The 143,481-nt window shown below is 47.4% G+C and overlaps 9 protein-coding genes across 11 annotated transcripts; 5 read left to right on the top strand and 4 right to left on the bottom strand.

Annotated features, from left to right (window-relative positions):
• The first annotated feature begins 83,541 nt into the window (after window positions 1-83,541).
• On the top strand, window positions 83,542-84,911 carry LOC125553053 (transcription factor PCF2-like). The gene has a single exon (XM_048716804.1). It carries the CDS (start codon window positions 83,629-83,631, stop codon window positions 84,664-84,666), a length of 1,038 nt encoding a protein of 345 aa, XP_048572761.1. The 5' UTR covers window positions 83,542-83,628; the 3' UTR covers window positions 84,667-84,911.
• Window positions 84,912-91,718: 6,807 nt separating this feature from the next.
• On the top strand, window positions 91,719-94,010 carry LOC125553050 (abscisic acid 8'-hydroxylase 3-like). The gene is made up of 3 exons (XM_048716801.1): window positions 91,719-93,286; window positions 93,374-93,492; window positions 93,576-94,010. The coding sequence occupies exons 1-3, from the start codon at window positions 92,018-92,020 to the stop codon at window positions 93,667-93,669; spliced, it is 1,482 nt and encodes a 493-aa protein (XP_048572758.1). The 5' UTR covers window positions 91,719-92,017; the 3' UTR covers window positions 93,670-94,010.
• An 876-nt stretch (window positions 94,011-94,886) lies between these two features.
• Window positions 94,887-97,239, bottom strand: LOC125553051 (glycine-rich RNA-binding protein RZ1A-like). Of its 2 annotated transcripts, none has more exons than XM_048716802.1 (3): window positions 97,085-97,239; window positions 96,113-96,225; window positions 94,887-95,590 (listed from the first exon to the last, which is right to left on the bottom strand). In XM_048716802.1, exons 2-3 carry the CDS (start codon window positions 96,221-96,223, stop codon window positions 95,045-95,047), a joined length of 657 nt encoding a protein of 218 aa, XP_048572759.1. In that variant the 5' UTR covers window positions 96,224-96,225; window positions 97,085-97,239; the 3' UTR covers window positions 94,887-95,044. The 2 variants fall into 2 exon arrangements, with proteins under 2 accessions (XP_048572759.1, XP_048572760.1); XM_048716803.1 differs by lacking the exon at window positions 97,085-97,239 and adding an exon at window positions 96,925-97,060.
• A 1,739-nt stretch (window positions 97,240-98,978) lies between these two features.
• LOC125553049 lies at window positions 98,979-101,680 on the top strand. Its single transcript, XM_048716800.1, has 3 exons — window positions 98,979-99,247; window positions 99,653-99,843; window positions 101,235-101,680. The coding sequence occupies exons 2-3, from the start codon at window positions 99,682-99,684 to the stop codon at window positions 101,403-101,405; spliced, it is 333 nt and encodes a 110-aa protein (XP_048572757.1). The 5' UTR covers window positions 98,979-99,247; window positions 99,653-99,681; the 3' UTR covers window positions 101,406-101,680.
• Window positions 101,681-101,942: 262 nt separating this feature from the next.
• On the bottom strand, window positions 101,943-103,769 carry LOC125553048 (photosystem II reaction center PSB28 protein, chloroplastic-like). 2 transcript variants are annotated; one of them, XM_048716799.1, is made up of 2 exons: window positions 103,576-103,769; window positions 101,943-102,620 (listed from the first exon to the last, which is right to left on the bottom strand). In XM_048716799.1, the coding sequence occupies exons 1-2, from the start codon at window positions 103,643-103,645 to the stop codon at window positions 102,148-102,150; spliced, it is 543 nt and encodes a 180-aa protein (XP_048572756.1). In that variant the 5' UTR covers window positions 103,646-103,769; the 3' UTR covers window positions 101,943-102,147. The 2 variants fall into 2 exon arrangements, with proteins under 2 accessions (XP_048572756.1, XP_048572755.1); XM_048716798.1 differs by having other exon boundaries at window positions 103,570-103,758.
• Window positions 103,770-108,629: 4,860 nt separating this feature from the next.
• LOC125554352 lies at window positions 108,630-109,897 on the bottom strand. Its single transcript, XM_048717926.1, has one exon. It carries the CDS (start codon window positions 109,558-109,560, stop codon window positions 108,919-108,921), a length of 642 nt encoding a protein of 213 aa, XP_048573883.1. The 5' UTR covers window positions 109,561-109,897; the 3' UTR covers window positions 108,630-108,918.
• Window positions 109,898-112,884: 2,987 nt separating this feature from the next.
• LOC125554351 lies at window positions 112,885-114,162 on the bottom strand. Its single transcript, XM_048717925.1, has one exon. It carries the CDS (start codon window positions 113,808-113,810, stop codon window positions 113,118-113,120), a length of 693 nt encoding a protein of 230 aa, XP_048573882.1. The 5' UTR covers window positions 113,811-114,162; the 3' UTR covers window positions 112,885-113,117.
• Window positions 114,163-120,345: 6,183 nt separating this feature from the next.
• On the top strand, window positions 120,346-123,115 carry LOC125553047 (IAA-amino acid hydrolase ILR1-like 4). The gene is made up of 2 exons (XM_048716797.1): window positions 120,346-120,854; window positions 121,939-123,115. Exons 1-2 carry the CDS (start codon window positions 120,573-120,575, stop codon window positions 122,911-122,913), a joined length of 1,257 nt encoding a protein of 418 aa, XP_048572754.1. The 5' UTR covers window positions 120,346-120,572; the 3' UTR covers window positions 122,914-123,115.
• An 8,856-nt stretch (window positions 123,116-131,971) lies between these two features.
• LOC125554350 (IAA-amino acid hydrolase ILR1-like 4) lies at window positions 131,972-133,862 on the top strand. The gene is made up of 4 exons (XM_048717924.1): window positions 131,972-132,307; window positions 132,677-133,117; window positions 133,208-133,336; window positions 133,425-133,862. The coding sequence occupies exons 1-4, from the start codon at window positions 132,032-132,034 to the stop codon at window positions 133,800-133,802; spliced, it is 1,224 nt and encodes a 407-aa protein (XP_048573881.1). The 5' UTR covers window positions 131,972-132,031; the 3' UTR covers window positions 133,803-133,862.
• The last annotated feature ends 9,619 nt before the right edge of the window (window positions 133,863-143,481 follow it).

Below are 143,481 nucleotides of genomic sequence, written 5' to 3'. Positions count from 1 at the left end.
GACTAGTAACGGTAAGCATATTGAACAAAATCAACGCCCACAACTACTTTGTGTTCTACTCGTGCATAGAAACTACGCATAGACCTAGCTCATGATGCCACTGTTGGGGAACGTAGCATAAATTCAAAATTTTCCTACGTGTCACAAAGATCTATCTATGGAGTCATCTAGCAACGAGGGAGGAGTGGATCTACATACCCTTGTAGATCGCGCGCGGAAGCGTTCAAGAGAACGGGGTTGATGGAGTCGTACTCGTCGTGATCCAAATCACCGATGATCTTAGCGCCGAACGGACGGCACCTCCGCGTTCAACACACGTACGGAGCAGCGACGTCTCCTCCTTCTTGATCCAGAAAGGGGGAAGGAGAGGTTGATGGAGATCCAACAGCACGACGGCGTGGTGGTGGAAGTAGCGGGATTCCAACAGGGCTTCGCTAAGCGCTGCGGGAGGAGGGAGATGTGTCACGGGAGGGAGAGGGAGGCGCCAGGCCTTAGGTATGGTTGCCCTCCCTTCCCCCCACTATATATAGGGCCAAGGGAGAGGGGGGAGGCGCGGCCTTGGCCCTTCCTCCAAGGAAGGGTGCGGCCAAGGGGGGAGGAGTCCATCCTCCCCAAGGCACCTCGGAGGTGCCTTCCCCCTTTAGGACTCTCCCCTTTTCCTCTTCTCTTGGCGCATGGGCCTCTTGGGGCTGGTGCCCTTGGCCCATATAGGCCAAGGCTCACCCCCTACAGCCCATGTGGCCCCCCGGGGCAGGTGGCCCCACCCGGTGGATCCCCCGGGACCCTTCCGGTGGTCCCGGTACAATACCGGTGACCCCAAAACTTGTCCCGATGGCCGAAACAGCACTTCCTATATATAATTCTTTACCTCCGAACCATTCCGGAACTCCTCGTGACGTCCGGGATCTCATCCGGGACTCCGAACAACTTTCGGGTTACCGCATACTAATATCTCTATAACCCTAGCATGACCGAACCTTAAGTGTGTAGACCCTACGGGTTCGGGAGACATGCAGACATGACCGAGACGTTCTCCGGTCAATAACCAACAGCGGGATCTGGATACCCATGTTGGCTCCCACATGTTCCACGATGATCTCATCGGATGAACCACGATGTCAAGGACTTAATCAATCCCGTATACAATTCCCTTTGTCTATCGGTACGACACTTGCCCGAGATTCGATCGTCGGTATCCCGATACCTTGTTCAATCTCGTTACCGGCAAGTCTCTTTACTCGTTCCGTAACACATCATCCCGTGATCAACTCCTTGATCACATTGTGCACATTATGATGATGTCCTACCGAGTGGGCCCAGAGATACCTCTCCGTCACACGGAGTGACAAATCCCAGTCTTGATTCATGCCAACCCAACAGACACTTTCGGAGATACCCGTAGTGTACCTTTATAGCCACCCAGTTACGTTGTGACGTTTGGCACACCCAAAGCACTCCTACGGTATCCGGGAGTTTCACAATCTCATGGTCTAAGGAAATGATACTTGACATTAGAAAAGCTTTAGCATACGAACTACACGATCTAGTGCTATGCTTAGGATTGGGTCTTGTCCATCACATCATTCTCCTAATGATGTGATCCCGTTATCAACGACATCCAATGTCCATGGTAGGAAACCGTAACCATCTATTGATCAACGAGCTAGTCAACTAGAGGCTTACTAGGGACACGGTGTTGTCTATGTATCCACACATGTATCTGAGTTTCCTATCAATACAATTCTAGCATGGATAATAAACGATTATCATGAACAAGGAAATATAATAATAACTTATTTATTATTGCCTCTAGGGCATATTTCCAACAGTAAATAAGTTGGGTGGTGAAACATTAAACCTCCATCTTCCTATGTGTCTGACTGAAACGTTTGTTCTAAAATATGCTTTGAGCGTCAGCAATCATGGAAGACTTTATGATAGTTGAGTGTGTGAAATTTGCTAAAGCAAAAGCTCTTACATAGACTCTTCCTGGAAATATGATGAATTGTAATTGTTTCAATGACTAAGATGTTGGGGAACGTAGTAATTTCAAAATTTTCCTACGCACACGCCAGATCATGGTGATGCATAGCAACGAGAGGGGAGAGTGTTGTCCACGTACCCTCGTAGACTGAAAACGAAAGCGTTAGCACAACGCGGTTGATGTAGTAGTACGTCTTCACAATCCGACCGATCCAAGTACCGAACGCACGGCACCTCCGAGTTCAGCAGACGTTCAGCTCGATGACATCCCTCGAACTCCGATCCAGCCGAGTGTTGAGGGAGAGTTTCATCAGCACGACGGCGTGGTGACGATGATGATGTTCTACCGACGCAGGGCTTCACCTAAGTACCGCTACAGATGTCGGGGGACTGATCCACGAACACCTATGGGACCGGCGGGCCGGGTCCCTTTCGGTTCGGCGGGGGCGCAGGTCGCACGAAGAGCAGATCAAGGCGAAACACATGAGCAGTTTACCCAGGTTCGGGCCGCACGGATGCGTAAAACCCTACTCCTGCTTTGTGGTTTGTATTGAGTTCTTGCTCGGGAGCGTGGAGTGCTACAGTACACACCAGCAGCTAACGAGACCGAGCGTGAGTGTTCTGTTTCTCCCCTTTTTTCCCTCTACATTGCGCATGGGCCTCCTTTTATATGCTCAAGGGGTCACCGACAGGTGGCAACGGAGACAAAGGGTAAAAATGGAAAGGTGCTGCGGTAGGTACAGCTACCTGCTACAGTGTATCATACCTAACCCTGACGGCAGGGGACAAGGGCATTAAATGCCCGTCTGCGTCGCCTAAAAAGTGTAAAAGGGACCGTCAGGGACGCCACCGCTCGCCACGATGGCAATCTTGTCAGCGCCGCTTGCCACCGCGCACCGCTGGCTGCACAGCCTCCCGCCACGCACGCCTGGAAGGGTCCCAGAGCGACACGTTGGTGGATGTGCTGGAGCGCGGGCACAGAGTAGTGGCTTGCCGCGGCAAGCACCTTGTCGCGGTCGTTGTCTTGTCGCGTCCGGGAGCTTGTCGCTCGTCGAGCCTTGCCGGGACGCGTGGCGCGTCGCGGCAAGTTCCTTGAGATGCCTTGGGTGGCCTTCCCGGCAAGCCCCTCTTGCCGGGGTCTTGTCTCCTTAAGCGCCTTGCCTTGGTTGGCCTTCCCGGCAAGCTCCTCTTGTCGGGGTCTTGTCTCCTTAGCTTGGATACTTTGTTCTTGAATGGCTCCAAAGGAACCATGGAGGACCTTGGCGGTCACCCGGCAAGCCTTGCCGCGGGATGCTGCGACTGCCCATGCACAAGTTCGGGATACTAGGGTACCCCTACTCTAGTACACCGACAACAGTATTATCGAGGTGGACTATGGTGGAGGGGGGCACCGCACACGGCTAAAAGATCAACTGATCAATTGTTGTGTCTCTGGGGTGCCCCCCTGCCCCCGTATATAAAGGAGCAAGCGGGTGCGGCCGGCCTAGAGAGAGGGCGCGCCAGGAGGAGTCCTACTCCTACCAGGAGTAGGACTCCCCCCCTTTTCCTTGTTGGACTAGGAGAGAGAGGGGAAAGAGGTGGAGGAGAAGAAGGAAGGGGGGCACCCCCTCTCCTTGTCCTATTCGGACTAGGGGGGAGGGGGCGTGGCCCTTGCCCTAGCCACCTCTCCTCTCTTCCACCAAGGCCCACAAAGGCCCATTAAGTCCCCGGGCGGGTTCCGGTAACCTCCCGGTACTCCAGTAAAATCCCGATTTCACCCGGAACACTTCCGATATCCAAACATAGGCTTCCAATATATCAATCTTCATGTCTCGACCATTTCGAGACTCCTCGTCATGTCCGTGATCACATCCGGGACTCCGAACAACCTTCAGTACATCAAAACATATAAACTCATAATATAACTGTCATCGAAATGTTAAGCGTGCGGACCCTACGGGTTCGAGAACTATGTATACATGACCGAGACACGTCTCTGGTCAATAACCAATAACGAACCTAGATGCTCATATTGGCTCCCACATATTCTACAAAGATCTTTATCGGTCAGACCGCATAACAACATACGTTGATCCCTTTGTCATCGGTATGTTACTTGCCCGAGATTCGATCGTCGGTATCTCAATACCTAGTTCAATCTAATTACCGGAAAGTCTCTTTACTCGCTCTGTAATACATCATCCCGCAACTAACTCATTAGTTCCAATGCTTGCAAGGCTTAAGTGATGTGCATTACCGAGAAGGCCCAGAGATACCTCTCCGACAATCGGAGTGACAAATCCTAATCTCGAAATACGCCAACCCAACAAGTACCTTCGGAGACACCTGTAGAGCACCTTTATAATCACCCAGTTACATTGTGACGTTTGGTAGCACACAAAGTGTTCCTCTAGTAAACGGGAGTTGCATAATCTCATAGTCATAGGAACATGTATAAGTCATGAAGAAAGCAATAGCAACATACTAAACGGTCGGGTGCTAAGCTAACGGAATGGGTCAAGTCAATCACATCATTCTCCTAATGATGTGATCACATTAATAAAATGACAACCCATGTCAATGGCTAGGAAACTTAACCATCTTTGATTAACAAGCTAGTCAAGTAGAGGCATACTAGTGACACACTATTTGTCTATGTATTCACACATGTATTATGTTTCCGGTTAATACAATTCTAGCATGAATAATAAACATTTATCATGATATAAGGAAATAATTAATAACTTTATTATTGCCTCACTAGTAGAAAAAGGGTCAAACGTGAAGCACATTAGTGTCGGTTTGAATTTGAGCCGGCACTAATGTGTACATTAGTGCCGGTTCCAATGGCTAGCCGGGCCGCTCTCATTAGTACCGGTTCGTGGCGAACCTTTAGCACCGGTTCGTGCCACGAACCGGTACTAAAGTGAGTGGTGGCAGGATGTTGTCAGTCCGGGGCCCCTCCAGCACCTTTAGTACTGGGTCGTATCACGAACCGGTACTAAAGGTCATCCTACATAGACCCTTCGTCCACCCGAGCTCGCTCTGTTCTTCCCCTTTCCCCTCTCCTCTTTGTTCTTTTCCCTCTTCTTCTCAAGCTCATCACACATTTTGCCCAAAATTTGTCAAGATTTGAAGGCCCCCATCCATTCAAACGATCACAAAGGTTAGCAACTTTTTCCTTTCATCTCTCATTGCTAGATTAGCTCGTGCAATGCTTTATATAGTGATTGATTTTTGAGTTTAGTAATTTGGGAGGAATTATATATATATGCTAGTATTTGATTTATATGCAATTTGAGGTCAAAAATAACACTTAGTTTGCATATGTAGGTGTGGTTTACTTAGTACCTTCTAAATCTCCGTCGTAACCACCGTCGATCGCTCGCAACGTCCCGTCGCCGGCACCACCTTGTGGTGAGCCTCTTGTTCATGAAGTTTTATATAAAAAATAGATGTTTGTGTGATTTGGATATATAGTTACTCATATAATTATCTTACCCATACGTTGTTTGTTATACATAGTGCCATGGTTTTGATATCCGTCCCCGTCGGCCCGCGTCCGGGTTATGATTCGGATGTGGTATATTCTCTTTTAAAACTATTCATTGCATTTCGTGTTTATGAAAAATTATGCCCATCAAGTTGACATAGATATTTGTATGTAGGAGGTAGTTGAACCGGAAATTCCAACCGACCCTATTGTCGAGAGGTTAAATTTAGTTGAAAGAGAAAACGAGGATTTGAAGGAAAAAAATTGAAAAGAATTGAGGGGGAGAAGATGGAATTGGAGTTGCATGTTGCCGATGTCGTCGATGATCACAAGATTAAGATGGAGAAAATGCTCTTGAAGATTAGAAAGATTAGAAAATATGCCATTCATAGTGAGGCTTGGTATCATTATGTTGTTGGATCAATTGTTACCTTAGTTGCGATCTTGATCGCATTTGTTGTTGCATTTAAATTCTTTAGCTAGAGAGTTATTTGTTTGTTGCATTTAAGTGTTGTATGATCTTTATGTATGAACTTTATGTATTGTATTAATTTGATGTTTTCGATGCTGTGTATTGAAGATGAGCCAGCAATGGATGTACGATGACCGATGCTCTCCCGAGTTCATTAATGGAGTGCGTACTTTTCTGCTTGCGGCTGAGGAAAACAAGCAAGCGGATGGTTTTATGCATTGTCCATGTGCTGGCTGTAAGAATGGTCACAATTACTCTACGTCAAGAACCATTCACGTCCACCTGTTTGAGTCCGGTTTCATGCCCCACTATAATGTTTGGACCAAGCATGGAGAAAGAGGGGTTATGATGGAAGACAATGAAGAAGAAGAGGACGACGACAGCTATCCTGGCCATGGGTTCCCTGAATACGATGATACAACAATGAGGGAAGAAGCTGAGCCAGTAATGCGGGAAGAAGCTGAGCCGGCAATGCGGGAAGAAGCTGAAGAAGAGGCATCGGATGAGCCCGTTGATGATCTAGGTCGGGCCATTGCCGATGCAAAGAGAAACTGCGCAAGTGATTTGGAGAAGAAGAAGTTGCAGCGCATGTTAGAGGATCACAAAAAATTGTTGTACCCGAATTGCGTAGGTGACAAGAAAAAGCTGGGCACCACACTGGAATTGCTGCAATGGAAGGCAGAGAATGGTGTATCTGACAAGGGATTTGGAAAGTTGCTGGTAATGATAAAGGATATGCTTCCAAAGGACAACGAATTGCCCGAGAGTACGTACGAAGCAAAGAAGGTTGTCTGCCCTCTAGGGTTAGAGGTGCAGAAGATACATGCATGCCCTAATGATTGCATCCTCTACCACAGTGAGTACGAGGATTTGAACGCTTGCCCGGTATGTGGTGCATTGCGCTATAAGATCAGCCGCGATGACCCTGGTGATGTCGAGGGAGAGCACCCTAGGAAGAAGATTCCTGCCAAGGTGATGTGGTATGCTCCTATAATACCACGGTTGAAACATTTGTTCCAAAACAAAGAGCATGCCAAGGCGATGTGATGGCATAGAGAAGACCGTAAGAAAGACGGAAAGTTGAGAGTACCCACTGACGGGTCGCAGTGGAGAAAAATCGAAAGAAAGTACGGGAAGGAGTTTGCAGATGACGCAAGGAACGTATGGTTTGGTCTAAGCGCAGATGGCATTAATCCTTTTGGGGAGCAGAGCAGCAACCATAGCTCCTGGCCTGTGACTCTATGTTTGTATAACCTTCCCCCTTGGTTGTGCATGAAGCGGAAGTTCATTATGATGCCAGTGCTCATCCAAGGCCCTAAGCAACCCGGCAACGACATTGATGTGTACCTAAGGCCATTAGTTGAAGAACTCTTACAACTGTGGAATGGAACAGGTGTACGTGCATGGGATGAGCACATGGGGGAAGAATTTGACCTAAAGGCGTTGATGTTCGTGACCATCAATGATTGGCCTGCTCTCAGTAACCTTTCAGGACAGACAAACAAGGGATACCGCGCATGCACGCACTGTTTGGACGATACCGACAGTATATATTTGGCTAATTGTAAGAAGAATGTGTACCTGGGACATCGTTGATTTCTTCCGAGCAGGCATCCCGTAAGAAAGAAAGGCAAGCATTTCAAAGGTGAGGCGGATCACCGGACGAAGCCTCGCCACCGTACTGGTGCTGATGTACATGATATGGTCAAGGATTTGAAGGTGGTCTTTGGAAAGGGTCCTGGTGGACAGCCTGTTCCGAATGACGCTGACGGAAGCGCACCCATGTGGAAGAAGAAATCTATATTTTGGGACCTGCCCTATTGGAAAGACCTAGAGGTCCGCTCCGCAATCGACGTGATCGTGCACGTGACGAAGAATCTTTGTGTGACCCTGCTTGGCTTCTTGGGCGTGTATGGGAAGACAAAAGATACACCTGAGGCACAGGAGGACCAGCAATGTATGCACGGAAAAGACGGCATACATCAGGGTCATGCAAGCTACGCTCTTACCAAAGAAGAGAAGGAAATCTTCTTTGAATGCCTGCTCAGTATTAAGGTACCATCTGGCTTCTCGTCGAATATAAAGGGAATAATAAACATGGCAGAGAAAAAGTTCCAGAACCTAAAGTCTCATGACTTCCACTGATTATGACGCAACTGCTTCCGGTTGCATTGAGGGGGCTTCTACCGGTAAACGTTCGATTAGCCATTGTGAAGCTATGTGCATTTCTCAATGCAATCTCTCAGAAGGCAATCGATCCAGAAATCATACCAAGGTTAGAGAATGATTTGGTGCAATGTCTTGTCAGTTTCGAGTTGGTGTTCCCACCATCCTTCTTCAACATCATGACGCACGTCCTAGTTCACCTATGCGAAGAGATTAACGTTTTGGGTCCTGTATTTCTACACAATATGTTCCCCTTTGAGAGGTTCATGGGAGTCTTAAAGAAATATGTTCATAACCGTGCTAGTCCAGAAGGAAGCATCTCCAAGGGCCATGAAAATGAGGAGGTCATTGAGTTTTGTATTGACTTTATTCCTGACCTTAAGCCGATTGGTGTTCCTGAATCACGGCATAAGGGTAGACTGGATGGAAAAGGCACGCTAGGAGGGGAACAAATAATATGTATGGACAGACATTCTCTCACTGAAGCACACTACACAGTTCTACAGAATTCCGCCTTGGTGGCTCCGTATATGGATGAACACAAGAATTTGCTACGCTCCAAACACCCAGAGCGGTCTGATGACTGGATTACACGTGAACAAACCAGGAGTTTCGCCAGCTGGTTGCAGACACGTACCATGCATGAAACCTCTATTGAAGATGACCTGTACTTGCTGTCCCAGTTACCATCTTCGAATATAATGACTTTCAAAGGGTACGAGATAAATGGTAATACATTTTACACGATCGCCCAAGATAAGAAGAGCACCAACCAAAACAGTGGTGTCCGCTTTGATGCAGAAACCACGACGGGAAAGGAAACATATTATGGTTATATACAGGACATATGGGAACTTGACTATCGACGTGGTTTGAAGGTCCCTTTGTTTCAGTGCAAATGGGTCAATATGACACGAGGTGGGGTAACGGAAGACCCGCAGTACGGAATGACAACAGTGGATCTCAACAATCTTGCGTATGCAGACGAACCATTCGTCCTAGCCAATGATGTGGCACAGGTTTTCTATGTGAAGGACATGTCTACCAAGCCAAGAAAAAGAAAAGATAAGGAAGCGAATGCATCGTACGATGAGCCAAAGCGGCACATAGTTCTTTCTGGGAAGAGAAACATCATGGGAGTGGATGACAAGACAGACATGTCAGAAGATTATGAAAAGTTTGATGAAATTGCTCCATTCACAGTGAATATTGACCCGAGCATCCCGTTAAATGATGAAGATTTTCCATGGTTACGGCGCAAAGGGACACACGCGAAGAAAAAGTTTCACACCCAAAGATCTGGGATGTGATCGGCTTCACTATCATCACTTTATTCTGTGTTTCACACCCAGGAGGGAATCTCTGTAATAGTTAGGGTAGTTATGTGTTTTGGCATTTGAAACGCGAAGAAATTTTATGTGCAAACAAATTCTTTCATGCCTTTACTGATTTTTAAAGTTAAGTTATTCACAAACTAGTGATTCACACTAATTTCAAATAATTCAAATTTTAAACTATTCAAATTTGAAAACTACGGGCACTAACAGAAAGTTTGTAATTTTTTGTACCTAAAGCAAAAATATTCACAAAGAAACTCTAAATACACTGATTTTTAAAGTTAAGTTATTCACAAACTAGTGATTCACACTAATTTCAAATAATTCAAAATTTAAACTATTCAAATTTGAAAACTACGGGCACTAACAGAAAGTTTGTAATTTTTTGTACCTAAAGCAAAAATATTCACAAAGAAACTCTAAATACACAAAAAAAACAACTCAAAAATAAATAAAGCAAAAAATAAATAAATAAGCCCGCCTACTGGGCCAGAGCGGCCTGCATATGACTAGAAACCCAACCTGTTGTTGGGCCAGGATGCAGGCCCGCAAAGGCCTAGTAGGCCCACAGGGCAGCACAGAACATGCACGCCCAATAGGCCTGCTTTGGAGAGGAGCTCGAGAGAGCTACCGCACGGGGGGTTATAAACCAGTGCGGATGCCCCTCGGCTAGCGAGGTGGGACTAAACTTGCCGCACCGCACCTGCGCCAGCGCACCCCCTTTAGTACCGGGTGGTGGCACCAACCGGTACTAAAGGGGGGCCTTTAGTACCGGTTGGAGCCACCACCCGATACTAAAGGGGGTGCGCTTCCCGCCGCTTGGCCTGGCCAAAACAGGCCTTTAGTACCGGTTGGTGTCTCCAACCGGTACTAAAGGTCCATCCTATATAACTAAACACTTCAAAAATTTCAGTTTCTCATCTGCTTCTTCTCCTCTGCCCCGTCGCCTGCCGCCCCCGTCTCCATATCCCTCGTCGCCGCCCCCGTCGCCGCCCCGTCCCCGTCGTCCCCGTCCCCGTCATCCCCGTCGTCACCGCCGCGATGTCCCCGCCCGTCCCGCGTCGTCCCCGTCCCCGTCATCGCCGCCCCGTCCCCGTCGTCGCCGCCCCGGCCCGTACGTCCCCGTCCCCGTCGTCGCTGCCCCGTCCCTGTCCCCGTCATCGCCATCCCTGTCGTCGCCGCGCCCGTCGCCGCCCCCCATCGCCTCTCGCCTCGCCGGTGAGCACACACACACACACATACATTTTTTAGTTTTTTAGTTATAGAAATAGTTATAAAAATGTTAGAAATTTTTCTTTTTTTAGTTATACAAATAGTTAGTTATATAGCATTGTTAGAAATGTTAGAATTGTTAGAAATTTTTCTGTTTTTTAGTTATAGAAATAGTTATAAAAAAGTTAGAATTGTTATAAATTTTTCTGTTTTTTAGTTATAGAAATAGTTATAAAAAAGTTAGAAATTTTTCTTTTTTTAGTTATAGAAATATTAGAAATGTTATACAAATGTTAGTTATATGTATAGAAATGTTATAATTTTTTCTGTTTTTTAGTTATAGAAATATTAGAAATGTTAGTTATATAGCATTGTTAGAAATGTTATAGGAATGTTAGTTATATAGAAATGTTAGAAATTTTAGTTATCAAAATCCAATCATTAAAAAAATGTTACTTTTTGCAGGCATATAGCTAGTATTTGTTCTCGACGATCCCGGCCCGCATCCTCGCCGTCGACCCGTCCGCGACGACGTCCGGCTGACCCATGTCCGGGACTGGGCTCCGCTGGGCTGGCACTGGGAGGTGCTGCCTAGAGGGGCGCGCCGCTTGATGAGGAACCCGGCCCCGGGTCCCGTCGTCGACCCTGATCTCGTTTGGTGGCGTTCGCGTGGGCCAGTTTCAGTGCGGAGGGAGCCGGCCCCGCCGGAGGTGGTACGTCGCCATGTCAGCGAGGAGGACGAGCACGTCCATCGCTACATGGTTGCGTTAGAGGGCGGCAGGTTCTCCAATACCTGGCAGTTTCTTCAGGGATCTCACTTCAGCTATGATCCTGTGAGGGTTCCTTCTCTTTGGGTGTCCACTGCCCGCGCCGCATGAACCGCGAGTGTCCTAGATTCTTCTGTAGTATTCGATCTTTATTAGCTACCTAGCTAGTGATGTATTCAATATATAATATTCGAGATGATGTATTCGAGATTATATATTATTCGAGACGATGTATTCGAGATTATATCTATTATTCGAGACGATGTATTCGAGATTATATCTACTATTCGAGACGATGTATTCGATATTATATCTATTATTCGAGATGATGTATTCGAGATTATATCTATTATTCGAGACAACGTATTCGAGATTATATTCGATGATGCTTATTATGTACTATGATTGATTCAGTTTTTCCTTATTAATTGATTGCATCCATGCATTGTAATTTGAATATATTTCTTTTGGATTAGTTAAACAAAACCTATGGCGGACAATACCGGCAGAGAGGGAGAAGAGGCCCTGTTCAATATCATACGCAATCCTCGCGGGCCAGATGATGATCAGAATGAAGAAGATTATGACAGCTCCGAATATCTAAACAACACCGGGGAGGGTGATATGATATTCGATCGCGACGACCGAATTGATGAAGTCATGAACTATGAACATGATGAAGAAAATGTTGATCTTGAAACAACAAAGACCGGCGAGGTATATATATGTATATAAGCAGGCATCTGGTGATCATCACATGTTTTAAATGACTAGAATATATATTAACGAATCGATCTTTCTTCTTTCAGACATCCGGATCGAGCAAATCTTCAGGCAACAGGACGAAACGAGGCCCGAACAAAAAGTTGAAGGAGGGCGTAAAGTACAATATCAAGGCAATCAGACCTAACGGCGAACCATTAGCGCCTAAGAAGATTGCGGACAAGTTCATTCGTCAGTGCGGAGTTCTTGTGAAGGACCAACTCCCGATCTCCCTTCAAGAATGGAGAGAGCCAGCAAAGCCACGTCCAGGAGTTACTTTTGTCGACGACAGACAAAAACATTTGCTTTGGGAAACGCTCATGGAACATTTCACCCTACCAGATCATTTCACAGATGAAGATGTGGAGAAAGTCAAGGACGCTGCTCTTAGGAAGATGGCGGTTGCATTCAAGAACCACAAGATTCGTGAATGGGCCAAGTACATCAACGGAGGAAGGAAGACTCCAGTATTTGAGGGAACACTAGAGAACCAAAGTGCTCATTGGGACGATTTTGTGAAATTCAAGGATTCAGAATTATCTAAGGACCGGTCGAGAATAAACAAGGCCAATGCCGCAAAAAAGGATAAGTTCCATAAGCTGGGGCCAGGTGGCTATGCGGTGGGAATTGTTGGGGAACGTAGTAATTTCAAAAAAATTCCTACGCACATGCAAGATCATGGTGATGCATAGCAACGAGAGGGGAGAGTGTGATCTACGTACCCTTGTAGACCGACAGCGGAAGCGTTAGCACAACGCGGTTGATGTAGTCGTACGTCTTCACGGCCCGACCGATCAAGCACCGAAACTACGGCACCTCCGAGTTCTAGCACACGTTCAGCTCGATGACGATCCCCGGACTCCGATCCAGCAAAGTGTCGGGGAAGAGTTCCATCAGCACGACGGTGTGGTGACGATCTTGATGTACTACCGTCGCAGGGCTTCACCTAAGCACCGCTACAATATTATCGAGGATTATGGTGGAAGGGGGCACCGCACACGGCTAAGAATATGATCACGTGGATCAACTTGTGTGTCTAGGGGTGCCCCCTGCCCCCGTATATAAAGGAGCAGGGGGAGGTGCCGCCGGCCAGGAGGAGGGCGCGCCAGGAGGAGTCCTACTCCCACCGGGAGTAGGATTCCCCCCCCCCCTTTCCTAGTTGGAATAGGATTCGGGAGGGGGAAAGAGGAGAGAGAGAAGGAAGGGGGGGCGCCGCCCCCTCTCCATGTCCTATTTGGACTAGGGGGAGGGGCGCACGGCCCAGCCCTGGCCACCTCTCCTCTCCTCCACTAAAGCCCACTAAGGCCCATATACCTCCCAGGGGGTTCGGTAACCTCCCGGTACTCCGGTAAAATCCCGATTTCACCCGGAACACTTCCGATATCCAAATATAGGCTTCCAATATATCAATCTTTATGCCTCGGCCATTTCAAGACTCCTCATCATGTCCGTGATCACATCCGGGACTCCAAACAAACTTCGGTACATCAAAATGCATAAACTCATAATATAACTGTCATCAAAACCTTAAGCATGCGGACCCTACGGGTTCGAGAACAATGTAGACATGACCGAGACACGTCTCCGGTCAATAACCAATAGCGGAACCTGGATGCTCATATTGGCTCCCACATATTCTACGAAGATCTTTATCGGTCAGACCGCATAACAACATACGTTGTTCCCTTTGTCATCGGTATGTTACTTGCCCGAGATTCGATCGTTGGTATCTCAATACCTAGTTCAATCTCGTTACTGGCAAGTCTCTTTACTCGTTTCATAATACATCATCTTGCAACTAACTCATTAGTTGTAATGCTTGCAAGGCTTATGTCATGTGCATTACCGAGAGGGCCCAGAGATACCTCTCCGACAATCGGAGTGACAAATCCTAATCTCGAAATACGCCAACCCAACATGTACCTTTGGAGACACCTGTAGAGCAACTTTATAATCACCCAGTTACGTTGTGATGTTTGGTAGCACACAAAGTGTTCCTCTGGCAAACGGGAGTTGCATAATCTCATAGTCATAGGAACATGTATAAGTCATGAAGAAAGCAATAGCAACATACTAAACGATCGGGTGCTAAGCTAATGGAATGGGTCATGTCAATCAGATCATCATTCTCCTAATGATGTGATCCGTTAATCAAATGACAACTCATGTCTATGGTTAGGAACATAACCATCTTTGATCAACGAGCTAGTCAAGTAGAGGCATACTAGTGACACTCTGTTTGTCTATGTATTCACACATGTATTATGTTTCCGGTTAATACAATTCTAGCATGAATAATAAACATTTATCATGATATAAGGAAATAAATAATAACTTTATTATTGCCTCTAGGGCATATTTCCTTCAGTCTCCCACTTGCACTAGAGTCAATAATCTAGATTACACAGTAATGATTCTAACACCCATGGAGCCTTGGTGCTGATCATGTTTTGCTCGTGGAAGAGGCTTAGTCAACGGGTCTGCAACATTCAGATCCATATGTATCTTGCAAATCTCTATGTCTCCCACCTGGACTAGATCCCGGATGGAATTGAAGCGTCTCTTGATGTGCTTGGTTCTCTTGTGAAATCATCTGGATTCCTTTGCCAAGGAAATTGCACCAGTATTGTCACAAAAGATTTTCGTTGGACCCGATGCACTAGGTATGACACCTAGATCGGATATGAACTCCTTCATCCAGACTCCTTCGTTTGCTGCTTCCGAAGCAGCTATGTACTCCGCTTCACATGTAGATCCCGCCACAACGCTCTGTTTAGAACTGCACCAACTGACAGCTCCACCGTTTAATGTAAACACGTATCCGGTTTGCGATTTAGAATCGTCCGGATCAGTGTCAAAGCTTGCATCAACGTAACCGTTTACGATGAGCTCTTTGTCACCTCCATATATGAGAAACATATCCTTAGTCCTTTTCAGGTATTTCAGGATGTTCTTGACCGCTGTCCAGTGATCCACTCCTGGATTACTTTGGTACCTCCCTGCTAGACTTATAGCAAGACACACATCAGGTCTGGTACACAGCATTGCATACATGATAGAGCCTATGGCTGAAGCATAGGGAACATCTTTCATTTTCTCTATATCTTCTGCATTGGTCGGGGATTGAGTATTACTCAATTTCACACCTTGTAACACAGGCAAGAATCCTTTCTTTGTTTGATCCATTTTGAACTTCTTCAAAACTTTGTCAAGGTATGTGCTTTGTGAAAGTCCAATTAAACGTCTTGATCTATCTCTATAGATCTTTATGCCTAATATGTAAGCAGCTTCACCGAGGTCTTTCATTGAAAAACTTTTATTCAAGTATCCCTTTATGCTATCCAGAAATTCTATATCATTTCAGATTAGCAATATGTCATCTACATATAATATCAGAAATGCTACAGAGCTCCCACTCACTTTCTTGTAAATACAGGCTTCTCCAAAAGTTTGTACAAAACCAAATGCTTTGATCACATTATCAAAGCGTTTATTCCAACTCCGAGAGGCTTGCACCAGTCCATAAATGGATCGCTGGAGCTTGCACACTTTGTTAGCTCCCTTTGGATCGACAAAACCTTCCGGCTGCATCATATACAACTCTTCTTGCAGAAATCCATTCAGGAATGCAGTTTTGACATCCATTTGCCAAATTTCATAATCATAAAATGCGGCAATTGCTAACATGATTCGGATAGACTTAAGCATCGCTACGGGTGAGAAGGTCTCATCGTAGTCAATCCCTTGAACTTGCCGAAAACCTTTTGCGACAAGTCGAGCTTTCTAGACAGTAATATTACCGTCAGCGTCAGTCTTCTTCTTGAAGATCCATTTATTCTCAATTGCTTGCCGATCATTGGGCAAGTCAACCAAAGTCCATACTTTGTTCTCATACATGGATCCCATCTCAGATTTCATGGCTTCAAGCCATTTTGCGGAATCTGGGCTCACCATCGCTTCTTCATAGTTCATAGGATCATCATGATCTAGTAGCATGACTTCCAGAACAGGATTACCATACCACTCTGGCACGGATCTTACTCTGGTTGATCTACGAGGTTCAGTAGTATCTTGTTCTGAAGTTTCAAGCAGGTACAGTTACCTCGTCAAGTTCTACTTTCCTCCCACTCACTTCTTTTGAGAGAAACTCCTTCTCTAGAAAGTTTCCAAATTTAGCAACAAAAGTCTTGCCTTCGGATCTGTGATAGAAGGTGTATCCAATAGTTTCCTTTGGATATCCTATGAAGACACATTTCTCCGATTTGGGTTCGAGCTTATCAGGTTGAAGGTTTTTCACATAAGCATCGCAGCCCCAAACTTTCAGAAACGACAACTTTGGTTTCTTGCCAAACCACAGTTCATATGGCGTCGTCTCAACGGATTTTGATGGTGCCCTATTTAACGTGAATGCGGCCGTCTCTAGAGCATATCCCCAAAATGATAGCGGTAAATCAGTAAGAGACATCATAGATCGCACCATATCTAGTAAAGTACGATTACGACGTTCGGACACACCATTTCGTTGTGGTGTTCCGGGTGGCGTGAGTTGCGAAACTATTCCACATTGTTTTAAATGTACACCAAACTCGTAACTCAAATATTCTCCTCCACAATCAGATCGTAGGAATTTTATTTTCTTGTTACGATGATTTTCAACTTCACTCTGAAATTCTTTGAACTTTTCAAATGTTTCAGACTTATGTTTCATTAAGTAGATATACCCATATCTGCTTAAGTCATCTGTGAAGGTAAGAAAATAACGATATCCGCCACGAGCCTCAAAATTCATCGGACCACATACATCTATATGTATGATTTCCAATAAATCTGTTGCTCTCTCCATAGTACCAGAGAACGGTGTTTTTGTCATCTTACCCATAAGGCACGGTTCGCAAGTACCAAGTGATTCATAATCAAGTGGTTCCAAAAGCCCATCAGTATGGAGTTTCTTCATGCGCTTTATACCGATATGACCCAAACGGCAGTGCCACAAATAAGTTGCACTATCATTATCAACTCTGCATCTTTTGGTTTCAACACTATGAATATGTGTGTCACTACTATCGAGATTTAATAAGAATAGACCACTCTTTAAGGGTGCATGACCATAAAAGATATTATTCATGTAAATAGAACAACCATTATTCTCTGATTTAAATGAATAACCGTCTCGCATCAAACAAGATCCAGATATAATGTTCATGCTTATGTTGGCACCAAATAACAATTATTTAGGTCTAATACTAATCCCAAAGGTAGATGTAGACGTAGTGTGCCGACTGCGATCACATCGACTTTGGAACCATTTCCCACACGCATCGTCACCTCGTCCTTAGCCAATCTTCGCTTAATCCGTAGTCCCTGTTTTGAGTTGCAAATATTAGCAACAGAACCAGTATCAAATACCCAGGTGCTACTGCGAGCATTAGTAAGGTACACATCAATAACATGTATATCACATATACCTTTGTTCACCTTGCCATCCTTCCTATCCGCCAAATACTTGGGGCAGTTCCGCTTCCAGTGACCAGTCTGCTTGCAGTAGAAGCACTCAGTTTCAGGCTTAGGTCCAGGTTTAGGTTTCTTCTCTTGAGTAGCAACTTGCTTGCTGTTCTTTTTGAAGTTACCCTTCTTCTTCCCTTTGCCCTTTTTCTTGAAACTAATGGTCTTGTTGACCATCAACACTTGATGCTCCTTCTTGATTTCTACCTCCGTAGCTTTCAGCATTGCGAAGAGCTCGGGAATAGTCTTATTCATCCCTTGCATATTATAGTTCATCATGAAGCTCTTGTAGCTTGGTGGCAGTGATTGGAGAATTCTGTCAATGACGCAATCATCTGGAAGATTAACTCCCAATTGAATCAAGTGATTATTATACCCAGACACTTTGAGTATATGCTCACTAACAGAACTGTTCTCCTCCATCTTGCAGCTATAGAACTTATTGGAGACTTCATATCTCTCAATCCGGGCATTTGCTTGAAATATTAACTTCAACTCCTGGAACATCTCATATGCTCCATGACGTTCAAAACGTCGTTGAAGTCCCGATTCTAAGCCGTAAAGCATGGCACATTGAACTATCGAGTAGTCATCAGCTTTGCTCTGCCAGACGTTCATAACATCTGGTGTTGCTCCAGCAGCAGGCCTGGCACCCAGCGGTGCTTCCAGGACGTAATTCTTCTGTGCAGCAATGAGGATAATCCTCAAGTTACAGACCCAGTCCGTGTAATTGCTACCATCATCTTTCAACTTTGCTTTCTCAAGGAACGCATTAAAATTCAACGGAACAACAGCACGGGCCATCTATCTACAATCAAACATAAACAAGCAAGATACTATCAAGTACTAAGTTTCATGATAAATTTAGGTTCAATTAATCATATTACTTAAAGAACTCCCACTTAGATAGACATCCCTCTAATCCTCTAAGTGATTACGTGATCCAAATCAACTAAACCATGTCCGATCATCACGTGAGATGGAGTAGTTTCATTGGTGAACATCACTATGTTGATCATATCTACTATATGATTCACACTCGACCTTTCGGTCTCCGTGTTCCGAGGCCATATATGTATTTGCTTGGCTCGTCAAGTATAACCTGAGTATTCCGTGTGTGCAACTGTTTTGCACCCGTTGTATTTGAACGTAGAGCCTATCACACCCGATCATCACGTGGTGTCTCAGCACGAAGAACTTTCGCAACGGTGCATACTCAGGGAGAACACTTCTTGATAATTAGTGAGAGATCATCTTATAATGCTACCGTCAATCAAAGCAAGATAAGATGCATAAAATATAAACATCACATGCAATCAATATAAGTGATATGATATGGCCATCATCATCTTGTGCTTGTGATCTCCATATTCGAAGCACCGTCGTGATCACCATCGTCACCGGCGCGACACCTTGATCTCCATCGTAGCATCGTTTTCATCTCGCCAATCTTATGCTTCCACGACTATCGCTACCGCTTAGTGATAAAGTAAAGCATTACAGCACGATTGCATTGCATACAATAAAGCGACAACCATATGGCTCCTGCCAGTTGCCGATAACTCGGTTACAAAACATGATCATCTCATACAATAAAATTTGGCATCATGTCTTGACCATATCACATCACAACATGCCCTGCAAAAACAAGTTAGACGTCCTCTACTTTGTTGTTGCAAGTTTTACGTGGCTGCTACGGGCTTAAGCAAGAACCAATCTTACCTACGCATCAAAACCACAACGATAGTTTGTCAAGTTGGTGATGTTTTAACCTTCGCAAGGACCGGGCATAGCCACACTCGGTTCAACTAAAGTTGGAGAAACTGTCACCCGCTAGCCACCTTTGTGCAAAGCACGTCAGGAGAACCGGTCTCGCGTAAGCGTACGCGTAATGTCGGTCCGGGCCACTTCGTCCAACAATACCGCCGAACCAAACTATGACATGCTGGTAAGCAGTCTGACTTATATCACCCACAACTCACTTGTGTTCTACTCGTGCATATAACATCAACACATAAAACCTAGGCTCTGATACCACTGTTGGGGAACGTAGTAATTTCAAAAAAATTCCTACGCACACGCAAGATCATGGTGATGCATAGCAACGAGAGGGGAGAGTGTGATCTACGTACCCTTGTAGACCAACAACGGAAGCGTTAGCACAACGCGGTTGATGTAGTCGTACGTCTTCACGGCCCGACCGATCAAGCACCGAAACTACGGCACCTCCGAGTTCTAGCACACTTTCAGCTCGATGATGATCCCCGGACTCCGATCCAGCAAAGTGTCGGGGAAGAGTTCCGTCAGCACAACGGCGTGGTGACGATCTTGATGTACTACCGTCGCAGGGCTTCGCCTAAGCACCGCTACAATATTATCGAGGATTATGGTGGAAGGGGGCACCGCACACGGCTAAGAATATGATCACGTGGATCAACTTGTGTGTCTAGGGGTGCCCCCTGCCCCCGTATATAAAGGAGCAGGGGGAGGTGCGGCCGGCCAGGAGGAGGGCGCGCCAGGAGGAGTCCTACTCCCACCGGGAGTAGGATTCCCCCCCTTTCCTAGTTGGAATAGGATTCGGGAGGGGGAAAGAGGAGAGAGAGAAGGAAGGGGGGCGCCGCCCCCCTCTCCTTTTCCTATTCGGACTAGGGGGGAGGGGCGCACGGCCCAGCCCTGGCCACCTCTCCTCTCTTCCACTAAAGCCCACTAAGGCCCATATACCTCCCGGGGGGTTCCGGTAACCTCCCGGTACTCCGGTAAAATCCCTATTTCACCCGGAACACTTCCGATATCCAAATATAGGCTTCCAATATATCAATCTTTATGTCTCGACCATTTCGAGACTCCTCGTCATGTCCGTGATCACATCCGGGACTCCGAACAAACTTCGGTACATCAAAATGCATAAACTCATAATATAACTGTCATCAAAACCTTAAGCGTGTGGACCCTACGGGTTCGAGAACAATGTAGACATGACCGAGACACGTCTCCGGTCAATAACCAATAGCGGAACCTGGATGCTCATATTGGCTCCCACATATTCTACGAAGATCTTTATCGGTCAGACCGCATAACAACATACGTTGTTCCCTTTGTCATCGATATGTTACTTGCCCGAGATTCCATCGTTGGTATCTCAATACCTAGTTCAATCTCGTTACCGGCAAGTCTCTTTACTCGTTTCGTAATACATCATCTTGCAACTAACTCATTAGTTGTAATGCTTGCAAGGCTTATGTCATGTGCAATACCGAGAGGGCCCAGAGATACCTCTCTGACAATCGGAGTGACAAATCCTAATCTCGAAATACGCCAACCCAACATGTACCTTTGGAGACACCTGTAGAGCAACTTTATAATCACCCAGTTACGTTGTGACGTTTGGTAGCACACAAAGTGTTCCTCCGGCAAACGGGAGTTGCATAATCTCATAGTCATAGGAACATGAATAAGTCATGAACAAAGCAATAGCAACATACTAAACGATCGGGTGCTAAGCTAATGGAATGGGTCATGTCAATCACATCATTCTCCTAATGATGTGATCCCATTAATCAAATGACAACACATGTCTATGGTTAGGAAACATAACCATCTTCGATTAACGAGCTAGTCAAGTAGAGGCATACTAGTGACGTTTGGTTTGTCTATGTATTCACACAAGTATTATGTTTCCGGATAATACAATTCTAGCATGAATAATAAACATTTATCATGATATAAGGAAATAAAATAATAACATTATTATTGCCTCTAGGGCATATTTCCTTCAGGAATGCCTAAGTGGGATAAGTCTGAGATAGAGATGCTAGATGCAGGTGTCACTCCAGAAACATTGTGCTGGCCCCCCAGGTGCAGGACTTGGTTCTATGCGCATGGGGGGAGTTGGACCCGAAGACAGGCAAATTTTCGAAGAAGGCATGTCTGGACGGAGCCGAAGATAAGCTACTTGTTGCAATAGAAGAGGCTCGATCGTTGTTGTTCGATCCCAACAGAGAGAACGACGAGCTTACGCGTGCCCTGGGAAATCCTGAACACCCGAGAAGAACACGAGGCATGGCCGCTATTCCGTGGTATGAGGGGTTTTCGGACTGGAACGCTGACTACAGAACCCGTGCGAGAAAGAAGATTGCGGAGGAGAAGAAGAGGAAGATGGAGGAGCAGAGGAAGCTAGACTATGAGCGCCTTCAAGGCCTAGAATCAGCGCACGCGGACTTGGCAGTCAAATTCCAGCGGCAGCAGGAGCAGATCGACTCACTTAGCCAGCAAAGGGGGTCTCAGCAGCTAGCGGATGATCCACCATTGGATAGGACCGTCCCATCCATGCCGAGAAGCAGCGTGGGTTCCGCCCCGGGCGACGCATTGCTGGATAGCTACCCAGTGGATGACATCATGGAGAACACTAACTGCGAGCTACACTTCAAAATGAAGAACATGTCCATGAAGGTGGCGGACGCCCTTGCTTTTACAAATCCCCCGAGGCAACCTTCCATTGTAACCCGATTCCAGCGGGCTATGCTCGTGTCTTGGTTGATGAGGTGGTGGACCAATATTCGAGGCTAGAGCTTGACATTCCTGGAGGTGACGATGAGCACACACTAGGAGAGGCCAACCATCGTATCATCCTATGGAGAAAGGATTGCATCATCTTTCGAAGGCCACCGGCACCGCGTCATCCGACTCCTCGTCGCAGTCCGCCACCGAGTCAGCAGACTCCCGCTCCTCCAAGTCCACCAACGCGTCAGGCCACTCCTCCTCCAAGTCCAGCACAGCTTCAGGCCACTCCTCCTCCTCCAAGTCCGGCAAAGCATCAGGCCACTCCTCCTCCAAGTCCGGCACAGCTTCAGGCCACTCCTCCTCCTCCAACTCAGCCACGTCAGCCGTCTTCGCCGCCTCAGCAATCACGGAAGAGAGCCGCCTCAGCTATGGTGCGTAGCAGTACAAGTCGAGGTAGTACTGGAGGTACAGGCGGAGGCAAGCGATTTCAATATGGTCCAAGCCTCGCGCCTCTTCCGTAGAGGCCTTACGACAAGTCCGAGGAGGAAAACGTAGCCATATCGAAGGCCGAGGTGGAAGCCCATTTTGCACCGAAACCGCCACGGCCGCCAAGGGAGAAAGTGCCTGTGGAAAATATTGACCACTTCATTCGTATGGCTAGAGCACCAGCTCCCAAGCCTGTTGACACAGACTATGAGTGCCACATCAAGAAGTTAAATCGAGCACGTCTATAGAAAGAGGCGAGATCGAGCTTGAGCAAATCAGCTGGCAAAAGGAGCGGTAAAACCGTTCCCCAGCTGGGAGAATAGGCGGCGCAATCAATCCCCCCGCTTGTTGTGCCAACAATACATGAGAGTAGGCGCGCCCAATATTATTATGGGCAAACCGTTAACGTTCCCAGGGTGGGCAATGTGGTAATAACCGAGGAGCATATTGCGTAGGTTGAATCGATCGGGATCATTGTTGGACAACTCCTCGATATAGAGCCCATGTCTCCGACTAGAGAGGAGGAAATAAAACAGAAATATGCCCGGGGCCAACCTTTGGTCGAGCCAGAGGAGGTCAATAAGCTCCCAACGAGAATGTATGAATTGCGTCAATGGTACATGGACATTACCAAGATTTCCAATTGAGAGTCCCTCATGGTGAATGTCAACAAGGAGCATTACTACCATGAGAAAGCTGTGACCATTGAGTATTCAGAACTATTTCAGCTATTTAATAAAGACGCAGTCGACAAATCTATCGTCAGTTGCTATTGTCTGTAAGTGATTTCTTTCTGTAATTAAAGTCTCAAGCTAGCTGTAGTGATCATTTTGATCAATCATTACCTGTAATTATCCTCACTATATTATTTTCTGTGGTATTATGCAGGATGAAGATTTATGAAATGAAAAAAGGGGGACGCTATGGCATTGGGTTCATTGACCCAAATACCATTAATGAATACACATGGAAAATAGATCCATATCACGAAAAAAGTGTAGAGGAAAGCATGCTACAGTTCTTCAAGGAACTCAAATACAATGAAGATATACTACTTCCTTACAACTTCCAGTGAGTCACACTGTCTTGTACTACAAATTCTGTTTTTCCCTACTAGCTATAGCTACATGTTTTTGCTTACATATGTCCGCTTAATTAAGACATGCAAACGTGTGTGCATGTAGATTTCACTGGATCTTGTTAATCATTAAAGTTGATGAAGGAACAGTTGAAGTACTAGACTCACTACTTAAGAAAGCAAGTGACTACACCATCGTGAAGGGGATAGTCAACAGGTAATTTCAATCATTATTAACTATATCTCGGCCTATTTAATTAGTTCGTCATTTCCTGATAACAACTATTTAATAACCCATTTATTCATTTTCTTTGTCGGTGGGCAGGGCTTGGGCAAAGTTCATCAGGGCCACTCCAGGCCCATGGAAACAAAATCTGAAATGGTATCGACCCAAGGTAAGTAATTAAGTAGTACTAGCTAGCTGCCATCTCTTTAATTATCATGCTTGATTAATTATTATCTGATCAAATTCCATTCTCGTAAAGGCCCTGAAGCAGGCGCCGGGGAATGATCTATGTGCATACTACATTTGCGAGAACATTCGCATGATGGCGTCCGAAAGGAGCAAATCTGAAAGACAGGAGTGGGTACGATATCGATTGTCAGAACACTATTCACAATTTTTTTACACCATTATCGATATCTAGTCACACAACTAATACACATGCATATTGATCCCCTTCTTAACAGTTCAAAGAGGTGCGGGACAAGATCCTAGCACAGGACCGCATAGAAGCAATTCAAGAGGAAATAGCGGGATTTTTGCTCGACCAGGTCATAGATCCCAAAGGAGAATACTATTACCCGCTACTGCCCCCATGAACCACTTCCAATTGTTATCGTGCTCCGAAGGCACCAATTAGCTAGGCTAATGCCACTGGCTCCGAAGGCACCAATTAGGAGAAATTGTATATATATATATATACATGTGAGTATATATGTGTGAATTAATTAATGGTGGTTGTGAGACATTCGATGATATATATATATACTATGATCGGTTCTACTAGAAATTCTATTTATATATATGCATAACGTGTACAATATGTAGTATCGTAAAATACCAGCAAACGAAAAATAATTAAATGGAAAACACAAAATTAAATGAAAAAGAAATCATAAACCCCAAAACCCCCCCAACCTTTTAATATCGGTTGGTGACACCAACCGGTACTAAAGGGCTCCCTGCCCCCGAAGCTGGCTCGTGCCACGTGGTTGCCCTTTAGCACCGGTTCGTGCTGAACCGGTACTAAAGGGGGGGCCTTTAGTGCCTACATTTTAGCGTCGGTTACCAAACCGGCACTAAAGGGTCTTACGAACCGGTTCTATTGCCCGATTCTGCACTAGTGCCTCTAGGGCATATTTCCTTCATAAGAACCTAGTTTGTTAGTTTCCAAGAAAGTTTATTGTTTGTACTTTAGCTTGTGAGTGAGTTGTTACTTGATCATGCGAAGTTTTATGATGAATAATTGTTGTTATAATATGATCATGATGCCACCATGTCCATATTTTCTTTTACCGACACCTCTCTCCATAAACATGTGGTCATGATTATTGAGTTCGGCATTCGCTTGAGGACAAGCAAGGCCTAAGCTTGGGGGAGTTGATACGTACATTTTGCATCATGTTTTCCTACTTTTATTTGTAATGTTTTGGATCAATATTTCACTATATGATGCAATATGATGCCTTTTCTCTCTTAATATGCAAGATATACATAAAGAGGGAAATTACCGGCAGCTGGAATTCTGGACCTAAAAGAGCTACAATAGAGATAGCTATTCTCCGGAGCTCCAAATGACCTAAAATTTTATGGATAATTATTTTTGAATATATAAAAAATACTAGAAGGAAAAAGTAACAGAGAAGATCAATAGTTGGCCCACAAGGCAGGGGACGCGCCCTACCCCTTGTGGGTCCCCCAGATGCCCTCATGTGCCCTCCTTCCACTATACGAGGCCATTTTACCTAGGAAAAATACAAGAAGACTTTTGGGACGAAGCGCCACCATCTCGAGATGGAACCTTGGTAGGAGCACTTTTGCTCTCCGACGGAGTGATTCCGCCAGGGATACTCCCCTCTGGGAGGGAGAAATCGAAGCCTTCGTCATCACCAACATTCCTTTCATCATGAGAGGACTCATCTCCATCAACAATTTCACGAGCACCATCTCATCTCAAACCCTAGTTCATCTCTTGTATTAAATCTTTGTCTCAAAACCCCAGATTGGTACCTGTGGGTTGCTAGTAGTGTTGATTACATCTTGTGATTGATGCTAGTTGTTTTAATTTGTGGAAAATCATATGTTCAAATTGTTAATCACATATTATTCTCCTCTGATCATGAACATGAATATGATTTGTGAGTAGTTCTGTTTGTTCTTCACTACATGGGAGAAGTCTTGTTATAAGTAATCATGTGAAGTTGGTATTCGTTCAATACTTTGATGAAGTGTATGTTGTTCTTTCTCTAGTGGTGTCATGTGCTACATGACACTTCACCATGCTTAATTGGGTGTAGGGGAAGGCATTATGGAGTAGTAAGTAGATGATTAATTGCGAGAGTGGCATAAGCTTAAACCCTAGTTTATGTGCTATTCCGTAAGTGGCTGATTTGGATCCATATGTTTCATGCTATTGTTAGATCTATCTTAATTCTTCTTCCGTAGTTCTGGATGCTTGCGATAGGGGGTAATCATAAGTAGGTTGTTTCTTCAAGTAAGAACAACACCATAGCACTGGTCCACACACATATCAATTTATTAAAGTAGTGAGCGCGAACCAACTAAATATGATGAACTTGACTAGGCGAAATTTCCATGTGTCCTCGAGAACGCTTTGCTTATTATAAGAGAAACTTCTGGCTTGTCCTTTGCAATAAAAGGATTAGGCCACCTTGCCGCACCTTATTACTTGCTCCAAATTATCTTGTTATCAAATTATCTGTTACTACCACTTTTCAGCACTTGCAGAGATTACCTTGCTGAAATCGCTTATTAATTCCTTCCGCTCCTTGTTGGATTTGACACTCATACTTATCGAAAGGACTACAATTGATCTCCTATACTTGTGGGTCATCAGGGCTTTGTTTTGTCGGTGTCTAGGCACAAAAATTATAAGGAATTTATTATAAGTAGTGTGTTATTTTTGTTAAGCAACCCTAATGTGTTCACAAACTCTCCATAAAACCAATGTAAGGCATGAATTTTTAAGGAAAGATGCTCTATTGACCCAATGGATTAGCGGAAATATATGTATAGTATATACTACTGCATGCCATTGTGTTAATTTTTCACCCATAGATATTAGTAGAAGGCCATGCGTTGCCACGGGCCTTTTAATGTACTTTTCCGTTTGCACCTATGAATACAATTGATACCTGTCTCTCGCTCCCACACTCTCTCTACCTCGCCCCTCTCTCTCTCCCTTCCCTTCTCTCCCACCCCCTCTCTCTCTAGCTCTCTCTCTCTCTCACACACACACACACGCGCGCGCGCGTGCGAACATACACACGGACTCTCCCCCTCTCCCTCTCAAGACTCAAATTTTAGTTTGGTACAGCTTAATTTTTGCTCGTGTTAACATTGTCGGCTACAGTATATCCTAGAAGATATAACATTAAAGAGAAACAATGTAATAAAATGAATAAAACAAAAATAATAAATAGCATAGATAAATTCGATGGAACTTTTGAGAGTAACAACAATGATCTCCGCGCATCGTAAGATTAGTACAAAATTTGATGGCTTCCATCACCAAACTTTTTTGGAGATTAGGGGATGACGAAAGTAAGCAGAGACATGCCTACATTCTCCATTTCAGCATCGCCTACATAAGATCCATCAACCCAATAGTACTTGACTCATACACAAACTTCATATCGTGGACTTACAACATCCACATTTTCATCAACAATTGGTGAACTTTTTATAGAAAAATAATGTAGTTTCTCCTTTAAAATCTCTCCATTTATCCCCATATCATTGTTGTTCCAACATCTAACATAGCCACATGGCCTCAGCCCACTTGATCTACTCCTTAATGCACCCACTTTCCGATTGCTCCACCTCTCAAGAGCAATTGTACTGGTGTAAAACAACGAATGTTAACTCTTCCATCATGCCCCATGAATCCAAAAATAGTAGATTATATCCAGAAGAAATAAAAATATTATAATTAGTAAATTATTACAATTTTCGGTGTCAAAACCGGCGGATCTCGGGTAGGGGGTCCTGAACTATGTGTCTAAGGCGGATGGTAACAGGAGGCAGGGGACACGATGTTTTACCCAGGTTCGGGCCCTCTTGATGGAGGTAAAACCCTACATCCTGCTTGATTATACTTGATAATATGGGTATTACAAGAGTTGATCTACCACGAGATCGGAGAGGCTAAACCCTAGAAGCTAGCCTATGGTATGATTGTATGTTGTCCTACAGACTAAAACCCTCCGATTTATATAGACATCGGAGGGGGCTAGGGTTACACCAGGTCGGTTACAAAGGAGGAGATATACATATCCGTATTGCCTAGCTTGCCTTCCACGCCAAGTAGAGTCCCATCCGGACATGGGACAAAGTCTTCAATCTTGTATCTTCATAGTCCAACAGTCCGGCCAAAGGATATAGTCCGGCTGTCCGGAGACCCCCTAATCCAGGACTCCCTCAGTAGCCCCTGAACCAGGCTTCAATGACGATGAGTCGGGCGCGCAGTGTTGTCTTCGGCATTGCAAGGTGGGTTCCTCCTCCGAATACACCACGGAAGAATTTGAATACAAGGATAGTGTCCGACCCTGCAAAATAAGTTCCACATACCACCGTAGAGAGAATAATATTACCACAAATCTAATCTGTTGACACGTTTTGGCAGCATGACATCACGCCGCGGTCCGGTAATTATTTGAACCGTTTTTCTTTAACCAGCCCACACATAACGTGAGGCGGTTTCTTGACACGTCTTGTCAAAGAAGAGATCGTGTTCCCCTTATTACGGGATTCTCATCAATACGGACGTGGGTAACCCAACCCTGCCTAGGACTCCTAGATTTTAGGCAAGTCCCAAACGGCCACGAGGAGGATGCTTGATATGCACCCTCTTTATAAAGGGACAAGGCTGTTACTTTTTTTCCTCCCGTGCTCAATCGAATCCTTCCCCCACCTCGAGTTCTAACACCCAAAGCCAAGGTCAGGTGCTTCGGACCTTCAATCATGTCCGGATCCAGCCTTCAAGGCTGGTGGATGCCCTCCTCCGTCACGGAGGAGGACATCAAGAAGTTGAGGGAGGCCAGATATCTGACCGCCAAAATTTCGCATAGGCTGCCCGCCCGAGGGCAGGTCGTCCCTACTCCCGAACCCAACGAGAGCGTTGTGTTCATCTCCCACTTCCGCTGAGGACTAGGCCTCGCTCTGGATCCCTTTGTCAGGGGTCTTATGTTCTATTACGGGCTGGATTTTCACGATCTGGCCCCAGACTCCCTTCTCCGCATCTTGTCATTTATTGTCGTCTGTGAGGCCTTCCTCCGCATTACCCCTCACTTCGGCTTATGGCTCAAGACCTTCGATGTGAAGCCGAAGATGGTCGAGGGATAGTATGCAGCGTGCGGAGGTGCTTTAATAAGAAAAATTGCTGATGCTCCATGGCCAAAGGGTTCCTTTCCAGACGTGTCTGGATTGTGGCAACGGGAGTGGTTTTATGTCACAGCTCCCCGAAGTGCCAAGTGGGTAGCTGCCCCCACCTTTCGCTCGGGCTCTCCACCACAACTGATGTCATGGATCAGCAGGGGACTGAGCTGGGGTCCATCCAAGGACGTGCCAATACTACAGAGCCGTATCCGAGATCTCTTCGAGGGAGATTTCAGTCTGGTTATGGTAATGCAAGTCATGCTGGTTCATCGAGTCCAGCCTTGTAAACGCCGGCCCCTCCGCATGTGGGAATTCAACCCAGAAGGACCGTGCACTATTCAGAATTTCCTTGGCATAACGCACGAGGAGATGTACAAATTGTTCTCCGGACCCCAAATAGAGTGTCCGGACACCACCGAGGACGTGGGCCTGAGCAGCAACCGCACCGCTGCCCAAGTAAATAATCCCATGGCCGAACACACCATATTTTTATTTATCATGACATCATTCTGAAGAATCGCTCTTTGACCAGGACTGGATAACAAAGGCGAAGATGATTCGGTGTTCGGCCCCCCTTCCTGAAGGCTTGGACAATCCGGTGCTGGAAAAGATGCTCGAGCCAGCACCTTGTCCGGTGCCCTCAAAGGAAGACGGAGGGGGGAATAAAGAGGGCGAAAGCGGGCCTCCATCGCTACCTATTCCAACCGAGGGAATGAGCGCCTCCGCGAGGGAGGACAACTGAGCGGAAGAATCTGACATTCTTTCTCCCCGGGGAAGGAAGAGGACTACCTCCGAAGATCCGGAAATCAAGGTTTCTAAACGGGAGAAGAAATCTCCACCAGAGGGTCTTGCCTCGGAGGGTGTTCTTGCCGCACAATGCCCGCACGGGGATCAGCCCTCTAACGAGCTGTAAGTAATCAAAAGGTATTTGATAGTGAAGATATCCTACCTTACTTCTGTGGAAAATAACCGAAGTATTTATCTTGCAGTTCGGATCTTAGCCCTTCCCAGCTGAGCTCGTCTTGGGGGGATCTTCTTCCGGAGATGATGGAGAGCGAAACACCTCACCCTGCCACACCGCCTTACGAAGCGGGCGACCCTGAGGTGTCGTCGCGGAGGGCTTCTCCTGATCCAGTAAGGCCAGAAGGTAATCCTATGGCCACCAGAAGTCCTCAGTATCCGGCTCTCGAAGAGAGCAATCAAAAGAGTCTGGCACCGTCTGGTGCGCGGTCGGATGTACGGAGGGATCTGCTGGAGAAGGCGGTTATCTCAGAAGAGCACCGCACATTGATGGGTACGGTGATTGAAAGGATTTCGTCCGCCGAAAGCGGGCTGCATGAAGCCTTTATGAGTCTACTAGCAGGTTTTGAGGTACGTGAAATGATGTATATTTTGAAAGTACCGCACATTTTTAGATGTGCCCTGTGTAGATAGTAGCCCCTGAGAGTCTAGTTGTCGTCGAAAACGGCGGCAAACAGAGGATCATAGTCCCAGGTAATAACCAGACTGCCTTTATGTGCAGGTGATGGAGGCTTCGGTGGCTAGCCGGACTGATGGGTATGCCGAACTAAAGCGGCAGCTAGATGTGGCAGATGCCGACATCGTGCTTGTCAACGAGCGGCTTGACGAGGCACAGGGTGAGTGTCCCTTCTGGTAATCGTCACATAATAAGAGCGGCATGATGCCAGTATCTTTAATATGGTGTGACTGCAGATGGAGCGGCCACCGTGGAGACCCTTCGGGCGGAGCTTGCCCGAGCCAAGGAGCAAGCAAGGAGTAGCAATGCGGCTGCTTTGCAAGCGGCCGAAGAGTTAAGGGCCGAACAGGCCGCACATTGCGAGAGCAAAGAGAAAATGGCCAAGATGGCTGTAAAGTTAAAAGATACTACCGACCATTGCCAGCTTCTTGAAGAAGAAAACCGGGCGAAGGCAACAGACCTGGAAAAGGCCACGATGGCAACCAAGATACCCGCTCTGCGATGAGAGCGAAAAAGGAGGAGCTGCGTCAAGCTGGGGATATCGCGGCTGGGAAACCCTTTATGCTGTGGAGGAAGTTTGGAGATCCTCAGTATGCCCCTCTGGACCGGCTGTGGAGTTCGGTGGACGCATATCTGGACTTGGCAGCGAGTGCTGTCGATGCGGCCGAATACTTCCGAGATCAAACAGATCGTGAAGTGGACAAGCTATTCTGGTCAGAATTTAATGTTCCAGAGCGTCTGCTTCCATTGACTATTCGGCTTGCCGAATGGGCCGAGCTGAATAGATTGTCCGGACTCGCCATGAGGTCTGTTGTGGATCATCTATGGCCGGAAAGGCCAAAGCTGAACAGCTATTTTAGTTTGGTGCAGCAGTTCCTTGGTGCGGTGCCGCGCATTAATGCGATGAAGAGGTCGGAGTGCATCGAAGGCTCGCGGATGGCCCTTTCCCATGTTAAAACATACTGGGCGGAGATGGATGCCACCACTGTTGTGGCGCAGGGTTCGGCCATAGGCCGAGTGGCTGCCGAGCACTATTTTGAAGAAGTTCTTGAAGGCGCTCGTTCGATAGAGGCCCAATGCTCGAAGAATATTATGTTTGAGTGACATGTATTCCCATTGTAAAAACAATGTTTTATTAAGTTTATCAAGGCTGTATTTATACTTTTTCCCGAAAGTATTATGATGCCTCATGTGCGGCCATTTATGTATATATGTATATAACCTGAAAGATTGCAGTCGTCGGCTTCAGCGCCCACACATATAATGCGGGGGTGTTCGCAGAAGACGCATGTTCACACTTGACCCAACGTCTTGGTCCATTAAGGAGGTGATAGCGTAGCGAACTAGGAAACCGGACTATAATGCTTTAACACTTTCACTTAGCCAGAGGAGTTTCACGGTAGGGCTACTATATAGCCCCTGGTGGCTCCGCACTTATTCGAATTCGGGGTGCGTACATGCCTGGCCGGGAAACGGCCCTTTGTTAAGGCAGAGGAATCCCGAAGATTCCGATAGGTCATCGAGTGGTTGACCAGTCTCACGCTATATCATGACAGTCAGTTTTCGGCTTTCTCTACTGAGGTGCTCGTCCGGATGAACCAGGGCACAATCGCAGTAGTTCTCCTGGTGCCGCCTTAGCCGATAGAGCGGAACATAGGGCAGCAAAACACAGGAGCCGGGCAAACCCAACATTTGACCAAAGACATGATTTGGAGCTGATGCATATAAGGCCAAACTCGCGACGCCGAACACTCCCTAAGGTATTCGGTATTTATGGTGTAAACCGGGCCTAAACAGTGCCCTTTGTAATAAGCCCCTGGTGTCTAGGTACGTGCAATATTCTGACGTGGCCACATGCCAATACGTCAGCATCCTTCTCAATTGTACTGAGAATCCGAGGGATGTGTATCAACAAGAGACAGTAAAAAAGGTTTACGCATGGTCTTAATCTAAAAGGAATCCTTGGAACGGGTCCCTGCTGCACGTCTGCGCCTGTGTCTCCGTTGTGCCGTATTCTGGACGGGTGTAGCACGATGGTCATCTGAAAAAGAGAGGAACTAAATTGGAAAGTTGTCGTGCAAAAGGTAAGTTATACTAAATAAACAATATGAGTAAAGTTGAGCCTAATTGTCACTTGTGCGCGCGCGTTGAGCCCCTTGTATTGTAATAGGGGTATAGCCATCAAAGTTGTATCAATTACATATAGCAGTACCGGACTCGTCCAACCATGTCCGTGGTCTTAATGACCTGTCAGATGCTTTAGTTGGTGAGGCCGTTTAGTGTGCGGCTGCCAAGGCAGCCACACGGTCTTCCACGCGCAAGGAGCGCTCAATATTTCCATTTACTGTAATGATGCCACGTGGACCGGGCATCTTAAGCATGAGGGAAGCGTAATGCGGTATTGCGTTAAAGCGGGCGAAAGCTTCGCGTCCGAGTAGTGCTTGATAGCCACTTTGGAACAGAGCAATGTGGAACGTTAAATTTTAGCTACGAAAGTTATCGGGAAAGCCGAATATAACCTCTAGTAGCAGGGAGCCCGTGCAATGGGCCTGGCGTTACTCCTTTAAAGGTAGTATTGCTGCGGCTAATTTTTGTTGGGTCTATCCCCATTTTGCGGACTGTGTCCTGATATATCAGGTTTAGACTGCTGCAACCGTCCATCAGGACTCGTGTGAAGTGGCATCCCTCAATTATTGGGTCTAATACCAAGGTAGCCCATCCTGCACGTCGGATACTTGCCGAGTAATCCCGATGGTCGAAGGTGATCGGTTGGGACGACCAGTGGCAGAACTCCGCTGTGATAGGCCCTGGGGCATGTGTCTCTAGGAGTGCCGCTTTGTTTCTCCCCTTTGTCACGTGTAATACGTTTACTATTTTGACTTCTGGTGGGAACTTCTTCTGTTCCCTAGTACTTTGCTTGCGAGGCTCGTCCTCGTCTTCGCTTAGTGTATCGTGCCCCTTGTGTTCGGCGTTGAGCTTGCCGGACTGCTTGAAGACCCAACATTCTCTATGGGTATGATTTGCAGGTTTATCGGGGGTGCTATGGATCTGACATATTTGGTCCAGAATCTTGTTTAGGCTGGACAGTTCGTCTCTGTTGCCCTTGGGGCAGCTTTTGCTGACCTGGCCGAGAGCTTTTGAATCCGGCGTTTACCGTTGTGCTCTTCGGGCTGTCTTCTTTATTCCGGCGCTTGTTTTTGCTGCGTCATGATTTCCCGTTTCCGTCCTGGACTTCGGATGTACTTGGGTCACTGGTGCTACATCGGGCTAACCAGTTGTCCTCGCCCGCGCAAAAGCGGGTCATGAGGCTTGTTATTGCTGCCATTGTTCTCGGCTTTTCTTGGCCAAGGTGTCTGGCAAGCCATTCGTCTCGAACGCTGTGCTTGAAAGCTGCTAAGGCTTCGGCTTCCAGACAGTCGACTATTTGGTTCTTTTTAGTGAGGAACCTGTTCCAAAGCTTTCGGGCTGACTCTCCGGGCTGTTGAGTTATATGACTTAAATCGTCTGCATCCGGTGGTCGGACATAGGTCCCTTGAAAATTTGCCCGAAAGGCGTCTTCGAGCTCGTCCCAGCTTCCAATGGAGTTTTCGGGGAGGCTTTTAAGCCAGTGCCGAGCTGGCCCTTTGAGCTTGAGGGGTAAGTACTTGATGGCGAGGAGATCGTCTCCTCGAGCCATATGGATATGGAGGATGTAGTCCTCAATCTAGACCCCAGGGTCTATCATTCCATCGTACGCCTCTATGTTTACGGGTTTGAATCCCTCTGGAAATTCATGGTCCAGCACCTCATCGGTGAAACATAGGGGGTGTGCGGCACCCATGTATTTGGGTGTACCGTGGTATTGAGATGTTTGTTGTGTTGCATTGCATGCTGGAGTGCGCTGGCGTGGCCCGTAGATGGATCTGGTTGCGCCGTACTTTTGATGCGAGTCCTCACGTGGATCGCGTACCGGCTTATGTGCGGCGTCGTTTGTCGTTCTATGTTGGCCACGAGGTCGTCTATCCGACTGGATGGCCGTTTTGTTTTTTGATTGCGGGGGATCTAAGGCCTCCTCATCGAATTCAGGTAGCAGCTTTCGCTTCGGGTAGCTCTTGATGTGGCGATTACCGCCGTACTTCGCTGCAGTGTTGAGTACTTCACTCCATCTGATTCTGAGTGTGTCTTGTGCAGCCCTGAGCCTTTGCTTCTGCTTTTTCAGACTCCTCGCAGTGGCAACCAGCCTTTGATGGGCATTCTGTTGCTCCGGGTGCTTGTCCGATGTGATGTCGTCCGGACTGTTATGTTTGACGGGGTTGGGTTATTCGGTTTGATTCTCCGTGTTGCCCTGGTCGGGCGATGGTTCACCCTGCTCTATCGCTGGGTCTATATGACCGCTGTTTCTGCCGAGGCAGGATTTGGAGCGGTGCTTATGCCGCCGCTTTGACTACTTCTCAAGGGAACAACCCTTCGTTGTGTCCTTCCGTTCCTCGTCGTCGTTTTATTTGGGTGTGTCCACCATGTATACGTCATATGATGAAGTGGGCGTCCAGTGCCCTCTGGGCAGTGGTTCCTGTTCGTCTCCTACATCGTCGTCCATACCGTCGATGTCTTCAGAGTCGAAGTCGAGCATGTCGGTCAAATCGTCGACAGTGGCTACTAAGTGGGTGGTGGGTGGGCGACGAATTTCTTCGTCATCCGAACCCCAATCCTGCCGAACATAGTTCGGCCCGGACTCTCCTGACAGGGAGAGAGACCTTAATGAGTTCAGTATGTCGCCGAAGGGCGAGTGCTGAAAAATATCCGTAGAGGTAAACTCCAAGATCGGCGCCCAGTCGAATTCGATAGGTGCGGGCGCAGGCAGTTCGGAGTCCGTGGCCGGGGAAGAATCCGGTAGTCCGGCGTCACGGCTCCCGTGAAGGGTAAGGTCGATACTCGGCTCGATCGCCGATGAGAGTGCGGCCTCCGTGGCGGGGTCTATCCACCCGTCCATGGATGGCGCAACTGGCTCTGAATTGAGGGTCGGAGCGGTTGCCGGCGCGATCTCTTGAACACTGTCCGATGGCAGAGCTAAATCATGCTCATCGTGACCGTGTGGCGCATTGGGAAGGGGCTCGAATCCGTCGAAGATCAAGTCTTCGCAGATATCGGCCATGTATTTTAAGCTTCCAAACCTGACCTAGTGGCCAAGGGCGTAACTCTCGATCTGCTCCATATGGCCAAGCGAGTTGGCCCGCAGTGCGAAGCCGCCGAATACAAAGATCTGTCCGGGGAGAAAATTCTCACCCTGGACTGCATCGCTATCGATGATCGAAGGAGCCATCAAGTCTAACGGCGACGACACAGAGGAACTCTCAATGAAAGCACCAATGTCGGTGTCAAAACCGGCGGATCTCGGGTAGGGGGTTCCGAATTGTGCGTCTAAGGCGGGTGGTAACAAGAGGCAGGGGACACGATGTTTTACCCAGGTTCAGGCCCTCTTGATGGAGGTAAAACTCTACGTCCTGCTTGATTATACTTGATATGTTGATCTACCACGAGATCGGAGAGGCTAAACCCTAGAAGCTAGCATATGGTATGATTGTATGTTGTCCTACAGACTAAAACCCTCCGGTTTATATAGACACCGGAGGGGGCTAGGGTTACACCAGGTCGGTTACAAAGGAGGAGATATACATATCCGTATGGCCTAGCTTGCCTTCCACGCCAAGTAGAGTCCCATCCGGACACGGGACGAAGTCTTCAATCTTGTATCTTCATAGTCCAATAGTCCGGCCGAAGGATATAGTCCGGCTGTCCGGAGACCTCCTAATACAGGACTCCCTCAACAATGAAAAAGAATAAATAACAATCGGATCTTGAAAACGGAACCTCAACCTAAGTACATTTTATAAATGCACATCCTCTCCCACTCCTCACATTTGTTTACAAACGAAATCAGATTATATAGTAACAACCCAATAATTTGATTCTAAAAGCACTGGATCATCCTATAGCGTTGGTTAAGCTGCCTGCTTGCTCTCGAGATACTGACTTTCCCAAAATGACAGGATCCATAATTAAGAATATATCATGTAGAAGAGATACTTTGGTAGAGCCAACAATAGTAGCATCAATTGGACAACCGGACATTCTTTCCATTGATCCTATAGTACTCCCTTCGGTCCTTTTTACTCTGCATATAAGAATTGCCTGAAGTCAAACTACTCAAAGTTTGACCATATTTATATGAAAAAATATTAACATCTACCATGCTAAAGTTATACAATATGAAACTTTAAGTCATGATGCATAAACTGGTATTGATTTCACATTGTGAATGTTGGTATTTTTTCTATAAAGTTGGTCAAATTTTACGAGGCTTGACTTCAGACAAATCTTATATGCGAACTAAAAAGGACCAGAGGGAGTACTACACATATCGTTAACAATTAAGGTTCATTAAGAACAATAGGTGTCAATGAAGAACTAACAATAAGTATATCTGGTATTCTTTAATGATGTTTCTCAAAGAATATCAAAATTGGTAAGATATTGATCTTACAATTTTCATTCTCGACATTAGGGTTCCTGATGGTCTTCAGGGACTGTTAATTAGACTGTTGGAAAAAGATTACCTACAAAACCAGTATACTCATAACACTCATGTTCTCACAAAGTTCCACAAGCACACTACAAAAATTAAAGGGCCAAGTTCGCGTCCAACAACATCCTCCACCATCGCGATGCCGGGTGACAACGACTTCTCCCAACGGAATCCCTCAGAAGGAGCTATTGACGGTGTCATTCTTCTGGAGCCGCTGCTGGCGTGGTTCCTCGAAGACGTGTTCGGCGGCGAGGCTTCCATGCAGCACGGGAGTACCTGAGACGATGGTGCACCACGGATGGCTTCCAGTATGGTGGGGATGGGAAGCGGACGACGCAAGATCCCGGTGTGCTGATGATCCGGCGATGACATGGACGACGGGTTCCTTTTAGTGATTACCTTGGTCTGTTGCGGTCGATTGGCCACGCTGGCGGGGTCCAAACGGCGGCAGGTAGACACATTGACCTGATTCCTGAATACCATTTGAGTTGCGGCATGGCTCCTCATGCCCTCTCCTCCAATGCGATGCGACACACCTTGGGCAGGGTGTGGTGCCTCGCGATGTTGGAGTGCACGCACATCCTACGAAGGCAGTGTGGCGGCTTGCTTTTGTGGTCGATAATGGTGATTGTTGCCGAATGTGTCGTGTGAGAGCTTTAGTAGAGGATTAGTTGCACATTGTCAATTGCCATATGTTGTTTATATGATTGCTACTTGCCATAAGATTTACCTGGTGATTGCCAATTGCCTAAAATAGGTTCCGTAGTATCCCTAAAATCGGATCTGAAACAGACTGGTTTCTCGTTTCCTGTTTGCAGGCCATGCTCGTCGTAGCCCTCATGTTACGCCGCGTCGAAGTAATCCACGCATAATGCTCGGTTTCTAATTATGGCCAAACCCATGAAAAGAAAATTAAGATATTGCGGTTAATTTGTATACTATGATAGAGGAGGGGTGTCGAAGGAGGAGCAGTTTGGCAAGTTCAGATTGGCAACGGGCTGATTCCCACCCTGCACCTTGATGAAAAAATGGAGAAAAAACGCCTTAATCAACGAAAACCAGGGGGACGAAGCGATGATACCGCTTACCAACTCCCCAACTAGGAGCAGAGATAGTCAGTTAGTCACTCGCAATATCATTTTAGCTTCAACTCACACACAAGCCATTTTTCTTGAAGGAAAAAAATACACAAGCCACATAGTACTACTTTTTTCAGAATCACCTTTTTTAGTGGTAAGAATCACCTCGTACTACTTTTTTTTTGAGAAACACTGTTTTTTTAGACACACCTAGTACTACATGGAATAATGATCATGGGCATACGGATGCTTGCATGGGCCGGCATTGCTGGCTAACAGCAGACAGGCGCGGCGTTGGGCGTTGGCCGGCCGGCCGGGCCGGGCCAGCACCGATCTGATCGATCACACACACACACACCTGTCATTTATTCATGGTCCATGCATACTCAAACAGGGCCGGTCCTGAGATTTTGGGGGTCCGGGACGAAACTACAATCCGGGGCCCTTCGGAGCCCTTAATATAAATGCCTAATTAATTACCATCATATATACATATAATTTGTATCAAAGAAAATAATTAAGTGCGTCCAAAATGATTGTGCATATCAAATAATGTATTACATGTTACCTTCAAAATTTTCTTCTAACATTCTGAGATGCAAAATCACTAACGATAGTATCAATGTCAATTTCATCAACCAAATTTTTCTCGATGCATAAAGTTGCCAAGCCATTTAACCTCTCTTGCGACATTGTAGATCTCAAGTAGTTCTTCAACAATTTCAACTTCGAAAAACTTCTTTCAGCTGATGCCACAGTAACAGGCATAGTAAAGAAAATCCGATATGCAATAGCAATATTTGGATAACAATCAGCTTCCCTTGCAAACTCAAAAATCTCCATAGCGGACATTGTTCTATCGGGCAAAGTTGACTGCATAACAATTAACTCAGAAATCAGATCATTTAAATCAACATCAGATGAACCACCCGAAGAGAAAGCACTTGCAAATTTTGTACAACTGTCTTTAAGTTCAGAACGGTCCAATGACTTCAAGGCCGTTGAACTCATTAAAAATCCAAATATATTTTTGAATGACTCAAGTTCGTCAAATCTAATTTTCAGTGAAGTGGCCGCCTTATCAACCATAATCAAAAAATAATTGACTTTAAAATCCTTCTCAGCTTCCAATATCGCTTCATCATTGTCATCTTCATCAAATTGTTTCTTCCTAGAAACACGACGCTTTACTGGAAATGATGGCTCTACACCCATTTCAGCTGCGATTTCTTTGGCAATGATCACACTAGAATCAAACCCTTCCTCTCTATAAGTGTCAAAATAAGTCCTCATACCATCTATTTGCTTTAAGGCAGTCTCAATGCACATGGATGGTGATTGCAGCTTCCTGCTTACTGAATCTACAGCAAATAGAATGTCATGCCAAATGACCATGCCAAGTATGAACTCATAGCTGCCAAGCACATCAAACAAATTTTTTACATCACTCCTATCCTTGGGTTCGGTACCACTATCTTCACTTAACTCAAGTAAAGCTGATCTTATGTTAGGAGCTTGAAATCTAATTGCTTTAACACTTTTGATACGACTCTCCCAACGAGTATTGCTCAACGATTTCACAGTCAAATCTGTCACATGGCTAACAAAAACTTTCCATCTTTTCGTAGAACCACTGAATAATACATATATTCGTTGCACAATTCCAAAAAAAGAAACAGCTCTACCACAAGATTTAGCCATATCACAAAGGGTAAGATTAAGACTGTGGCAAGCACATGGCATATACAAAGCTCTTGGATTTACCTCAAGCAACCGACTTTGCACCCCCTTGTATTTTCCTTTCATGTTGGATCCATTGTCATAACCTTGGCCTCTAATATCATCAATATTAAGACCGAAGGACTTCATAGAATCAACCAATACCTTGAAAATTCCCAAACCAGATGTGTCCTCCACTACCAAAAAAGCAAGGAAGTACTCCACAATTTGTATTTTTCCATCAGATATATGAACACATCAAACCAACAAACTCATTTGTTCTTGATGACTCACATCCGGGGTACAATCTAGGATAACAGAGAAATATTTGGCCACTTTGACAATCTTGAGAATAGAATTTGTAATGTCACTAGCCATAAGAGAAATCAACTCGTTTTGAATTTTATGGCTAAGATAATGGTGATGGATCTCTTTATCTTGAATACGCCTAAGATGATCTTGCATTACCAAATCAAACTCTGCAACCATCTCCACACAAGCTAAAAAATTTCCATTACAATCATCATAAAGTTGCTCACTGGATCCTCTAAAAGCCAAATTGCGCTTACCAAGAAATTTCACAATGGCAACAATTCTTAACAAAACTTGCCTTATGCGTTCTTTCTCCTTTGTGATTTGTTGCTGTAAATCTTTGTCAATTGTTTCATGCTTGCTCAGTCTAACTCTCAATTCATTCCATGAGTTCATGTTGGTAATATGGTCGACACTAGCTTCGTGCTCTTTCAGTCTCTCATTAATATGCCTCCAATCACAAAACCCATCATTCCCCATTGCACTCTTGCATTTATCAGAATTGAAAAGCTTACAGCAAAAACAGAACACTTTTTTGTGTGTTTTGAAAACACTAACCATTTTCTATCACGCACCTCTCCATTGCTCATCTTTCTTGAGTAATGGCTATACGAAAAATGTCTTAAATTTTCATCCAAAGGATATTTAGTGTTTTCTTCTTCCCTTTTAGGCCCCTTTTCCACTAATATGTCCCTCGCTTTGTTATCAAGATTACCCCAATTGCTTGGATCATAAATATCCACACTAACTGGTTCCTCATCAACACTAGTAGATTCTGCCGCAGATGAATTAAATATGGGCTCATGATCACTCACATTGGTATCATCCATGTTGACATCGGCATTGCCTTCTGTAGGCGTATCGCCATCATCTTCTGAATTGCCATTAGTTCGGTCACTCGCAAGAACTATCGCCAACTCGTCTGGATTTCTTGGCGTGCTCGTATCGCTCTTATAATATTTAAAAAGAGATCCGCTCAATTCTTCTTTCTCCTCATCTGCCTCCTTCTTATTCTTTCTTTTTTGACTTCCGGATGGATACTTTCTACCCGTACTCGACATGACCCTGCTGAAAGTGAAAGGAACAATTCACTTTAAAATTAACGCAAAGCTAATTAAAATATTACATTAAGTATAGAAGATCATCTAATATAATAAGAATCTGCTAGGGCATGGTATACGGTATAGTACCTTCTCTCTGTAATCTAATCTGGCAACGTGGGCGCAATGATTCGAGCGCCCTAAAAACGAATCCCTGTTAATCTGTCCGATCGATCGAGAAATTGGGAATCAGGATTAGAAAGAACAGAAATAGGATGAAGACATGCGAGGGAAGAGGGCGCGCCCAAACATACCTACTGCAGTCGCAGCCAAGGTCGAACTCGAAGAGATCCTGCTGCTCCAGTCGTCGCGTACTCAGCTACTCGCGTGAGTCGCGTCGTTCGTTCGTGAGGAACAGCGGAATAGGAAAAGGGCAGGGAACGATCAATCCTAATTCCTAAGTTACAGGAAATCAACCCAACGATTCCTTTCCTCTCCGATCTCTCCTGACCACGTACGTGCAAACATGGGCCAGGCCCAACAGCGTATTGGGATTTTTTTTTTCTAGGCTAGCACGCGAGGCTGAGGCGCTGAGCGAGGCGGTGAGAGATTTTTTCCATCGAAGACCTGTACGTATACCTAACGTACTATACCTGGGAGGGGCCCCTGGCTTTTGGGGGCCCGGGGCGGCCGCCCCGTTCGCCCCTCCCCAGGACCGGCCCTGTACTCAGACGGTGTACACACATGACGCATGACAAGCTAGAAAACGGATCTCCACAGAGGATTCATCTCTTCCTTTCTTCCTTTCTTTTGATGAGATGATATACACTTTTTTAGTCTAACCACACTCTTTATTAATGATCATAAAAAAAGGTTCGTAGGGATTCAATTTATGTCTGGAGTATTAAGGAGTCACATATAGCGTCCGATCGAAAGCCCTAGGGTATGCTTAGCGAGACTATGTGCCTCAATATTTGTGTCACATCCTTCGAAAATGAAGGAACATCTTTCAAACTGCCTTGATGTTACTATAATCTCATTGATAATGCTTGCATAGTTGCCTCCCGTGCCTTCCTTCAAGTCATCCACCACACCCTTGTAATCCGAGGCTATGGTCACAATGAGAGGGAGAGATCCAGGGCAAGAGATAGGGCTTCATGACAAGCCAAAGCTTCAAGAATTGTCGGGCCTAAGATCCCCGGACATTTGAAAACTAAGGCTCCTATGTATGTACCTAAATCATCCCTGCAAACTGCGCCAAAAGATCCTTCATTATTGTTCTGGACCACGGCCCCATCAACCTTGATCTTGACAAAACCTTGCTTGGGGGGATACATCGACGCCTATCAACAATAGTAAGAAAAAGGGTTTTCCCCCGCTTTATAGATAAAGCACCATCACCACAACAACGAGAAGAAGATACAAACGCGCGCCAGCACCACACTCGACGCACACACCCAAGGCGAGATACAAAGGTGCCGAGCACCGAAAACACCACCCCAACGAAGACTAAGCACCCTAATAATAAGCCGAAGACCACCATGAAGATGAGCAATCCACCGAGGGGCAATGAGACGGACAAGGCCGGAGCGAGGACTCCAAGACGATGCCCTCAAGAAGGAAACGACTGTCGGAAGCCGTCACCGTCTGATCCCGAAGATCGGGTTTTCACCCGGAACGACACGAAGACCATGGGAGCACCACGACAGAGCCTGCAAGAAGGAGAACGACATCCACGGACGCCGCCTCCGTCGGCCAGTACCGGGACTGGGCGAGTGATGAACCCCGGTGCTCCTACCCCTCCATCGCAACCCCACTCCGCCAACCACCCGCATCCATGCCGCCCAAGCGACCATGGCTGCCCACCCGCACCCGAGCCGTGCGGTCCGCCCACGACCAACACGCATCCCCCCGCCAGAGCCGCCGCCCTGCATTCAGACCGCTCCGAGAACACCAAAGGTCGAGGCTTTGAGCAATCTGCACCACAACCACTTCCGAGACCGCCAGCAAACCCACCGAACAATGCCGGAACCGATAACAAACAGAGATGGGGAAGGGGGGAGGGGTGGCCCGCGGCCACGACCGGCGACAACACAGTGCCGGCGACAGGCAGCTCGCCGGAGCTCCCGTCCCTCCAACTGGCTCCCCCCCCCCGAAACCACCGTTTCGCCCCACCCTGACATAGGCCCGGTCCCGAGCACGGCCACGGCAGAAGCCCGTCACCGGAGAGGGGGGAGCAGAGCCTGCCGCCGCATCCAACGATGGCCACCAGGGAAGTCTCCCGCGCCGTGCGTCGACGACCAGCCGCAAGGGCCCGGCCTGGCCGCGGCGCACACATCCACCCGCTTCCGCGCCGCCTCCCCGCCCCCGAGCCATGGAAAGGAGGGCCGACCGCGGCCCAGGTCGCCCACGACCCGCGGCGCCAGAGGCGGATCTGGACGAGCCGCAGAGACGCAGCCGCCGCCACCAACCTCGAGCCCGCTCCGCCACCGCGCCGCCCGTCGCATCGCCGTCACGCGCCGTCGCCGGCCTACGCCGGCGCGCCGCCGAGCTGCCGCGCCCAACGCCGCATCCAGCCGGAGGAGTCCGGCCCACGCCGAAACCCCCACGGGCAGAGACGAGAAGGCCCCGCCGCCGCCAGCGACAAGCGGACTACGCCCGCTCGCGCCCTCTGGCGGCGGCGAGGGAAGGGGAAGAGGGGAAGGGGGGACCGGCGGCGGCGCAGGCTAGGGTTGCCCCCCGGACGCCCGCGGGAGGGAGAGGGGGTAGTGGTCTCGGCATCACCTATCAACAATAGTAGGTGCGGTGGGCATAGCAATACCCTTCTTCAATCTACGTGCGACCCTAGAATTTAGCCTCCAAAAGAAAAAGGGAAAACACTCTGCCATTTTCTTCGTTTGTATCATGTGTCCGGGTGCGTGTGTATCTTGCTTGTCCCCATTCCTATTTGGCAGTTAAGGCATCCGTTAAAGACAATGCACCCCCCCCCCCACCCCCACCCCCACCCCCACCCCACCTCCCCTTGATATCTTCTATATCTAAATAGCTAGTCCCCATTAACTATTTGTCTTAACATGCAAGCATGCCACATCATCCCACAACATGCATGAGAAAAGATCCACTCCCACTACCATAGTCTCTGAACATGCAAGCATGCCACTTCATCATGACATGCACGGAAAAAAACCCATCTCAATATGCAAACATACATGAGAATTTTCATTCTATTATGGTATATATATTTAAAATATATTTAACAACTATATAGTAATCAAACATAATAAGTTATATCATTTTTAGTTTTAGCCTTTTATATTATTACTTTAAATATTCATGTTTCATACAATGAATCACATTAAAATATGTTGTAAAATGTTCCCGCAACAACATGCGGGGTATCATCTAGTATTTAAAATGAGGCAGCCCAACGAAGCACGAGCGAGAACCTCCCTCCCACTCCTGGTTTTGGGAAGCTCCAAAAGCTTCCATGGGCCGGCTTGGGAAGCTTCAAGAAGCTTCCGATCAGTTTTTCTTTTCTTTGGTTTTGGGTTTTCCGACCAGTTTTTGTTTTGTTTTATTCGGTATTTCCTTTTTCTTTTCTCTTTTTATATTTTAGTTTGCCTATTTTTTTAAATGCTCAAACTTTATTCTAATTCATGCTTATTTTTACTTTTCTGAATCCGTGATCTTTTTCTATTTTGTGATTTTTTTCTCAAATTCATGAAGTTCTTTTCAAATCCATGTATAATTTTTCATATTTGTACTTTTCCCTCCAATTCATGGACTTTTTAAATCCATGGAACCCATGAACTTCTCTAAATTCATGAAAACTAGCGGAGTGTTCCGCGCATTTGCGCGGCTAGATTCTTGTTTATTAATAATTTTTATACTTTGTTTGGTATAGTAATATGGATTTAGGTGTTGAAATCAACATTGTATATTATGAAGCTTATTTAATGGCATGTGAAAGAAACAGTTTGATTCACTATAACCGTGTGCTAGGATTTATCATTCATGCATGCAAATGAGATTCAACTATATAAGTTATCATATTAAGAAAACTACCATGAAGATATCCACTAATTCGAATTTGACCTAGGACGTAGTTTCTCGCTTAATAATAATTGTTATGTATAGAAATAATAGTATTTTTTTACAATTTTATGTTTTATGTACCGTCATATGCGTAGCAATCCCAATTTCTAGGTCAAGAAGGGAACATACTTTTTTAATCACTTATTGGATAGGTTGTGCATCCTCATCCACGTACAAACATGTGTTTCTAAATTATCATAATTTTTTTACTCATTTGCATATTCCAACAAAAAGACTGACTCAACCCTTTCCTTTTTTTTCCTCAGTCATCACCTTCGTTTAGCATATGCCATTTGCAGGTGCCCATTCATCAACGTTAATCAATCTCAACTCCTTTTACCACTTATTCACTTATAGTTATTTTTTGTCATATTAGGGTTGGATATGCGCCCTGTTGTATCTCAGTTGGTATACAGTCTGAGACCATATACTTTACAACTTTCTAAAATCTTGTAAGATCTTAATTAGCTTTGTTCTATTTTCTATGTGCGTCGTCTCTTATTACCTACAGTGATGGACCATGCTTCTGCATCACTGTATATATGATGCATCTCTGTACATATTGTTTTTATAGATAAGTATATATGGTTGATTATCCTACAAAGCATGCATGATGAGCCTATATTTGAAAGACTACTAAAGAAAACATTTCATTGACTCAAATCTTTTTAAATAAGCGCCCTAAATAACTATTTTGGAAACACCATCTTATTGACTCAAATTCTTTACATTAACTGTCTAAAATATTTCCCCGTGAATATAATACGATAAAGATTTCACAAAATAATATCACTCGGCAATCCAATCCAATTTAGGCATCCATTTGGCCAAGCTAGTTGGGTGCACCGTAAATGAAACTATACCAATGATTGCAGCAAGAGATGCCTCACTGATTAGTACTCTTTTTTTTAGTAGTAGCTTCTGATCCCTCTTTTTTTTTTACTTTTATCGGGACATGAACGTCTCCCTCTTATAGGTATTTGATTGTTAGACAACGTATATACGCGTCCATGTATGTGTCTGTGGATTTTTCTTATAGAGTTCAAAGTGATCCTTTGATATGTGTATGTATTTCTCTGAACTCTAGAGTGCGCGCACGTGTGTTTTATTTATAATCCTGCTGTTTTTTTTCCAGGAAAAGTATGGTTATCCCCACTATATATTTGATCTGTATATACGTAGGAAAATACTTCAAATCAGGCGGCTGATTTTACTGGACCCGTCCGTCACGCGCTAAGCCGTCGGATCGCCTAATCACGATTTCTGTTGGGCGCGCACTGGTCCCTGATTTCTCTTGCACACCTGTCCTTGTCCCACCTTTTGCACGTGAGTGGTCCCCATGGCCTATGGTATGATACTTTTGCATGCTAGTGTACTTGCTGCCATGCACAATAAAATTTACTCCGTGCATCGCTACCTGGATTGCGTGTGCTGCTTCCTCTGTAGCAAGATGCAAGACTTGTTTTGGATGACAAGCCGGCAAGCCAGCTACGCGGTGCTGCCACCACATCCGCAAGGACGGCGTCCCGCACGCCGCAAGCTGCTATAAGGTCGGACCACCGAGTGCTAAATGGTTAGCATGATATGCAACAAAGTCGGTTTCGCAACATGCATCACGCTGCAAAGGGGTTTCACAACATGGATCGTGCTGGAAAGAGACTTCGCAACATGTGTCACACTGCAAAGGGGTTTCACAACATGCGTCACGCTGGAAAGGTGTTTCGCAACATGCACCATTTTGTAAAGAGACTTCACAACATGTGTCACGCCACAAAGGGGTTTCGCAACATGCGTCACGCTGGAAAGGTGTTTCGCAACATGCACCATTTTGCAAAGAGACTTCACAACATGTGTCATGCCGCAAAGGGGTTTCGCAACATGCGTCATGTTGCAAAGGGGTTCCGCAACGTGCATCGTATTGCAAGGAGACTTCACAACATGCACCATGTTTCAAAAAGGGAGCCATGATGGGATGCTCGATGGCTTCATAACATGTGGTGTGTTGCAAAGGGGCTTGACAACATGTGTCGTCTTGCAATCCCGTGAGCTCACAGACCCATATCTCTGCAACAAGGATGATGTTTCAGAAACAAGCCTCTGCAACAATATTTTAGAAACATGCTTCTGCAACAACGCCAATGTTTCAGAAACACCGGTGGCATTGCAAACACGCCTTTGCAAATGATGTTTCAGAAACTCGCCTCCGCAACAATGATGATGTCTCAGAAACGCCAATGACATTGCAATCTGGGCACATGTTGATCGCACATGATGGCTTGCCGCACCGTACGATCATGTTTAATCGGACGATAGCGCATGCGGATGATATCCTGCGTGCATCAGCCGATGGAATGCAAGTGTTTTCCTTTTTGTGTGTTTCCATCTCTTTACTGGGAGCAACTAATGAACTGAGGTAGCTGCGCCCGTACACTTCTTGCTCAAAATCTAAGGTAGTTGAGCAGCACATACACCGTAGGTTGGCTAAGCAGCATGAAAGGAACATGGTGTGGGCTACTAGCGCAGCAGTAGAGGGAGCGGTACATGGATTAGTACAAAAGAAAAAGCAACCGCGGTCCACCAATACGTCAGCATGAAAGTGACATGTGCATGCAGTCCTTCTCAAGGGATCCACGGTTAAATCGAACGGTGGTCGAGCCGGCTGATCCCAGCCGGTTGACGCCTAGCACTGCCCATATACGTAAGTATCTATTTGGTAGAGCCAGCTTTTTTCTAAAATCCATGTCTAGTGTTAAGCGTGACGCACCAAGTAGGAATCCGTACTTTTATTTTTCTTTTTTCCATCGACACACGTATATTATGCTAGGACGCATAGCTTTCGGGTGGGGGTTAGGTACGGCCAGATTCTTCTTTTGATTTCCATATTGGACCCTTTTTTTACTATATATTGAACGCTTTCCTAATTGTTTACGGCTAATTGATTGTCTCGGACTCTTGAATAGAAAGGCTTTGCACCAAAAAACACATTGAACTACGCGTGACATGTCAAACTTTTTGTACATCATCATATTTTTATGTTACGTTATATATTTTATATCTCAGTCGTTAATATCTAAATCTTACGGTTGAGATAATTTAATCTGTATGGATGAACGTGATAGTTCGTTTGACTCTTGTTTTAATTATATAATAGAAGATTTTGTTCTTTTAAATCTGTGGACTTTTTTTAGCATGTGATTGTTTTCAAATTCATGAATTTTTTCAGATCCCATTTTTAAAAATTCATGGTATATTTTTGAATTCACAAACTTTTTTAAAATTCGGGAAGTTTTTCAAATTTCAAGAATCTTTATCAAATTTACGTTTTAGAATTTTTTATTCAAAAATTAGCGGTCAACGGTCAACAGGTCGAACATAGTTTTCCTTAAGCGAACGTGCGCATGAGCGGACGCTTTGTTAGGCCGACCATCGCGATGGCGCGTGAGCGCCAACTAGCCAGCATTGCACTTTAAGCGCCAAGGAGGAGCTCCCTTGTGGCGAGAGCTCCATTTGTCTTGCTACCTACACGAACAGGAATTCGGCCGGGTCAAGAACTGTCAACGCCCCTGACAGGAGTGGCCCGCCAGTCAGCAACAACAACCGCGTCGCCTCTGCTCCGCGGACAACCCGGCCCAGGAAGCCCAACCCACACGTCATCGGGCTGGCCTGGGTTAACTGAAGCCCAGCCGCTCTACTACTTGAGAGGGGAGGAGAAGCTGCACGGGGCATCCAGTGGATCAGGCAACGGCGGCTCGGCTCTTTCCCCTTTCCCCTTTCCGTCTCGCGACGAACCCTAGCTACCGCATTCTGTATCTCCCTGTAATCGCCACCTAAACTTGTATCCGCGAGAGATTGTTGCTACTATTCGAGAGATCCCTACTGTGTCCCTAACATCTGGTATCAGAGACCAGTAATCCCCTCCGCTCCATTCTGGCGCAGATCATCGAGACCCGAGGTCTACGCCAAGCTCGTACACACCTTGTCGCCATGGATCCGGCGATCGAGGCCTTCCTCGAACGGCTCGACAACACCCTCAAGGCCCAGAACAAGGCAATCGCGGAGATCCAGGCTTCTACGGCCAAGATCGACGATCTGGTCAACTGGCGTCCGGATCTGGAGAAGCGAGTCGCTGATCTTGGCGACGCAGTGGCGGCGCTCCAGATGGCGCAGCCGCCGTCCTCTACGAGGGACGAGGACCCCCAAGCGGCGCTTCCGAAGTCGGGCCCTTCTGCGACGACCAGCGTCCTCACGGGGGTTGGTGGCGGCGCGGGCAGCGACCTCCCAGGGCCCAATGGCCACGGCGTTTTCAATCTGCCACGGGGAACGCGGCGGTGTTCTTACAGACACCGCCGCCACCCCCGGCAACAGGTCCGTCCTCCCATCTGACAGCATCTCCGCTTTCGCTCTCGCCGTTTGCTCATGCTAGTCAACTACTGTCCGGACTGGGTCAATCCCACCCATCCATCGCATTTCCGCAGTTCTCAGGCAACAACCCGAATTTGTGGAAAACTATGTGTGAACAATACTTCCAAATGTTTGGTATCTTACCTTCGTTCTGGGTACCCATGGCGGCCCTGAATTTCTCGGGGTCGGCCGCTGTCTGGCTTCAGTCCATACAAAAAAGACTTGCAGATTTTGATTGGGACGCTTTCACTGCCTTACTCTGTACCCGTTTTGGTCGCGATCGGCATCAGACGCTGATTCGGCAGTTCTATACTGTCCGCCAAACTTCTTCAGTAGCACACTACATAGAGCAATTTGAATTGATCATAAACCATTTATCATCGTATTCTGACACGATTCACCCTTTCTATTTCTTGACTCGTTTTCTCGAGGGTCTGAGGAGGGATATTCGGGCAGTGGTGCTCGTACAGAGGCCACAGGACCTGGATACTGCCTATGCTCTTGCGCTGCTTCAAGAAGAGGTGGTCGAAGGCGCGTTCGGCAGTCTTCCACGACCACCAGAGGCGCCTCAGTGGGGAGGCACTGTTGGGTTTCGTAGTAATTTCAAAAAAATTCCTACGCTCATGCAAGATCATGGTGATGCATAGCAACGAGAGGGGAGAGTATGATCTACGTACCCTTGTAGATCGACAACGGAAGCGTTTGGTTGATGTAGTCGTACGTCTTCACGGCCCGACCGATCAAGCACCGAAACTACGGCACCTCCGAGTTCTAGCACACGTTCAGCTCGATGACGATCTCCGGACTCCGATCCAGCAAAGTGTCGGGGAAGAGTTCCGTCAGCACGACGGTGTGGTGACGATCTTGATGTACTACTGCAGCAGGGCTTCGCCTAAGCACCGCTACAATATTATCGAGGACTATGGTGGAAGGGGGCACCGCACACGGCTAAGAATATGATCACGTGGATCAACTTGTGTTTCTCTGGGGTGCTCCTGCCTCCGTATATAAAGGCTCAAGGGGGGGTGCGGCCGGCCTAGGAGAGGCGCGCCAGGAGGAGTCCTACTCCCTCTGGGAGTAGGATTCCCCCCCCCCAATCCTAGTTGGAATAGGATTCGCGGAGGGGGGAAAGAGAGGGGGGCCGGCCCCCTCTCCTTGTCCTATTCGGACCAAGGGAGGGGAGGGGCGCGCGGCCCATCTTGGGCTGCTCCTTCTCTTTTCCACTAAGGCCCACTTAGGCCCATATAGCTCCCGGGGGGTTCCGGTAACCTCCCGGTACTCCGGTAAAATCCCGATTTCACCCGGAACACTTCCGATATCCAAACATAGGCTTCCAATATATCAATCTTTATGTCTCGACCATTTCGAGACTCCTCGTCATGTCCGTGATCACATCCGGGACTCCGAAACAACCTTCGGTACATCAAAATGTAAACTCATAATATAACTGTCATCGTAACCTTAAGCGTGCGGACCCTACGGGTTCGAGAACAATGTAGACATGACCGAGACACGTCTCCGGTCAATAACCAATAGCGGAACCTGGATGCTCATATTGGCTCCTACATATTCTACGAAGATCTTTTATCGGTCAGACCGCATAACAACATACGTTGTTCCCTTTGTCATCGGTATGTTACTTGCCCGAGATTCGATCGTCGGTATCCCATACCTAGTTCAATCTCGTTACCGGCAAGTCTCTTTACTCGTTCTGTAATACATCATCCCGCAACTAACTCATTAGTTGCAATGCTTGCAAGGCTTAAGTGATGTGCATTACCGAGAGGGCCCAGAGATACCTCTCCGACAATCGGAGTGACAAATCCTAATCTCGAAATACGCCAACCCAACATGTACCCTTTCGGAGACACCTGTAGAGCTCCTTTATAATCACCCAGTTACGTTGTGACATTTGGTAGCACACAAAGTGTTCCTCCGCACAAACGGGAGTTGCATAATCTCATAGTCATAGGAACATGTATAAGTCATGAAGAAAGCAATAGCAACATACTAAACGATCGGGTGCTAAGCTAATGGAATGGGTCATGTCAATCAGATCATTCAACTAATGATGTGATCCTGTTAATCAAATGACAACTCTTTGTCTATGGTTAGGAAACATAACCATCTTTGATTAACAAGCTAGTCTAGTAGAGGCATACTAGTGACACTCTGTTTGTCTATGTATTTACACATGTATTATGTTTCCGGTTAATACAATTCTAGCATGAATAATAAACTTTTATCATGATATAAGGAAATAAATAATAACTTTATTATTGCCTCTAGGGCATATTTCCTTCAGTCTCCCACTTGCACTAGAGTCAATAATCTAGATTACACAGTAATGATTCTAACACCCATGGAGCCTTGGTGCTAATCATGTTTTGCTCATGGAAGAGGCTTAGTCAACGGGTCTGCAACATTCAGATCCATATGTATCTTGCAAATCTCTATGTCTCCCACCTGGACTAGATCCCGGATGGAATTGAAGCGTCTCTTGATGTGCTTGGTTCTCTTGTGAAATCTGGATTCCTTCGCCAAGGCAATTGCACCGGTATTGTCACAAAAGATTTTCATTGGACCCGATGCACTAGGTACGACACCTAGATCGGATATTAACTCCTTCATCCAGACTCCTTCATTTGCTGCTTCTGAAGCAGCTATGTATTCCGCTTCACACGTAGATCCCGCCACAACGCTTTGTTTAGAACTGCACCAACTGACAGCTCCACCATTTAATGTAAACACGTATCCGGTTTGCGATTTAGAATCGTCTGGATCAGTGTCAAAGCTTGCATCAACGTAACCGTTTACGATGAGCTCTTTGTCACCTCCATATACGAGAAACATATCCTTAGTCCTTTTCAGGTACTTCAGGATGTTCTTGACTGCTGTCCAGTGATCCACTCCTGGATTACTTTGGTACCTCCCTGCTAGACTTATAGCAAGGCACACATCAGGTCTGGTACACAGCATTGCATACATGATAGAGCCTATGGCTGAAGCATAGGGAACATCTTTCATCTTCTCTCTATCTTCTGCAGTGGTCGGGCATTGAGTCCGACTCAACTTCACACCTTGTAACACAGGCAAGAACCCTTTCTTTGCTTGATCCATTTTGAACTTTTTCAAAATCTTGTCAAGGTATGTGCTTTGTGAAAGTCCAATTAAACGTCTTGATCTATCTCTATAGATCTTTATGCCTAATACGTAAGCAGCTTCACCGAGGTCTTTCATTGAAAAACTTTTATTCAAGTATCCCTTTATGCTATCCAGAAATTCTATATCATTTCCGATCAGTAATATGTCATCCACATATAATATCAGAAATGCTACAGAGCTCCCACTCACTTTCTTGTAAATACAGGCTTCTCCAAAAGTCTGTATAAAACCAAATGCTTTGATCACACTATCAAAGCGTTTATTCCAACTCCGAGAGGCTTGCACCAGTCCATAAATGGATCGCTGGAGCTTGCACACTTTGTTAGCTCCCTTTGGATCGACAAAACCCTCCGGTTGCATCATATACAACTCTTCTTCCAGAAATCCATTCAGGAATGCAGTTTTGACATCCATCTGCCAAATTTCATAATCATAAAATGCGGCAATTGCTAACTTGATTCGGACAGACTTAAGCATCGCTACGGGTGAGAAGGTCTCATCGTAGTCAATCCCTTGAACTTGCCGAAACCCTTTTGCGACAAGTCGAGCTTTGTAGATAGTAATATTACCGTCGGCGTCAGTCTTCTTCTTGAAGATCCATTTATTCTCAATTGCTTGCCGATCATTGGGCAAGTCAACCAAAGTCCACACTTTGTTCTCATACATGGATCCCATCTCAGATTTCATGGCTTCAAGCCATTTTGCGGAATCTGGGCTCACCATCGCTTCTTCATAGTTCGTAGGTTCATCACGATCTAGTAGCATGACTTCCAGAACAGGATTACCGTACCATTCTGGTGCGGATCTTACTCTGGTTGATCTACGAGGTTCAGTAGTATCTTGTTCTGAAGTTTCATGATCATTATCATTAGCTTCCTCACTAATTGGTGTAGGTGTCACAGAAACAGTTTTCTGTGATGCACTACTTTCCAATAAGGGAGCAGGTACAGTTACCTCGTCAAGTTCTACTTTCCTCCCACTCACTTCTTTCGAGAGAAACTCCTTCTCTAGAAAGTTTCCGAACTTAGCAACAAAAGTCTTGCCTTCGGATCTGTGATAGAAGGTGTATCCAATAGTCTCCTTTGGATATCCTATGAAGACACATTTCTCCGATTTGGGTTCGAGCTTATCAGGTTGAAGCTTTTTCACATAAGCATCGCAGCCCCAAACTTTCAGAAATGACAACTTTGGTTTCTTGCCAAACCATAGTTCATAAGGCGTCGTCTCAACGGATTTTGATGGTGCCCTATTTAACGTGAATGCGGCCGTCTCCAAAGCATAACCCCAAAACGATAGCGGTAAATCAGTAAGAGACATCATAGATCGCACCATATCTAGTAAAGTACGATTACGACGTTCGGACACACCATTACGCTGTGGTGTTCCGGGTGGCGTGAGTTGCGAAACTATTCCGCATTGTTTCAAATGTACACCAAACTCGTAACTCAAATATTCTCCTCCACGATCAGATCGTAGAAACTTTATTTTCTTGTTACGATGATTTTCAACTTCACTCTGAAATTCTTTGAACTTTTCAAATGTCTCAGACTTATGTTTCATTAAGTAGATATACCCATATCTGCTTAAGTCATCTGTGAAGGTGAGAAAATAACGATATCCGCCACGAGCCTCAATATTCATCGGACCACATACATCTGTATGTATGATTTCCAACAAATCTGTTGCTCTCTCCATAGTACCGGAGAACGGTGTTTTAGTCATCTTGCCCATGAGGCACGGTTTGCAAGTACCAAGTGATTCATAATCAAGTGATTCCAAAAGTCCATCAGTATGGAGTTTCTTCATGCGCTTTACACCGATATGACCTAAACGGCAGTGCCACAAATAAGTTGCACTATCATTATCAACTCTACATCTTTTGGTTTCAACATTATGAATATGTGTGTTACTACTATCGAGATTCAAATAAGAATAGACCACTCTTCAAGGGTGCATGACCATAAAAGATATTACTCATATAAATAGAACAACCATTATTCTCTGATTTAAATGAATAAGCGTCTCGCATCAAACAAGATCCAGATATAATGTTCATGCTTAACGCTGGCACCAAATAACAATTATTTAGGTCTAATATTAATCCCGAAGGTAGATGTAGAGGTAGCGTGCCGACTGCAATCACATCGACTTTGGAACCGCGCATCATCACCTCGTCCTTAGCCAATCTTCGCTTAATCCGTAGTCCCTGTTTCGAGTTGCAAATATTAGCAACAGAACCAGTATCAAATACCCAGGTACTACTGCGAGCATTAGTAAGGTACACATCAATAACATGTATATCACATATACCTTTGTTCACCTTGACATCCTTCTTATCCGCCAAATACTTGGGGCAGTTCCGCTTCCAGTGACCAGTCTGCTTGCAGTAGAAGCACTCAGTTTCAGGCTTAGGTCCAGACTTGGGTTTCTTCTCTTGAGCAGCAACTTGCTTGTTGTTCTTCTTGAAGTTCCCCTTCTTCCCTTTTCCCTTTTTCTTGAAACTAGTGGTCTTGTTGACCATCAACACTTGATGCTCCTTTTTGATTTCTACCTCCGCAGCTTTCAGCATTGCGAAGAGCTCAGGAATAGTCTTATTCATCCCTTGCATATTATAGTTCATCACGAAGCTCTTGTAGCTTGGTGGCAGTGATTGGAGAATTCTGTCAATGACGCAATCATCTGGAAGATTAACTCCCATTTGAATCAAGTGATTATTATACCCAGACATTTTGAGTATATGCTCACTGACAGAACTGTTCTCCTCCATCTTGCAGCTATAGAACTTATTGGAGACTTCATATCTCTCAATCCGGGCATTTGCTTGAAATATTAACTTCAACTCCTGGAACATCTCATATGCTCCATGACGTTCAAAACGTCGTTGAAGTCCCGGTTCTAAGCCGTAAAGCATGGCACACTGAACTATCGAGTAGTCATCAGCTTTGCTCTGCCAGGCGTTCACAACATCTGGTGTTGCTCCAGCAGCAGGCCTGGCACCCAGCGGTGCTTCCAGGACGTAATTCTTCTGTGCAGCAATGAGGATAATCCTCAAGTTACGGACCCAGTCCGTGTAATTGCTACCATCATCTTTCAACTTTGCTTTCTCAAGGAACGCATTAAAATTCAACGGAACAACAGCACGGGCCATTTATCTACAATCATACATAAACAAGCAAGATACTATCGGGTACTAAGTTCATGATAAATTTAGGTTCAATTAATCATATTACTTAAAGAACTCCCACTTAGATAGATATCCCTCTAATCCTCTAAGTGATTACGTGATCCAAATCAACTAAACCATGCCCGATCATCACGTGAGATGGAGTAGTTTCATTGGTGAACATCACTATGTTGATCATATCTACTATATGATTCACGCTCGACCTTTCGGTCTCCGTGTTCCGAGGCCATATCTGTATATTCTTGGCTCGTCAAGTATAACCTGAGTATTCCGCGTGTGCAACTGTTTTGCACCCGTTGTATTTGAACGTAGAGCCTATCACACCCGATCATCACGTGGTGTCTCAGCACGAAGAACTTTTGCAACGGTGCATACTCAGGGAGAACACTTCTTGATAATTTAGTGAGAGATCATCTTATAATGCTATCGTCAATCAAAGCAAGATAAGATGCATAAAAGATAAACATCACATGCAATCAATATAAGTGATATGATATGGCCATCATCATCTTGTGCTTGTGATCTCCATCTCCGAAGCACCGTCATGATCACCATCGTCACCGGCGCGACACCTTGATCTCCATCGTAGCATCGTTGTCGTCTCGCCAATCTTATGCTTCCACGACTATCGCTACCGCTTAGTGATAAAGTAAAGCATTACAGCGCGATTGCATTGCATACAATAAAGCGACAACCATATGGCTCCTGCCGGTTGCCGATAACTCGGTTACAAAACATGATCATCTCATACAATAAAATTTAGCATCATGTCTTGACCATATCACATCACAACATGCCCTGCAAAAACAAGTTAGACGTCCTCTACTTTGTTGTTGCATGTTTTACGTGGCTGCTACGGGCTTAAGCAAGAACCAATCTTACCTACGCATCAAAAACCACAACGATAGTTTGTCAAGTTGGTGCTGTTTTAACATTCGCAAGGACCGGGCGTAGCCACACTCAGTTCAACTAAAGTTGGAGAAACTGTCACCCGCAAGCCACCTATGTGCAAAGCACGTCGGGAGAACCGGTCTCGCATAAGCGTACGCGTAATGTCGGTCCGGGCCGCTTCGTCCAACAATACCGCTGAACCAAAGTATGACATGCTGGTAAGCAGTATGACTTATATCGCCCACAACTCACTTGTGTTCTACTCGTGCATATAACATCAACATATAAAACCTAGGCTCGGATGCCACTGTTGGGTTTCGTAGTAATTTCAAAAAAATTCCTACGCTCACGCAAGATCATGGTGATGCATAGCAACGAGAGGGGAGAGTATGATCTATGTACCCTTGTAGATCGACAACGGAAGCGTTTGGTTGATGTAGTCGTACGTCTTCACGGCCCGACCGATCAAGCACCGAAACTACGGCACCTCCGAGTTCTAGCACACATTCAGCTCGATGACGATCTCCGGACTCCGATCCAGCAAAGTGTCGGGGAAGAGTTCCGTCAGCATGACGGCGTGGTGACGATCTTGATGTACTACTGCAGCAGGGCTTCGCCTAAGCACCGCTACAATATTATCGAGGACTATGGTGGAAGGAGGCACCGCACACGGCTAAGAATATGATCACGTGGATCAACTTGTGTTTCTCTGGGGTGCTCCTGCCTCCGTATATAAAGGCTCAAGGGGGGGTGCGGCCGGCCTAGGAGAGGCGCGCCAGGAGGAGTCCTACTCCCTCTGGGAGTAGGATTCCCCCCCCCCCAATCCTAGTTGCAATAGGATTCGCGTAGGGGTGAAAAGAGAGAGGGGGGCCGGCCCCCTCTCCTTGTCCTATTCGGACCAAGGGAGGGGAGGGGCGCGCGGCCCATCTTGGGCTGCTCCTTCTCTTTTCCACTAAGGCCCACTTAGGCCCATATAGCTCCCGGGGGGTTCCGGTAACCTCCCGGTACTCCGGTAAAATCCCGATTTCACCCGGAATACTTCCGATATCCAAACATAAGCTTCCAATATATCAATCTTTATGTCTCGACCATTTCGAGACTCCTCGTCATGTCCGTGATCACATCCGGGACTCCGAACAACCTTTGGTACATCAAAATGTATAAACTCATAATATAACTGTCATCGTAACCTTAAGCGTGCGGACCCTACGGGTTCAAGAACAATGTAGACATGACCGAGACACGTCTCCGGTCAATAACCAATAGCGGAACCTGGATGCTCATATTGGCTCCTACATATTCTACGAAGATCTTTTATCGATCAGACCGCATAACAACCTACGTTGTTCCCTTTGTCATCGGTATGTTACTTGCCCGAGATTCGATCGTCGGTATCCCATACCTAGTTCAATCTCGTTACCGGCAAGTCTCTTTACTCGTTCTGTAATACATCATCCCGCAACTAACTCATTAGTTGCAATGCTTGCAAGGCTTAAGTGATATGCATTACCGAGAGGGCCCAGAGATACCTCTCCGACAATCGGAGTGACAAATCCTAATCTCGAAATACGCCAACCCAACATGTACCTTTGGAGACACCTGTAGAGCTCCTTTACAATCACCCAGTTACGTTGTGACGTTTGGTAGCACACAAAGTGTTCCTCTGGCAAACGGGAGTTGCATAATCTCATAGTCATAGGAACATGTATAAGTCATGAAGAAAGCAATAGCAACATACTAAACGATCGGGTGCTAAGCTAATGGAATGGGTCATGTCAATCAGATCATTCAACTAATGATGTGATCCTGTTAATCAAATGAAAACTCTTTGTCTATGGTTAGGAAACATAACCATCTTTGATTAACAAGCTAGTCTAGTAGAGGCATACTAGTGACACTCTGTTTGTCTATGTATTCACACATGTATTATGTTTCCGGTTAATACAATTCTAGCATGAATAATAAACTTTTATCATGATATAAGGAAATAAATAATAACTTTATTATTGCCTCTAGGGCATATTTCCTTCAGGCACACCCATGCCGCTTCCCCCACCTCTGGTGCGCTCAGTACCAGTGGCGCCGGCAGCAGATCGCAGCGGTACAGACGCGGCCCGCGCTGACACGTCCAAGCTCAAGACCCTCTGTGATTACCGGCGAGCTCGGGGGCTGTGCTTTAAGTGCGGCGAACGATGGGGGCACGACCATGTGTGCCCCACCACATTCCAGCTACGTGTAGTTTAAGAGCTGCTAGATATCTTCGGCCTTGACAGCTTCGTCGACACTCAAATGAGCTTAGAAGATGAGGTTCAGAATACAGCCATGGCCATCTCAGTTTCGGCAGTTATGGGCGGGGTCTCGGCCAAAGCTTTTCAGCTGCGAGCGTGGCTCCAGGGGCATGAAGTACTCATGCTGATCGATTCAGGCAGCTCCAATTCCTTCATCAATGAGCACTTAGCAGGTCAACTTTCTGGGGTTCGACCTCTGCCTAAACCAAGTCGAGTGCGTGTGGCAGATGGAGGAGAACTGCTCTGCACTAAGGTCGCGCTGCAACGCGCGTGGTATGCTCAAGGACATGAATTCTACACGGATCTGAAAGTTCTGGCTCTGGGCATGTACGACGTTATACTCGGCATGGATTGGTTAGAGGAGCACAGCCCGATGTAGGTAGACTGGCGCGCTCGTTTCATTGAGATCCCCACTCCAGCAGGCCCGCTACGTCTGACGGGGCACGACACGGCTTCCACCAGTTGTCAGTCCATCAACAGTTTGCAGTTGCAAAACCTGTGCAGCAACGGATCGATCACACAATGTAACACCCCGGACGTAACTTTCCCAATTTGTACTCCAACTCTTGCCGTTTCCGGCGTTAAGTTATATTTATTTCTCGGGTTCGGGTCTTTGTCTCTGTGTGTTGTTTTTCTTTTTCGTGCATCTCTTATCATGTCATCTTGTGCATTGCATTTGCATACATGTTCATCTCATGCATTCGAGCATTTTCCCCATAGTCCGTTTTGCATTCCGGCGCTTCGTTCTCCTCCGGTGGCCATTTCTAGCTTTCTTTCGTGTGTGGGGATTAAACATTTCCGGATTGGACCGAGACTTGCCAAGCAGCCTTGGTTTACTACCGTAGACCGCCTGTCAAGTTTCACCTCATTTGGACTTCGTTTGATACTCCAACGGTTAACCGAGGGACCGAAAAGGCCTCGTGTGTGTTGCAGCCCAACACCCCTCAAATTTGGCCCAAAACCCACCAAACTATGCTCCATGTCCTAGAGCGTTCGATCACGATCGCGTGGCCGAAAACCGCACCTCATTTGGACTCTCCTAGCTCCACTTATGCCTATAAATACCCCCCCTCCCGTTTTCGGATCGTCTTCCTCCTCCGAAACCCTAGTTTTCCCAGATCCGCCGCTCCACCCGCCGACGGACACGTCCGAATCGGGCCGGACGTGTCCGCCCCGCCGCCTCCAGCCATCCAGCGCCCGCCACGTGGCAGGCCAGCCACCGCCACCGCCGCCGCCGCGGCCCGCCAGGCCCAAGGCCGGCCCCCGCCTCCACCTCGCCTGGGCCGCGCCCCGCGCCTTCTCCTCCCTCCACGCCGGCGCCCGAGCCGCCCAGCGCCGCCCCGCGCCGTCGCCGGCGAGCGGTCCGCCCAGCCCCGCCGCCCGACGCCGGTGGTGGTGCCCCTCGTCGCCAAGGCCACCACCGCGGCGCCCCTCCACTCCGGCCGCCACTCCGGTCGCCTCCTCCCTCGTCGCCGGCGAGCTCCGGCCGGCGATCCTCGTTTTTCGCGCGGGTGCTACAGTACTGCTACAGTAAACCCTAGATCTGAGGGTTGACTTTTTCCCTCTCCCTCCAGATTTTTATGCTATGTTTGACTGCTCGTATCTCCGCAACTGTAGCTCCATTTTGGGCATACGATATATCAAAATCTTCGTCTCGACATGTACATCATTTCATTCCATTGCATCATTTGCATTTGAGGTCATCTTGTTTCCCAAAATTCTGTTAGAAGTAGGCTTCGTGAGTTAAATTACAGATCCGTTAGTTCATCATGCACTTTTGTCATTTTTGCCATGTTTAATCCGTGCATGATATGCATGTGCCCCTTTGGGATGAATTGTTAAGCATTTTGTCTTCTTTCCAGACGTGCCACCCATGCATTTTTAGGATGTGTATGTTGTCTTGTGCAAGCTTGCGAAGAGAGGTACCTGAGATTGCAGATTTCAGGGACTTAGTGATTTTCACCAAGTCTGGGATATTTTAGTTCATGATGCTATATGTCCAGCTTGTTTCCTAGTGATCCGTGCCTCTTTTGAGGATGATCAGTAAGGGAGTTTTGATATTTATATTATGCTCTATCCATCCATGTCTTTGTTTGCATATGTGGAGTGCTCTAGGTTGACTCAATCGAGCTCAACTTTTGCTTCGTTGTTAATCTGGGCAGATCGTCAACTTGTTTGCGATTTTGCCGATGCTACCGTTAGTGTTCCATGCATTCTATGCCTTTGTTCTTGCCATGTGTAGCTAGAATATTGTGCCTTCTTGCTGGTTATATACTTTCCTTGCCATGACTTGCACCGTAGTGAGTGCATCGAGCTCGTTTACATGCCTTCGTGAGTTAAATTTCTGCATGTCTCAGTTTTCACTAAGTCTGAAAACTGATTGTGTTCGAGCTATGTTCGTGAGCTCGGTAGAGTATTTTTGTGAACCCTTTTGGCCCCAGGTCACTTTGGGTGTTTTGTTAAGCTTGTTGAGTAGCTCCATGCCATGTTCTTACTTGTCATGTTCAGGTTTTGTATCATGTTGTTTTGCTGCTCCGAAGAGGGCTTCGTGATCTGAAATTTCAGGCTAGTGTTAATTTCACTAAGTCTGGAATCTGTTTTGCATATTCATTTTTGCCATGCTTGTTTGAACCTCTTAATGGATGAATTTGCCTATGGCTCAGTGCTAGTGTTTTGTTAACAATCTTGTGTAAATCACTGCCATGTATTTTGTTTTCATGTTTGGTGGCTTTAGCATGTTCATTTCGTTGCATTTAGATGCCTACTTGCTGTAAATCGCAGACCGGTGTCATATCTTAAAACGCTTGCCATTTCCAAACCGTAACTCCGATTCCAATGATCTTTATATCGTTTTCAAGCGATTTCATCCCCTCTATCCAGTGGCACCCTTGGAATTCCAAGTTGAGGCCAGGTTCATACATTTCCTGTCATATCTTGCATTTCGCATCCCGCATCGCATCCCGCATAGCATATCATCATTTCATCATATTGCTTGGTCTTGCACGTGGTTGATTGTATCCCTGTTGCTTTTTTGTCTTGTTGGGTAGAGCCGGGAGACGAGTTCGCTACCGAGGAGCCCGTTGAGTTTGCTTGTGAGGATCCAGTCAACTCTGACAACTGTGCAGGCAAGATGATCATACCCTCGAAATCACTACTATCTTTGCTATGCTAGTTTGCTCGCTCTTGCTATGCCAATGCTACGATGCCTACCATTTGCTTGTCATCCTCCCAATTGCCATGCTGAACCTCTAACCCACCTTGTCCTAGCAAACCGTTGATTGGCTATGTTACCGCTTGGCTCAGCCCCTCTTATAGCGTTGCTAATTGCAGGTGAAGTTTGGAGGCCGTTCCTTGTTGGAACATTTATTTACTTGTTGGGATATCATTATATTGCCATGTTATCTTAATGCATCTATATACTTGGTAAAGGGTGGAAGGCTCGGCCTCTCGCCTAGTGTTTTGTTCCACTCTTGCCGCCCTAGTTTCCGTCATATCGGTGTTATGTTCCCGGATTTGCGTTCCTTACGCGGTTGGGTTATCATGGGAACCCCTTGATAGTTCGCCTTGATTAAAGCTTTTCCAGCAATGCCCAACATTGGTCTTACCGTTTGCCACCTAGCCTTTTCCTTTCCCTTGGGTTCTGCAGACTCAAGGGTCATCTTATTTTAACCCCCCCGGGCCAGTGCTCCTCTGAGTGTTGGTCCAAACTAGAGTCCTGTGCAGCGCCCCCTCGGGGAAACTCGAGGTTTGGTTTTAGTTGTATGGAGCGCTCATCTGAGTGTGCCCTGAGAAAGAGATATGTGCAGCTCCTATCGGGATTTGTTGGCACATTCGGGCGGTGTTGCTGGTCTTGTTTTAACCTGTCGAATTGTCTTGTTGTACCGGGTTACCGAGTCTGATCGGTGTGTCTCGGGTGGAGGTCTATTCCTTCGTTGACCGTGAGAGCTTGTCATGGGCTAAGTTGGGACTCCCCTGCAGGGATTGAACTTTCGAAAGCCGTGCCCGCGGTTATGGGCAGATGGGAATTTGTTAATGTCCGGTTGTAGATAACTTAAACCTTAATTAATTAAAACGAATCAACTGCGTGTGTTGCCGTGATGGCCTTTTCTCGGCGGAGTCCGGGAAGTGGACACGGTGTTAGAGTTATGCTTGCGCGGGATTTTCCTTTAGCTTCTCGCTCGTGCTTCGCCTTCTCTTCTCGCTCTCATTTGCGCATAAGTTAGCCACCACATATGCTAGTCGCTTGCTGCAGCTCCACATACACTTGCCTTATCCTTCCTATAAGCTTAAATAGTTTTGATCGCGTGGGTGCGAGATTGCTGAGTCCCTGTGGCTCACAGATACCATAATTCCAGATGCAGGTCCAGGTGATTTCGCTCCAGGTGACGAGTACGAGCTCAAGTGGGAGTTCGACGAGGACTCTCAACGTTATTATGTTTCTTTTCCCGATGATCAGTAGTGGTGCCTAGTTGGGGTTTGATTCAGGGCCTTGTCGCATGTTGGGTTCTTTTCTATTTTGGCGCCGTAGACGGGCCATGAGTGTTTGTTTGATGGATGCTATTTATGTACTCTGATGTGACGTGGCGAGTGTAAGCCAACTATGTTATCTCTCCCTTTTATTATGTATTACATGGGATGTTGTAATGATTGCCTGACTTGCGACATTGCTTTCAATGCGGTTATGCCTCTAAGTCGTGCCTCGACACGTGGGAGCTATAGCCGCATCGAGGGCGTTACACACACATTATACACCTCTGTGTGGTTGCCACCCAGCAGGAAGAATTAGAGCAAACACCAGCGTGCATTCAAGAAATCTTGGAGCAATTTTCGGACGTGTTCGAAGAGCCAGTCAGGCTCCCACCTAGAAGGGCGTGCGATCACCGCATCCCTCTAATCCCTGGAGCACAGCCAGTCGATGTCAGACAATATCGTTACAAACCAGAACAGAAGACGGAGATAGAAGCCCAAGTCGAAGCACTTGTGAAATCCGGAGTCATTCAGCGAAGCAACGGTCCTTTCTCATCCCCGGTCATCCTGGTTAAGAAAAAAGACGGGACCTGGCGTCTCTGTATAGATTACAGACAGCTGAATGCCATTACAGTGGTCGGCAAGTTTCCAGTTCTAGTTATCGAAGAGCTTCTGGATGAGCTACATGGCGCGGCGTGGTTTTCAAAGCTTGACTTGCGCGCGGGCTATCATCAGATCAGGCTCGCACCAGGGGAGGAGTACAAGACGGCATTCTCCACGCATCAGGGGCACTTCGAGTTCAAGGTTTTGTCCTTTGGATTGGCTGGGGCACCCCCCACATTTATAGAAGGGCTGACTACAACTCTCAAACTTGTGATACGTGTTTGTGTGCTATGCTTCTTCGACGACATCTTAATTTTCAGTGCCACATTAGAGGAGCACAAGTGCCACGTGAGGCAGGTGTTGGAACTGCTACTTAAAGATCAGTGGATGGTAAAGCGCGGCAAGTGTGCATTTGGACAAAGCCAGGTATCCTACCTAGGCCATGTCATTAGTGCTCGCGGCGTAGCCACGGACCCGACCAAGATAGCAACAGTTGCCAACTGGGCCCCACCGCAAGATATCAACGGAGTCCGAAGCTTTCTGGGTCTCATAGGCTACTATCGCCGCTTTGTGCGCAATTTCGGAGTGATAGCACGGCCGCTGTTCAATTTGTTGAAGAAAGGCGTGCCATTTCGGTGGACATCGATCACAGAGACAACTTTTCAAGTCCTGAAGAAGCACCTAACCTTGGCACCGGTGCTAGCATTGCCGAACTTTGAGCAGCCTTTCACACTGGAGATGGACGCATGTGACACAGGCATCGGAGCAATCCTGCAGCAACAAGGACACCCTATAGCGTTCATGAGCAAAGCGTTGAGCCCAAGATATCAGGGTCTGTCCAAATATGAAAAAGAATATCTGGCAATCATCGTGGCCGTAGATCAATGGCGCCCATATTTGCAACACGCAGAATTTGTCATATATACGGATCAAAAGAGCCTCACTCACCTAGAGGAACAACGTCTGAACACGCCATGGCAACAGAAAGCTTTTACCAAGCTGTTGGGACTCCAGTATCGCATCAAGTACAAGAAAGGTACTGAAAACAACAGCGCGGATGCGCGAGCAGGTCCGCATACGCTGGTCCAACTCCGAGGTGTTAGGAGACACTTGGGAGGACAAGTCTAGTCTCCAGGAGCGCTTCCTGCTCGAGAAGGCTTGGGGACAAGCCTCGTCTCAAGGAGAGGGGGATGTCAACGCCCCTGACAGGAGTGGCCCGCCAGTCAGCAACAACGACCGCGTCGCCTCTGCTCCGCGGACAACCCGGCCCAAGAAGCCCAACCCACGCGTCATCGGGCCGGCCTGGGTTAACTGAGGCCCAGCTGCTCTACTACTTGAGAGGGGAGGAGAAGCTGCACGGGGCATCCAGTGGATCAGGCAACGGCGGCTCAGCTCTTTCCCCTTTCTCCTTTCCGTCTCGCGACGAACCCTAGCTACCGCATTCTGTATCTCCCTGTAATCGCCACCTAAACTTGTATCCGCGAGAGATTGTTGCTACTATTCGAGAGATCCCTAGTGTGTCCCTAACATGAACTAATTATCCCACGAAGCACCATGCCTTGTCACTAAGAAGTAGAAAGTACGGGGGGCAAATAACCAACCGGTACCCCCTAGAAGGGCTCCCAGCGGGAAGGTAGGCATAGTGCACCTAGCCGTTGCCACGTGTCACATGTCGGGTGCACCCCGTAGGAGCATAGTGTTTTCTACATGTATTTTTGGTTTTTTCAGGATTGCTAGATGGGTCGCGAGCCCTTAGTGTCGATTGCTCTCCAGCCGCTACAGGTTCATCTGTTTTTCTGACTGGTTGACCATTGACTTTAAAAAATTCACTGAATAAAAAATTTCCATAAATTTGGGAAAGTTCATAAAAATCAAAATAAATGAATGAATTCGAAAAAGATCATAACTTGAAAAAATTCATGAAAAAAAATCCATGAACGCAAAAAATGTTTACTAACTCAAAAAATGTTCATGAGTTTTAAAAATTATATGAATTAAAATTAAGTTTGTGGAATTTTAAAAGTGCATGCGTTCAAAAATAGTTCATGGATTTGAATAAATTCATGTTTCTAAAAAAAGTTCACACATTTGAAAAGAAGTTTTCGAAAACAAAAAATAAAAATGAAAAAAGAAACAAAGACGGTCAAAAGCTTCCGGAGGCTTCATAAATCCAGCTGAAAGCTTCTAAAAGCTTCACCAAACCGTGATGGAAAGCTTCTAAACCATGCCATACATGGGCCGGCCCAATTCTACATGGTGCTCGGAGGGTGTGTGCCAAATAGGAACTGTCAGAAGCATGATCATTTTAAGCGGTTGTAGCCAACATGTGTACTCTCTGAAAACGTGCGTCGTTCCCTTAAATAAAGGTAAATGATTCTAATTGGCCGGCCAGTTGAACGCTCGGTTGGTCGCTAGCACGCAGATTAACCACGTTTATTTGTGGGCGCCGCAACCGCTCTCTTTCCCGACATCCTTTATCCTCTCAGAACGTTCTTGTCCACACGCTTTCTTCCACTGAACGCCGCATCGTCTTTCTCCTTCACAGGTCCAATGAGTTGGCTCTCCTTCTTGCAGCAATCTGCCATGGATCCCACAAAATTGAGCCCTCATTTTGCCTGGCTATCATGGGCCCATGTGCGTGCGTGGCTGCCGTGAGGCTACATCGTACAAGCTCGTGGCGGCGTTGTTGATTAGCACTCGGCGGCGTTGTTGCCATCTGTCGCACGACATCCTCCTGTGCTGCAACCAAAGAACGCAGGAGCTGCACCCCAAGGCACGAGAAGCTGCAACGGGTGTAGCTAGCTTGCATGGGGGTGGGAGGTGCATCACTGGAGCTGTGAGCAGCCACCTCCGATGCTACAATCGGCGACCACGGAAGTTATAACTGGCGACGCCAAGAGTTTCAATTGGATACGGCGGAAGCTAGAACCGACCATTGCGTAATAGCCAAAGCTGCAACCGACGACAGAGGAAGTTACAACCAACAACATTGAAAGCTTCAATCGGAGATGAAGAAAGCTAGGGCCGGCGACTAGGAAACTGCGATAGCTGCAACCGGTGATAGAAAAGGTTTCAACCAACAACAAAAAAGCTTCAATGGGATTCAGCGAAAAGCTATAGATGATGGCCAAAAAATGCGATCGGCGTTGGAAAATCCTTCAAGATGCTACAAAAAAAGCTTCAATGGGATTCAGCAAAAAGCTATAGATGATGGCGTAAAGCTGCGGTCGGCAATTGAAAACGCTTCAACCGGCGACAAAAATGCTCCAATTGGTGAAAGCTGCGAACAAGGATGGCCAATGTTGTAGCCGGTGATGAAAAAAGCATTAGCCGGCAAGCAAAGCTGGCGACGGTGTGAGCGGTGAGGCCGGGAGTCACGACCGATTAACGGTGATGATGTTACCCGTCGGCAGGAGAAGCTGCAACCGACCGATGACCAAGGGCGTGTTTGGTTGCCGTGCGCTACAGTACCCGCATTGCATACACTTCTTCACTCAACCTGGCTATGCAAATGCAGTCTCAAATGCACCATCTGCATGTTGTTTGGTTGCCTGCATGCCCTCTTGCCTGCATGAGCAGAACCACACTGCCTGGTGTTTGGTTGCCAACATATTAGTAGACAAAACCCAAGGCATGGTGTTTGGTTGTATGCAACGCCTGGTGTGTGGTAACCTCTTTGGCTAGTTGGTGAGGTTACCAGCACACTTCGGCACAACCATGTAGCACACATCATAAGCAGAGCAGAGTATAAACAGAGGGTCAACTACTTAAGAGCATATTTCAGATAAGCAGTACCACACTTCATAACAGTTCTATGCATAAACCATAAACATAAACAGTTCAAAGCAGACTCGATAGTACTTAGGGAGGCCCGGCCCCTACTCCTTGGCGGCGAAGGTTTCGTCGTGCTTCCCGCACTTGTTGACGACCTCAATGCCATCGTCGTCGAAGATGATGACCTTGAGGGTGTCGGGAGTGAGGAGCCTGAACGTCACCATGTAGCCGATCTTGATCTGATGAACGGCTGCGTAGGTGGCCCAACCCTGATCCAGGGTCACCCTGCCGTTCGTCAGCTTCACCGTCACCTTCTAGGAGCAGTCGGTGTTGTTCCTGAGCTTGAACTCCGTCGGCACTGCGACGAAGTGCTTGGTGAAGTCCAGGGCATGGGGATGCACTCAAGCTTCGGTGTAAGGATGACCTTGTAGAAGTGAGTTGGGTCATCCTCCTGATGGTAGTGGCCGTAGTTGCAACGCTTGTTGCTGGGGGGTCCTCCATGCCCTTGTCGTCGCCACCCTCAGGCGTCTTCGAGTCTTTCTCGGTGGTGGGCGGCAGCACAACCTCGTCAGGCATTGGGTGAAGGGGCTGCTTGCTCTTGTTGTCAACAGCCGGGAGCACCTCCGTGCCCATCTCATTGCTCTCCTCGATCTGCACACAATTCATGGAGTCAAGCATAACATAGAGTTCATAGCTTATTGAAGAGCATGTAGTTAAAACGGTATGACTGTCACTCTTCTCCTCCTCTCCACCCCCTATATTTACTCACCCTGCCCACCACTACTTACCCACCCCTCTCTTCTCTCACTTTCAACCTTCCTCCTCCCCATTGCCATGAGCTCTAGCTCCAGTTCCAATGCCACCCCCTTCCCTTGGGGTATTGGCTGGAAGGCCTTCTTCCTCAGGTGGTCAGCTGGTGACCGCACCAAGTTCGAGAACACCATGGAGGTGTGCTCGAACTTCGGCTCCATGCCTGACATGCAGAATGAATCTAATGCAGTGCTCATGAAGGCCACTAAAGAAGAGCTGAAGACGCTGATTCCTGACCCAGCGAAGGGCGCGATGGCAGTTGACATCATTCGCTGGGCCATGAATCAGGCCGTCTCCGACGACGCTAAACAGAGGAAGGAGTGGTGCAAGTACAAGACCTACTGGGCTCCTAATGACCGTCGTGCCGCAGTGTACTAGGAGACGACTATCACGCCGCCGGCGGTCATCGGTGGGAGCCTAAGAAGGAGGAAGAAGCGGTACAGATGCCAGCGAGGGAGCCAGAGGCAGGCCGTCGTACCTGGAAGATCGACCTCGACTCCGCCGAGGACGACGGCGACGACCCATCGGCCCGCAGGGTGATGAAGAAGAAGATGAAGGCCAGCGGCTCGACCAGCCGCTCCGCACACCGATGACGGCCGCTGCGGACAACCGGTGTCCGTTGTGTACTCCCTATCCCCCTTCTTCATTCCAATCTTGCATCTATGAACTGGTATGAACTAGTATGAACTACACCTATGTTTACCTACCTCTATTTCTCATTCCCCTCCGTCGTGGATCGAATCTATCGACGGATCGTACGGGATAAAGTTTTGCATGTCAAACAGAGAGAAGTGCTAACCACCATTGTCGCGGGCCAACTTCTGATCCGCTCGCCGGTGATGGAGTCCGGTGGTCTTCTTGCTCTGCTCCGATCCGCCGCCGCCGGTGAGAGTTGGGAGAGTGGGGAAGAGTGGGGAGAGGGAGCGGTGAGGGGCGGTGAGGCTAATAACTGTCGGCGCTTCGGGAAGCAACGCGGCTTCTCGAGCGTGGCCACGCGCGTGCAGCCGCCGCCGCCCACGTGCACCGCTCGGGCCTGGCCCTGGAGAAACTGTCGATTCGTGCATTCCCAGGGAGCCAGGCCCAGGAGTGCTTTGGGTGTGTTTGGTTCCCTGCATTGCAGCTGGCTCGCATCCACCGTGCAATATTTGTGTTGTTTGGTATCCTGCATGGGCTCTTTAGCCTGGCCCGGTGGATGCAAAAAGGGCCCTCCCAGCCAGGCTGAGGGGAACGCAGAAATCGAGCGTAGCACGCATGCAGGCTCGTCCGTTCGCTTTTTTCTTATCCCTTCAATCTCGTCAACGCATAGAGCAACACCACAGGCAGGGCATCTCGTCCCCTAGCCCACGCCACTGTCCTCGAGCAAGCACAGCCGTCGCCGCCGTCCTCGAGCAAGCATCACCGCCACCATCCTTGAGCAAGCACCACCGTTGTCGTCGCCTTTGTCAAGCGCCGCCGCCGCCGCCTGGACCCCTCATCGAGTGCCGCCGCCGTCCCCGAATCCCTCGTCTAGCGCCGCATGTCGCCGCCTGGATCCGTCGTCAAGCGCAGCCGCCGTCCCCTGATCCCTCGTCTAGCGCTGCCGCCGTCCCCAGATCCCTCTTCAAGCGCCACATCGTCCTCATCCAAGCGTCGTCCCGTCCCCGGATCCCGTTGCCCCTTACTCTCTGCGTGATCCCTGTTCAGTGACATTCAGCTCCTCATACAGCCATATCATACAAGTTCACCAAACACTCATCTCAACTCACCCTTGCATCATCTCAACCAGGCCACACTCACCTAGGATCTCTCGTGCAATGCAGCTTGAAGCCATCCAAAGAATCAAACACGCCCTTTATGGTTCGTGCCATGCAGACCGCACAGTAAACGCAGGCAACCAAACGGGCCACTTCCTTCCCGCGCGGGCCAGGCTGGGCCTAATGCGGGCAACCAAACACGCCTCAAAGCTACAACCCGAATCGTCATCGTTGCGAACAACGAAGCAGCGACACGGCAAGCACGAGCGAACGAGGGAGAGCGTGCGGTGGCACAAGTGGCTGGCGAACGGGAGCAGCCAAATATGTGAGCACAGGTCGCTAGCAAGCGCTGGCAGCTGAGGGCGAACCCATGCGGCCGATGAGACGTGGAATCCTCGTGTGTGTTGAAATGGAGCGATGAGATGTAGAATCCTTCAGACATGTGCGTTGACGAAAAAGCGAACATTAAATGCATCAAATAGTTACATATAGCCCAACCGGATGGCTGTGGGCCGACTGGGCCAAATTTGGGTATGTGTATGCTCTACAAGAAATGTTTGTGTGGTGTTAAAAAAAATCAATCTTTGTATGCTCTACAAGAAAGCTAACGTGTTTGTATACATTTTCTCAGCGTTATTTTTATTTTTCTTTTCTCTTTTCTTGTAGGTACAATACAAAACTATATTTTTAAAGATACATGAACACATATGTCAACCAGAAATAAGTAATACCTTTCAACCATGTGAACAATTTTTAAAGATATTTTTTTGAGATACATGAACATTTTTTAGATACAAAATGAACATGATAGAAAATAATTTAAACATTTTTAATAGATGTTATGAACATGTTTGAAAAGTCTGATGTACGTTTTCAAAAAACATGATCATTTTTTAATACATGATGAACAATTTTAAAAATATATGATTGATGTTTTGAAATTACATGACCAATATTATTTAAAAAAATATAATGATATTTTAAAAAGACAGGATGATTTCTTAAATACCCAACATATATTTTTGGAAATACACAATGACCATTTTTTAAATATGCCATGATTAATTTTTTAATAGCATGATGAATATTATTTACATGCATGGTTAAGATTTTGAAGTATGTGGTAAACATAATTTAACACGTGATGAACATTATTTTAATACCAGACGAAGCTTTAGAAAGTGTGTATTCTTTCCAAAAAGAAACAGAAGGATGACCATGAAAAGGTGAAGAAAATCGAAAAGGGGAAAGGAAAAATAGTATCAACAACAATAAAACTAAAATAAAGTGCAAAAAGTGGAGCAACTTGTTAATACACGATAAAGCATTTTTATATTACATTGTATATAATTTTCAATATATGACAGACATTTATTACTCCCATAAAGTGTTCATGTATCATGCAAAAAATATACATGTATTACTCCCATTAAAATAAACTTAATAGAATGGAGAAAAACAATAAGAAAACTTTGAAAAAGTAACAAAAGAAAATAAGATAGAATAGAAGAAAATAAAATAAAATGCATAAATGAATGGGAAATTTAAAAACTAAAAATTGGAAAGGAAAGAAGAAAAGCACAGGGAAAATAAAGAAAAGGACATAGAACAAAGTAAAGCTATGTACATCTCAGATCTCACAATTTTAACAAACGAATGCATACCGAATACCAAATAAACCGGGATCAGCGCCGCAAAAGGCAGCTGGCGCCCCCGGCACCGCCTGGTGGCCGGCCCACGACCACGTGCGCAAAAATTGTATTATATCGCGAAAAACCACCAATAAAGTGGCCCATATGGGAATCAAACTCGCAACCTTACACTTGTCTTTGAGTTTGGCTAACCGCTACACCTACTAGATGCGATTGACTCACATCAGTGCGGATTATTTTGCGTATCAGAGTAGCTGCGCTATTTATTGTAAAGTAGCTCGTGTAGATTTTTGAATTATTTCAAAACACTATTAGAAAACGTGAATATTTGGGGGGAAATGTGAACAAAATTTGAAAGTTCACGAACATGCTTAGAAAAAATTGCCAATGCAAAAAAAGTTCATGTATTCAAATAAGTTCAAGAATTCACAACAATGAAAAATCATAAAATTGAAAAAAAAAGTTCACCAATTTAAGAGAAAAGTTCACAACAATGAAAAATGACCATGAGTTTGAAAAAGTTTCACTGATTTGGAAAAAAAAAGTTCATCAATTTGTAAACAAATAGAATTTGTTAAAAGTTTATTGATTTTCGAAAAATTATTGATTTTGAAAGAGTTAACAATTTTAAAAAACAAGTTCATCGATTTTTAGAAAAACCATGAATTCAAAAGGTTCATCAATTTTCAAAAAAAAAAGTTCAAAATTTTTAAAGAAGACCATCATTTAATAAAATGTCACGAATTTGGAAAAGTTTCTGGATATTGAAAAAAGTACGTCACTTTTGGAAAATAGTTCACAGATTTTCAAGAAAAAAGTGCACTAATAAAAACCGGGCAAAAAATCTGAATGTAAAAAAACGAATAAAAACCAGGGTTGCAAGTTGATGTACAAACAAAAGAGAAAAAATAGAGTAGGTGGCTGGATAGGAAATATCTTTGAGCTGACCGTGGTGGGTTTTTGTTTTTTTGACAGATGACCGTGGTGGTTATGGCGACGAAGAAACGGGCGCTCTAGATCCCATGTTCATTGATGTAATAATCGAGGATAATAATAATAATCTGAGTTGGCGCTTGACTGGGATGTATGGTGAATTCAGGTGGGCGAATAAACATCTAACCTGGTCACGTATGCGGCAACTCCATCAGGGTCAGTCCTTACCGTGGCTCCTGATTGGCGACCGCAATGAAATTCAGTTTTTGCATGAGAAGGAAGGGGGCAACCCGCGGCCGGTTCAATATATGCAAGCTTTTCAAGAGGCAATTGACGACTGCGAGTTGCACGGCATGGGGTTCCTTGGAGACCCCTTTACTTGGCGCCGCGGAAGGATAAGAGAAAGGCTAGGCAGGGGATTAGTGAATGATGCATGGTCGAACCTCTTCCCCCACGCGGCACTACAGAACCTGAAATTTAACCACTCTGATCACAGGCCGCTGTTGGTGGACACAGAGTATTACATACTACCGGCTACTAACTCGAATAATGTACGTGTGAAGAGATTTAAGGCGCGGTGGTTGAGAGAACAGAGCTTCAACGAGACACTTGAGGAGGCGTGGAATGAAGCTACAGCCGATCCAACTGCTACAACTATTTATGAGAAGTTGAATAAAATGCACAACCGGTTCCATGATTGGGACCAACGGGTCCTCAGAAAACCCAAAAAGCGGCTCCGTAAAGCTCAAAGAGAACTTGAAAAGGTCATGGTTGGGCCTATAAATGGTGATAGTGAAGAGAAGAGAAGAGAACTCTCAGAGCTAATAGAGTACCTGCTGGAATTAGAGGAGATCCAAGCCAGACAACACTCCAGAGCTACATGGTTAAAGGCGGGGGATCGCAACACGGCCTTCTTCCAGGCTTTTGCTTCAGCAAGGAGGAAACGGAATTTCATCAAGAGGTTGAAGGACGAAACAGGAAACTGGCTAGAAGGTAGTGCTGAACTAAATGCGCATATATTAAACTACTTTACTAACCTGTTCTCCTATGAAGTACAGCAAACAGATCCTGTTATTTTGGAACGAGTCCAACACAAGGTGTCAGACCAGATGAATAATTTTCTGATGGCCCCATATACAGCAGAAGATGTAAAGAAAGCGATCTCAAGTATTGGCGACATTAAGGCGCCCGGGCCAGATGGGCTGCATGCAATTTTCTTTAAGAAATATTGGCATATAATTGGAGATGAAATTACCCGGAAAGTTCTGTTGGCCATTAACTCAAGAAAGATTCCAGCTGAATGGAATGATACAACCATCATGATGATCCCTAAAACCGAGTCTCCAGAGTTGGTAACGCAATATAGACCTATCAGTCTGTGCAACATTCTTTACAAAATTATCTCCAAAATGCTGGCTCTACGGCTAAAGAACATTCTCCCGAAAATTATTTCTCCTACCCAAAGTGCTTTTGTTCCTGGGAGAATGATCACAGATAATATCTTGATCGCTTATGAATGTGTGCATAAGATAAAGAGTAAAAGGCTGGCCAATTTGGTTTATGCGCAGTAAAACTTGATATGCATAAGGCCTACGATAGAGTGGAGTGGTCTTTTCTACACGACATGATGATCAAGTTAGGATTTCATGAGCAATGGGTTGCAATGATTATGTAATGTGTGAAATCTGTAACATACAAGGTGAGATTCAATTCACAGGAAACAGAAGGTTTTAGCCCGACAAGGGGAATTAGGCAAGGGGACCCCCTCTCCCCCTATATGTTCCTTCTTTGTGCAGAGGGTCTATCCAGTCTTTTGCAGTATGAAGAAGAAGCTGGTGGCATAGAAGGGATTAGAGTGTGCAGAAATGCACTGTCAGTATCACACCTCTTATTCGCTGATGATTCTCTAATTCTTATGAAGGCAGACACGCTAAATGCAGATTCCTTACAGCATGTTCTGGATACTTATTGCCAAAGCTCGGGGCAAATGGTGAGTGTTGCTAAGTCGAGTATTTTCTTTAGTCCTAATACTCCAGTTGCTTCTAAGGCTGAAATATGTCAATTGTTGCACATTGATACTGAGGCCTTATCTGATAAATATCTTGGACTACCTGCAATGGTGGGAGCGGACAGAAGTGATTGCTTCAAGCATTTTGTTGAAAGGATTAAGGAAAGGCTTAAGGAATGGATGGAAAAGCAGCTATCCATGGGGGGACGGAGATCCTTCTCAAGTCTGTGGCAAAAGCTATTCCTGTTTTTGCTATGTTAGTCTTTGGTTTACCTAAAGGAATATGCAAAGAGATAACAGATTTAATTTCCCAGTTCTGGTGGGGGGATGATGAAGAACATAAGAGAATGCATTGGTACACTTGGTGAAAACTTTGCTATCCAAAGAGTGAAGGGGGGATGGGATTCCATGATCTATATTCCTTTAATCTGGCAATGCTCTCTAAGCAATGTTGGAGATTAATAAATAACCCGAAGTCGTTATGTGCAAGAGTACTAAAGGCAAAGTATTTCCCTAATGGGAGCTTATTACAGGCCACTCTTAAGAATGGGGCTTCTTTTACATGGCAAAGCATTATGAAGGGCTTAGAGACCTTCAAACTGGGATACATCTGGCGGATTGGGACTGGAGAGCAAGTGAACATCTGGAGGGATCCCTAGATTCCTAACAGTGCAGATAGGAGGGTGATTACCCCGCGTGGACAAACTGTCCTAACCACTGTTAATGACCTCATCGACCCCACAAGTGGCAATTGGGACGAAGATTTAATCACTTCTATTTTCAACCCTGTTGATGTCCGTAGAATTCTGGAAATTCCACTTAACTACAACGCCTTTGAGGATTTTATAGCGTGGCATCCAGATCGCAAAGGTATTTTTTCAGTCCGTTCAGCTTATCACACTCAATGGTTTCAAACTTTCTGGCACATGCAAATGGGCTAGCGCAACCAGGAAGGTCTGGTACCCCAGCTGTTTGGAGTACATTGTGGAAGCTTCAAATCCCACGTAAAATTCAAATTTTTTGTTGGCGGGCACTCCATGGAATTTTACCTCTAAAGTCCATAATCACTAATAGGCATGTCGGTTCAGATGGAGCTTGCCCCATTTGTTACCGAGCGGCTGAAGATGTAAAGAATCTTCTTTTTGAATGTTCCTATGCTACAGAACTTTGGTCACGCCTAGGAATATTGGACTACATCAATGAAGTGAAATTGGTTGACCGTTTTGGGTCGATCGTCTTGGAGTATATCCTCTTAGCTCCAGCAAGACAAGTGCCGCTCAAGCTCAACCTGGATGTAAAGCAACTTATCGCGGTCGGAGGATGGTACCTCTGGTGGATTAGACGTGAGACCACTCACAATGGCTCTCCCCCACCGTCTTTTAAATGGCCAATGTCAATTCTGGCTATAGCTAATAACTTCCGGCAAGCGAATGCAAAGAAAATTGCACCAGTGCAAGATAGATGGAAGAAGCCAGAGTCCAGGTTTGTAAAACTTAATGTTGATGCAGCATTTTATGTGGCAGAAAGAGAAGGAGCTACTGCAGCAGTGATCAGGGATGCGAATGGATCTTTTCTAGCTGCTCGGTGTACTTACGCGCGGGTGTTTCGTAACAAGAGCGCGCCGCCGCCTATCCTGCTCCAAAATATCGTGCTTGAGGCAAAATTATGGGTTACGGCAGGTGCTAAGAAACTAGGGTGTTTTGTTGTACGAGAGTAATTGCCATGCCGTGTTGCAAGGGCGCTTGTAAAAACTCTAAACTCTATTCTCCTCTTATTTAATGGATGAGGCAAATCTTTTGCCTCCGTTTCGAAAAAAATATCCCTCACACATCCAGCGTGGTGATGACCGAGGCATTGGCAATGCGGGACGGTCTGAATTTTGCAAGCTCGCTAGGCTTCCCGCGAGTAGAAGCGGAGTCAGACTCGTTGATAGTAATTGAATCTTGTGCAGGCGATACAAGATGGTGGGATGACGCTGCGGCAATTTTTGCTGAATGTGTGGATATTTCGTCGTTGATCGGGAAGGTCAAATTCAAGCATTGCTATCGTAGTTCAAACCAAGCGGCGCATGTGCTAACAAATTACAGTTATTGTAATAAACTTTGTAGTCATTGGACGGATGAGCCACCAGGCTGTCTTGTCTCAAACCTTGTGGACAATGTAATTCGTATCTAAGTTAATAAAGCTAGCCATGATGGCCTTCCCTAAAAAAAAGAAACGGGCGCTTAAGGCACCCGATAGGAAATAGCAAAAAAAAAACTACGTAACACCCCTCTGGTCCACGTTTTTTTTGAGCATCAGTACAGACACAAGCGCTCATATACACGCGCATACACTCATCCCTATGAACACACACACGCACATCCTAAATCCTGAAATAAATCCAGAAATAATACGAGCACCAGGATTTGAACCCTGATGGGTTGGGAATACCACTGTCCACCTAACCATCTCAACCACAGGTTGGTTTGTCCCTCCAGTCCATGTTACAACGCAATACTATACGTCGCTCGAACCAATTCCAAATCGGAATCGCTAATGGGTGACAACCAGCGGGCCGGCCCATTAGCGTGCTAGCTAGCAGCAGTTAGTTTCACGTTGATTGTTCGCTTTCCTCCACTTTTTTCGGTTTCTTTGTTTCTTTTCTTTTATTTTTTCATCTGTTTTTCTCTTTTCGTCATTTTACTTTGGTTTTTCTTTGTTTCTTCACTGGTTTTTTCTTTGTTCATTATACTTTGGTTGCTTTTGTTTTCTTCGACTCCCTTTCATTTTCCTCTTGTTTCTTTGTCAGTTTTTATCAATTTATTATTTTAACCCATCCTCTATTTTTGTCAGTGCAAAATGTATATTTTTGGACTATACGTGAAACAGTTTTCTGATACATGTTCGACATTTTTAAAATGTCATGGACAGTTTATTGGAAAATGTGAATATTTACTTAAAAAAGTCATTTACATTTAATAATGGAAATAAACATCTTTTAACCAGCGCGGATCAATTTTATATTGTATATGACTTTTTTTAAATGTCATGATTTTTTTGGAATGCAAGAATATTTTAATAAAATTTCGCATATAGCATGAAACCTTTTAACATCACGCAAGCATGTTTTTTACACTGTATACACATTTAAAAATATCGCATACATTGTTTGAAACACGGGAATATTTCCAGAAGTTTCATGATTCTTTTTAACTTATAAACATTTTTTAAATCACGGTAAGAATGCTTTTATACCCCCAGTGGCCGATTGGTGAGGTAGTCATCTGCGTACAGCAAAGAGGCACATAGGGGTCGCACTATATATGCACAAAGCAACACACAATGAGAGCAACTGACTAAGGGGTGTCCCTTGCGAGAGCCCTTATGGGTTACTTTTGGTGGGTTAAGAGCGGGCTACCTGGCGCGTTCTCGAGCCGCCGCCACGTGTCATGTGCTAGACGCGCCCTTTGGAATTTATTTTCTTATTTTTCTGTACGCGTTTCAGGGTAGATGGGGTTTTCATGTTTTTGGGGGGTTTCGCTTTTTGCCCAGTTTTCCCAATATTTTGGAGAAAAAACACGTTGCTTTTTTCGCTTTCACGAGAGGCACGTATTTCCTTCTCGTGCTGACGAAAAGAAAAAACATTTTTTTTGCTTCCGTGGAGGCATAAATTTGCTTCCGCGAGAGCCACAACTATGCCTCTCGGAAAAAAACATGTTTTTTTCTTTAACGAGAGGCACATATTTACTTTTGCGAGAGGCACATAAATGAAAAAAATTGTATTTTTTTCCTTCCATGAGAGGCACGCATTTTTTTTATCCGAGACACAAATTTCCTTCTCGTGGAGGCACAAATTTGCTTCAATGAGAAGCATAGAAGCATAGTTGTGCCTCTCGGAGGAAAAACACACAAAAAAAAGTGTTTTTAGCTATGATTTTTTATCATATTTTCTGATTTTTTCATTAATATTTTTGACAAAACATATTAACATTGGATCTAGTTTTAAAGGTCTCGATGCGAGAAATCCAACAGTGAAAATGGTTCATAATTTGGACGCATGGTTTAAGAGATAAAATATTTTGAAAAATGAATCTACGAAAAAAGGGAAACTCCCAAGGCCACTTGGCGGCCTCTAAGAAGGTGAAGGTGGCCTTTGTAAGGGTTATTCATTAATTAGTGATTTCTAAAAATACCTATTTCCTTTGCTAGATTTCTTGGGTACAAGTAGTTTATGTGAAGCTAAACTCCCTGTTTTTTTTGGGCACAGTTTTTGTCTTTTATTATTATTAATTTTTCAATGCATATACTTTCTGCAAATTCATGAATTCGTGAACCTTTTTCATATTTGAGGGAAAACAGTGAAGTTTCATGAAATATTCTTAAATTAGCAGAACTCTTTCACATTCACATTTAAAAAAGCGTGAACATTTTTAGAAATCCTGAATTTTTTTGTATTCATGAATTTTTAAAATTCGTGATTTTTTTAAATTTTGAGATTTTTTGTGAACTTTTCTTGGATTTGTAGAATTTTTTTTCAAATTCACGTTTTTTAATTTTGTGAACATTTCTCAAATCCATGAACCTTTTCCATGTTCACATTTGTTTTTCAAATTTACGAATATTTAAATCCATGGTCATTTATTCATGGGTTTCATAAAAAAATTGAACTCTTTTTGAGTTTATTTTTTTTGCTCCAAAAACAACGACCAAGGTTCATGGTCAACGGGCAATGGTCAAAGGCTGATGTAACGGTCTAACAACCTATGGTGAAATGCTTTCGTGGGTCGCGACCCATATAGCCTCGCTTGAGCGCCAGCAGCCTAAGGTTGGTCATAGTGGGGAGTAACTTATACTAGTGTCATGCATATAACACTAGTCTAAGTTACTATCTCTATAGTGCAAAGTATCTTAGTAGTAGTGTCACAGATTGTTTTATTTATTGTCTTATAGACTCATTTTACCTCGGCAAGCGCTATGTTACAGTAACATATTATGTTACTCCAAACACCTCTCTCCTTATTAAATACTTGCCACATAAGCAAAATTGTGTTAGGGTGTATTAAGTTACTACCTAAGTTACCCCACTATGGCTAGCCTAACGGGCGCTATGAGCGCCAATTAGGAGCTCTCTAGTCTTTTGCGCCTGTGTCCAGTGTTGTGTTTTCTCCAAACCACAACGCAACCTTCTCCCCGTCCCCATGGGACGACAACACGAATTTTTTCCACAATAAGTGTTTCTTAGAAGAAGAAAGAGTATGGTGATCTATTTCTATAAAAACCGCTATACCTCATAGGGGCACTATTGGTATGGAAGAGGTTGTCACATATACCTCGTAGAGTTACAAGGTATACACCCCGGTTCGGCTAAGTTTTTCATCGAAAAAGTCATTTTTTCAATGACTCTTTAATTGCACTAAGAAATTTCATGTCGGTGTCAATTAACAATATGATTCTTCGCCATTCTTGATAAAGTCAAACCCTTTGACAACTTCATCATAGCGTATATTCCAACTCGTTGATGCTTACTTCAAACCATAAATAGCCCTTTAAACTTGCACACATTACCGACATCCTTAGAATCGACAGAACCTTCAGGTTATGTCATGTATATATCCTTAGGAAAGTTGTTTTGCTCATCTACCATATCTCGTAATGGAAATAATCAACAATTGTCATCATTATCCGTATAGACTTGCATTGATACGGGCGAGAAAGTCTCGTCGTAATCAACTGAATTAGTCGAAATCTGAGTATGAAGTCTATTTTAAACCTTGAGATTGTAGAGCATGACGCAAATGAACCCTCACATCAAAATCCCTAAAATTGATACCCTATACTACTCAATCCCGGTCAATTTAAACCTTGACTCCGTTTGGCGCACCAGGAAAATAACGATCCCGGCCGAGATCACTCTCCACAGTCAATGACCACCCGGGTCCATATGTCATATTCTTCTTCCATCTCCCAATCTGTATCTCTCTCAGCAGCCAATGCTCATCGTGTAGCCATCAACTACCCGTTTGTTCCAGGAGAACTGGAGAAGTGATTTGTATACGTGTGTGAGCAGAATCATTCAAGGCTTTGTACGGGTTGAGGGAAGACGAGGTCCTAAGATGTCATGTTGCCAGCGTCCGTGGCCTCGCCGGCGAGCTCCCATTCGCCACGGCTACGACAACGACTGGCTCTATGGTGGGCCCCTAGTCCTACTCGAGTTGTGGACCACGATCCCTGCAGCATCGAGGATGACGGCCGGAGGAATACGGAACGTGGAGCTCGTACACAATCTGGAGCTAGCTCGATCCTTGATTATGTCCAAGCAAGATGCGCACGTACACGACGTAAGCCACCCCTGCCTTGATCGATTCTTTGCTGAAAACAAACAAGCAACGCATGCACCCAAGACGTAGTGTGCGCCGACAGCATAGGAGTACTAGCAAGTCCAGCTCGTCCAAGTCGACGGCGAGGCCAACGCGCCCGGCATACTCAAGAACGGCCCTGATGCGCGCATCACGAACAAGATTCATGATTTGGGCCGACTGACTCGCATGCTGCTGCTGGAGCAGGACGACGCCATGTCCGTGTAGCTGCACCTTTGCTCGCTCTGGGCGCGCTAGCCGAGAGCCACCCACCGCGACGGGGGTGGGGCGAGGCGGACGGAGGTCGGAGGGGAGGCCGCGTGCAACCGACGCAGATAAAGGAGGAATGCATAAGCGACCACAAGCTGGAAGGTGACGGCATCTGTCGTGTTCGTCATGCTCGCGCTGAGGTGAAGGCGTGAAGCCGCAGGTTAGAGATCTCTTAAAAAAAATCAACGGGTGCGCCACATGAAAGGTTTCTAGGGCACAGTCGAGCTCGGGTCCCAGCATTCTACATGCGCAGCTCCACGCGCTGGCCCGGCCGTGCTCGCCGTACATGCTATCCAGTATCCAGGAAGAATATGAACGCTAGGAGAGAGAAGAAGAGATTGAGGAAGAAGATAGATATATTATAACATGTAGGTCCGCGTGGTAAGTGAGAAAAACAACCGAACCCGGTCTGGATTGTCCTTCCAAACAAGTATAGGATTAGTGTAGGGTTTAGATTGACCGGGATCAAGAAGTATAGGGTACCAACTTCAAGAATTTAAATGTGAGAGTTCATTTGCGTCAGGCTCTATAATCTTAAGGTTCAAAACAGACTTCACTCGTCGAAACCCCTTTGCCACAAGTTTATTTATAGCCAAAAAAACTGACCGTATAATTTCCGAGAAAAAAAAAACTCCCATCGTCCAGTGCCGAGCGGAAGGAGAAGGCGCGTGGACGCACGCGCTCTCTGCTCCACGGTGGTATGGTATCTCTGGAGACGCGGGCCCAGATCTCCACCGTAACGGGCGGGTGGTCCCCGCCGTCGGCGTGCTACGGTCCAGCTGGGACCAACGCCAGGCCAGCTGCCAGTCCCGCCCCCACCCACCGCCAGCGGGGGCCGCGGTGCCCGAGCCCCACCCCACCCCCACCCCGCCCGAAAGGTGCCTTTTTATTCCAGCGGGTGCTACATTTTGGGTTTCGAAAGGCGCGGGAGCGGTCAGTCACGTGCACGGACGCGGATCGTAAGGCCATCAGCCCCCATTAAACCCTAATCCGACGGGCCCACCTCGTAATCACGCGTTAATTACCCCCTTTTATTCGCCCGGATTTGACCCGTACGCACGCACGCACACGCATCCGGGGGCGGTGGGGCCGGAGGTTTCTTAATGGGCGCGGTGGGCCCGGGGCTGATCCGACTGGCTGGCCCAGCGGGCAGCAGGAGGCAGGGGGAAACGACAGCGGCTCCCGGGCCCCCGGATCCGGCAGGATCAGGATCAAATGCGCGCCTGCCCGCGGGGCCCGGGCCCACTACAGCGCGGCGGGGGGAAGGTGGACCCGGTCCCCACACCAGCGCCGGGACCCGGGATGGGCGGTGGCCCCACGCCGAGTGACACCACACGGGCAGCGGTAGGACCACCACCAAGTAACAACACCCCACCCACCCCCTACCCCCACCCCACCCCACCCCACCATCTCCCGCGACACGCGAAAACACCACCAGCCGCGCCGCGGCGGGGAATTTGCCCGGCCGTGATGGAGTCGGAGGGGCAGGACAGGCCGCCGGGCGAGCGGGACGCGCACGCGCACGCCGGCGGGGTGGCTGAGCCGGGGGCGATGGTGCCGGTGCCGGTGCGCGGGGGGTACATGGTGGTGCCCAAGCCGGAGCCGGTGGAGCTCTTCGGGGCCGGCGGGGGCGGGATGGTGGTGCGCAAGCCGCCGCCCAGGAACCGGGACCGGCACACCAAGGTCGAGGGCCGCGGCCGCCGGATCCGCATGCCGGCCGCCTGCGCCGCCAGGATCTTCCAGCTCACCCGCGAGCTAGGGCACAAGTCGGACGGCGAGACCGTGCGCTGGCTGCTGCAGCAGTCCGAGCCGGCCATAGTCGCCGCCACGGGGACCGGCACCGTGCCCGCCATCGCCACCACCGTCGACGGCGTGCTCCGGATCCCCACCCAGTCCTCCTCCTCCGCCTCCTCCGCCGTCGTCGACGACGAGGCCTCCGCCAAGCGCCGCCGCAAGCTGCAGCCCACGCGCGCCGCCGGCCCGCTCGCCACCGTGCCGCCCACCGCCGCCTACTACTCCGTCCTCGCCGACCCCCTCCTGCAGGGCGGCGCCGGGGGCGCGGCCATTTCCGTCGCCAGCGGCCTCGCTCCCATCGGCGGCCAGCAGGGCCTCGTCCCCGTCTTCGCCGTGCCGTCCGCCGCTGCGGCCGCCGGAGGCAACCACATGATCCCGCAGGCCACCGCCGTGTGGATGGTCCCGCAGCCGGCCGGCGCCCCCAACCAGCCCACCCAGTACTGGGCTTTCCAGTCCGCGCCACAGCTCATCAACCTCGCCGGCGCGCAGACCATGCCGGCTGGAGCTGTCTTCCCCAACGTTGCCGCCGACTACCATCAACAGCGGCAGTCTGCCTCTACCGTGGTCCAGAACACCAACTCGGACCACCAGCAGTTCAGCCACCATCTCACCGGCGCCGAGTCGCACGAGCAGCAGCGCCGTGACCACCACCCGGAGGAGGACGACGCCGATGACGACGACGAGCCAGTCTCCGACTCCAGCCCAGAAGACTAACGAAGCAGAGCAAAGCCACGAAAGCACTCCACTGCACGCACTGCAGCCAAAAGTCAATCCAAAGAAGAAACCTTAGGTTCTATTCTAGTGAAATATTTATTCTCCGATTATGTATTAGTCAGTAATGATACCACTGTTGCCCCTACGGAGTGTTTTTTTGGTACCATGACTACTGTTGGTTGTCCCTAATTATTCTTGACCTTCAATCAATAAGAACACGAAACATGGAGAAAAATTTGAGCTTTGTTGATGATTTCCATCAGGGTTGTAAAACCCTGTTCAAAGTTCAAACTTTGGTTGGTTCCCTAACTGGAATGAAGCACTATACTGAACTACAGGGGAGGCGAACACCAGCTTGAAAATTCTGTTAACTCTTCTTTTTCAGGATAATGTATCTGAAGGAAATTGATCTTCCTAGTAGAATAATGTACTGCATTACATTATTCTTTACAGAGAAGAAAAGGCATGCTCACATGCAGTGTACTATATTCTTATGTACTCATTTGACTAATTCTTTTGATTTTCAGATCGCTTGTTGCTGCTTGGATTGCTGGAATTTCATGAACAAGTTCTGCCCTTTGACCGAATTAATTTCCTATCATTTCTGCTTCTGTAAATAGTGGCTTTTCCACTATTTTCACAGCCACACCAGAACTCTTTAATTCTTCATGCTTTCATGTTAGAACAAAGTCAGTTTTCTGCTACTAGTTTTTTTTTTGTACACTTGCAGTTGCAGATCAAATAACCAGGAATTTACTGCACAATCAGGAATTTACAGTGCCATGACAAAATCTTTCCAGCTTTTTTCTGTCTCATCTTGTTGCTACAGTCCTGTCTTTATTATTATATTCTATAACTTTGCTTATAGTTCAAGGTTTCTCTAGACTCTGTAACCCAAGACAGTGGGGATGAGTTTTCTTCTAGAGTCCTGTTGCTGGACCTGCACATAAAAGAGCTGACTTGCTTGTCTTTGAATTCATTTTCTCATTTGCAGATGATTAGTTTGCACTTTTTTATTTGTTAATGGTCTCATCATATTAATCTCTTTTGTTCTGAGCCGACCGAGTACATCCTGATCCCTGTACTGCAAATAAACGGTGAAACTAAACACCATTATCTACTGCTTGTTGGAACTTGTAATTGCAAAGCGAAATATGCAAGAAAATTCATCGCATTTTAGAAGACACATGATAAAAGAAATGCAGAGTTTAATTTTAGGATATGTTAAAAAGACGGCGCAGGATTTGCTAAAGCACTGGCTATCCATTTTGATGATTGTCACATCTTCAAAATCCACTATAAATATAAGACACCTGAAGAAGGCTTACTGTGTCTACTGGGAAGGAGGACCTGGTCTCAGGGCAATGCTGCATACAGTTGGTCTAGGTGAGTGAAAGTTACCGTTTTGAATAAGGCAGTCGAATATCCTGGTACAGATGCAGCAATTGTTTCTTAGCTTGTAACTTTGGGATTAGCAACAATACTTGAGTGAATCACAATGCTATAAATTTTCCTGAATTTTCTGAATCTCCTGCAGTGTTACATATAATTTTATAATCAGGGCAAGCTAATGCTAATCCACATAATATGATAATGGCTATTTTTTTTTCTAACATGCATCTGCCTTCGGGTTTGCTTTCGTACTGGTCTTTTGGGAGTAAATTTGGTACCTGCAGATCTTGAGATCTAATTTCTTCTAGAACTCGTTTTACAGATGTGTGTAAGTACTCAAGAGCAATCTTTTCAAAAATTTAAAATGTACTTTTATCAGCAGCATCTTACAACTTTGAGTGTATATTTTGTTTATATCTGCTATCCTGTTATTTTTACTTGGATTTTTATTTCCTTTCATGTAACTAGAATTTTTTGGTGTTAACATGTTGAACTTTGCTGGAATCTTGCAGGTCTTCAGTAAACACAATGTTTGGTCCAAAGGCCGTCTACAAAATCATTGTGCATGACTGAGATCAGGTTGCAGTTTTCTAGAATATGTTTCTGCAATTATTCCTGAAGAGGTCACTATTCCGCCTCACTATGTCGCTCTGTGCGCTATTATGATGCTTACCTCACCGTGATGATGCACGTTTGCAAAATGGTCAGCTATGACAGAATTGTTCAAGGATAAGGCCATCACGGTTGACGTTTGCTTAAAAAATGGGCTTTTAATAGGAGCTTTAGCTGTCGATGCAAAACAAAAGCAAGCAACTAACCGGTTCTCAACATCAAGACTTCAGACTCAGATTGTCATCGACGTCAATAATTCTGTACAATCTAATTGAGCTCTCTTTTTTAAAAGAAAAAATGAACTCCTTTTATAAACACTGTTCTCCTATGCTGTTAATATATGCGAAGAGTCCTCCACTATACGTACCGTGCCTCTCTTCCTTGTTTGAAATATTGGCTACTGAATAATAACACAGGTTAGCAAGATTGACAGAGGCCCTATCTCATACGTTGAGTCTCTTGTTGAGTCTATCATGGTGCATTGCAGGGTTTGATAAACATTCTTGATTAAGGTGGATTTGGCTCATTGGAGATGCAGATAGAGAATTTCTGAGCCTGTATAGATGCTCGGTTCCAAAGTCTTCAGCTTTCGCCGGAGCAAGCAGCTCTACGGCTGAACAACGCAACAAGAGTCGAAGAAGCTGTTCCAGGCTTCTGAGCACCTGGGATGGGAATGAGAGCTATCCTGATAACAGCTCTTCAGTTAAGGTGTCCGTCAATTTGCCACTTCCCATCATCACAATTCAAATACCATTGAATTTGTTCTGGAAGTTGTGTTCCCTTTGGTCTTAATGTCTGCCTTCGTTTCCAGAATAAAATTATCACTTTTGTTATTTATATAAATGTGATGGCAGGTACGAATGTGTCCTTGTTTGACTTGCTTTTTTATACATTCAACAAATTATAATCGTGTACTTATTATCAATTCTCAACAAATAAACCATTCAAAAGTTTTGAAAAGAAAATCTTGGGATACATACAAGTCAAAATATGATTTCAATATTTATGTGCCACTTCAAAATACTACTCCCTCCGTATCTAAACACTCTTATATTTCTTTACAGAGGGAGTACTCCATATTTGTTCTTTCTTCAAAGAAAAAAAAAAGCTGCTTGTTCAGCTGTCATCCTCATGCGTTTTGTTCAGTGCGGTGCGGGGAAGTGCATGTCATTGAATTGACAACTAAATTAACCAAGCCAACGAGGGTGCTGTTGCAGGCGGCTGAGTGCAGACAATTCAGACAAGCAAGACTTAGTCACAAGGCATCTTTGTTAAGACTGAATCAATCCGGTAATGATGAATCTTGTAATGTTTTTTTTAGCATGAATCTTGTAATGTTGTTTGAAAGAATCCGAGAATAAGTGGAAGCTAGTCGTTTGGATGCGATGGCATGGGCCAAGAAGACAGGTGGCTTGATATATGGAGTTCCAGTATGAGGCTTATGAACAGTAAGTATGTTACTGATCCCGAGGAATATTTTGGGATTTTCGGGAAGCTACATACCATCTTGCTGATATGCTAGATCGTATATTGGTGGTTTCGCTACCGTAGGATCATAGGTAGGATGTATAGTTTTCTTCTTCAGTCCCAAGTCAACATTTGTATGGAAGAGATTGATCTTCATATGATCAATTGAATGTTGATCCGAACGATAAAATACTCCCTATAAATGAAATGCGTGACTGATGCCTACGAAAAACAGTCCAATCACCATATAAATGAAATGGACAGCCCTAGATTATAGAACAAGTCGTGTTGCATTGCACCTGCTCGACACAAGTGGCTAAAATATAACAGTTCGGTGATCAAGCATGTTGACCAGAATAGATAGTTCATCGCGTGCTTGTTGTCTATTGAAAAAAAAATGGTAGCAAGAGAGATCGAGGTGCTGGCAAAAGTTAGCCGGCGAGCTAGGTCAGTGTTCAGGATGCTGCATCAGCGGCCGCAGTGATGCTTTTGGACGAAGCCGATGATACTCGTTCATGTGCATGTGCTTCGAATGTCCCTGTGGCGGTCGACGGTGGTTGTTGCAGCCTGCAAGGTCTCGATGCTGTGAACCCTGCGCTGCTGTTATCATGATGCTTCTTCTTTATTTTTATTTTTATTTTGTTAGTAGTAAACTTCTTCATGCTAGCAATATAATGCAACCAGACCAATGACCACTCATCTAACGTTTGTTGTAAACTTCTGTTTTTTCTTTCTTTCTTTAGAAATGTGTTTTAGAATCTGCTACTACTTATAAAAGCACGAGTTTGGTGAATCCAAACGATCTGAGCCATCCAATCACCTATATCCAACATCTCACGCTGCTCCAACGACGTGGCCATCACATCATCAATACATTACAAACATGTTAATTGCATTAATCATAATTTAAAAACAACATTAGTTGCATTAAACATAATTAATCTTAGAATCAACATTAATTGCAGTTTAGCACTGAAAATATAATAAAATTACTGTCAAACTAGACGTGTGTGCACGTACATGATTAGTAGTGTCTGAAAAGTGAGAGTTGTTCTTTAGCCCCTCATTTTAGTGTTTCCACTGTACACCACAATACTCCTTTCATTCAGAGATATTCAATCAGATCTTTTTTGGAGGATTCAAATTCTTGTGAAATTTTCTAGTATTGGTCATTTGATTCACGTGATTAGGACAAATAGGGATTTTCATTTAGCATTCATCTGTGCTCTATTTCGGAGAGAGAGAAATCACTAACGCAAAGCTCTTGGTAGAATTCCTTCATTTTTCCTGTGTTGTCAGACACTACTCTTTGATGATCCCCACATAAACACATCCTTTGATGCAAATTCACTCTGTTTTCTGATACTACAGGATTGAAGAGGAGATGACACTCATCCGTTTTCTCTATTCCTGTGTTTGGAGAATCCTGCAAATCAAATAGGCCCAAATTTCCACATATATTTTTTTGCGAATATAATGTACTATAAATTTTGTATGTGTGAGGTTTTATTGGATATTTCGAAACTTTAAACATAGTTTGTAAAAGGAAGATATAAACACCGGTTACAATTTAGATGAATACACGAACACACACACACACACCACACACATTCTCAAAAGCCCAAACAGTCAAACCGATACAAAATGGTGAGGAAATCCTCATACAAGTAGGACAAAAGAAAAATAAACGACATCCGAGTGAGAGCCACAAGTGCTAAAAACGCTACACCGAGCGCGAAAATAGGAGACACCTCACCTAACAAGAGACAACCTAGACTACTGGATATGACCAAAACTACACCACCTACCACTGAACACCGTAGTACCGAACACACCGAGCCATCTCTGGAGCGCGTCGACTCCCCATTGTGACTGCCCTCTCACTCTGGGCTGTGAAGCTCCACTCATGCCAGGAGATGGCAAGGGCTGAGAACGAAGACCATGGGCACACGTGTATAATATATATAAGAGATCGCCGGGACCACCTCACTCCAGAGTCAGGACACTACATGCGAGGGACAAGGCAAAATCAGAAGCTGCTGGCCAGCGGCAACAAAAGGGACCGAGGATCCACAAACAACGCCCTCGAGAGGGTGATGACACCAGGCTCCATCGTCGTCAAGCCCGAGCAAATGGACTAGGGTTTTCACCTAGGTGCCCAGTCGCCGTGAGGGGATCACAACAATACCCTCAAGAGGGGAGCGACACGCGTGTGCGTCGTTGTCCATGGCGCTGGAGCGCGAAGCTTTCGCTCGGACCCTCACAAGTGCCACTCGACAGAGCAAAGGTTGCTCACCCAACCCATGAGAGAGGGCCCGCTCTCACCAGTGGAAGGCCTCCATATCCAAAACAAGGATTGTCACCACACCAAGATCACCCGCCACCCCTCCCTTGTTATCCACACGGTCAAGAGCAGACACCACCACTACTGCAATGCTGCTCGCCAGAGAGCCAAGCATGCAGCCTCACCATCCAGGGGCACCACCCTAGCTTTCAAGAGAGACACCGCCACCAGGAAACCAGGTCGTAGGAAAGCGGGCGCCTTGAGAAAGAAAACACAAGGGCAAAACCGTTGTGTCATAGCACCACCATGGAGAGGGCCGGCAACAATGATGTCGACCACGCACAGAGGACAATCATAGGCCACAGGTGCCAGTCCTAGCTGGTTCCGTCCCCCACCACGGCTGTGAACGGGGATCACCGGCTCTAGCCAGCAACACGTCATAGGAAGACTACTCGCCATGCATCGCGGGGGCAGCACCCGCTCAAGGCATGCCGCTGAGGCAGCAAACCTACATGGGCCAGATCCGGCCATGGAGAAATCTCCAAGAACCGCTGCCGCCCAAACCCTCGATCCTGCCCATCATCACCGCCAGAGCCTCACACACTGCCACCCCATGTCTCATCCTACCCAGGCAAGTCCCACCATATGGAACGGGGAGTCTGCCCGTATCGCCTGAGAGAGTCACCGACGCGTCACAGCCGTCTCGTACGCACCCTCCACCACACAGCCGTCGCGTCCCGCACCTAGCATCGCAACCCTAACAGTCGACTGCATCCTACGCCACCGTCGCCGTTGACATAGGCCGAGCTTCGCCCGACAACACCTTCTGGCGACAGTGAGGTGGAGAGGGGGAGGGGTGAAGGAGGTGGAGGATTGTCCAGCTGTCGTGGGGGCAACACGAACAAGATGAAGGTGTCAACTCGTCAGCCATACACACACATTCATGCAACGGCTAAGATACAACCATTCAGTTAACCATTCAACCATAGGCTGGTTCTCACGTTTCATCAACTTTTGTAAATGAACATAGACCTATACCACAGGTAGGTACCTGTGAGTAGAAAACGAATCCTGCCTACGTGGCTACGTTAACCTCAAGAATAATACGTTTGTGGGCATGTCATAGTTGATAGTCCTTATCAAAGCCTGTCCACGAGCTTCGTGGCACAAGTTAAAACAAAGCTTATCTCCATGCACATGGCCGGCACACTCTTCTACAAGTCACACAAATACTTCTTTGGTTTTGGGAGCCGTTATAACAACTTCTATATAATCTAAGAAAAATGATATGTTCAGTTTACAAGGAAACTGTGTGAACAAGACAAGGGCTAAAGCAGAGCACGTAATCATGGATGTATGCATGGTGTATATAATCTAAAGGAAAAAGGACAACCAAATCGGCACCAAAGACAAAGGCTAAAGCTAGCTGAGCCGATCACAATGGAACTCGAGTGAACCCCTGGCATGGCACCAAATGGCTCCCTCTCGGGCGTAACGACGACGAGGCATCAGAGGACAAGAGACAAGGATATATAAGGCCAAGAATGGCGATGGTGATACGTACGGCTCTGTCAAGCTTTCTCTCGGACACCATCAATGGCGGCCATCTTGGGAATGGGAGCTCCCGTGCTGCTGGCCGCTGCCTTGGGGGCGGCCTGCGGGCTCCTGTTCTGGCTCCGGGTGGCCCGGAGGAGGCCGGCCGACGATCCGATGCGTGGCATCCCGGGGAACATGGGGTGGCCGGTGGTGGGCGAGACCTTCGCCTTCATCGCCGCCTTCTCCAACCCGGCCGGCATCCTGAGCTTCATGCGGGAGCGGCAGGCGAGGTACGGCAAGGTGTTCAAGACGTACGTGCTGGGGCGGACGACGGTGTTCATGACGGGGCGGGAGGCGGCCAAGATCCTGCTCTCCGGCAAGGACGGCGTGGTGAGCCTCAACCTCTTCTACACCGGCAAGCAGGTGCTGGGCCCCACCAGCCTGCTCACCACCAACGGCGACGAGCACCGGCGGCTGCGCCGGCTCATCGCGCAGCCCCTCTCCGTGGACGCTTTACGGAAGCACTTCGCCTTCATCGACGGCCTCGCCGTGCAGATCCTCGGCTCCTGGGCCGGCCGCGGCCGCGTGCTCGTCCTCGACGAGGCCTCGCAGTTCACGCTCAAGGTCATCGCCAACATGCTCGTCAGCCTGGAGCCGGAGGGCCCCGAGCAGGAGGAGTTCCGGGCCAACTTCAAGGCCATCTCCTCCTCCTTCGCGTCGCTGCCGCTCAAGCTCCCCGGCACGGCCTTCCACCGCGGCCTCGGCGGCCGGAACCGGATGTACGCCATGCTGGACGAGGTGATCGCGCGCCGCAGGGCCGGCGAGGTCCGCGAGGACTTCCTCCAGACGCTGCTCATGAAGCACGCCCGCGGCCAGCAAGCCGGCGCCGCCGCGGCGTCGGACCCGGCGGAGGAGGAGAAGCTGACGGACGCGCAGCTCAAGGACAACATCCTGACCCTGCTGGTGGCCGGCCACGACACCACCACGGCGGGCCTGACCTGGCTCGTCAAGTTCCTCGGCGAGAACCCCGACGTGCTGGCCAAGCTGAGGGAGGAGCACATGGCGATCCGGGCGGCGCACGACGGCGACGACACACAGCACCTGTGGTGGTCGGACCTGAGCAGCATGCCGTACACGACCAAGGTGATGAACGAGACGCTGCGGCGGGCCACCATCCTGCCGTGGTACTCGCGCAAGGCCGCGCAGGACTTCAGCATCGACGGCTTCGAGGTGGCCAAGGGCGCGTCGGTGAACCTGGACGTCGTGTCCATCCACCACGACGCCGCCGTCTTCGCCGACCCCGAGCGCTTCGACCCAGACAGATTCGATGTGCGTCTCCTTTCTTTCTTCCTTGTCTCCGGCGAGCGGCCCGGCTAGCTGACGACTCGACTGACTTTGTGCAATGCACGTATGCAGGGGTCGCTGAAGCCGTACAGCTTCCTGGGGTTCGGCAGCGGGCCACGGATGTGCCCCGGGATGAGCCTCGCCAAGCTCGAGATCTTCGTCTTCGCCCACCACCTAGTCTGCACATACGAGTGAGTCGCTGTGCCCCCGCCGGCAAACTCTGCCGCCGGCCACCGTGTCCAATGTCTAGCTCTGACGTTTGTTTTCTGTGCAGCTGGAAGGCGCTGGAGGATGACGCCTCGGTGCAGCCGACGCTGGTGCGCATGCCCAAGAACAAGTACCCCATCCTCGCCACCGCGCTCCCCTGAACCCCAGCTGTTCGCTCTGACCCCAGCTCCGGCGATGGCGAGGTGGCGACATTTGTTTTCAGCATGTGACAGACCGACACGCACTCTACTGATGCTGTCATCGGCATGGTCAGATTATATGGTATCCTGAGGCTACTTGTATTGTATGGACCAACTATATGCAAACTTTACTTGTATTAGCAAGTGAAACCAGCAATCATTTTTCTTAGTACAACAATTCCATACACATGACATGAACAGCTCATGAATTTAAACAAGGAAAAACAAGTAAAGTGAACAAAACATTCTTTAGACACCACCAAACATGTAAAACTTGCAATGCCATGTAAACTTAATTTAAACAAGGAAAAACTCTTTAGATGACCTATCTGATGGCCATGTAAACTTGCAATGCCACACTATAATACACTACATACTAACGGAACCTGCTACTCCGGTGGTGCATTGCCAAAGAAGAATAGCCAGGCAGAGCTCAGCATTACTCTGATGCGCATCTCTCGCGACGAACACAGCCCAATGATGCATCTCTAGCGACCAACGGCACAGCTCAACGAAACAAGGAAGCAACAGCTAGCAAACTCCAGCGACCAGGTAGCAAGGCCGACCAACAGGGACAAACTCCAGTGACCAGGTAGCAAAGCCGAGCAACAGCGGCAAAGGCACAGACCAACATTTTTAGGCAGGCTGCAGAGAAGCAGGGGACCTCCAATGGCTATGGTATACTGGCACAGATTGGAATCAACCAACATGACCTCAGTCATTATTAGACAACAACGGAAGGAAGAACCCAACGAAACCGATCCAGAACAAAATAAGCAACCCAAAAGGGGGCCTGCCAAAACAGAAGATCATTTAAGATTGATAGCTAAACTCAATCTCGAAAACAGAGCATTGAAAGAGATTACCGGTTTGCTTTTCCTTTTACGGACCGATGATTGTCACCTCCCCCTTTTTCTTGCGATGAAATTTTCAAGCAAAGTTTAGCTGACCGTTTCCTTCCCGGTACCACAGGAACAACACCATGGTATGCCTCCCACGTAACCCACGTATCCCGTATGAGCACAACCAACATGATGGAGCATCAACACACAGCAAGCCACCTCTCAACCAAGCAAGAACCACCGAGCAGCGTATCAAGCAAACATGCAGGGCCCAGAGCCAAGCATTATGGCTAAGTCCATGCGACTCACATTAAGCAGGAAGAAATGGTAAGCAGGTCAGTAATATGGTCTGTAATAAAGGATCTGCTTACTCACGGTACAACATCATAGTTCAAATACATGATCACAGAGTTTCAAATACAAGGAAACACACCTCATGATAGTAGATAGGGTTTTCATACCTGGATGAAACACACTTCTCAAGATCTTGGCTATCAGTACGGACCTGATCGGTCACGACTGTAGCGGTCACCCCCGCTCCCACCATCTCGGCTACGGCTAGAATATCGGTCACTGCCACGCTCAGATCGATCACCGTCACGGTCAGAACGGTCGCCGCCACGGTCAGAACGATCGCCGCCACGGTCAGAACGGTCGCCACCACGGTCAGATCTACCACCACCATACCTATCATCTCTGCCACCATATCGGTCACCTCTCCCGCCGTCACCATCCGGGCACTCTCTAGCAAAGTGTCCAGGTTTGCCGCACTTGAAGCAGTCCCCACCACCACCACCACCACGCGGCGCACGACCACCGCCATAGTCACGGCCACCACGAGACCCACGGTCACGATCAAAATCACGGTCACCGTTACGATCTCTACCAACCCCTTGAGGCTGAGCTTTATCAACAGTGATGGCCCTCCCTTCCAAGTCCAATCCATTCATGTCCTCGATAGCTTCTTCCATGGCTTTCTTCTCATCAAAGGTCACAAAGGCAAATCCACGTGAACGTCCAGAAAACTTGTCCATAACCACCTGCACATTACCAGAAAACAAACATAAATAAAAGCTCATGATGAATAAACGGCAAAGTGTATATGTGGAACAGTTGTGAAGGTGAAAAGGCATCACTCAGTCAACCAATATAAAGCCAATATTTGTAAAACAATTCAGGAACTAATAACAAGTAAACAAAAAACATTCCACATATAATCAATACTTGGGAATGTATAGATATGCAACCGTATGTCCTAAAGCTCTATTGTATCAAGGCTGGACACAGAACTGAGGTAAAGATTGATCTATGAGACAAAATAAGTAAATAACTAGTGACGAAAAGAGTCCAGTAGCAGGTTGGACACAGAACTGAGGTAAAGATTGATCTCTGAGACAAAATAAGTAAATAACTAGTGACAAAAATAGTCCAGTAGCAGGCATAAAAATTGCTTCATCAATGCTCTATCAGACGCTGAGCGTAGGATCAGGAAAATAATGCAAACATATGCGGTTGTTGAATTGTAAACAGAGAATCAATGACCAAGAGATTGTGGAAGTCACCTTTGCCTCGGTAACTTTGCCGTATTTTGAGAATGCATCTTTGAGGCTTTCATCAGTTGTGGACCAGGACAGGTTACCAACGAAGCATCGGTACTCATCCTCATCAGCCATCACTGGGAGGATAAACAAACGCATCCAACACATGGGCAGGTAAGAAATTGTTAGAGCTTGCGAAAAGAACAAGAGCAATACAGAGATTATATGGCGATCAACAAATATTCTGTTCATTCAACCTCCTAAGCGGTAAGTGCTTCATAGGTACCGCAAAGAGTTGGTACATCTTAGCCAGCTAAAAAAAAGGCTGACCATGGCAATTTGTCAATAGGCAGTATCATTAGCTCTTCTAAGCTAAACTGGATATCTTTTTGTGGAGAAGAGGATAGTTTACAGGAAGCAGAAGCAGCGCAGCACAGCAGAAGAGAAGCTGGAACGCCTATGAACATTGGACAGAATAGAAGCTGGACATCAAACATAATGGCATGGCAGATTCGCTGTACTGAGATGCCCCTGGGCCCAGGCTAAATTGCAAAATAAAGGAAAAGCCATTCTGCTGGATCTTCCTTTCTGTGCCCTGTGTTTGGAAATGAATTTTGCAGAAGGCTATAGCTTAATAATTTCTTAACATACACTGTATGCCCTAGAAGCATGCTCAGTTATTCCATCTAGGCGGGGCATGAACTGCCTAACAGCGCTACAGTAAGCTTAAATCTTAGATGTGCCCTGCCGTTGGGGGATTCATAATCCCGGAGGCAGAAGGAGCAGCAACGACGCGGGCATCGGAGTAGCAGGCTATCAAGTATCAACCACCCGACCTGATTCTGCAACGCTCTCTAACCAAAACCAGACGCCTGAGCAAACGCGCGGGCCGCTCGAGCCGGAAACAGGGCCGAAACTCGACCGGAGAGCCACCGCGGGACAGTCTCCCGTTGCAATCGAAACTTGGTCGCCGGAGGAGGTGGCGCGGGACCTCACCTGCGAGGGGGAGGGGGGCGGAGACGAGGGCGGCTTGGGAAGCGGAGGAGGAACTTGGTTGACCGGAGCAGAGATGGGCGGAGGAGAGACCGCGTCGTACAGTACTGGCGCGGGGATTTTATATACCTCCCGTAGTAGAGTAGTAGGAATCCCAGAGTGGAAACGTTGGAACCCTAAATCCCGGCGGCGCGAGATATTTTCCCCGGTGGTGGGCTGACAGGCGGGGCCGGACGTAACCGTAGGAATCTTCGTCGTTGGGCGTGGGATCGGACAGGCCGCCGCGTGCTTCGGGGAGCCCTTTCTTTCTCTCGGTTCGGTGGGCTCACAACCTGGTGGATGGGTGGGTGGGTGGGCCGCCTGTAAAATGCTCCACGGCAGGCCGCACCCTTTTTGGTATGCAAAGTTTTTATTTTGGGTGTGGAGAGGGTTTTTTTCTCTCTCTTGGTATGTAGAGTTTTTCTTTTTGAGATGTCTTGGTATGTAGAGTTTGTTGAGAGTGAAAGCCAACAGGTTCTTACTGGAAAGAAAGAGAGAGAGACAGGCCAACAGGTTCCTATAGAGGGAAAAAGGAGAGTGGAGCCAACCCTGCCCTCGGTACAGCTAAAAAACTATTACGTTCTTCCCTAAAAGGCAATTATGTTTTCGGTAGGAAAAGTAAAACATTACTCCGATCTCTTCCCCTTTTGAGAGAAGGCGGAGGAGGATCGTGTTGACGGACAGTATGGCAACGATTTTCAACCCCCCCCCCCCCTTCCCAGGAAGGCTCAGTTTTTCGTTTGGTGGCACTTGAGCGGCAAGCGTAGCATCACATGGAGGAAGGCTCGGTTTTCCGTTTGGTGGAACCAGACTGGAAAGGGTGGCGTCACATGGAATAAGCTGGCCACAGTCTCTTGCTCACCACGGCAACATCAAAGAGTGGGTGGTCTCGCGTGCTTGTTTGTCCACTCGGTGGTGACGTGCTTTTTATTCCCCCTGGTGTGCATGGTGTTATTGTTTGTCGATCCAACATGACGTCAAAGTGCATGGCTGAAAGTTTGCTTGTGGAGGATTTGATATTCTTTGTCGGTATCGTCGGGGGATCTGGGTATAGGTCAACACGGGAACATTCCCCCAACCGACATGCCGCACCGACAATTGACTCGTTGCTTGCATCGGTTCTGTATGTAGCCTTTCAAAGCCTCACATCCGACGGCAATAGCCTCTGGCAAGCGTCACGGTGGTCCTGAAGGTTGGTGGCGGTTGCAGGATGGGTGTGTGCAGGGAGCTTAAAGGACTTATCTCCAATGATGCTTTCCCTGTGGCGCTTTCGACAAAGTTTTCATTGACACTCGTCATCTCTCGATTTCTTTACCATGTCTCTTGTGCGTTTTGTATACGCACTATGTTTTTTGTTTAGCGCTCATACAAGCATAGTTTTTCATGGGGTAAAACTCTCATGCTTTAAATATTAGTGGAGCTAGATTTGTCCCTCATACTTAGTATGGATACTTTTATTTATTGCCTTAAGTTATGGTGCTACTCCAAAGTCTATTATACACTATCACAAAAACTTAAAATGAATAGACAAAAAAAATTAGCATGGCCGACATCAACATGTCGTCCTTCTCGAACTCAACGCAGTAATATGCAACCGGTCCTCAAACACGACGAGCTATACAATGGGTCATCGTGGGAGCTAATATTTAGGTGAAGAATTATATTAAATATGAATATATAATCACGAACGATAGTTCGCTTCATTTTTGGAATGTCATAATTGACCCCCAAAATTTGTACGTACAATGTTACAGTTTTTTTGACAATCTAGAAACACACACGTGCCTTGCAAACGGTTCCGCCCTTTGCTTCACGTCAGCAATGATGCCTCCAAGGTATCGCACACGCATCGCGTCATCGGTTTTTCCAGCCAGCGTTTGGCCGACTGCGCCGCACGAAGGGAGAAGGAAGGGGGCAGGAAAACAGGGGGCGGCGGCGGAACGGAAAGCAGAGGTACGAGAGAGGAAGCAGTCTCAGTTATCGATCTCCGAGGTTGGTGGCGGCGGCTAGGGCTGGCAGCCGGCGGCAGAGGCAGATCAGATCCGCGGCTGTTCGGCGCAGAGAGGAGACTCCCCGGAGCTTTTCGGCCGGACCGGCCACCCGATTGCGCGGCCCGCCTCTGCGATGGTTCGATCTCCCCCCCACCCCCCACCCCACCCAGCAGTAATTTTATTATCATCCTTCTAGGGTTCAAATTCGGGCGAGATCGTCGCCGGATCCCCCGGGCAGTTCTCGTGCTGGGACGGCCAGGCCGGTCCTGATCCGTGGGCGCTGCCCGTTCGAGTCAAATTCCCCGTTTCCTCTGTGCTTGAGTTCGTCGCGCCACCACGATCCCTCTAGCCCACAGACTGGACTTTGATAAATACTACTCCTACTTGATCTAGCCTCTTTGTGTTATTCACTTGTTCCCTGACTTCGGCCCTTTTGGGGGAATTTTTGCAGTACACATGAATAGGCATTAGGCTCGTCTGTGCTGCAGAGATTGTTTCGCGGGAGATTGTGACGAGCTGACGGTGGCATGTGTTTCTGTAGGTCTCTGGCTGCTGCTGCTGACTGCGGTGATGAATTCGAGGCCGATCGTGCTCGTCTTCCTCCTGCTCGTGCTCATCATATCATCGCAGTTCGAGTGGAAGCAGCAGATCGGCGAGGCCGAGGCGAGCCCGGAAGCTACGCGGCGGAGGCAGCAACCGCAGGTCGTAAGGGAAGATGCCGTTAAAGAGAAAGTGAGTGAGCCGCTCTCCTGCCGTTCTTGTCGTTTCTCAAATTGCATTTGCTCTAGGTCGATTTTAGCGCACGCCATTGGCATTCTATTTGGCGGGAAATTATCTAGTACTATCTTTTTGGAGGCACCCCTATTTATTGCCATTGTTTGTTGTGCTACCGTGTTTTGTACATGTTGCGAAAGAATTGGTGCTGGCATATGGTAGCGTTTATAGAACTTTGAACACACATAGATTGGAAATTTGGAACCACCACCACAAGTGTTCTCTATGAAAACAGATTGAAACCTGTGACCAACCTAGTTCTTTTGGTTGCATTTCATCCTCTCTAGCAGCCAGCTTTTCTTTTCTGATCCTACATAATGTTGATCGAAATAATTAAATTGTATGGCATGATACTAGTAGCTGTCTTCAGAATAATCTGTGTGCATTTATGTCGGAATGTTCTATATTTCCTCTTTTTTCTATCCATTTAATTATATATTTGTCGTTTGTCAAATTGCGCTTGCTCTAATTTGATTTTAGCGCATACCCCTGCCATTATATTTTGCGGGAAAATATTTACGGTGCCATTGCACATAACTTTGAGCATGTAGATTGAAAGTTTGGAACCACCACCAGAAGTATCCTCTGCGAAAACAGATTGAAACCTGTGATGTGTGACAAACTTAGTTCTTTTGCTTTCATTTCGTCCTCTCTAGCAGCCAACTTTTCTTTTCTGATGCTAATATAATGTCGATTGAGATAATTAAATTGTATGGCATGATACTAGTAGCTGTCTTCAGAATAATCTGTGTGCATTTATGTCGGAATGTTCTATATTTTCTCTCCTTTCTTTCCATTTAATTATGATATACTGTAGTTCAGTTCCAAGAAAGTCAGTTTTGAGTTTAGCGCATCCCCTCTCTAAACTTTGACAATATATGTAAGTATTGCTTAGCGAAGAAGTTGAGTGACCTGTGGAAGTTTCATGATCATTTATTATTCACTTTCTGCTATATTTGGAGCATACAGATTTAGCCCTGTTTCTTTGTCATGATCATGGTGCTAATTATTACTCTTTCTCAACGCCTATGCTTTGTGATGGATCTGACGGTAGAACGGGAATAGCATAAGTTTGTTATCTGAAGAAAGAGGCAATGGCTTTATTTTTAGAAGGTGTATGCAATCTTCCTCAATTAATTGATACATTATGCAGCTAGGCTTACTGGTATGGTGATTGCTTTACTACATAAGAACTTTTAGGGAAGTATTGCGCTTCATGCGACAGTTTTTGATAAGCAGGTGTTCAGTACCAGTACCTATGACACACACGGCGGTTTTCTTGTTTCCATCCCTTTTGTGCGGGTTCAAATTAACATTCCACACTCACAAGTTTATGTATCAATCTACAGATAATACTGGCGCAGGAAAAGAACATCCAACAACTCACCGAGCTCATCCAGAGCCTCCAGGTGCAGCTACTGCATTGCCGTGGCAGCAACAGCACTGCTCATGGCGCCTCCTCGAATCAATCTTCAGCCAGTTACGCCGAAGCGGACAGACATCAGATAATCGATGACTGATCGCCCGTTGACATACCCAGGTACTTTGCATCACAGTACAAGCGGCTCAAGGACACACACCTGAATGATATATGAAAGGCACCATCGTCGCGCACCACCATGTAGTGCTCTGGAGTCCAAGGAGCTGTCTTAGTGTACTGATGTGTTGTACTATTGACAGCACTATGACCACCCCCCTTCTAATACCTCTTCACCCTTGGCTTGTACAGTGTTATATTGTAACTGTATCATGTAAATTTAGCCCACCTTCCTCATTGAGATTGAAAATTTACTCATATGGATCCCTTCCGTGATCATCGTCGATACTTTCCATCCGCCGCAACATGCGTGCAGCAGTCTGTATTCGGTGGAGCAATTTCTCTGTGATGTTGCGGTCTGCAAGAAAGAGGTAAAGCGGGCACTCTACAACCTACATGAGCTTTTGCAAAGCATGTGTTATTAGTGTTTTAAAAGGTGGCATGGCATCATCCTCAGAATATAAACACGAGGATTGTTCAGAAAAGCATATTATCAAAGAATCAAGGAGAGAAAGCAGCATGAAGAATCAAGCATCTCATGCTTAATGAACAAGGTACGCAGTCACAGAGCACACAAATCAACAGTCACAGTGATGACTGAACTCAATGCAGCTATATATAGCAGCTAGTTTCTGTCAGGAATCCATGAAACAAAAATGAGTAGAAGAAGAAGAATCAAAGATGCATTCATGGATGATGATGATGGACTGGATGGATGAAGATGGCTACTTCTTGAGGAACTGGAGGCCGTTGGCCTGGGAGTAGCGCTCCATGAAGCGCATGAAGCGGTCCCAGTCCCTGGGGGTGCGCATCACGTACTTGGCCTCCACGGCCGCCGGCTTGCCGTTGACGAACTTGGCGCTGACGTCCACGGAGCTCAGCGTGCCCTCCTCGTCGATCATGTAGAACCCCGTGATGTCGCCCAGCTCCGCCGACGAGTCGAACACCGACGGCTGGTCGAAGGTGAAGATGGCCACGCCGTTGCTGCCGTCTCGGGACTTGGTCAGCCGCACGTCCGGGATCGTCTGCTCGTCCGTGCCCTGGATGAACTGGATCGACGGCCGCGACGTCATCGCCATCGCCACCACCGACGACGATCGCCGGGAACTGGTCGTTGGGTGCAATGGCTTCTGCAGCTGCACCGTGACGCCGCTGAAGGAGGTGTGCAGCTGGCTCGTCCTCCTCTGGCACGATGAAACTGGAAATCAGGAATGGTGTCAGACAGATACTGAAATTCATTTCAGATTCATAGTGCACGCTGCAATGTTGTCCGTTCTACGACTTTACAATCTAAATCGATCAGTTTGATTCTACGATTCTAACCAATATAATCAACACGATTTGGAGTTCTGATCGCGATTCATAATCCACTATTCTGAAACCCTTGGCGTGTTGTCGACTGGCACAACTTGGCCTCCAGTGCACTGTCATGCATAACAGAAGCTGAGTGTCCGCGGAGATAGACCTGCTGTTCGTTTGATCCTGATTTGGTTTGGAACTCCACGATTTGGCGATCCTACCATGGGGTTTTGAACCGATTACGATTCTGACAGCGTTGGCTTGATGTAATGTGGACTATCACAGCCTTGCCTCGCAATGCAGTATCATGCATAACTGGAACTAAGCATCCATAAGCAAAACCTTGGTTTTCTCAGATCTACAAACATTAAAGGTTCTGCTTGTTTTGAAAAACAAAAATCATAGAGAAAGCATACGAAGATTTCATCACCGGAGGCGAGGATATGCGAAGGGCGGGCCTAAACTAGAGACGGCGACTTTGGAGAACCGCAATGTGACTTTGGGTTTGCTTCAATTTCTTTGGTATGCCATCATAAATGAAAGCAGATTGCTGAAAGAAATATCGTTTCCAAGTACATCCTGCCCTTCCCAGAGGAGAAGAAGGTGGGCAGATCCAGGGACTGGGCAGATCATGTGCCCACGCACCTAGCAGCCACCGATGCACGTAGCACATCACCCACTCTATGGTGCTATAACTGATGTGATGCACCGTGTATCTGTTCTCTGAAGTCTGAATGAACGAATTAGCAGACAGCACTTGATCACACCTGACCACTACATGCACAACAGGGAACTAGAAGAACAAGTTACGGAAATGCAGCTCGATTAGCTGGGCGACTGAGAATTACAAGAACCTGCGGCGAGGCATCGTCGGCGGGGCTGCGGCCGCGCCGCGACCGGCGACGCGACGGCCAGAGCTTCCATGGCCGGCTGGGCGAGGAAGAGAGGGAGGCTGGCGCAGAGGGAGGATGGGAGGGGGTGTGGTTTTGAGTGGTGCAGAGGAGGGAGATGATGGCAGGAGCGATTGGGTGGCCCCGTGTTCCAACCACAGCCATCCATCACTACCTCTGGCGATCCGTGTGATTGTTTTTCCTTGCCACTCCGGCATCTTTTGGTATTTGCGTGCATGCCCAAGTAGAAAAAATAAAAGTTTGACCAGTGCAAAATAGGCGAAAACTAGTAGGGCAAGCACGATGATCATATAATAATCTCCGTAATGCCATTACCGTTTTCTTCGTGCGCTGTACGGGTTCACATTTCGGCCTACTCCCTCCTTCCATCTATATAGGACATAATGCATTTTTTAAAACCGTCTTTGACTATTGACAAGATTAATAGTACATGACATGCACAATGTGAAAATTATATCATTAAAAGCTCCTTTCACACACGAATTTAACAGCGTGCTTTGTGTAAGTTGCATGTCATATATTATTGCCCTAGTATTTGATCAAAGTTAGGCTCGAAAAACGTATTAGACCCTATATAGATGGAAGGAGGGAGTAGTTGCTTTGCACCTATTTTAATATGTGACATTATATTTGAAAAAATGTAGGCAAAAAAAGAGAGATCGTCTGCAATAAAATAACCCCTCTTATCTGGTTTGTAAGGCACCATAAAATAGCCCCCCGAACACGAGAAAAACGTGGAGGGTTTTGCTGGAATCCGGACACGCGAAACGTTGCTCTCTGCCCTCCCGGCCCACCCAAAAGGAAGGCGGAGCCCGTGCTTTTGTACCATCCCGCACTATTTTTATGCCAAAATTCCCCACTCTCGTCTTCCATCCCCCGCCGCTCTCCGTCCAATTCCCGCTCTTTTCTCACCCTCGCCTTCCTTCCGCCGCCGGCGCATGGAACCATCGAAGAACCTGTCGGGGATGGAACCGACGAAGGTGCCAGAGGATCCGAACATCACGCTCGCCCGGAAGACCAGCTTTGCGACGCGGCAAACTCGCCGCGTCAAATTGAAGGCCGCAAAGGAGGAGAAGCTCAAGAAGTGGTTGGTTGTTGGTGGGCCTGGTGGTGTCGATGGAGGTGGAGGTCGTGGCGGACGAGGCGGTCGGCACGACCGTGGCGAACACCACCAGACGGGCGCACACACAGTACAGACGGCGTCGTGGCCGGAGCCTTACAAGCCTCCGTACTACTATGTCGCCAAGCAGCTCAGAACCCCCGCCTGTACGGTGCCTTATATCGTCGTCGTTAACTCAACGTCGCTCTTCTCCGAGTATTCTTCGCCGTAGCTCGTTCGGGCACGGACGGCGTCTGGGAAGCAGATGGGTGCCCTCACGTTGTTCGCTGCAATGCCTAGAGCGGAGGAGCCATCGTACGACGCGGACAGGGAGATGCTCGACATCATCCACGACAGAGGCGAGGGAGGAGGAGTGGGCTATGAGGACGGGCAGGTGGAAGACTTGGATCTCACCCAGTCTGGCAACTACTAGTAGCATCAGTCCTACACCCAAACGACCACGCAACAGTCCTACACCCAGACCAGCGATGGCACACAACGAAAATAGCAGAATTTGGTCGCCCAAGAGCAGCAGCTGGAGGGGAAGGAGGTGGAGGAGGACGACAACGACGATGATCCGGATGATATAGTCGACAATCCGAAGAAGAGGAGAAAGCTTCAACATGCGAAAGGACAAGCTATTGTGCGATAGCTTGGCCATTAGCACTGATCTAATCCATGTCACGGAGCAAAATGGCACAACCTTTTTGAGGAACATTCACATGTAGTTTCATGAACACAAGCATTTCGCGCCCTACTTCGACGCGTTCATCGGCAACCGTGAATGAAAGTCCCTTAACCATCGATGATACACCATCTAAGAGATCGTGTCCAAATATTGTGGGCACTTGAAGCATCTCATCTCACGGTGGCCTAGCAGTGCACAAATCATCGAGGAAGTAAGTTTATCACTAGCCTGATATGCTTTAGTTTTGTTGATCACTAGCCGGACATGTATTGTTTTGTTGCTCACTAGACGAATATGAATTGTCGACAATGTTTCTCTTTGTAGCCTCCTCACCATCATGCATTGTTGGTTGAAATTGAATGGGCAACCGGAGTAGAACCTTTTCATTGCCAAGACCGCCGCCCAAGCCAACGAGGAAGAAACCGGTGACCTTACCGACCCAACCCAAGAACGCCAAAGAAGATTAGAAGAAATTTATGGGGGAAGAAGTGGGAGGAGGAGAGGCGAAGCGAGAAGGTGCGGCGGCCAAGCTGATGGAGAGATTCGAGGACATCTTGGCGAAGAAGGACGAGGTATGCGTGAGGCGCTCAGACATCAAGGAGGAGAAGAAGGTGGGGAGGTTCAAACTATGAAGGCGACGGACAAGAAGTTCAAACTCGAAGAGAGGACCATGATCGAAAAGAGGAAGGCCGCGCTCGAGGAAGAGAAGTTGAAGATCACCGCTAATGCGGAGGACGCCAAAATGTTGACCTTGAATATGGACTCTCTAAATGCGGGCGCATGAATCATCGTGCAATCCGTCTGCTACCAGATGTTGCAGTGGCAGAAAGATCAGTTGGCGGCCGCGGAGAATGAGGACGTGGCAAAGGCGTACGCGGACACGAGCGCAGAGGCAGAGGCTACCTACGCAGCGGCGATGGCACCTCCTTGATCGGTGAGCAGACGGCTGGGATTGCCGGTCCGGCAGGACAGAAATGCACGGACTGCTGGACTGATGTTCTTTCAAATTCGGCATGTAAAAGCTAAGCATATTTGTCTATTTTTGGTTGTGATTCGACATGCGATCCAGCGCTGGTGTGGTCTGACGGACTAGGTGGATCGCAGTACATTTAATTTTAAATTTACTAACGGACATATACATGATTACATTGGATGGAGGCCTCCCGCATTCATGTCCATAGACTGGTCCCCTGTCGCAAACGGATGCAGGAGAAAATTGCGGGTTGCCTTGGAGATGAACAGGGAAGGGTGTGACCGTCTTTTCTCTCTCTCTACTGTACTGGATGTGTTCTTTAATTTTGGCACGCGTTTTCTGAAGTACGGTATCATCCGAGTGTTTTCCTAGATAACGCGTTTTTTTGTCGTGGTCCCTGTCCGTCTCCGGATGCAGGGGATCAGAATGCTGTCTCTCTGTCAGTTGCCAATCAGGGTCTCAAGACTCTCAAACAAGCATGCGTTCAGTTTAGCTGCCTCAACCTTGTGCCTTAAGCGCCTACTTTTGTGTCTATGACATGTGAGCCAAACAGGTGGTTGGCCCACATGTCAGTGACCCAAAGGCAGGTGTCTTTAAGGCACCGAAGCTGCGTTCCAGTCACTTAGGCTGCGTTCGGCAACCATTCAGTCCTCGATCATGGAGCGGAGCGGACGGAGTATCGTTTCAGCCGCTTTATAAATTACAACTGGCTGACGCTCCGCTCCGGAACGGAGTTACAGAGCCGGAGGAAATCCGAACAGGCCTTTAGTCAACCTTCAAAGTCATGCCAACTCCTCCCAGCAACATCAACGAAATTGCACTGCAGTGCACATTCTATCCATCATCCTACAGTCGTTGCAACCCTCAAAGTCGCCGGTACCGCAGCCGGTCGCGGAGGTGCTCGCGGTCTGACTTCCCGCAGTCAGCCCCCTTCATCACCGGCGGCCCTTCCTCTCCCCTGAGCCACGGTGAGGGCTCTCGTGGTTGACGACAAGACTACACTGATAGTGACAGTCACGAAGCCCCTCAAGGCGGGTACTTGTTGGCGCTGCTCCGCCCCCTGCGACCTTGGACCCTCGTCCCTCCGGTGTTCATGGTTGTCGGCGTCCTCTGTCGGGTGGCTCCGGCCTTGGCGACCCAACAACTGTGTTCCTTCCAGCTCGCGTGGCTCCTCTACGCCCCGACGGTTATGGCCACGACAGCTAGGATCTACGTCTCTCTAGTCCTACCTGCTGGCGTTGCTATTCGCCGTCGCCCAACCCCCTCGTGGTTTGCTTCGCTGCTTGCCCTACCTTGTATGCCTCAAAACCTCACATTTTACCAGATCCAATGCTCGTGGGTTCGGAGGAGGTGCCACTCTTCGACGGCAGATGCAACCCCGCCAACCCCCTTCCGACATGGTGGCTCCGACCGACGTTGGCTTTCTCATCTTCGTTTCCGGAGATGGTGGCTATGGAATTGCTCAGCCTCAGGCTAGAGAGAAATCCCTGCTTGGCTTGCCGATTCTGGCAACGACAACGTCTGTGGATGTCGTTTTCTTCTTGGACGCGATGTCAAGGCCCGCGTTCGTGTCATGTGTTGCACCCTTATTTGTAGTTATAATATTTCTTTTGTCAATGCAATGGTACGCAAGCTTTGTGTGTTGGTGAAATGCTTCAGCGAGCGATTCAAATATTCCGATGCCGGCCGTTCTGTCAGTAACCAGATATCATGTCATTGCAAGAGTAGTGCGATTGTTTTGAATGTTGGCATGAGAGCTACTACCAAATCCTTTGATTACAAAAGGGGTAATGGTGAAGACAGAGAAGGGTGTGACTGTCTGTCTGTCTGTTTCTCTCTCGGTTGTTGTACTCAACGTGTTGTTTAACTTTGCCACGGACGCGCTTTCTGAACGTGTTCTTTGCCGTTACAGCGACGCAAGCATTACATAACTGTTAGAGGTGAAGATGGAGGAACTTTAGACTCCTGGACAACGCGTTTTTTGTCCTTGTCTCTGTAGTAAGTACTCTAGAATGCTGGCCTCTCCTCTCTGTCATTCCCAATCATGGCCTCAACAACCCCCCCGCGTTCAGTTTAGGTTTAGCTGCCTCCACCTTGTGCGTCCGAGGTCCGACAGAGCCAACATGCCCCCAACAAACCAGTCGCTGGTCAACTCTCAAAGTCATGGCAACTCCTCCTCCTAGCAACATCAACCAAATTAATTACAGTGCACATTCTATCAAGCATCCACATGAATCAGCACAGAGCAAGCAACAAGTTTGATTAATGATCATGACATTGGCATCGAATCTACTCCGTACCAAGCACGTACAGCAACAGCAACCTCTAAATCTAATCGACCACCAACAAATGAAAAATCCCACGTTTCCCATGTGAAAGAGGAGCAGAATTGATGCTTGTTCTGCACCAGCACTAGCGACGAACCCAGCACCCGTCGACAACACACTACATTTTTACAGCACGAAACGAAATCCAAGGAAATTAGCTGGTGGCAAGCAAAGCAATGGCGGGCGCCGGGGCTGCCGGCTAGCAGCCGGAGATCTTGGCCCGGAGGATGGTGCACTTGGACTTCTGGAAGGAGGTGGCGGCCACGTCCGGGTCCACCAGCTGCAGGCTCACCGGGCAGATGACGGCCAGCGGGCACTTGGTCTTGCGCCCCTTGTACTGCATCACCGTGTCCAGCCGCACCTCCACCTCGAACCTGCCGGCCTCCTTCTGCCTGGCGAACTCCGCCGCGCCGGCGGGCGGCAGCTTCGGCAGCGCCCGGTCGACGCCGCCCACCTTGAGGCGCAGCGTGGTCTCCTTCCGGGCGCCGAGGTCGAAGGCCGCCACGGTGCCGGACTCGTCGAAGCGGGTGCCGTTGAAGGAGAAGGCCACGGCCACTAGCCCGTAGCTGATGGCGTAGTGCAGGTTGGGGTTGCGCATCGACACAAACGCCGTCGCGTTGTAGGACAGCAGCTGGAGCGGCGACTTGGCGGTGGTGGAGTTGGGCGACGGGGCGAGGTCGAAGCGCGTGAGCAGGGCGTCCTCGGACATGGCCGTCGGCGGCTTGATGACGGCGAAGGCGAGGATGAGGACGACGAGGACGCCCCCGAGCACGAGCAGGATCGCCGCCCAGATGGCGATCTTGGTCCAGTTCCACTCTTCGTACTCCCAGAAGGTGCCCATGGCTTGCCTCGCCTGGCTGGTGGTCGGATGGGGACGGGGAGAGAAGCGTGGAGCTGGAGCGCGAAGTCCGGCGAGGAGGGGGAGGGGCCGGTGACCAGAAGAGAGGCTGGAGCCGGAGACTTATGGCGAGCGGGTCTTGTGGCTGTGGCCAATGGGCATCCAGATTCCAGACGAGAGCAGAGAAAGACCAAGACCAAGGTCAGTGGGGTCGTATAAACAAAGGGTGAAAATAGAAAGTTACCGTTGGTCACCATCTCAGATGGTAGCTGCTTCGGCCAGTTGGTAGTGCTGGAGCATTCGTGTTTTATGCTCACTTTTTTTTTCCGTGATTGTTATTTGAAATTGACCGAAAATGGTTCGTGCGTCAGTCAATTCTGCGAATGACACGGTTGGCCGCGGCATCACCGGAGAGGAAATTTTCTTTTTCCCGAAAAAACTTTTAATCTATTCATCAACTTTTATGATAATACAAAGAACATCGGCGAGAATAATCCTACAAAAGACCGAGCCTGGAATGAGCCAGAGATAGGACGACATTGTTAGCGCTAGACAAGAGAGGGTTTAGAGGGATGGCTGGTGCGGTCATGAAATGGACGAAAACGCGCTCGGGCATGGTGGGGCGCCATCAATGTCGGCCACGGTTGCCGATGACTCTAAAATGCATCTTGTTTTACCGAAGTTTTCTCCTTGCTTTGCATTTGATTTCTTTTGTTGGTTTTCGTTCTTAACTGCTCATTATATTATGAAATTGGAGAATCTTGATCATTCACAAATTGACTGCATGGAAAACCAATACCGGAATCGTGAAGAAGAAGAGGAGACCAACAACTTTACGGTTTATTTCATCGAAACCAAGATTTCAATGGAAACCAACACCGAGATTGCACATTTGAGGAGTTGCGCCAGTGCGTCTTCGAGGGAAAGCCGTGCGTCTTTGCCATTCATTCTTGCTTCAGGGTCATCCCACTGGGCTGAACAAGCACTACACTAAGAGTATCTCCAACAGACGGCTCAAATGACGCGCTCGCGCGGTAAACCCAGCTTTTAGCGCCCGCGGGGCGGTTTGCCGCGCTTCAGCGGCCGCGGAAAACAAGCGCGCGCCGGAACCGTTTGCGCGCGCGCGAAAAGGCACCAGCTCGCGCGCAAGATTTGGCGCGCCGCTTCGCGCGCCTATAAAGCTGCGCGCCGCTTCGCCACGCGCTTCTCCACACTTCCTCTTCTCCTTTTTCTCTCCCTCTCTGCCATGCGCCGCCATGCCGCCGCGCCGCCGAGGAGCGTCCGGCTACCGCGGCGTCCGCCTGCGCCCCAACGGCTGCTACACCGCGGAGATACGCTCCGGCGAACTCCGGCTCGGCCTCGGCACGTACAGGACGGCGCGCGAGGCCGCCTGCGCGTACGACGCGGCCGCGCGGCCAGATGAACTTTCAAGATGTGTACACACTCCAGCAAGCGCTCAACCTCGCCCCTCTGCCTCGTCTGAACACGGCGGAAGACCGTGCGGAGCACGCCGAGCGGCAACGCCGCCTCCTCGTCGCCTAGAAGGACGAGCGGGTCATGGCGGAGTGGCGCCAGCGCCACCCGGAGGACGTCGCCTACGAGTAGGCCTACTGGGCAAGGCGCCGCGAGGAGGACACGCGAATGCGCCGCAAGACGCGGTTGGAAAGGCGTCAGCGAAAGGCGTTGGCGAATGCGCAGTCCGACATCGTTGCAGCAGGTGGGCAGTCGTTCTTCGCGCCGAACGATGATCGGTGGCTGGACATCTGGCTAGACACCTCAGACGACACCGTCGAGGATGATAATGGTGATGATGATAGCGACTTAGAGTAGTTTCTATCTAGTTGCGCCGTAGTTTATCTATGCTTTCGAACTATCTATCTAGTTGCACCGATGTAAAATACCTTTGTATCGTTTTTTATTTATGCAATCTATCTAGTTTTTATTTTATCTATGTGTTCGAAAATTAAAAAAAATGTTGTGTGCGCGCTGCATTTTTTGCGCGCTGCATTTTAGCGCGGCTGCTGGAGCGGACGCAGCGCACCGCGCCAAACCAGCCGATGGGCGCGCGCTAAAGCTGTTTTTCGCGTGCGCCGCGTTGGGCGCCTGTTGAAGATGCTCTAAGTGAAAGCCTCTTGTTTCTGATGACCTCAAAGGTAAGAAGGCCGAGCAACCTGCTGCTAGGGCTGCTCCTACAGAGGACGGTCCCTCCACCCATGCACCTTCCATAATGATTTCCCCTATGGACAATAAGGAGAAGAGTAGAATATGTTTATCCGCGGTTTCAATTATCTTTTCAAGATGTGCAAGTCTTCTCATGAGCACCATGTCAGAGATGTTCATAGGGAAAGACGTGTGGATGAAGTTGAAGCCTCAGAAGACTGAGGAGATAGGTGTGCCAGCTCCACCAGGTCCTGAGGATATGAACAACATTGCCACTGACTTAAAAACCCTAAACCCCACACCCGACTTAATGGTCAAAACAAACGTTGTTGATTCTTAGTGCCACGTGGTACTGATGCCAGAAATCGGATTAAAATGGTCCAAATCTGTTATTGGTGTTTCTTGATTCTTTTTACCACTAGAGTTGTACTCCCAACGTTCTGAATTACTTGTCGCAGATATAGGTGTATCTAGATGTATTTTAGTACTAGATACATCCATTTCTGCGATGAGTAATTTGGAATGGAGGGAGTAGATTTTTTAGGCGGCCGGGGAATGTGGTGGCTAATCCAAATATCTGAAGGGAATGTGGTGTTTTTTTTGTAATTCACTTACCTTAAGCAAAGAATAAGACCAATTTTGCCTGCCCATGTGCCGAGTTTTCAATTTTCCCATATTTCCCGTATTTATTTATTTCTAACTTTCGCTTCTTAACCTTTCTTTTGTCTTTCATTTTTTTAAAACAGATATCATTCTATTATTAAATGTAATACTTCCTCCGTTTCTAAATATAAGTCTTTTTAGAGATTCAATGCGGACTACATACGGATGTATATAGACGTACTTTAGATTGTAGATTCACTCATTTTGCTTCGTATGTAGTTCATAGTGGAATCTCTAGAAAAACATATATTTAGAAACGGATGGAGTAGATTGGTAGAAAGTAAATACAATGTTCGTAATGTATAAAAAATAACTCATAGAAATATATTCCGCTTTTAGCAAAGAATAAGAGCCACTTTGCCGGCCCATGACCCGAATTTATAAAATTGATCACATTTTTCCGTATTTATTTATTTCTAACATTTGTGTTCTTTTTTTGACTTTTATTTTGTTTTGTAGTTATTTTTATTTCTATTTATAATCTGGTATTTTCTTTGTGAAAGATAATAGAAATGCTGCTTGTTCTGCAGTAATAGTTCTGCAACCTCTAATCTACCAACAGTTACACCAACTAGGGGACGGAAATTCGTTCTTTGGGTGACACTAGAAGAGCAATTGATGATTGTTCTCCACTAGTACTACTGATGAAGAACAAACACAGAGCAAGAACCGTTTTTTACAGACGGAAATGAAACCAAACCAAATCAAGTGGTGGCAACGGCTGGCGGGCGGGCGGGCTAGCAGCCGGAGATCTTGGCCCTGAGGACGGTGCACTTGGTCTTCTGGAAGGCGGTGGCGGCGACGTCCGGGTCGACGAGCTGCAGCCGGAGCGGGCAGACGATCCCCAGGGGGCACTTGGTCTTGCGGCCCTTGTACTGCATCACCGTGTCCAGCCGCACCTCCACCTCGAACACGCCGGCGTCCTTCTGCCTGGCGAACTCCGCCGCGCCGGCCGCCGTCAGCTTCGGCAGGGCGCGGCCGACGGCGCCGACCCTGAGGCGCACCGCGGCCTCCTTCCGGGCGCCGAGGTCGAGGGTCGGCACGGTGCCGGACTCGTCGAAGCGGGTGCCGTTGAAGGAGAAGGCCGCGGCGACGGCCCCGAAGGTGACGCCGTAGTGCAGGTTGGGATTGCGCAGGGAGACGGTGACCGTGGCGTTGTAGGACAGGAGCTGCAGCGGCGGCCTCGCCGTGGACGTGGAGTTGGGGGCCGGGGCGAGGTCAAAACGCGTGAGGAGGGCGTCGTCGGCGCTGGCCGTGGGCGGGTTGAGGACGGCGAAGGCGAGGACGAGGAGGGCGAGGGCGCCCCCGAGCACGGCCAGGACGACCAGGCAGACGATGGCCGTGGTCCAGCTGCACTCGCAGTCGCAGCAGTCCCGCTGGCGCTGCTTCTCCCACCACTTGCTCCACCAGTCGCGCTCCCAGAAGACCATGGCTGGCTCTGGCGCTGGCTTAGCTCAGCTGGTCGTGGATCTCTCCGGGCGGAGGCTGGGAGGGAGAGGAGCGTGGAGCGGGAGCGCGCACGGCAAGGGTAGAAGAAGAGGGCTGGAACTGGAAGCGGCCGGAGACTTGTGGCGAGGGGGTGGGTCTTCGGACGCGGCCAGATGTGTCCAGAGGAGACCAGGAAGAAGACCTGCCGCTGGCCGGGCCAGTGGGTCGTAGACAAAGGACAAGGTGACCGTTGGCTGTTATCCGTCTCCTCTCCCTCTCAGCCGTGGCAGCGGCATCCATGGCGATGGTGGTTGCCTCACCCAACCCAACCAGAGAGCACACTCTGTACTCTCTACGCGTTTTGTGTTTTTTTTTTCCTTTCCTTTCTTTCAAAAGAAGAGAGCGCGTTGGGAGAGCGTGGTCGAGCTGGGGCATCAACTGGTGCTGATAATGGCTCCATACTTGGGTTCCTTGATTCCAACGCTTTCTAGTATTATTTTATCTTTTGATTGAACCAAGATCAATGTTAAGCACGGTTTGAACAAATATGGAATTCGAAATTTGAAACTACAATGAAGCTGTTTTACCATGTTTGACTTGTATGATGTCAATTAGGCACATGTTGAGGCCAACTCCACCGCGCGACCCCAAACGGGCGTCCGTTTTGTCCGAATTCTGTCCGTTTGGACAGGGTGATGGGGTCGTGTCCGGGCCTGTCCTGGAATGCGGTGGCCATACGTCCAGCGCGCGGACGCACTGGCGGAGCTACGTGTTGATAAAATCGGCCGTGGCCCGCCCAGCTCATAGCAATTACAGTGGAGATTTGAGAGTAAACTCAGCCATGAGCTTGAAAATTATGGGTCTTCCTTTGTACCGGCCCGCCCTTGTTTTCTGCCGTAGCTCCGCCACTGCGCGGACGCATCCCCACCGCATCCTGTCCGCGTACATTTTTTTTAAGTCTTTAATCATTCATTTTCGATACATTAAGAATACATCATTATATTTTGACTAGTAAAGTAAGACCAAAGAAAATAAGAACAACAAGAATACATTTTAGAAGGTACCCAACTTCCATAACTGCTCCCTTGAGTTGTGTTAGGGCCTTCTCGATGCACTCATTGTTGATCTGTGGAGGAGGCTCGATCTGGCATCCTCCTTTCTTCTTCAAGCCAGAAGTCGATGTTGCTTCCTCACACCTAGTCTCGTGTCTAGCCTCTAATCTAGCAACAAGTGCACTTGTCTCATCTACAGCCTCTATGCTAACTAAAAGTGCACGAATATGTACTAAATTCCGCTCTATCAATATATCGATGTACTCTTCTTTCCAATACCAAAACTTGCATCCATGCTACACAATAAAATTTGTAGTTAGCACAACTAGTCAAAACAAGAGCACAAACCGAAGCTAAAAAGAGCACATACCCCATCGTTTAAGCACTTGATGAACACCCATCCGGGATGTTCCGGCGTTGTAGACACGTGGCGCACGACCATCCTTGGGCAGTGGTCGCACTTAATGAGTGGCAACGGTGCGCCGGCGAGGTTTCGGGCAAGCACCGAGCCCGACCGGCCGCCATTCGTGTATCTGCCGGCGGACCACCGACGGTGCAGATCCGAGCGGCTAGAGGAGGAGCCACTGCCTGCATGTGGCCTTGCGGCCCTGCCAGGGCCTTCCGGCGAGGTGCCCGGCCAGTCCATGGCGCGGCCCGGCCTCCCACAGCCCTTGACGATGCTCGTTTCACCGCGTCCCATACCTCCTCCGGGCAGAAGGGCATGTCGAGGTCGGAGAGGTCGCTCCCTGCGATGAGCTACGACAGGTCCATCGTGTGGTCACGCTCGATCGCCGTGCCAAGCAGCGCGTCGTAATGCTTGAAGGCAGCCTCGGCCATCTCGCCGTGATCGGTGAGGAGAATGCCGTTTGCGGAGAGGCGGAAGATGCGATTCTTCTGTCTTCGGAACGAGCATTGCCTGTGGAAGAAGGCAGTGTTGGCGTCGCCGTCTTTGAGGGTGGCAATGCGGGCGCGCTGTCTAGCGATCGTCCGTTCCAGGGAGGCGAGCCCGAGGTATGAGACTTTCAGCTGTTTGCGCAGCCAGTCCTCCGGTGGGGTGAGGATGCGGTCGTCCTAGGCTTTGTCAAAGCGCGCGATGAGCTCTCGAGCGATGGCCAGCTTGGTCTTCACATTGCCCACAACCTTGGCGCTCCAACTCGTCAAGGAGCGCGCCGTGGCCTGGAACCGCAGCATTAGACGTCGGAATGGGTCGGGGTCATGGACGGAGCCCCAAGCCGCAGCCACCGTGTCGTGGAATCTGTCGAGGCGCAGCCAGTGTTCCTCGAAGTGGAACCTGCGATGTAGCGTATGTGCGGGGGCGCAGTCCAGCAGCAAGGGCGTGTGGTCTGACACGACGGATGCCAAGCAAGTCAAGTGGCATTCGCCATGTCCGTCTTCCCAGTCCGACGTGCACAACACACGATCGAGGTGCACTAGGGTCGGTGGTGACTGCTCGTTCGACCACGTGTACCGACGCCCATTGAGGTATACCTCATTAAGCGCGAGATCGTTGACCAAGCGACGGAATTTTCCCATCATGCGCCGGTTGAGGTTGCCCGTGTTCTTGTCCTCAGAGCGTAGGATGAGGTTGAAGTCGCCGCATAGCATCCATGGCCTGTGATAGTCCGCCTTGATCTCGCGTAGCTCTTCCAAGAATGCGATCTTGGCCGCATCGTCTTGTGGCCCGTAAACGACCGTGATCCACCAAGGCGTTCCTCCGGTGGTAGCGACGCGGGCCGAGATGGCGTTGCTGGTAAACAGGGGGTCCGAGATGGACACGACCTTGGTATTCCACGCAAGCAGGATGCCGCCGCGCGTGCCCTGTGCCGGGAGGTACGTGTAATCATCAAACTCCGAGCCAAGCGTGTCGAGAACGACGGACGAGCAGAGCAACTCAATCTTCGTTTCTTGCAAGCATACAATGGAGGCGCCGGTCGTGTCGAGCAGCGTGCGGACGGCGTGGCGCCACGCACGGGCGTTGAGACCGTGGACGTTCCATACAGCTATCTTGAGGCCGTGATCCATAGAGGGTGGATCGACGGTGGGTATCCTCCAGGGAGGCCTAACTCACGCACACCGGGTCGACGCGCGCCGCCGCTGGCAGCCGCTCCGCCAAGCTAGCTGGGATCTCGCGATCGACCAGCGCGGCGATGGCCGACAACACGGACATCGGAATGGGTGCCACGAATAGGTTGTCGTATGCCTTCATCTCAGCGGCCGAGATCATCTGGTTGGTCCCCATGATTCCCAGCATGCGGAGGACCTGCACTTGTGCGCGCCTGGCAGCTGTGGGAGGAGCAGCGGTTGTGGTCGTGGCAGAGGCAGAACGGCCACGGCGTGGAGCGAAGTCGAGTGGGCGATGGGGCTTCTTCCCAGGCGCCGGCAAGGCCGCGTTGAGCTCTTTGGTGGCAGCGGCGAGAAAATCTCCCAGCGTCCAGGAGCGAGCAGCGGGCGGCCCACGTGAACGTCGCATGATAATGGGCGGGGAGGCGAAACGGCCGCGCCCAGACCCATGCACGCACGGACGTGCCGGCTCGGGGTTGGCCGGGGCAGTCATGGCGGGCCCGGGGGTGACTGGGGCCGCTGGGGTCTGCATGGGTGTCTGTGGGTCTTGCCGCACAGGAGTGTGCGGTTCAGCATGGGCGGGAGATGTGGCGTGAAGCTCAAGTCCCGCGCTATCCAATCCCTCGCGCTCGAGCGTAGTTGGTGGAGATGCGACCTGGTCAGCGCGTGGGATTGGCGCCCCCACAGGCTCAGACGTGGGGGATACACTGCTTTGGCCCGACAAGGTGGGTGTCAGCGCTGGCGGAGCCAGCTGCGAGTCAGGCACTGCGCATAGCACGGCCAGATCCCGACAAGATGAGAGGGCATGAGTGGCCGTAGGTGGCCCCGCGGGATTGTCCTCGGGTTGGGAGGCCACCGGATCTGAGGGGGCAGGAGCGACGGATGGTGGCCCAACAGGATCATCCTCGGGCAGGGAGACCACAGGATTCGAAATGCCGTGTGGGACCGAAGCGGCTGCATCCAGTGGCAGGTCGCCAGCTGTCCCTGGTGAGTCTGGCCGCGCAGCGACAGTGGCACCGTCAGCACTGCGGCCCTGGCCCACGGGCAAAGTGCACCCCACTTTCCTTTTACCCTTTCCTTTTCTGGCGTGATGACGACGACGTGGGGCTCCTTGTTGGCCAGGCCACGGCAACATGTCCCTCCGAGCCTGGCTGGCCGTATGCGCTGCCGCGCCGGACGGGGCCGGCCAGCTCGCCGCCATGGCCACGCCGTCTGCGCGGGAGGTGAGGTCTCCGATGCGCCATCCAAGGCAATCCATAGCCATACCGTCAGCACGGCCGGCGGGCCTTGTCTCCGAGCGCCGGCGCTTGCGGCCGCGTCGGCGGGCGCGGCCTTGGCCGTGGCCTGGCCCATCATCGTTGCCGTTGCCGGCGCCCTGATCCGGGTCGGGGTCTGGTCCTTCCAGTGCGCGATGAGGCGTGGCTCTGATCATCTCGGCGCGGACGATGTCGATGGAGATCGGGTATGTGAGAATTCTGACGGACGGAGCTTCGGAACTAGAGCACGCTGGAATTTGCTCGACGACCTCCAGGACGGCTGCGGGCCGGATGCGTGCCGGGTCGTGCGTGCGACCGGACATGCGGAATGTGGCGAGGTCGTCGCGGGAGCGGGTGTGGGGGTGAAGACGCTCGATCCAGCAGCTCCTCCGAAGAATGTGCTCAGCGGTAGAGAGGTGCCAGGCTTGGGCGGGGATGCCGCGGAGTTCGAGCTCGACGCGGTACTCAAACCCGCCGAAGCCTACGTGGGCAAGCTTGCTCCATGGACGCATCGAGAGGGAGAAACGGGGCGAGCGAATGAAGTGCTCGCCGGCGAGTCGATCCATGGCGGCCTGAGAGCCGAAGAGGATCAGGAAATCTTCCGGGTGGTGCGCATGCACGGCGAAGTCCCCCTCGACCAGACCAAAGGCGTCGTAGAGCGCCGCAGCGACCTCGTCGCTGGCGACCTGCGGTCGGTTGCCGGTGACAGAAGCCACCAGCGCGCGGGCCAAGACCCGCTCCGCCTCCTCCATCTCCACGGTGTGCGACACAATGACGCGCTCCGGCACGAGCGGGCGGGCGTCAGGCGTCGGCACGACCGGAGCGACTCGGGGAGGTGGCGGCAGGATGGTGGCCTGGGGGCGAGGAGGTGCCGCGACGGTCTGCTGGGAGCTGCCGGGTGGGCGGGGACGACGTTCCGCCTCTTGGCTGCTGGCGTCGCAGGAGCGGGAGTCGTGGCCGGAAGTGAGGCAGCGACGGCATCTGATCTCGTTGGTGCAGTCCCGCACGCTGTGGCCGGGGTCTAGGCAGAGGAAGCAGACTCCGGCCACCTCTTCAGGAGAAGGGCTGCGCGGGCGGCGCGGCGGGGAGCGGGGCGCGGCGACCTGCCGCGGGCGTCGGCGGCGGTTCCTGCGCCTGGGCTGCTGGACCCCGTCCGCATCGACCGTGGTGGCGCCGGAGACGCGGTGCACTTCAGAGCGAGGGCCGAGCCGAGTCCTGGCAGGCTGCCTGGGTGGCGCCAGCGACGCAGGTGGAGCCGCAGGGCGTCGCGCGACCTTGCAGTAGGAGCGCGCGGAGGACTCGCTCCCCGAGTCGAGCCAGCGGTCGCCGGAGGACACGCGCTCGTCGGAGAGGGTCACACCGCGTTCGGCGAGGTCAGCGCTAGAGGACGCCATGAGGCTGGGGGACGGGGAGGAAGGTCGGGTCCCGCCACTCAAACCAAGGACATTGTAAACGAAGAGCTCTAGCGAATTTTCCAAGGTGCAACACACTACGCACTTAGATTTCTTCTCTTGTGTAGGTCTTTTAGTGCTCGGTCATCTAGTCTTCTCCGTATGGATATCTCCACTCGATACATCGGTGTTCATTAGTCTCTGCTACATGTGCTCATTCTTCATCTTGGGTATCGGCTGACTTGCAATCCTTTACGCCATTCGCTGGTTTCCTCGGAGGATCTCAAACGGCTTTCGGTCGAGGGCGGAGGACTTGGGACACGTTGCGATGCTAGCAACTGTTTTTTGTTTGTTTTTTGAGAATCTCCAGCCAGCAATTGTAGAGCCGTGAAAGGGAAACTCTGGTATCGATCTTTATCTGATTAAGGAAGGTCCAGGTGGTGACTGGTCGACTTGGCTAATGCCAAACATCTTTAAAGTGACTTTCATCACGCTAGCGGCACGATTTTTTTACTTCTTTTTGTGCGGGTGCACTAGCCGCATGGCCGTCATGGAAATTAAAGTGAAAATTGCAAACTTCGAGGAAGTGCGTGTGATGTGAAGCATGAGGCGAGGGAATCAAATTGCGAAGCACACGGTGTATCAAAAGCTGATGCTTCTCTAGACGAGGGGCTCCACGAACCGTGGTTTTTTCATGGAATAAAACTACTGTAGTTTATTACACCCCTCACAAAAAAAGAAGAAGAGAAACATGAGGCGTGTACTGTATGTACGACGAGAGGAGCCCTCGTGGTTGTCGCCGGCGAGAGCGTTGAGCAATACGACCACGCCCGCCCACGTCGCGACGCTGGATGCATGCCACACCTCATTAACTCCACTTGAAAGACCTCACATAGCTCTACCTCAGTCTGCTACGTACGCACGCACGCGCCCTTCTGACCATCTCCTCTCCTCTCCTCCTCCACCCTCGTGGAAGCTGCTCTTGTTCGGCCGGCGACCGATCGATGGCGGCCGCGGCGGCGCTGGGACCGGAGCTGCTGGAGGAGGCGCGGGCGCCGGGGTTCGCGGCGTGGATGCTGGGGCTGCGGCGGCAGATCCACCAGCACCCGGAGCTGGCCTTCCAGGAGCACCGCACCTCGGCGCTCGTGCGCGCCGAGCTGGACGCCCTCGCCATCCCCTACGTCTGGCCCGTCGCGCGCACCGGCGTCGTCGCCACCATCTCCGGCGGCGCCGGCCCGGGCCCCGTGTTCGCGCTCCGGGCCGACATGGACGCGCTCCCCATCCAGGTCCGTACACCGACCACGTCCACTAATGATGGAAACAGTAGTACTAGTAGTATTACCGCGAACACGAACGCGATGTGGTCGATTGATTCTTTCCGACATGGCCCGTACAGATTTTGTCAGCAGACATTTCAATCTCTGCCCCCAACACAAGCTCATCAATTTCTTTCCAACATGAACATGCTTGGATTTACTGTATAATCTTGTACTGTAGTATTGTACGGTTAAAAAGGACAGAAATTCAGGAGGGCAGTAATCATGCGAGGATGGATATTTTTCGCACCAAATTGTACTCCGTACTATCTACCTATGATACGTTCCTTCTCTGAAAACCAATTTTTTAGTGAGGATCACGAGATTTCTGTGAACCAACCGAGTGATCACTGTATATAGGAACATTGTGGTTGCGTGTATGGTTTTGTGTGCCGTGCTGATGCAGAAACTACTACCAACGACACAACACACAGGACTATTTTGATAGCGACCACCAACAAAATTAAGCTGCAGCTTTATCGCTTGTTTGCAAAGTCATCTTAGGATTTTTTTTATCAGTAATGTTAAAAATCTGATGTCAGATTTTTAATCATGGCAAATCAAAGGTCTTTCATGAAAAATCTAGATGTCGCGAGGATGGCAGTTTTCTTTAGCAAGCATAACAAATCCGTGCCGGAATTTGTCATCCCCGTGACAACTAAATTTGCCATAAAAGATGTTTCGTTGCCATGCCCAACAATCTGAGATTGATTTGTAGCATCCTTTTTTCTTTACATGATTCCGAAAACATGGGAATACCAAAAAAAAACACAGAATTTAGACATGATATTATGTCTAAAATAGAGTATCGTGAAAAATATAAGGTTTTCAGTCTTTTCACGAAATAAGAATAGGAAAAACTCAGGATTAAGAATAGTCAACCCAATGTTTTTTGAAATTCAAAACGAGGCAAAGAAAATTTTCCCTTTCGTTTTTTCTCTCTCCATTTCTCCTATGAATCATAGATGTCCACCAAACAACTTTGTCTAGCTAATTCTTGTAGATACGTGTGCATGCCATTGCAATTGATTGATTTCTATTGGCGTGCGTGTAGGAGATGGTGGAGTGGGAGTTCAAGAGCAAGGAGGACGGCAAGATGCACGCCTGTGGCCACGACGCCCACGTCGCCATGCTCCTCGGCGCCGCCAAGTTGCTCCAGTCCCGCAAGGACGGCCTCGCGGGCACGGTGAAGCTCGTCTTCCAGCCGGCGGAGGAGAGCCACGGCGGCGGGTACCACGTGCTTCAATCCGGCGTCCTGGACGACGTGGCCGCCATCTTCGCCGTGCACATCGACACGCACCTCCGCGCCGGCGCCGTCGGGTCCAGGCCGGGGCCGTTCCTCGCCGGGTCGGCCCGCTTCAAGGCCACCATAACCGGGAAGGGCGGCCACGGCGCCATGCCGCACGCCGCCGTCGACCCGGTCGTGGCCGCCTGCTCCGCCGTGCTCAGCCTGCAGCAGCTCGTCGCCCGCGAGACCGACCCGCTGCAGGGCGCGGTGGTCTCGGTGACCACCATCAGGGGCGGCGAGACGTTCAACGTCATCCCGGAGTCCGTGACGCTGGGCGGCACCTTCAGGAGCATGACGACGCCGGGGATGCGCTACCTGATGAGGAGGATCAGGGAGGTGGTCGAGGGGCAGGCGGTGGTGGGGCGGTGCGCGGCGACGGTGGACTTCATGGAGGAGGAGCTCCGGCCGTACCCGGCCACGGTGAACGACGAGGGCGTGTACGCGCACGCCAGGGCGGTGGCGGAGAGCATGCTGGGGCCAGCGAACGTCAGGTTGTCCCTGCAGATCATGGCCGCCGAGGACTTCGGGTTCTACGCCGAGAAGATCCCGGCCGCCTTCTTCGGCCTCGGCGTCCGCGCCGGCGGCGAGGAGGACGAGGTGCACCACGTGCACACGCCGCGCATGGTCATCGACGAGGAGGCCCTCCCCGTCGGAGCCGCACTGCACGCCGCCGTGGCCATCGAGTTCTTGAACAAGCACGCGCGTGCTTGTGCTACGGCGTCGCGTCCCGCGGCCGCGTAGGTGCTCTGCTTTCGCCTCTGTTTCTGAAGGGTAAAAGATGTGTTTGGACTGCGGATTGGAAGGTTTGCCCCTGCAACAAATCTGGATGAACATTTCTTTCGCGAGGGATCTAGATGAACATTTTACCTAAAAAAAAGTCTACCTGAACATTGAAGAAGGCCAGTCCAATGAGAGGGAATTTTTCTACCATTTTCTGTTCAAACAGGAGTCTGGATCCATTATAAAAATTCATTAGAAATATAAAGACCATCATCATAAAAAAAGAAATACCAGGAGTCATAGAACTTGCGTCACATGTTCAATTTGATGCTAGAACTTTAAAAATACGGTTTTGTAGTCACTTAACTTAAGAAAGTATCCTGTGCAACGACAGAATCTGTGCACCTGATGCACCAAGGACTCATGAGCCGTCGGATGAAGAACAAAGGGACAAGATTCACTGCTGTGGTGGGCTGCTTGCACATTTGCAAAATACATCTTGTACTTTTGTAGCCCGCTCCTTGTTTTTGCATAATGGAGCAGAGCAGGACAAAATCTGTTCCTTTGCAAACTAATTTCGCTACATCTCTCATTCTTTTTTTTTTGCGGGACGCTACATCTCTCATTAATTTAATTGTTCGCGAGAGCTGCTACCGAGAGACGAGGAGTTCATCTCACATAGCTATATGCAGTCACGCCATGTCCTCTGTTAATTGCATCCGTGCTATGTATGTGCAAAGAAATGTTCCAACACCATTCCGGATGCCTCATAGCTGATGCTTTGTACATTACTTACAAAAAATAAAATAAAATAGAAACAGTAGCAACGGACTGGGCAGAAACAAACCATGAATAATCCAGTTCATGACTTGAAAATCGCATCACCGATTGATTGGACATATGTATAACTTGACGTACATATTTGGCATCACAAATTCAGTTCTTACACACACACACACACACACACACACACACACACACACACACACACACACACACACACACACACACACATATATATGTATATATATAATGGAATACTTTACAGGAAGCGTCAAGTGCCGCTATTTTTTTAGAAAAGGTCTTCATATCATTACCTCTCAGCTCCCACATGGGAATACTTGTAGTAAGTTGTATTTCCTCCGTTCCACAATATATACCTTTCATTTGTCAAAATATAGATGTATCTAGACATGTTTTAGTATATAGGTACATCTATTTTTGGACAAATGGAAGTCAAGTATTTTGGAACGGAGAGAGTACTTCATAAACAGAGCCTTTGAGCCTTTGAGACTATGCATCCATATCATAGAGAGTTACTTCACTATTTTGTTACACAATTTTTTTGAAATCATGAATATGAAAAGAAATTGGAATCATGACATACAAAACGACAAACGAATTAGAATGCTGTAATAGAATCAGGAATAGGGACAAGAACAAGTTCCCCGAAGAACAAGGACAAGAGCAAGGAGTGATGCTTTCAGCTAGTTCCGTCAAACATTGAAGCACACTTTCCATTTAGGCTGGCTTACCTGTTGCATAAAACAGTTTCATAAATGGACGCCATCATTTTATTCAATTCAGAGAAGCCATAAGGTTCATTTTGCAAGTGTGCCAGCAGCCCAGCTTGTACCTAGATCTTGTCCGTTTCTTCTCAATCAAATGGCCCATAACTCACTGGTGCACTTGGTGCATCAATTCCATCGTTGCATGAGATACATTCTCCACTTAACTTGACTCAAGCGTGCAGATACGGTCACACTACACGGATGCGGGCATATCCATGTGTATGGCCCCATTTGCCAGCGAGTGAGAGCATTGTGTATGATGTATTTTTGCACAAAAGACCATTTTTTTATTTGCGGAAAAAGTCAACCATAGTGCTGAATTTACACAATGCCCGCTCACAGTTTTTTATTTACAGAAAAACCCAACCACAATAGTGCACGTATATGCGAAAATTAGCACCAAAAAGATACGGCAGATGGAATTGATCCCACAACAACCAGTTCAAGCACCCAACTAGGGCTGAAATTCGAGCTGAGTCGAGCCAGCTCGACTTGACTCGCTGGAGTTCGTTTCGTTAACGAGCTAGCTCGATTCGACCTGTTATTATAACGAGGTCAAATCCAAGATTGGCTTGACTCGTATAACTCGCGAGCCGGCTCGTTTAGCTTGGTAAACTCGTTAAAGATATGAACATAAAACCCTCGAATATTAAAAAAAATGGGTATGTATATATTAAACATATATATCACTAAACAATAGTAATTTCCTTGTAACACATGAGTCTCCAGATGGCTCGACCGTCAACGGCTAGGTCTTGTGTTGTGCGCCTGGGACATAGGATGCTGAGTGGCTGATCTTTTTTTGTATTGGGAATGGCTGATCTTTTGTATTGAGCCTAACGAGTTACACAAGTACTCGTGAGATTGACTCGTTTAATTTGGTCTATAAACGATCTTAAACTAAAGCTCGGTTCGACTCTTTATTGTTCGAGTTCGAGTCGATTCGAGCCGAGTCACGAGCTACTCGTTTAGCGAGCTTCGAGCTTTTTTTCCAGCCCTACACCCAACCCACAGTAGTGCACTGTAATGGCAGTTGATCGTGCCATTAGACTCCGCTTCTTACTTCTCCAACTGACGAGATTACCACCCAGAAAAGCACAATATCTTGATATAGATTTTCTATCGTCCAAGCACCCAACCTAGTCAGCATCTGTATATCGTTCCACTTTAAGATGCTCATGATTAGGGAAGAAGATGCACTTCCCCGGGAGACTCTTGAGATACCGAAGAATTCTAAGTACTAAATCCCAACGACCGGAACGACGACCATGCATATTCCTTCTTACAATGCTGACAACATAGGCAATATCTGGCTCAGTATGAGATAATTAGATTAAACATCCAACTAATCTTCGATATTGATGTTTATCTATAGGATCATCTGAATCTTCTACTATATGGTGGTTTTTCTCAATGGGTGTGGACGGCGGCTTACAATCTATCATGCCAGTTTCAGTAAGTAAATCGATTACATATTTTCTCTGTGATTGATAAATACCTTGTGATCCTTATGCAACCTTATTTCCTAGGAAATAAATGAAGAAGTTCAAGGTCCTTGAGTTCTAATGACTTTGCCAATATCTTTTTCAGGCATGCTATAACATCATCATCATTACTTGTGATCACAATATCATCAACATACACTATAGGAACAACAATATTTCCACCTTTGTGCTTAAAGAAGAGGGTGTAATCTGCATTGCTTTGCTAATAACCCATAGAGCACACTTCCTTTCGAAACCTCCCAAACCAAGCTCTACGTGATTATTTAAGTCAATACAAGGATTTTGTTTCCTTACATACTTTGCCCTTGGCTTCTCTATTATTAAACCCTAATGGAATATCCATATAGACCTCCTCCTGCAAGTCTCCATGAAGAAAAGCATTCTTAACATCCATTTGAAATAATTTCCACTCATTATTTGCTGCTATAGATATAAAGGGACCTAATGTTTTTCATTTCGCCACTAATTCGAAGGTCTCAACATAATCCACTCCATAAGTTTGATTGCAGCCCTTAGCCACCAATCTGGCTTTATATCTTTCTACCTTTCCCTTAAATTTTGTTTCACGGTAAATACCCACTTAAAGGTAGCATCCCTTTCTCTAGTGAGGAAGATTAGTAAGTACGCAAGTGTTGTCATCTCCTCTATCATAGATGCTCTCCACTCTGGATATTGTTTTGCCTCCGGCTAATCATGTGGTATAGGTAAAGCAAAATCTAGTGCAGCTATAAATGCCTTATATTGTTTGTCTTCTCCAATCAACATGCCCGCGGTAGCGAGCGCCTATTATTCTAGGTGCACACAATTGCGGCTCCAACAAAGCACACACACATAGTAGCAGCTCCAGCAAGCAGACCCTTATGAAGGAAATATGCCTTAGAGTTAATAATAAAGTTGTTATTTATATTTCCTTATATCATGATAAATGTTTATTATTCATGCTAGAATTATATTAACCGGAAACTTAGTACATGTGTAAATACATAGACAAACAGAGTATCACTAGTATGCCTCTACTTGACTAGCTCGTTGAATCAATGATGGTTATGTTTTCTGACCATAGACATGAGTTGTCATTTGATTAACGGGATCACACCATTATAGAATGATGTGATTGACTTGACCCATCCGTTAGCTTAGCACGATGATCGTTTAGTTTGTTGCTATTGCTTTCTCCATAACTTATACATGTTCCTATGACTATGAGATCATGCAACTCCCAAATACCGGAGGAACACTTTGTGTGCTACCAAACGTCACAACGTAACTGAGTGACTATAAAGATGCTCTATAGGTGTCTCCGATGGTGTTTGTTGAGTTGGCATAGATCGAGATTAGGATTTATCACTCCGAGTATCGGAGAGGTATCTCTGGGCCCTCTTGGTAATGCACATCACTATAAGCCTTGCAAGCAATGTGACTAATGAGTTAGTTGCGGGATGATGCATTACGGAACGAGTAAAGAGACTTGCCGGTAACGAGATTGAACTAGGTATTGAGATACCGAAGATCGAATCTCAGGCAAGTAACATACCGATGACAAAAGGAACAACGTATGTTGTTGTGTGGTTTGACCGATAAAGATCTTCGTAGAATATGTAGGAACCAATATGAGCATCCAGGTTCCGCTATTGGTTATTGACCGGAGATGAGTCTCGGTCATGTCTACATAGTTCTCGAACCCGTAGGGTCCGCACGCTTAACGTTCGGTGACGATCGATATTATGAGTTTATGTGTTTTGATGTACCGAAGGTAGTTCGGAGTCCCGGATATGATCACGGATACGACGAGGAGTCTCGAAATGGTCGAGGCATAAAGATCGATATATTGGAAGCCTATGTTTGGACATCAGAATGGTTCCGGATGAGTTCGGGCATTTTTCGGAGTACCGGGAGGTTACCGGACCCCCCCGGAGAGAATATGGACCTTATTGGAATAAAGGAGAGGAAGGGAAAAAGGTGGGAGGCGCACCCCCCTAGCCCAATCCGAATTGGGTGCCCCCCCTTTCCTTCCCTCTCTCCTCCCCTTCCTTCTCTCCTACTCCTACTCCTTGGAAGGGGGGAATCCTGCTCCCGGTGGGAGTAGGACTCCCCTAGGGCGCGCCTTAGAGGGACGGCCCTCCCCCTCCTCCACTCCTTTATATACGAGGGAGGGGGCACCCCATAGACACACAAGTTGACATTGTTTAGCCGTGAGCGGTGCCCCCTCCACCATAATCCACCTCAGTCATATTGTTGCAGTGCTTAGGCGAAGCCCTGTTCCGGTAGCTTCATCATCACCGTCATCACGCCGTCGTGCTGACGAAACTCTTCCTCGACACTCAGTTGGATCTAGAGTTCGTGGGACGTCATCGAGCTGAACGTGTGCATATCACGGAGGTGCCGTACCTTCGGTGCTAGGACCGGTCGGATCGTGAAGACGTTCGACTACATCAACCGCGTTGTCATAACGCTTCCGCTTATGGTCTACGAGGGTACGTGGACAACACTCTTCCCCTCTCGTTGTTATGCATCACCATGATAGATCTTGCGTGTGCGTAGGAATTTTTTTGAAATTACTGCGTTCCCCAACACCTTGTTGCAAGTTCCCGTAGCTTCTCCTCCTCCTCTTGCGCTGCAACAGCCTTGGGGTCAAAGCCCAGTTCCCCACACTCGCCTCCACCAAGCACCATCACCACCTCCTGCACTAGCATCTCCTCCTTGCCCTTCGCCAGCCATGCGATGAACTCTGAGGCTCAAGAACACAAACCGAACTCTCTCGGTTTCTCTTCTTCTCTGTACAAATACCTGATGTCCCTTATGATATTTTTACAGCACAATGCTTCTACTCTATTCTATAATCCTCCAAGGCCAGCCACACCTCAACATCACACAACCTTGAACATTCTTATTTGCCTATGACACAATCATTTATCATTTCATGTGTCATGAAAGTCAAGCATGGTTGATGATTGCGAGTAAACTAAAAGTGGACAAGACGAGTGCTATCTCAAAAACCAAGTATGGAACAATCCATTTTTCATGGTTTGAGAGTTTCACCTTCCACGCTACTTCTTCTTGATAACATATTTCTGACTAATCCTGAGCAAGTGATTCCCCTATATAAATACATGATAATCATACCAAATCAAGGATGTCAAACAGGGGGGCACATGATTGCATAATAGCTATAAGATGAAGATTATTGCACATGACTATACAAATGCAAGAATAACTTCCCCAAGCTTAGAACTTTGTAAAATCTGAACTCGAGAAAATTACGAAACAAAAGTTAATGCAGTTTATTAAAGGAGTGTATGAAAAGTGGTTACCTCGCCAAGCTTAGATTAAGTAAGGGTAATACACTTTTACCATTGAGGTACAAATGGCTTCTCCTTTAATCTACATAGGCCATTTCTTCGATGTATTTTCCTCGATGTGGTCCGGTGGTTGCCTTCCGGTAGAACCTAATGGAAACGAATTTAAAAGAAAGCAAAAAATGAATTTTTGATTATTATTATTTTCATTTTTTTAACACAAAGGGTTAGCTCAAGAATGATGGAAACTCCTCGTCAATGTTGGTGGTCCCACATCAGAGGAGCCGCAAAATAAAACCATGGTTGTATGTTCATGTCAAAGGTGGGCCCTCACATCAACATAAATGATTAACCGAGTCTCCACATTCTATTGTTGATGTGGTGAAGTGGTGGGTCCCATAGAGGATGAAACGCCGAAAGAAGATGGCCAACCGATGAAAATTCGCTTAGATGGCACATAGGGGCATGTAGCTATTTTTTGCACAAGTGTTAGTGCCACGGACTGAATTCGTGAAGCCTCATTGGATCTCATCAGATGTCCGAGTTCGCTAGTGGCACATAACAAAATTTCAATGTTCTTGGGTTTTTAAAACTATTTAGAAAATTCAAAAAAAACAAAAATTATGAAATGGATAAAAAAATAGCAGACCAGCAAAAAACAATTTTCAAATTCATGGGTTTCATTTGCTTAAGTGATACTTTTTAAAATATATGCACTTAAAATATAAAAACAAGTATAAATAGGGGAAAAGGAAAATCAATTGACATTAGTGTGGCGACCCACGTCCTACTGGGACGGCCACCACCGGTCCTGTAGACGAGGCAGTCGTCAGCCTAGGAGCAGGCGGAACATAGCCGCTCCAAACTAGCATGCCGCGAGGCCTTATCTTTGGCCGAATATCTGCTATCAGAATTAAAGTGGCTTCAGATTGTCTTCAGGTTATTTCTGATATACATTCAGACACATCAGGAATTATCGCACCAGTTGTGAAAGAGATCAAAAGGCACTATGCGAGAGTTTCTTTCTTGTACTTTTGCTCATGGAGGACAGCTCTCGAATATGGTGACCCACCGTCTAGCTAAACATGCTTTGCACTTAGGAGAGAGTCGCCATTTGTGGCTGTTACAACCCTTTGATACTCTCTTGTATTCCTGTATTTCATCATATAGATCAATAAAATGAAGCATGTTTTCCTCATAAAAAATAGCTGCTCCAAACTTAAGCTTCTGCCTTCCCATATCGACGGGGCCTACAACACAGGCCTTGTTCATTAAAGCACAAAATTTTAAAATAGGCAAATTGTTAACTTTTTGCTATTTCTAAAAATATCTTGAATTTAAAAAATTCGAAGCTTAAAAGATGATCATGAAATTTATGAAGTTGCCATGAATGAAGATGTTTTCTGGTTAAAATGTTAAAATAATTTTAATGTGACTCGATAGATAAACTGATACAGAAATTAAAAAATGAACACAAATTTTAATTATTTTCCCAAATTTTAATAAATGTATGACATTTTAAAAACTGACTATAATTTGAGAAAATATTCAGAAATTTTAAAATGGACGAGAGAGGAAAAATTAAAAATATGGAAATAATAGAATGGAAAAGAAATGTAAAAACAAAACACATGAAAAACCTATTATACCAGCAAAAACAAAACACAAGAGAAAACCGTTATGGAAATATTAGAATGGAATCCAATAACGGCTTCAATAGAATGGAAAAGCCTTCCGAAACCCGGTGTGGACAAATACGCTAAACGAAAAGTGGGTTGCAATAGGATTCACCTCTTGCACATATAAGAAAGAAGTCCTTCCATATCGACTGGGCCTACAATCCATGCCCCGTCCACTAAAGCGCTAAATTGATTCGCCGAGCTCCCTCCTTTTACAGCGACCATCCTGACTAGACTGTCGCCACCTACCACCGTATGCCAACCTCAATGCTCCCTGTACATGGGTCTTCCTATTCCACAGGAAATAGGCGAGAAATACGGACCTAAGCATGTAACTACATTAGTTGGCCCTGTTGCAAGTTGTTTCTGTCAGCAACTTCGTTCGTTTATTGTTTGATCGTTTTTGTGGCTCGATTGATTCCATCGGTATACTTTTTCATTTGCTTACTATATTAAAATAGTTTGATTTCAAAATAATCCAAGAATTTAAAATATATCTCAGAATTAATAAAATACTCCCGAGTCAATTTTAAAATGTCCTTAATTTCAAAAATGTTTCTGAGTTTGAAATATGTTCGCAATTGTATATAAATAATACAAAAATTGAAATATGTTGGCGAATTTTAAAATATGTTTGATAATTTATAAATGAGCATGAACTTGAAAAGTGCTCGTGAATTCTTAAAAATGTTCCTCAATGTGAAATTTCCGTATTTAAAAAAATGATTGAATATTTAAAATATGGCCATAAAATTTCAAATATGTCTCCAGGTAAGAAAATCTCATGAATTATTTTTTTACTATATTTAAAAACCATCCGAAATTTCAGAAAATGCTGATGAAATTATCATTGTGCAGAGAAAAGGAGAAAAACCAACCACATTATGACGGCCCAAGCATGGAGCATCCTCCTCGGCCAGGCCCGGGCCTGCACAGACAAGACCAAACCATCCTTCCCGCCGTCAACGCTACGTACTACAAGTACTACACAACGTCTGAAGGACAAAAAGCCATCCTTCCTCCGAGTATCTGCCTGCCTGCCCGCCTCTAGCTTGCTGGCACGCGTCGGGCGTAATACATACCGATCGATGGACACGATGGCGGCGGAGCAGCTTCTGGTGGAGGCGCAGGCGCAGGGGTTCGCGGCGTGGATGCTCGGCGTGCGGCGGCGGATCCACCAGCACCCGGAGCTGGCCTTCCAGGAGCACCACACCTCCGCGCTCGTGCGCGCCGAGCTCGACGCCCTCGCCATCCCCTACGTCTGGCCCGTCGCGTGCACCGGCGTCGTAGCCACCATCGCCGGCGGAGGCGGCCCGGGGCCGGTGTTCGCGCTCCGGGCCGACATGGACGCGCTCCCCATCCAGGTCAGTCGATCGACGTGTCCTTGAAAAATGGAAAAATTGGAGTTGGTTGATCCATTCTGTGACTAGATCCGTCGATCGCCATCGCTAGGTAGCAAGTCGTCTGCAAGAAGGCGAGCTTATGTTAATTAACTATAATTGCACCATGCAAGTGTGCATAGAATCGTATTAGCATGCAAGTGTCACGTATATTGCATGCGACTTTGCAAGTCACAGCAAATAGTTAGAGTCGTTGTCCATCGCCGGCTGCAAAACGTACGACCAAGATAACTCATTTGTACAAACAAAGTCGCAACTCAATTATCAAACCAGTGGTTAGTTTGTTTTGCACTAATTCATTTATACGTGTGCTGGATCCATTAATTATTGCAGGAGATGGTGGAGTGGGAGTTCAAGAGCAAGGAGGACGGCAAGATGCACGCCTGTGGCCACGACGCCCACGTCGCCATGCTCCTCGGCGCCGCCAAGCTGCTCCAGTCCCGCAAGGACGGCCTCAAGGGCACGGTGAAGCTCGTGTTCCAGCCGGCGGAGGAGGGCCACGCCGGCGGGTACCATGTGCTGCAGGACGGCGTCCTGGACGATGTAGCTGCCATATTTGCCGTGCACATCAACACGAGCATGCCGGTGGGCACCGTCGGCTCCAGGCCAGGGCCGTTCCTTGCCGGATCTGCCCGCTTCAAGGCGACCATCACCGGGAAGGGCGGCCACGCTGCCATGCTCCAATCCGTAGTTGACCCGGTGGTGGCCGCCTCCTCGGCCGTCCTTAGCCTCCAGCAGCTCGTTGCTCGTGAGATCGACCCACTCCAGAGCGCAGTATGTATTCTTTCTATTCCTCGGGTGTACGTTGATTGCACTTCAACATATTGATCATTTGCCCATACCTGTTTGAACAATTATTAACAGGTGGTGTCCGTAACCTTCATCAAAGGAGGTGAAACTTTCAACGTCATCCCGGAGTCTGTGACCTTGGGCGGCACCTTGAGGAGCATGACAACAGAAGGACTATCCTATCTCATGAAAAGGATCAGGGAGGTGATGAACAACATGGTCATGAGATAACTTATTCCTAGGAATTTCAAGGTTTAGTTTCTTTGAACTAACACACTGTAATTAACTAAAGGTGATCGAGGGGCAGGCCGCTGTGGGACGGTGCAAGGCGACGGTGGACTTCATGGAGGAGGAGCACCGGCCGTACCCAGCCACCGTGAATGACGAAGGCATGTACGGGGATGCTAAGGTGGTGGCACAGAGCATGTTGGGGGAGGCGAATGTGTTGTTGTGCCCCCAGTTTATGGCAGCAGAGGACTTTGGGTTCTATGCACAGAAGATCCCGGCCGCCTTCTTTAACGTCGGCGCCCATCGTGCCGGCGAGGACATAAGTTACTTGCACACGCCGCACCTGGTGGTCGACGAGAATGTGCTCCCCATCGGGGCTGCCATGCATGCCGGTGTTGCCATCGAGTTCTTGAACAAGCATGCCGCCTCTCCTCTCACTTAATTTGTCTTATTTTGTTGATATGTACTCCCTCTGTAAAGAAATATAAGATTATTTAGATCACTGCAGAGAGAGCATTTTTTTAACTTTATTATCAGTTTGGAAAATTCTTGGTTTTCTTTGCATGCCTTTATGTACGGGTATCTTTTCGTGCGTTCATTTCATTCTGTTCAAATTCATTTTGGAGGCTAAACAACATTCACCATACTAGTTGGGGAGGTCATTTTCAGTGGCCGCGGTCTCGCGTGAGTTGGTTGGTAGAGGTGGCTTGGGTGTGGGCCTTACTGGTGGGGCTGATGGGCTGGAATTATTTGACCATGGGCCAAACATTAGGCCCACTAGTCGGGCGGCACACATAAAGGATAGGAGTGAGGGTTTCTAAAAAAAGAAGGATGCGAGTGAGGTGATATCGTCTCAATTCCCCTCTCCCGTAATTCTACTCAAACCCTAGATCGGGCGGAGGTGGCAGAAGGGGGAGAGACTTTTTAAAAAAAAGAGAGCCGCCTCTCCGATTTTCATATATCAGGAACCACATGTCTTAGGCCCTGTTTGGTTCAGCTTTTATCGCCGGATTCCGCTGCCGCGCAGCAGAATCTGAACCAAAGGGCGAACCCAGCAGAATCCGATTCCAGAAATCCGCTGCCAAAATCTGAACCAAAAACGGAAGCAGCTCAGGACGTGCTTTCCAAAATCTGATTCCGCTGCGGGCCAAAATCTGAAAAGGTTGTATCAGCTGGTTTGCCAAATGACCTACATCTTTTTCAAATCAGATTTTCCACAACTGTTTTTTCACAGCAGATTTTTCACAGCTACTTTTAGAAATCCACAGCCGAACCAAACAGGGCCTTACAACGACGACACACCAGCATTCCACAACACGATGCGACTCCAGCCGGAAGCTCACAGGCTAATCCTGTCAAAGCCTAGTAGGAGCCCAAAACAATAGGTACCTAACAAGCATATACAAGTTCTGAAACCTGAACGGAAACGACCCGCACTTCCTTTTCTTTTGTGAATAAATGAGATTTTTATTGCTCAACCATGGGGATTACAATCATACCGGTGTAGCAACTCAATCTCATTTGGTCCAGACCGTAGCCAAACTGCCGTACGCATATGATGATGCCCTATCTGAGCTAGCCGGTGTGCTACATTATTACATGAACGATGCACATGCACTACAGAGTACTCTCTACCCTGCTTAAGTAGACTCTTGATTTCACCCATTATGGCAGCCGTCGGCGATTGATTTCCTTGGAGAGCCATGATACGTCTCCAATGTATCTATAATTTTTGATTGCTACATGCTATATTATCTACTGTTTTGGGCAATATTGGGCTTTATTATCCACTTTTATATTACTTTTGGGACTAACCTATTAACCGGAGGCCCAGCCCAGATTTGCTGTTTTATGCCTATTTCAGTATTTTGAAGAAAAGGAATATCAGACGGAGTTGAAACGGAACGAAATCAACTGGAGAAGTTATTTTTGGAAGGAAACACACCTGATGGACTTGGACCCCACGTCAGAAGATACGGGAGCTGCCCACGAGGGTGGGGGGCGCCCCCCTAGGGCGCGCCCCCTGCCTCGTGGGGCCCTCGTGGCTCTCCTAACGTGCTTCTTCCGCCTATATAACTCCATATACCCTAAAACTTCCAGAACGAACAATAGATCGGGAGTTCCGCCGCCAAAAGCCTCCGTAGCCACTGAAAACCAATCTAGACCCGTTTCGGCACCCTGCCGGAGGGGGCAATCCATCTCCGGTGGCCATTTTCATCATCCCGGTGCTCTCCATGACGAGGAGGGAGTAGTTCTCCCTCGGGGCTGAGGGTATGTACCAGTAGCTATATGTTTGATCTCTCTCTCTCTCTCTCTCTCTCGTGTTCTTGAGATGATACGATCTTGATGTATCACGAGCTTTTCTATTATAGTTGGATCTTATGTTTCTCCCCCCCTCTTCTCTCTTGTAATGAATCGAGTTTCCCCTTTGAAGTAATCTTATCGGATTGAGTCTTTAAAGACTTGAGAACACTTGATGTATGTCTTACCGTGGATAGCTGTGGTGACAATGGGATACCACGTGCCACTTGATGTATGTTTTGGTGACCAACTTGCGGGTTTCGTGACATTGGGAACCTATGCATAGGGGTTGGCACACGTTTTCCTCGTGATTCTCCGGTAGAACTTTGGGGCACTCTTTTGAGGTCCTTTGTGTTGGTTGAATAGATGAATCTGAGATTGTGTGATGCATATCGTATAATCATGCCCGCGGATACTTGAGGTGACATTGGAGTATCTAGGTGACATTAGGGTTTTTTGATTTGTGTCTTAAGGTGTTATTCTAGTACGAACTCTAGGGTTGTTTGTGACACTTATAGGGATAGCCCAACGGATTGATTAGAAAGAATAACTTTGAGGTGGTTTCGTACCCTACCATAATCTCTTTGTTCGTTCTCCGCTATTAGTGACTTTGGAGTGACTCTTTGTTGCATGTTGAGGGATAGTTATTGAAGGAAATATGCCCTAGAGGCAATAATAATGTTATTATTTTATTTCCTTATATCATGATAAATGTTTATTATTCATGCTAGAATTGTATTATCCGGAAACATAATACTTGTGTGAATACATAGACAAACCAAACGTCACTAGTATGCCTCTACTTGACTAGCTCGTTAATCGAAGATGGTTATGTTTCCTAACCATAGACATATGTTGTCATTTGATTAATGGGATCACATCATTAGGAGAATGATGTGATTGACATGACCCATTCCATTAGCTTATCACCCGATCGTTTAATATGTTGCTATTGCTTTCTTCATGACTTATACATGTTCCTATGACTATGAGATTATGCAACTCCCGTTTGCCGGAGGAACACTTTGTGTGCTACCAAACGTCACAACGTAACTGGGTGATTATAAAGGAGCTCTACAGGTGTCTCCAAAGGTACATGTTGGGTTGGCGTATTTCGAGATTAGGATTTGTCACTCCGATTGTCGGAGAGGTATCTCTGGGCCCTCTCGGTAATCCACATCACATAAGCCTTGCAAGCATTACAACTAATGAGTTAGTTGCAAGATGATGTATTATGAAACGAGTAAAGAGACTTGCCGGTAATGAGATTGAACTAGGTATTGAGATACCGACGATCGAATCTCGGGCAAGTAACATACCGATGATAAAGGGAACAACGTATGTTGTTATGCGGTCTGACCGATAAAGATCTTCGTAGAATATGTGGGAGCCAATATGAGCATCCAGGTTCTGCTATTGGTTATTGACCGGAGACGTGTCTCGGTCATGTCTACATTGTTCTCGAACCCGTAGGGTCCGCACGCTTAAGGTTTTGATGACAGTTATATTATGAGTTTATGCATTTTGATGTACCGAAGTTTGTTCGGAGTCCCGGATGTGATCACGGACATGACGAGGAGTCTCGAAATGGTCGAGACATAAATATTGATATATTGGAAGCCTATATTTGGATATCGGAAGTGTTCCGGGTGAAATCGCGATTTTACCGGAGTACCGGGAGGTTACCGGAACCCCCCGGGAGGTATATGGGTCTTAGTGGGCTTTAGTGGAAGAGAGGAGAGGTGGCCAGGGCTGGGCCGCGCGCCCCTCCCCCTAGTCCGAATAGGACAAGGAGAGGGGGGCGGCGCCCCCCCTTCCTTCTCTCTCTCCTCTTTCCCCCTCCCGAATCCTATTCCAACTAGGAAAGGGGGGGGGGAATCCTACTCCCGGTGGGAGTAGGACTCCTCCTGGCGCGCCCTCCTCCTGGCCGGCCGCACCTTCCCCTGCTCCTTTATATACGGGGGCAGGGGGCACCCCTAGACACACAAGTTGATCCACGTGATCATATTCTTAGCCGTGTGCGGTGCCCCCTTCCACCATAATCCTCGATAATATTGTAGCGGTGCTTAGGCGAAGCCCTGCGACAGTAGTACATCAAGATCGTCACCACGCCGTCGTGCTGACGGAACTCTTCCCCGACACTTTGCTGGATCGGAGTCCGGGGATCGTCATCGAGCTGAACGTGTGCTAGAACTCGGAGGTGCCGTAGTTTCGGTGCTTGATCGGTCGGGCCGTGATGACGTACGACTACATCAACCGTGTTGTGCTAACGCTTCCGCTGTTGGTCTACAAGGGTACGTAGATCACACTCTCCCCTCTCGTTGCTATGCATCACCATGATCTTGCGTGTGCGTAGGAATTTTTTTTGAAATTACTACGTTCCCCAACAGTGGTATCAGAGCCCAGGTTTTATGTGTTGATGTTATATGCACGAGTAGAACACAAGTGAGTTGTGGGCGATATAAGTCATACTGCTTACCAGCATGTCATACTTTGGTTCGGCGGTATTGTTGGACGAAGCGGCCCGGACCGACATTACGCGTACGCTTACGCGAGACCGGTTCTCCCGACATGCTTTGCACAAAGGTGGCTAGCGGGTGACAGTTTCTCCAACTTTAGTTGAACCGAGTGTGGCTACGCCCGGTCCTTGCGAAGGTTAAAACAACACCAACTTGACAAACTATCGTTGTGGTTTTGATGCGTAGGTAAGATTGGTTCTTGCTTAAGCCCGTAGCAGCCACGTAAAACTTGCAACAACAAAGTAGAGGACATCTAACTTGTTTTTGCAGGGCATGTTGTGATGTGATATGGTCAAGACATGATGCTAAATTTTATTGTATGAGATGATCATGTTTTGTAACCGAGTTATCGGCAACTGGCAGGAGCCATATGGTTGTCGCTTTATTGTATGCAATGCTATCGCGCTGTAATGCTTTACTTTATCACTAAGCGGTAGCGATAGTCGTGGAAGCATAAGATTGGCGAGACGACAACGATGCTACGATGGAGATCAAGGTGTCGCGCCGGTGACGATGGTGATCACGACGGTGCTTCGAAGATGAAGATCACAAGCACAAGATGATGATGACCATATCATATCACTTATATTGATTGCATGTGATGTTTATCTTTTATGCATCTTATCTTGCTTTGATTGACGATAGCATTATAAGATGATCTCTCACTAAATTATCAAGAAGTGTTCTCCCTGAGTATGCACCGTTGCAAAAGTTCTTCGTGCTGAGACACCACGTGATGATCGGGTGTGATAGGCTCTACGTTCAAATACAACGGGTGCAAAACAGTTGCACACGCGGAATACTCAGGTTATACTTGACGAGCCAAGAATATACAGATATGGCCTCGGAACACGGAGACCGAAAGGTCGAGCGTGAATCATATAGTAGATATGATCAACATAGTGATGTTCACCAATGAAACTACTCCATCTCACGTGATGATCGGGCATGGTTTAGTTGATTTGGATCACGTAATCACTTAGAGGATTAGAGGGATATCTATCTAAGTGGGAGTTCTTTAAGTAATATGATTAATTGAACCTAAATTTATCATGAACTTAGTACCCGATAGTATCTTGCTTGTTTATGTATGATTGTAGATAAATGGCCCGTGCTGTTGTTCCGTTGAATTTTAATGCGTTCCTTGAGAAAGCAAAGTTGAAAGATGATGGTAGCAATTACACGGACTGGGTCCGTAACTTGAGGATTATCCTCATTGCTGCACAGAAGAATTACGTCCTGGAAGCACCGATGGGTGCCAGGCCTGCTGCTGGAGCAACACCAGATGTTATGAACGTCTGGCAGAGCAAAGCTGATGACTACTCGATAGTTCAGTGTGCCATGCTTTACGGCTTAGAATCGGGACTTCAACAACGTTTTGAACGTCATGGAGCATATGAGATGTTCCAAGAGTTGAAGTTAATATTTCAAGCAAATGCCCGGATTGAGAGATATGAAGTCTCCAATAAGTTCTATAGCTGCAAGATGGAGGAGAACAGTTCTGTCAGTGAGCATATACTCAAAATATCTGGGGTATAATAATCACTTGATTCAATTGGGAGTTAATCTTCCAGATGATTGCGTCATTGACAGAATTCTCCAATCACTGCCACCAAGCTACAAGAGCTTCGTGATGAACTATAATATGCAAGGGATGAATAAGACTATTCCCGAGCTCTTCGCAATGCTGAAAGCTGCGGAGGTAGAAATCAAGAAGGAGCATCAAGTATTGATGGTCAACAAGACCACTAGTTTCAAGAAAAAGGGCAAAGGGAAGAAGAAGGGGAACTTCAAAAGAACAGCAAGCAAGTTGCTACTCAAGAGAAGAAACCCAAATTTGGACCTAAGCCTGAAATTGAGTGCTTCTACTGCAAGCAGACTGGTCACTTGAAGCGGAACTGCCCCAAGTATTTGGCGGATAAGAAGGATGGCAAGGTGAACAAAGGTATATGTGATATACATGTTATTGATGTGTACCTTACTAAATGCTCGCAGTAGCACCTGGGTATTTGATACTGGTTCTATTGCTAATATTTGCAACTCGAAACAGGGACTACGGATTAAGTGAAGATTGGCTAAGGACGAGGTGATGATGCGCGGTTCCAAAGTCGATGTGATTGCAGTCGGCACGCTACCTCTACATCTACCTTCGGGATTAATATTAGACCTAAATAATTGTTATTTGGTGCCAGCGTTAAGCATGAACATTATATCTGGATCTTGTTTGATGCGAGACGCTTATTCATTTAAATCAGAGAATAATGGTTGTTCTATTTATATGAGTAATATCTTTTATGGTCATGCACCCTTGAAGAGTGGTCTATTCTTATTTGAATCTCGATAGTAGTAACACACATATTCATAATGTTGAAACCAAAAGATGTAGAGTTGATAATGATAGTGCAACTTATTTGTGGCACTGCCGTTTGGGTCATATCGGTATAAAGCGCATGAAGAAACTCCATACTGATGGGCTTTTGGAACCACTTGATTATGAATCACTTGGTACTTGCGAACCGTGCCTTATGGGTAAGATGACAAAAACACCGTTCTCCGGTACTACGGAGAGAGCAACAGATTTATTGGAAATCATACATACAGATGTATGTGGTCCGATGAATGTTGAGGCTCGTGGCGGATATCGTTATTTTCTCACCTTCACAGATGACTTAAACAGATATGGGTATATCTACTTAATGAAACATAAGCCTGAAACATTTGAAAAGTTCAAAGAATTTCAGAGTGAAGTTGAAAATCATCATAACAACAAAATAAAATTCTTACGATCTGATCGTGGAGGAGAATATTTGAGTTACGAGTTTGGTGTACATTTAAAACAATGTGGAATAGTTTCGCAACTCACGCCACCCGGAACACCACAGCGTAATGGTGTGTCCGAACGTCGTAATCGTACTTTACTAGATATGGTGCGATCTATGATGTCTCTTACTGATTTACCGCTATCGTTTTGGGGATATGCTCTAGAGACAGCCGCATTCACGTTAACTAGGGCACCATCAAAATCCGTTGAGACGACGCCATATGAACTATGGTTTGGCAAGAAACCAAAGTTGTCGTTTCTGAAAGTTTGGGGCTGCGATGCTTATGCGAAAAAACTTCAACCTGATAAGCTCGAACCCAAATCGGAGAAATGTGTCTTCATAGGATATCCAAAGGAGACTATTGGATACACCTTCTATCACAGATCCGAAGGCAAGACTTTTGTTGCTAAGTTCGGAAACTTTCTAGAGAAGGAGTTTCTCTCGAAAGAAGTGAGTGGGAGGAAAGTAGAACTTGACGAGGTAACTGTACCTGCTCCCTTATTGAAAAGTAGTACATCACAGAAACCAGTTTCTGTGACACCTACACCAATTAGTGAGGAAGCTAATGATAATGATCATGAAACTTCAGAACAAGATACTACTGAACCTCGTAGATCAACCAGAGTAAGATCCGCACCAGAATGGTACGGTAATCCTGTTCTGGAAGTCATGCTACTAGATCGTGATGAACCTACGAACTATGAAGAAGCGATGGTGAGCCCAGATTCCGCAAAATGGCTTGAAGCCATGAAATCTGAGATGGGATCCATGTATGAGAACAAAGTGTGGACTTTGGTTGACTTGCCCAATGATCGGCAAGCAATTGAGAATAAATGGATCTTCAAGAAGAAGACTGACGCCGACGGTAATATTACTATCTACAAAGCTCGACTTGTCGCAAAAGGGTTTCGGCAAGTTCAAGGGATTGACTACGATGAGACCTTCTCACCCGTAGCGATGCTTAAGTCTGTCCGAATCAAGTTAGCAATTGCCGCATTTTATGATTATGAAATTTGGCAGATGGATGTCAAAACTGCATTCCTGAATGGATTTCTGGAAGAAGAGTTGTATATGATGCAACCGGAGGGTTTTGTCGATCCAAAGGGAGCTAACAAAGTGTGCAAGCTCCAGCGATCCATTTATGGACTGGTGCAAGCCTCTCGGAGTTGGAATAAACGCTTTGATAGTGTGATCAAAGCATTTGGTTTTATACAGACTTTTGGAGAAGCCTGTATTTACAAGAAAGTGAGTGGGAGCTCTGTAGCATTTCTGATATTATATGTGGATGACATATTACTGATCGGAAATGATATAGAATTTCTGGATAGCATAAAGGGATACTTGAATAAAAGTTTTTCAATGAAAGACCTCGGTGAAGCTGCTTACGTATTAGGCATAAAGATCTATAGAGATAGATCAAGACGTTTAATTGGACTTTCACAAAGCACATACCTTGACAAGATTTTGAAAAAGTTCAAAATGGATCAAGCAAAGAAAGGGTTCTTGCCTGTGTTACAAGGTGTGAAGTTGAGTCGGACTCAATGCCCGACCACTGCAGAAGATAGAGAGAAGATGAAAGATGTTCCCTATGCTTCAGCCATAGGCTCTATCATGTATGCAATGCTGTGTACCAGACCTGATGTGTGCCTTGCTATAAGTCTAGCAGGGAGGTACCAAAGTAATCCAGGAGTGGATCACTGGACAGCAGTCAAGAACATCCTGAAGTACCTGAAAAGGACTAAGGATATGTTTCTCGTATATGGAGGTGACAAAGAGCTCATCGTAAACGGTTACGTTGATGCAAGCTTTGACACTGATCCGGACGATTCTAAATCGCAAACCGGATACGTGTTTACATTAAACGGTGGAGCTGTCAGTTGGTGCAGTTCTAAACAAAGCGTTGTGGCGGGATCTACGTGTGAAGCGGAATACATAGCTGCTTCAGAAGCAGCAAATGAAGGAGTCTGGATGAAGGAGTTCATATCCGATCTAGGTGTCATACCAAGTGCATCGGGTCCAATGAAAATCTTTTGTGACAATACTGGTGCAATTGCCTTGGCAAAGGAATCCAGATTTCACAAGAGAACCAAGCACATCAAGAGACGCTTCAATTCCATCCGGGATCTAGTCCAGGTGGGAGACATAGAGATTTGCAAGATACATACGGATCTGAATATAGCAGACCCGTTGACTAAGCCTCTTCCACGAGCAAAACATGATCAGCACCAAAGCTCCATGGGTGTTAGAATCATTACTGTGTAATCTAGATTATTGACTCTAGTGCAAGTGGGAGACTGAAGGAAATATGCCCTAGAGGCAATAATAAAGTTATTATTTATTTCCTTATATCATGATAAAAGTTTATTATTCATGCTAGAATTGTATTAACCGGAAACATAATACATGTGTAAATACATAGACAAACAGAGTGTCACTAGTATGCCTCTACTAGACTAGCTTGTTAATCAAAGATGGTTAT

The sequence above is a fragment of the Triticum urartu genome, chromosome 4 (genome assembly GCF_003073215.2).
Source record: "Triticum urartu cultivar G1812 chromosome 4, Tu2.1, whole genome shotgun sequence".
NCBI lineage: Eukaryota > Viridiplantae > Streptophyta > Magnoliopsida > Poales > Poaceae > Triticum > Triticum urartu.
This window is presented reverse-complemented; position numbering and strand designations above follow the sequence as displayed.

What these genes read in the sequence shown, in the direction of transcription:
- LOC125553053 (XM_048716804.1), top strand. Translation starts at nt 83,629, where the DNA reads ATGGAGTCGGAGGGGCAGGACAGGCCGCCGGGCGAGCGGGACGCGCAC.
- LOC125553050 (XM_048716801.1), top strand. Translation starts at nt 92,018, where the DNA reads ATGGCGGCCATCTTGGGAATGGGAGCTCCCGTGCTGCTGGCCGCTGCC. An exon ending in TCGACCCAGACAGATTCGAT is followed by an intron (nt 93,287 to 93,373) that starts GTGCGTCTCCTT and finishes GCACGTATGCAG; the next exon opens with GGGTCGCTGAAGCCGTACAG. An exon ending in CACCTAGTCTGCACATACGA is followed by an intron (nt 93,493 to 93,575) that starts GTGAGTCGCTGT and finishes TTTTCTGTGCAG; the next exon opens with CTGGAAGGCGCTGGAGGATG.
- LOC125553051 (XM_048716802.1), bottom strand. Translation starts at nt 96,223, where the DNA reads ATGGCTGATGAGGATGAGTACCGATGCTTCGTTGGTAACCTGTCCTGG. An exon ending in GCAAAGTTACCGAGGCAAAG is followed by an intron (nt 95,591 to 96,112) that starts GTGACTTCCACA and finishes GGTAATGTGCAG; the next exon opens with GTGGTTATGGACAAGTTTTC.
- LOC125553049 (XM_048716800.1), top strand. Translation starts at nt 99,682, where the DNA reads ATGAATTCGAGGCCGATCGTGCTCGTCTTCCTCCTGCTCGTGCTCATC. An exon ending in AAGATGCCGTTAAAGAGAAA is followed by an intron (nt 99,844 to 101,234) that starts GTGAGTGAGCCG and finishes ATCAATCTACAG; the next exon opens with ATAATACTGGCGCAGGAAAA.
- LOC125553048 (XM_048716798.1), bottom strand. Translation starts at nt 103,645, where the DNA reads ATGGAAGCTCTGGCCGTCGCGTCGCCGGTCGCGGCGCGGCCGCAGCCC. An exon ending in ATGCCTCGCCGCAGGTTCTT is followed by an intron (nt 102,621 to 103,569) that starts GTAATTCTCAGT and finishes CCTGATTTCCAG; the next exon opens with TTTCATCGTGCCAGAGGAGG.
- LOC125554352 (XM_048717926.1), bottom strand. Translation starts at nt 109,560, where the DNA reads ATGGGCACCTTCTGGGAGTACGAAGAGTGGAACTGGACCAAGATCGCC.
- LOC125554351 (XM_048717925.1), bottom strand. Translation starts at nt 113,810, where the DNA reads ATGGTCTTCTGGGAGCGCGACTGGTGGAGCAAGTGGTGGGAGAAGCAG.
- LOC125553047 (XM_048716797.1), top strand. Translation starts at nt 120,573, where the DNA reads ATGGCGGCCGCGGCGGCGCTGGGACCGGAGCTGCTGGAGGAGGCGCGG. An exon ending in TGGACGCGCTCCCCATCCAG is followed by an intron (nt 120,855 to 121,938) that starts GTCCGTACACCG and finishes GCGTGCGTGTAG; the next exon opens with GAGATGGTGGAGTGGGAGTT.
- LOC125554350 (XM_048717924.1), top strand. Translation starts at nt 132,032, where the DNA reads ATGGACACGATGGCGGCGGAGCAGCTTCTGGTGGAGGCGCAGGCGCAG. An exon ending in TGGACGCGCTCCCCATCCAG is followed by an intron (nt 132,308 to 132,676) that starts GTCAGTCGATCG and finishes TAATTATTGCAG; the next exon opens with GAGATGGTGGAGTGGGAGTT. An exon ending in TCATGAAAAGGATCAGGGAG is followed by an intron (nt 133,337 to 133,424) that starts GTGATGAACAAC and finishes AATTAACTAAAG; the next exon opens with GTGATCGAGGGGCAGGCCGC.